Consider the following 144,179-nt stretch of genomic DNA (forward strand, 5'->3'; position numbering starts at 1 on the left):
GGTAACTGATAACATTTTCAATGAGTTCTGAAGCCTGTTTATAAAAGGACACAATCTCAGATTTACATACTGAATTCTATCCACTGAAGTAAGGAGACAACAGTATTTTGAGCGAAGATAGCCTCCCCCTCCCCACAAAGTGACTGCAGTGTTATGAAGTTTGGAGGAATGCTTCCTCCATGCTCTGGCCCTGTCCTAGCCCCATGTTACAGGAGAGGCAGGTCGGACAGCCAGAGCGCTGACCCCAAAGTGTGTGAGCAACTGCGGCACATGGAGGGGTTTGTGGATGGGGTGCGCAAGACATCCCACAAACAAACCGATTAGAGAAAGTGCCCCTTATTCTACTGTGAGCTGCTCCCCCTGCCCAGGACACTGCCTCGTGCCCTGGCCCAGAGCTGATGAGTACAGGACGCTGACCAACCTCCAGCTGACCCCAAAGTCAGGCCCTTCTGCAAGGGCATTACCTGAACAGCCAAAGGAAACAGCTGATCACAGGAAAACAGCTCCGGCTGGGAGACACTGATGTGGATCACGCGGATCTGCACCTCACCATGGGACCCCCTGCACGGCACCGCCTCGCCCCTAGGCCTCCATCCCCTCCTGCCTGACGTGGACAGGACACACCTCACCATCAGGAGCCGCTAGGCGCGGAGGCTGTGGTGCCAAGGCTACACACACGTGGCTCCTCTGTGGTCTCTCCTGGGGTCCTGTTCGGGGGCTGGGAGGTGAGCATTTCCGCCTTCAGCTGTAGCCCGAATGAACGTGTGTCCTGAGAAATCACCCTGTCACACTTCAATCCCTTTACCTTTACCTCATGGGAATACTGAAATAGTCATTAGTGAAAATATTAGCCAAAAAAAAAAAATCCTATGTCACTGTGTCATTTTTGAAAATAATTCTGTCTCTTGGAGGCTTCGATGTGAGAACAGCAGCAAATAGGACTAGAAAACGGGGTGACTCAGCCTTTTCAACCAGGGTGAAAAGGCAATGGGATTTTTCCAGGAGGGAATAGCCAGGCTGAGCGAGGTTCAGATGATTTCCCAAGAAAAGGGTAAAGATAAAACCAAAAAAAAAACCCAATCATGATCAGGCAGGCCCCTGCCATGCCTCAGACAAAGCTCCAGCAAACCAGCCAAGAAGGGCAGATGATGGTCCAGGCCATGGTCTATGCCCACTTTGCAAGGGTTTTTACAGTGTCACTCACGGCTGCTGGAAACAGTCCCCCATAACAACCCCAAGACCTGAAAGGAGCACGCACACAGTCCTTAAGGGATACCCCAGGCGCATGGCCAGGAGCCTCGCGGGCTTAGCGTCCTACACCAGGCATCTTCGCTCAGGACCCGGATGGTCAGAGGCCTCCCTCCAAAGAGTCCATCAAGGCGAAGGAATGAGGCCTAAATTGTCCCTTCTTTCTTGTCAAGATTTCATACTTCATGGGTTTCCCTGGTGGCTCAGACGGTAAAGAATGTGCCTGAGATGACGGAAACGCGGCTTCAGTCCCTGGGTCGGGAAGATCCCCTGGAGAAGGGAACGGCTACCCACTCCAGTATTCTTGCCTGGAGAATCCCATGGACAGAGGAGCCTGGCGGGATACAGTCCATGAGGTCTCAAGAGTCGGACACAGCTGAGTGACTAAGCACTGTAGGTAGCTAAGTGGTAAAGAAACTGCCTGCCAATGCAGGAGATACAGGAAACTCAGGTTAGATCCCTGGGTCGGGAAGATCCCCTGGAGAAGGACATGGCAACCCACCCCAGTATTCTTCTTGCCTGGAGAATTCCATGCACAGAGGAGCCTGGCAGGCTACAGAACATGGGGTCGCAGAGTCAGACACGACTGAGCGACTGACACTTTCACATGGGAACTTTAAAAAAAAAAAAGATTCCTTTTTCCACTCTTTCTCTCTGGATCCGTCCACAGACTTGAGGTGAGGCTGCTTGTCCGAGGCCTCACGGAGCAGCTAACACGGCACCTTCTCCCCGTCTCCCTCCTCCACCCTGACAGCGCCAAGGACAGGTGGGGATCGGATAAACCTCTAAGTAACTGATGGGAACCTGCTGTGCAGCACAGGGAACTCCACTCCGTGCTCCGTGGTGACCTGAATGCGAAGGAAATATACAAAAGAAGGGATGTATGTATACGGAGAGCTGAGTCACTTTGCTATACAGCAGAAAAGAATACAACATTGTAAAGCAAGTACACTCCAATAAAAGTTTTTAAAAACAGAGAAACGCTGGCATCCAAGCCAAGACAGGTCCCCGAGGCAGCCAGAGAGCCTCGTGCAGCGTCGGTGTGTTTACAAGGCGACGCCCTCATCTTGTCCACATCTCTGGTGGCCCAGGCACCTGATAAAGTCCCAGGACCACCTCCAGGCCCCCCCCCCCCCCCGCAGCCCCGAGGAGTCCAAAGGTCAGAAATCCGTGGCTGCCTCACAGATGAAAGCCCCCAGCTTATTAATTTAAAATGTCACCAGAAATAAATGGGATTCCTTCCTGTCACCATCAGTGTTGGGTTATATCGTTGACATATTCCAGCGTTTTACTGATGGGCTTGGAAGATGCTCTGTCTGGAACTTGGATGTTCGCTTTCAACAAACTTTTTTGAATACTCACGTGTGGCAAGCAGAGCACTGCTCATTAGAGAGGGAGAGAAAATGAGGACGGTTGTGGTTAAATGGTGATGCTTGTGGGCTCTGACAGAGAAGAGGGTTTTAAAAAGCTGTTCTCAGAGGCCCACAGCATTGGTCATAGAACTTAAAACCCACAAAAGAGCAAGTCAGGAAGACAAGCGGAGTGTGGATTCCAGAGTGGGAAGCAACTGACTCCCTGGAGCTCAGGCAGGAGTGGACACCAGCTGTGACCTGTGCCTGCATTCATTCTCAGACAGAAAAGTAACTATTTTGATACTGTGATTTATAAAAAGGATATAATCGTGGCTTCCCTGGTGGCTCAGACAATAAACAATCTGCCTGCAATGCAGGAGAACCCAGATTCGATCCCTGCGTTGGGAAGATCCCCTGGAGAAGGAAATAGCAACCCACTCCAGTATTCTTGCCTGGAGAATTCCATGGACAGAGGAGCCTGGTAGATTACAGTCCATGGGGTTGCAAAAGAGTCGGGCATGACTGAACAACTAACACTTTCATACTTGAGGTCACAGTCATTCCTGAGACACTTGGATGCCCATCTATCTGATGTCTGCAAGGCTAACCCATTCCCAAGTGAGTTCTCCTCTACTTGTGTTCACAGCCCACCTCCAGCCCCTTCACCTGGTCTATGTTTTCCTTTTTTCTGTACCGCCCGTCGCCAACTACAAACTATACAGCGTATTTTCTATTTTGTTTCTTGTCAATCTCCCATCATTAAAACATGAACATAAGTATCTTTACTGTTTTGTCAGCACATCCTTCATGACTCAAATAAGTGCTTGGCTCATACAGAGTATTGGATGAGCGTTTCAGTCAGTTCAGTTCAGTCACTCAGTCTTGTCCAAGTCTGTGACTCCATGGACTGTAGCACGCCAGGCTTCCCCATCCTTTACTATCTCCTGAAGCTTGCTCAAACTCATGTCCATCGAGTCGGTGATGCCATCCAACCATTTCATCCTCTGTCGTCCCCTTCTTCTGACTTTAATCTTTCCCAGCATCAGGGTCTTTTCCATTGAGTCAGTTCTTCCCATCAGGTGGCCAAAGTATTGGAGTTTCAGTGTCAGCATCAGTCCTTCCAATGAATATTCAGGGCTGATCTCCTTTAGGATGGACTGGTTGGATCTCCTTACTGTCCAAGGGACTCTCAAGAGTCTTCTCCAACACCATAGTTCAAAACCATCAATTCTTCAGTGCTCAGCTTTCTTTATAGACCAACTCTCACATCCATACATGACTACTGGAAGAGACTTAGCTTTGACTAGACAGACCCTTGTTGGCAAAGTAATGTCTCTGCTTTTTAGTAGGTTTCTCTGTTTTCTAGGCTGGTCATAGCTTTTCTTCCAAGGAGCAAACTTCTTTTAATTTCATGGCTGCAGTCACCATCTGCAGTGATTTTGGAGCCCCAAAAATAAAGTCTCTCATTGTTTTCATTGATTCCCCATCAATTTGCCATGAAGTGATGGGACCAGATGCCATGATCTTAGCTTTCTGAATGTTGAGTTTTAAGGCAACTTTTTCACTCTTGTCTTTCACTTTCGTCTAGAGGCTCTTTAGTTCTTCTTCGCTTTCTGCCATAAGAGTGCTGTCATCTGCATATCTGAAGTTATTGATATTTCTCCTGGAAATTTTGATTTCAGCTGTGGTTCATCCAGCCCAGCATGTCGCATGATGTACTCTGCATATAAGTTAAATAAGCAGGGTGACAATATTCAGCCTTGACATATTCCTTTCTAATTTGGAACCAGTCTGTTGTTCCATGTCCAGTTCTAACTTGTTGCTTCCTGATCTGCATATAGATTTCTCAGGAAGAGGGTCAGGTGGTCTGGTATTCCCATCTCTTCCAGAATTTTCCACAGTTTGTGGTGATCCACACAGTCAAAGGCTTTGGCATAGTCAATAAAGCAGAAGTAGATGTTTTTCTGGAACTGTTTTGCTTTGTTGATGATCCAGTGGATGTTGGCAATTTGATCTTTTGTTCCTCTGCCTTTTCTAAATCCAGCTTGAACATCTGGCAATTCATGGTTCACGTACTGGTGAAGCCTGGCTTGGGGAATTTTGAGCATTACTTTGCTAGCATGTGAGATGAGTGCAATCGTGCGGTAGTTTGAGCATTCTTTGGCATTGCCTTTCTTCGGGAATGGAATAAAAACTGACCTTTTCCTGTCCTGTGACCACTGCTGAGTTTTTCAGATCTGCTGTCATATTGAGTGCAGCACTTTCACAGCATCATCTTTCAGGATTTGAAATAGCTCAACTGGAATTCCATCACCTCCAGTAGTTTTGTTCATAGTGGTGCTTCCTAAGGCAATGAGCATTTACTGAATGAATAAAGTAAATGCTAGCTCTTCGTCTATACACGATTCCACAGAAGGATGGTCTGCTGAGTCCGGGTGTCCAGTCAAGTCTCCTCTACAACGTGTCTGTCCAAGTGTGCAAAGTGCTCTGCCCCTCTTTCCTCTTCTGTAAGAGAAGGGTGGGTGATTACTATATCTGCCTTGGAGAATTACTGAGAGGATTAAGAGAGTTAACAAACTGGACGTCCTTTGTGTTCAGTGGTGAAGAATCCACCTGCCAATGCAGGGGACATGGGTTTGATCCCTGGTCTGGGACGATCCCACATGTCACGATGCAGTCAAACGCACGAGCCACAGCAACTGAGCCCACGCCCTGAGACTACTGAAGCCCACCCGCCTGAAGCCTGTGCTCCACGACTAGAGAAGCCACCGCTGTTGAGAAGCCCGTGCACCGCAACAAAGAGTAGCCCCCGGTTTCTGCAGCCAAAGCAAGTCCGGTGCGCAGCAACCAAGACCCAGCGCAGCCAAGGGTAATAAATAATTTTTTTTAAAGAGAGCTAATAAATTTAAAGCAATTAAAAGTCTGGCTGAGGACATGGTAAATACCCCATAAACACTAGCCATTTCCTTTTCTCGTTCCTCTCATAAGTTGCTTAAAGTGCTATGTGATCCTCAGGCCCACCTCCTCCACATTCTGAGTGGAAGAACTTGCCAGAGGAACAGAAGCAAGTACCATACATCAAGGAAGAGCATTCCTCCATGCATTAGAGGGAATCCACACACATGCCCTGGCCCCTCCCCGCCCTCCTTCAGGGCCCCTGCGGTCACCATCCTCTGCACCCCTCCATACCCCAGGGCCCACCCTCCTTTGTCTTCCACCTTTCCACATCCACTGGGTTTCTTTCTAGAGCATCTCTCACACACACACAGTGTTCTCAAACATTTGCTCCAAAACAACAATTTTCTTCGAATTCAAATCCTTTCTAAATGCCATTCTCTCTTCCTCTCTCTTTTTCACAATAAGGCTTAACACCATAGGATATTTTGGAGACCCACCCCGCCCCGTGTTCTGCACAGTTACATCTGTGTTCCCCCGTTAGCGCCAAGGCCACTGCTCCCACCAGGGTCCCTAGCGGCCTCTGTCCTCCCCAGCCCAAGGATCCTTTTCCTCTTCTCTGATCGTGTCTCTGTCTGTGACAAGCTGAGTCACACCTTCGTCAACCCTCTGTGACACTGGCCATTCCCAACTCTTGTCTGACCCCGGTGGCCTGTGCCTCGAGACCACGGCAGCAATTTGTCATCTTCCTTCCCCAAACGGCTGTATCCCCAGGTCTCTGCCTTGGGTTCTTCTCACCTGATACTGACTCTCCCCCTGCACAGACCAGGCCCCTCGGCCTCTCCTGGACTTGGAGTCTTACTCTCGGAAGAAAAGCCCAACTTCCATTAAATTAATCAAACAGAAACTTCGCTAGATTTCGACCTGAACCCATCATTAAAATGTCTTCCTCCTTCAGTCTTCTGGATTTCATCTGAAGGTGCTATCCTCCATATACTCACCTATAGCAGAAACTTGGCTGGCGTCCCAGACCCGCTTTCTCATTTTGCCTCACGTCAAGTTACAAAGTCCTGCAGATTCTCTGTCCTTAACACCCGCACACATCCGAGCTGTCCTCCCTACCCCAAAGCTATTACCTTAATTCCGGCCCCATCACTGCTCACCTGGCTCTCCTGCGATGTCCCCAGGCTGGTCTTGTGGCCTCCAGTCTGGCGCCACTCCAACTCCGGCTCACGGTCACCGACGTGTTCTTTCTAAAATGCAGATCTAATCACGTCCTTTTCCTGCTTACATTCCTTCCTTGGCTCCCTTAGCTTCCAGGATAAAGTGGAGATCCTTTGGCTTAATACATGAGATGCTTCATGAGATGCTGCCTGAGTCCTACCCCGCTCCCCCTCACTAACCCCCAAGCCCCAGGCTGTCAGTGAAGCACCCCCTCTGTCTTCCGTATCCAGTATTCACTGAGCTCAACTCTACACGGGCTTTGTTCAGGTGCCTCTCACATCTTCCCCCATTTAATTCTTGCCGCAGCACTTTAAGACTGCAGTGTTAGGCCCCCCTTCTGTCATGAATAAACTGATGTGTTGAGAAGTTAGCTCTGCTGTTGGTCTAAGATCATCCAGCTCAGAAGTGACGCCTCACCTTCTGCCCAGCCCTGCTTCTAGAAAGGACGATGCAGCTGCAAGTGCATTAGCCCCGGGCTCACCTTTTCTCTCCAGCACAGGGCTGCACACAGAGCAGCTTGTTAACAAGAGATCAATAGTAGGTTTGACTTTGGAAACACTGGCTCTGAGGTGGGGCAACACAGTGTGTGTGAGGCCTCGGGGCTCTAGCAGACAGTCTCAGCCCAGGGCGGACTGACACTCCTGACTGCGAGCTGAGGCTGTGGTGGGGGTGGGTCACCAGAAACCTAGGGCAGAGGCAGAAGCCTGGGGAGAGTGGCTCAGGGAGGGGAGGGGAATGCAGGGAGGGGAGGGAGGGTGGAAATTAGAAGGGGAGCTGGAGCAGGCGAGCAGCGGTGGGTGGGGGGATGAGGGGAGCGAGGCGGAGCAAGTGGTCCCGGGGCTCAGCCCTGCTCAGTCCTTGGCACAGGTTACGTCTGGGTCTGAGGATCTAAGTCAGGACACCCAGTGTCCTCAGAACTCCCCTCGTACCCCTTGGGCGTGGTCTCCACCATCACCCCACGTCGGAGGGCACGGAACGGGGCTTTTACCTTCCCAGTTGTCAGGGCACCCATCGAGGAGGTGGGAAATGCATGCTGCTACTTACATAAACACTGAGAAAATGAAGTATAAGAGCGGGAGGTCATACACTCAGGGTCACAGGAAAGGTCAGGATTTTAGTTTCTTGCCCACTTTCTTTTTAATTTAATTTTTATTTTATATGGAAGCACAGTTGGTTTACAATGTTGTGTTAGTTTCAGGTAGGTGTGCAGTAAAGTGATTCACTTATACGTATACATGTATCTCTTCTTATTCAGATCCTTTTCCCATATCGGTTATTACAAAATGCTGAGTAGAGCTCCCTGTGCTGTACAGTAGGACTTTGTCACTTATTTTATATACAGTAGCTTGCATCTGCTAATTCCAAATTCCTAATTCATTCCCCTTGCCCCCATCCCTCCCCACTTTGAACCCCCTTTTCTGAAAGGTGAAGGATACCCTGGGTGTCATGTCCTAAAATTCTGCTTTAACAGGTTTGCTTCGGTGAGACCACCCCACAGACTTCTGGCATGTCCTGAAAAACACACTGGCCTCGCCAGCCTTCACCTCCACAGGCCTCCCTGCCTCCTTGAGTCTCTCAAACTTTAAGCCATTTTTCACCCAAGGATGCTTTCTAAGAAAGCTGCACTTTTGTGGAAAATTTCCCCCTTCTTTTCACCAAAGTTTACTCTCTCTGAAGGGCTGGTGAGGGGTCATGGAAGGGGCGATGGTGAGTGTGAATCATCCTACAGGGGAACAGGTCCCTGGTCTGGATGCCCGAGACACCCAAGAGGAGAGGGACTGTCCTCTTTTGTTGTTCAGTTGCTCAGTCATGTCTGACTCTTTGCAACTCCCGGCGCTTCCTCAAACTCTTATGCTTTGAGTCAGTGATGCCATCCAACCATCTTATCCTCTGTCATCCCCTTCTCCTCTTGCCTTCAATCTTTCCCAGCATCAGGGTCTTTTCCAATGAGTTGGTTCTTCGCATCAGGTAGCCAAAGTATTGGCTTTGCAGTTTCAGCATCAGTCCTTCCAATGAATATTCAGGGCTGCTTTCATTTAGGATGGACTGGTTTGGTCTCCTTGCAGTCCAGGGGTCTCTCAAGCGTCTTCTCCAGCCGTGACAGTTATCTCACAAGCTGCTTCTGTTTGAAGCAGGCAATGGAGAGCCGAGAGCAAGGGCGTCCTTGTGGCGTCTCACAACACTAAAACATGCCTGAGTTTTAGAAGATGAGACAAGAGATTGGAGCCTTTGCAGCACCACCTGGCTCCCTGCCCGTGACCTTGAAGGCTCAGAAGGGCCCATGCGGGCGGACCGTGCGCAGCCACAGACGCAGCCAGTGCTGCATCGCTGAGATTCTGGCTAAATTTAGCGCCAGCTTTCCCTGCACTGCTGCAGTTGTCCTGAGTCACCTCCCTCTGTCTTTGCCGGAACGGCAACGCCGCAGAGCCTCTGCCGTTCCAGGCTTGGTGGAGGTCGCAGCCCTGTCAACTCTGAGCGCAGCTGACATTTGCTTTTTCTGCAGCGAGAGAGAGAAGGGGAAGCCAGTTGTGCGGTCTGTATTGCTTCTCAGCCTGCAGGTTGCATGCTGGTCGAATATGAACATTTTGCTTTTTTTTTTTTTTTCCCTTTTCAAATCTAGGGCTATCCAACGTGACAGCTTGACAGTCCTGGAGATGAGGGTTCTGTGTTCTCATGGGCTGTGGGTTCTGCAGAAACACACACACAAGCAAGTACACACGCACACTCGCACACACACATACATACACATGCATACACATACACAGAGATACACAGACACACTTGCACACACACACAAATAAACATGCACCCACATTAACATGCATATACAAATGCACATACACACAAATACACTCATACACACACACAAATACACATGCTCACACACACACAAATACACACACACACAAATACACTTGCACACACACAAATAAACACACATATCCAGAAATACACACACACACACATAAAAATACACACAAACACAGGCAGCCATCTGGAAGGAGCCCTTGAGGACTAGAGGGTCCACTCAGCTCCTAGCCGGGTCACTCCAGGTATGGACGTCCACACACACTGATGCCAGGAGGACCTCAGCCCTTCCAGGAGCAGGTTCCTTTCTTGTTCTTGCAAGGATGATTATTTTAACAGTCTTCTCACTGGTCAGTTTTCATGCTTTCCTCTTCTCTAACCTGACTGCCCTGGTCCTCAAGCCCCTCAAGGGGCTCTTTGCCAAGCTCCCAACTGGCCACAGGGCACCCACGCCTGTGATGGTTCTCCAGTCCCCATGACGCCCTGCTGATCCCACCACTGCTGCTCTGGGAAGCTCCCCCCTCCCCTGTCATACTCTGGTTGCTGTTTTACAATAAAACACAAGAGTGTGTCACTCCCTAATTGACTCAGACACGCAAACCTGCACCTTCAATGACCTGAGAATCTCACTGATGGAACTGGTCACACATCCAGTCCACGTGCCCCAAACTAGACCCCAAGGCGCACGCACCCAGGCTACTTGTACCTTTAATCCCCAGAAGATCCCTGGGGTCGGTTCTTACTCATCACAGCACCCTTCTCAGCTTCTCAGGAAACAGTTGTTGACTCAACTGTGACCCGTGGAGCATGGGGCTGACTCACCATAGACAAGTCCTCAGTCCTGGAAACACATCCCTGCCCACCCCCCACTGTGAGTTGGCCGCATCCCACCCCCCCCACACACACACACACACAGTGGCTCCACACCCATTCCATCTCTTATTTTCATGACAAAAGCCATGATTTGGGCTGATGGTCCCAGGACGATGGCAATTGCTAAAGAGGGGTCATAACTATCATCACCCCCTCTTCCCTGGTTAAAGTAAGGTCTCAGGGATCTCACTGGGCAGCATGGGGAGCATCCCTCTGGAGACAGTGTCACAGTTCCACCTGAGCCATGCCCACCCTGGGCCTGCACTTTCCTGGGACAGGATGGACAGGAAGGAAGGAGAAGAAAGTTTCATGGAGTCACACAGCTCCTAGGAACCAGGATTTCCTCTTCTCAGCCCAGTCCCCAAACTCCCAAGATCTCAGGGAAAACCACTTAGAATCCTTCCTTTTCTCCCTGTGGGCACTTCTTTCCCTTCTGGCCTCACTCTGCTCTCAAATCAGGTAACTCCAATCATACTTTGTGATCTTGTTGGTGGACAGCTGAGGTGACACATGGGCCCAAACCCATCTCCGTGGGAAAGAAATCCTGCCCGTAAGGATATGGTAGGCTATGGAACTCTTAAAACCTTCCAAAGCTTCCCAATTCTGAAATGTCCACAGCTCCCTCATAGACACAGTCTGGTACCACACACAGTGCCTGAGTTCTTCACATTTTAAAAGTAAGCCTGCTACCCATATACACAAGCATCTTAAAATGCATGAGGATAGCCTTCATCTAACAAATATTTCTAGTGAGAAACTTTGTGCTTGAAGCTGTGCTGAGAGGCTGCCAGAGACCTGTCTCTGTGCTCACAAAGCTCAAGTCCGAGAGGATAGACAGGCATGAGCAAAGGACTCCAAATAGACTGAAGAATCCTGAACAGGCAAGACCTGGTGCTGTTTTAGGCTTTTCAAAGGGGGCAGAGGGGATGCAGACCAGGGATGGCTTCCCCAGGAAAAAGAGACCTTGGCACTGAGATTATGGAGTTAATACAGGAAAGCAGGAGGGAGACATTCCAGGCAGAGGGACCAACAAGGGCGACACTCTGGGGCCAAGAAGAGAAGCCTAGACCCACCAGGAAGACCCTCGGTTAGAGGCTGGAGAGGAGAGCTCCAAGAACAAGGAAGCGGTCAGCAGAGACCAGTCTCAGGGTCCTCTAAGCCCTGCTTACATGTGGACGTAGGCACAGCTGTGGGTTTGCTGTTGACACTACCTGTGGGCAACAAAACCAGCTCTTTGTGTAAAGTGGAAGTTTTACATCCAAGACCCATAGAATGTTGAGTTGAACGGTACCTTGCTGCTGCTGCTGCTGCTGCTGCTGCTGCTGCTGCTGCTGCTAAGTCGCTTCAGTCGTGTCCGACTCTGTGCGACCCCATAGACGGCAGCCCACCAGGCTCCCCCGTCCCTGGGATTCTCCAGGCAAGAACACTAGAGTGGGTTGCCATTTCCAACGGTACAAGAATCCATGGATAAACTGGTGCAGAAATTCCTCCCTGAACCCACCCTACGGTGTTTTAGAGCTCATCACTTGTTTATGTGTAACTCAAACTGTTAGATATTTCTTTCAACCCAAATCTGCCTCCTTGAAACTTCCACTATGTTTGTGCCCTCTGGAGTTTTCCCAGCTGACAGCTTTTCAGATGTTTAAAGACAGCTATCTCCTCACCATTATGTACTCTCTTCCTCAGGCTAAAAATGCGTAATTCTCCCAACTCCGTGTATTGCACTATTCCAGACCCTGTCATTACCTGATTGTTGTCTCTCAGGATGGCCTTAGTTTGTCAAGAGAAAATAAATCATATTTGCTTTTGCAAACACATCTAAATACATAAACTGGGTTATTAACCTGTTTTGCTTATCTCTAGTGTCTTTGCCTTAAAAACTAAACCTAGCTTGCCTGGCTTTCAGGAACCACAAATTGTCTCTGTAATTTTAGGGACTCTTGAAGGACTTGGTAACATATTCTACAAAAACAGGCTTTGTTAAATGTCATTAGTTAACTGAATGGTCTTTTTTTTTTTTCTGAGTAAATGATGTGGTTTAGCAGAGTTTACAAAATCTGAAAGGATCTGTGCAATGACACACACTTTTTTTTTTTTTTTTTTTTTTTCACAAACTAAAGTGAATGTACCACAGACCTCTGAGGCCAGCAGAAGTCAGCCCCGTGCTCCCCAGGTGGACTGCCACAGGGCAAACAGCAGCCTCACACAAAAGGTCAGTGTGGTCCACTCGCCTCCATTGCAGAGTTTATTCCCACTACTAATTCCTGCCAGCCCCGCCAGCCAGAATCAACCCTAAGTGCCAAGGCTGTTGCTCATCTGTGTAATTCTGTGATCAGAGAGGGCTTCCCAGATGGCACTAGTGATAAAGAACCTATCCGCCGCTGCAGGAGACATAAGAGATGCGGGTTCGATCCCTGGGACAGAGCTTTTCCATGAAGCTAGTAGGGGTTCTGGGGAAGAAAATATTGAGATGACTTTGTCCCGTCAATCCATTGTCCATTTCACTTTAAAATCTGTCAGGAAATTGCTATGAAGCAACATGTTTATCATGATTTTAAAAATTAATGTGCTATTATGTTTTCTGGAGAAGGCAATGGCAACCCACTCCAGTACCCCTGCCTGGAAAATCCCATGGACGGAGGAACCTGGTAGGCTACAGTCCATGAGGTCGGTAAGAGTCAGACACGACTGAAGCGACTTAGCAGCAGCAGCAGCATTATATTTTCATGGTCTCTGAAAAAGCCATGTAATGTAAAGCGTGATAACCATGATACACCATCAGGAGATATCCACATGGCAAGCTGATGCAGGTTCAAAAATAATTCTGAAATACCTTCGTGTTCCTGTGACAAATAACACTGACAATAAGCCAAACAACAAGGTCACCTGTAACAGGAAAACAAGACAGGAGCCGAGTAAAATCGCTTAGTCATCAAGACTGGTGGCTGTTTGTGAGGATTCGTTCTGAGACCCTCACCTCCCTGTACCTGACTCAACTCCAGAGCTAGGAGGGCGCCTATAAGGTCAGTTGCAGCAGCTCTCCTCCTGTGTGGACCTCTCCACCAGGAAGTTCCCCAGCCCAACCTCACGGATCTGAGTAGCCTTAGAACATCAAGTCGGCGGCTCTCCAGGGTCCAGGGCAGAGTGGATGGGATGATTCAGTGCCCCCAACACCTGCTCCCCTCAACTCCGGATCCCGGCTCTGGGTGTGGCCTGCCTCTGTGAAACTACTCCGTAAGCACTGCTCTTATCCAGCTCAGGAAAACCACAAATTCTCTGACCAAATAAAAAGCCTTGTTCTTCTTGGAGCACAGTTTTCATATCTTCTTTTCGGTCACATTCAACATGCATCAGACTCTTTTGCTGATTTCTAAAACCAATACATACACAAACGTCGCACAAGTGCTTTGGGGAAGGAGCCCGGGGCCCCACAGAGGGGCTACACTCTGACCTGTGAGAGGAGAAAGAGGGCAAAGAGAAGGAAATAAAGATGAGAACACTCAGACTCAAGACAGAGTGGGGGGGGTCACAGGAGAACACAGGTGCGTCCCCTCCCTACCCACCCTGAGACCCACTGAAACCCCCTTCAGCTTTATGGAGGTTCTGGGAGGAGGCCCTGGGCTCATTTTATTTACTGGAGTGTAGTTGGCTTACAGTGTTGTGTTTGTTTCAGGGGTACAGCTAAATGATTCAGTTGGGGGCACATATGTTGGGGGCAGGGCTTCCCTGGTGGCTCAGATGGTAAAGAATCTACCTGCAATGCCGCAGACATGTGTTTGATCCCTGGGTCAGGAAGACTCCTTGGAGGAGGAAGTGGCAGCCCACTCCAGTATTCTTGCCTGGAGAACCTCATGGACAGAGGAGCCTGGCGGGCTACAGTCGATAGGGTGGCAAAGAGTTGGACACGACTAAAGCGACTTAGCACGCACGCATCTGTCAACCCCACTCCTAATTTATCCCTCCCTTCCCCTTTCCCTTTGGTAACCATAAGTTTGCTTTCTATGTCTATGAGCCTACTTCTGTTTTGTATCTAAGCTCATTTGTATCATATTTTTTTTTTAGATTCTACATATAAGCAACATCAGATGCTATTTTCCTGTTTCACGTGCTTCACTTAGCAGGATAATCTCTAGGTCCATCCCTGTTGCAGCAATTGGCATCATCTCACTCTTTAGGGGGTCGGGGGGTGGAATGACCTCCAACTCTCCCCAAGCTGAGGCGTTCTGTGCTGAGCCCAGAAAGTGGAAGCAAACACATCACAAATGCCCTCAGTGACCTTTTGGCACCTCAGAGTGCAAGTGAGTTGAAAAGACACCCCTAGTCACATTGGAGAAGGAGGGAAGTCCACCACAGTGTGTTTAGAAGCAAATGTCCGAAGACAACGCAGAACGGTCCCCTGGTTTCCGCTTGATAAGACAATCTGGTCTCACCTGTTTTGCCTCCCCGGTGAGTTCTCCCTGAAGCAGTATTAGTTTCTCAATGGAATGTTTCCTGTGCTCATCGGATCACACGCGGAGCAACTGCGGAATCCCTGCCCGCTGGCCGCAGCTGCACGCATTCCCGGGCCGAGTCTTGCTGGGGCTGCAGGGCGGTGGGGCCGCCAGACTGGATGTCACGTGTGTAAAGGGGGAGACAGAGACACGGTGAGAAATGGAGAATCAGAGGAGTTGGGGGAGGTTTTGAAGAGGACAGCAACCCAAGCCAAAAGCCCACAGCACGCAGGAGTCCTCAAGAAACCACATTCACCTCTCAGAAGAGAAACGGACATGGAGGCGCTCAGAGAACCAGCTCCCTTAGCTCCACACGTCTGTCGGCGCTGAGGCGCTCTTGCCCTGTGTGTTTAAAGTGAGAATGAAATACAGTTGCAATAGCTGGAAAATTAGTGTCTAGGCTGAAAATCGTCGTCTCCCAGTTAAAAATTCCTCCCTCTGGGTTTCCCTTGTGGCTCAGCTGGTAAAGAATCTGCCTGTAATTCGGGAGACCTGAGTTCGATCCCTGGGTTGGGAAGATCCCCTGGAGAAGGGAAAGGCTACCCATTCCAGTATTCTGGCCTGGAGAATTCCACGGACTGTATAGTCCATGGAGTCGCAAAGAGTCGGACACAACTGAGCAAACTTCGCTCACTCACTCTCTCTCCCTTAACTCCAGAAGGGAGTTAAGAAAATTCAGGAGTGGTTTCAGATTTATAGGAATTCTGTGTGTAACACTTTGGATTCTGACATATCGACACGTATGAATTGAGAGAGCAGCTTGGAAACATATACATTACCATATGTAAAATTAGATAGCCAATGGGAATTTGCTGTATGATGCAGGGAGCTCCAATCAGGTGCTCTGTGATAAGCTAGAGGACTGGGATGGCGTGGGAGGTGGGAGAGAGGTTCACGAGAGAAGGGATATACGTCTATATGTTCAGTCGATAAATCGTGTCCAACTCTTTGTAATCCCATATAGCCCACCAGGCTCCTCTGTCCATGGGATCCTCCAGGCAAGAACACTGGAGTGGGCTGCCATTTCCTCCTCCAGGGGATCAATCCTGCATCTTCTGCAGTGCAGGCAGATTCTTTCCCACTGAGCCACCTGGGAAGTCCATAGTTATATATATATCTATGGCTGATTCATGTTGAGATATGGTAGAAATCAACACAATATTGTAAACCAATTATTCTCCCATTCAAAATAAATTTTAAATTAAAAAAGCACATGGGGTATAATACACTTTATAATTAACCCATGTGTATAATAATGCTTTTCAGGGGTCTTAAGATCATATGAGACAGAGAATGTCAAAATGCTTACCTGGGTGAACTACTTTATTACTATTTAGATCTCATGTTTCTTTCTTTTATTTTTTAATCAATTACTTATTTGTTTTTGGCTGCACTGGTCTTCGATGCCTTGCTAGGGCTTTCTCTGCTTGTGACATGTGGAATTACTCTCCATCGCAGCACGCGGGCATCTCATCAGGGTGGTGTCTCTTGTTGCGGAGCACGGGCTCTAGGGTGTGCAGGCTCTAGTAGCTGCCTCATGCGGGCTCAGTGGTTTGGACCCCCCTAGTTGCCCCACAGCGCGTGGAATCTTCCAGGACCAGGGATTGAACCTACATCCCCTGCATTGGCAGGCGAGTTCTTATCCACTGCACCAGCAGAGACGTCCTCGTGTTTCTTTAAAACGCTTTTTGTACTGTTCCTTTTTTCGTTTTCTTCTGGTTGGTGATTTCATCAAGTGTCTTATGAAAGAGGTATTAAATGCATGTAAAGGAGTTGAATCAAGACTTTATAGCTCTTTCCTCAAGTTCCATTTTACAGTTTTTACACAAAGTCATTGTTATTTTCCTCCAAGTATTATCAAAGCTCACATTTCATTGTAGATGAAAAAGTATCGCATACAGAATAGTATCAAATATAGAAAAAGCATTGTATATAGTAACAGCAACTAGTGCTTTTTTGACCTCTGACATAACACAGTTTATCTAGTTCCAGGTTATGTTGCTGTTACTATTGTTTAAAATCAGAGAGTCTATAATTAATCCCCTTGCATATTGCTAAACACAGTACAGTTTTCTGCTTTCTAGCTCCGTCTTGACTGATACTAGTCTTCTCTGCCAGCTGAGCAATATTTTCAAATGTAAACACACACTGAAAGGAAATTATTCAATATTAAACTGCGGATTGTGGTGACATTAATGACTTTAGGTTACTGATTGCCCAGGCTATAGTTGGCACCTTGAATGTGCAGCTCACCAATAACTGTTATACTGAATGTCACCACAGTAAACAAACAGATTGACTCTCTCGTTTCAAGTTTAAAGATACTTTTAAAGTTTAGTTCTTGCCAGCAAATCATCATATCATAAGCTAGAAGAGTTTTTAAGAGATTTGCTCATCAGTAGCGAAATTCTTGTCTCTCCCATTTTAAATAACTTCTTTGGCCAGCACCTCCTACCCGGTAGGAAGTATGATCCGTTTTATTTCTCTCTTTATAATTTGTTTTTTCAAGCTGAGTCCATTTAATGAATGGTCTGTCAAAGTGTGTCCATTTATGTATTTTTATTTTTCATGAATCAGATCCCTTGTGAATTTCTATTTTAGCAATATATTTTTTTAAGATTTTGGTTTAATTATCCTTTCTGAATTTTTCTGTGTGTGAATTTTATTTCATTAAATTCAGCTTTGATCATTAGTCATTCTTTCTGGTCAGGAAGATGTCCTGGAGAAGGAAATGGCAATCCACATGAGTACTCTTGCCTGGAGAATCCCATGGATGGAGGAGCCTGGGGGGCTACAGTCCACGGGGTCTCAAACAGTCGGACAGGACTGAGCAACTTCACCTCACTTCCTGGTTTCTTGAGTTTATTTTGTTTCTAATTCCTTCAGGTGATTTTCTGATTTTATCTTTTCTTAGTTCCTTTCGTTGCTGTCCTATCTTACTTCAGAATTACTAAATATTATTTCAAATTGTGATCCTTAAAGTTGAGTCTCCCCAGTGACCACCTCATCTTTATCTGGTCCATCAACTCTTTTTTTAGGAAATCATGTTTTCAGGTTTGGACAGTGAAGTGTTCTTAAGTGTCTCTTTCCCAGGTTTTACATTTCCCTCCAGGAATCTGACCACGTTTCCTTTCTCTGCATGGTTAGTGAACTTCCATTTGGCAGAAACTGCGCTCCAGCTGAGTCCAGGGGCCCAGGCAGTGTCCTCGAAATGATGGACCCACAGTGGTTCCTCCCTCTAGGTCACACGTTCACGCAAAGGATCTGCTGGTCCTGCCACCAACCCCGCACGCCTCCTGAGGGTGAGGGCCTACCCCCTGCTCAGTCTCTCCCAGTCTCACGGAGGCCCCCAGCGTCCACGCCACCTCGGGGAGCCCTGGTGACACACAGGTGCCCAGATCTCTCTGGGCCACACTCTGTCCCGGATGCCCTGTTTCCGACCCTTAACTTGGGCTCCTTGTCAGTTCTCCAGACACTTTCCCAGCTCAGGGGCCAAACAAGGATTGTTCCCTCCCCTGAGGCCCCAGAAACCAGGGCCTCCATTGTTCACAGTGGGGACTCCCAGGCCCCAGCGCTGAATGAGGGGCGGGGGTGGAGGGGCAGGGTCTGCACCATCACAGCGAAGGGTCTGCTGTCATCCTCTCTTTTCTCATTACCCACAGGCTAACCAGGCTTCTGAGTACTCGTTTACAAAATCTAGTGCTTGTAAACCGTTTCCAGATTCTAATCACTTCCCTGCAGCCTAGCACTTGGCATGTGGGAATCGTCCAGAACTTTCCTAAATATCCTGCCTCCGGAGGCCCACACAAAGCCTGGAGATTAGCTCCTCTGGGAGCCACAGGACCACTTGCTCATCACAGCTTCATGAGGGGTAGTCTCTGCTCCTGAGCTCAATAGTCAAGTCCCTGGGTTCTAGAAGGAGGCTCTAGAACACTGCAGAGGCTGTTAGACTCAGAGAGCCTCGTGGAAAGGACACGAACAGCACATCTGCCTTGGGAGGTGGTGAGGGTAGAAATAAGAATGAATGCTCAGGAGGCTCCTGGGTCACATGAGAGATGGGGAGAGATGTAGAGGATGGGACACAGCACAGAGGTGGCCCAGGAGAGGCAGCTTCAGGAAGCGGTGGGGGGAGACTGGATGGGCTGTGCCCTGCCTGGTGTAGGCCAGCAGGGCCAGGAGGGGGAGATGTCACTTCTCTGGGCAGGACGTCTGTCTCTGCATCGAAAGTGTCCCTGAGAACATGGTTTGTAGTTACCAGATTTTTATTTATTTATTTTTAATTGGAGGACAATTTCTTTACAACATTGTGTAAAGAATGTTGTTTCTGCCATTCATCAGCATGAATCAGCCATAGGTATACATATGTCCCCTCCCTCTTGAACCTCCCTCCCACCTCCCACCCCATCCCACCCCTCTCTGTTGTCACAGAACTTAAGCTAATAGTCAAATAAAATCAGGCTGCAAAAAAAAAAAAACCAACTTTCCATAAGCTTTCAAATCAACTTTCAAACAGTACTTGAGAGCTGAGTCAAATTCTCTTCCATATTTCAATACCTCAGGTCTAAAATCACGAATCACACTGTGGACATTTTTTATCATAATATAAGCTCTCAGATTATCCTAATATCAAGTTCTCTAAGTAGTGCATATACTTTGAACACCAAAAACATGTAGATTATCTCAACAGTAACAAGTTGACCGTATGCTCAAGCCATTAATTTCCAAAGGCAAGTTTTATTCAATTGTTTAATTACAGTTCTCCAGGAGTCGGGAATCCGATCACCTCCCGGGGGAGTCTTCCACAGAGGAGGTCTTGTGCACGGAACCAGGAATCATACATTTTCACAAATGATTTTACCAGGACTGAAACCCCACACACTGAGCCCTCTTTATAATGAAGACAGGAGATTATTAATAGACCCTTCCAAACAAACCCTTTGATTTCAGGCTCTGGCCCCATCTAGTCACAGCTAACTTCCTTCCACTAATCTCTTTTACTGCCAGGAGGAAGCTGTATTCTTTTTACATGTTTACTGTCTGGCAAGGCCACACCTTTACAGAGGTCGCGATACAAAGTCATGTTAGTGACAAAAATGACAAATTCGGCTTCTGTGTCCGTGAGCTCTGGCCCCAGAGAGCGTGGTCTCCGGGACCCCTCACATCCTCGGGACAAAGGACACTCAGAAGCAGGTAAGGTAGACTGACAAGTCACGTGACTAGACAGCAGGTCTTATTCCTCCACTCAAAGTGGTCAAGTTGGTGCCACACAATAAATGAAGTGAGAAAAAATATCATAATAAAGAAAATAATTGAACAGTACTAGATGTGGAGTTCATGTAAGAGAATACTTCCAAGTTTCAACATATATCTGAGACAGGAAAGTTTTTTAAAATCCCACAAAATTGGCTTTCCCAGCTGCACATGACGTCAAATGAATATATTACCCTCCTTGAAACAACATGAATTTTAGCAGGCTTTTACAATATTGATGAGATATTAGCATTGCCCATATAAGATCTACTTTTCTAGGAGATTTAAATGAATTCAACATTCATATCACAAAACAGCAATTGATGCAGCTGCAGGAGCTGTAGATTTTTTAAAGCAATCTTATTTCTCTTTACTCAGTGGACATGGGTTTGGGTAGACTCGGGGAGTTGGTGATGGACAGGGAGGCCTGGCATGCTGCAGTTCATGGGATCGCAAAAAGTCGGACACGACTGAGCAACTGAACTGAACTGAATTTCTCTTTTTTTAAAAAAAAAGCTTTCATGGAAAAAAGCTGGCTAGAAATGTTTTCAGATCCTGGATTAAGTATTAGATAATACTATAATTGTTTCAATTTATTATTCTCATGCCACTAGTAAACAAGTACCAAAGAAATGATGATGATAGTGATGATGATGACGTATGTGTGTGTGTATTTACAAAATAAATAATGACCCAATGACTGAACGTTAGAGTAACTAAATGCCATTAGAGCCAAACTCCTTCCCCTCCTACCTCACAGACAGGCGGGTATTAGCCAGTCTTAGAGGAGAAGGCAATGGCAGCCCACTCCAGTACTCTTGCCTGGAAAATCCCATGGACAGAAGAGCCTGGTAGGCTGCAGTCCATGGGGTCGCGAAGAGTCAGACGCGACTGAGCGACTTCACTTTCACTTTTCACTTTCATGCCTTGGAGAAGGAAATGGCAACCCACTCCAGTGTTCTTGCCTGGAGAATCCCACGGACGGGGGAGCCTGGTGGGCTGCCGTCTTCGGGGTCGCAAAGAGTCGGACACGACTGAAGCGACTTAGGAGCAGCAGAGGTGAAACTGGATTTTTGCAAGTGTGCATAAACATTTCATACTACATTGAAACACTGATGCAGGATGGGAGTTGGAGTTTTTTTCCATGGTTATGGGTTTGTGGAATACTTTTTTCTTTTTGCTGTGTTTTATTTCCCCAATAGTCACTAAAGACTGGAGCTCTTACTTTGAGTCATTTGACCTAACATTTCATTTGGGATAAGAATCCAAAATCCTGGGTTTAATAATGATGAGGGTCCCTGTCATGATATTCCAGGTATCTGAACAGGAGTACCTTACAATGATCATGTGAAAAATGGTCACATTTGCCAGACAGGGAGTTTTTTGTACACTAACCACCACCTTGGTGGGGTGGGGAAAACTTCCTTGAAAACTAGAAACAAATATCAAGTGGAGGAGGCAGAAAATAAACAGAACCCCAGTGATCTGAGGAGAACGATGAGAACGCAGTGGTTCAGTCCTGAAGGAGACGATCCCCTCCGCCCTCTGCTATCACTCACTAGATAAGCGCAGTGCCAGCGGGACCTGGGCCCTAAGCTCCGTGCACTGGGCACATCCTTAGCCTTCTAATGGGCTCACCTCCCCTGATTCCTCACCTCACATACCCTGAAGCTGATGAATGTCCTCTCTCATTTACTGGGAAAGAAACCATGTTTGCTTAAAAAAGAAAGAAGAGCTGTATGACCCAGTGAAATTACTCTTCGGGGCCATTTTATGTTGGGAAAATGGAAACGTTACTTGGGCATCTACTTGACTGCATGAAATTTGATCATAATGTATATATTCTAATTCTTTCCTTTTTCTGAGTGAGTGCACATGTGCCAAGTTGCTTCAGTCGTGTCCGACTCTTTGTGAACACAAGGACTGTAGACCGCCAGGCTCCTCTGTCCATGGAATTCTCCAGACAAGAATACTGGAGCAGGTGGCCATTTCCTACTCCAGGGGATCTTCCCAATCCAGGGATTGAACCCAGTTCTCCTGCATTGCAGGCAGATTCTTTACCATGTGAGCCACTATGGTTAATCACAAATGTGATCAAATGACTTTGGCTGATTCTGTGTTGTCACAGAACGTAAGCCTGGAAAGTCATCATCTTCTGGAGCATCTACTGAGGTTACAATGACCTCCCTCATGTTACAGTAAACCTGAGATGTTGTCTGTCTTCACATCACGTCTCGGTAACCCAGGGTGAGGCCAGACGGATGAATAAACATTCACACCAGCAGAGGTGGCCCACCTATACAAGCCCATCTCCATTTCTGGCCAATTCCTCATTTTATACACACACACACACACACACACACACACACACACACACACAGAAAGACATGTGAGTGGCAGAATCACATTCAGCATGTGAGAGACAAGAATGGTGAGACCAGCCTGCTTAGCCAGGAAGCATTTCTAGGACACAGAGCGAGCTCTGGCTCATTCTCCACTCGACAAAAATGTTTGGTGGGAGGCAGGATGTTCATGGCCCCAGAGACTATCTTCAGGCATCCAGCTGCTTCATCCGGTAGATATTTGCTTTCGGACGTTCAAATGTTTTTTCCAACATCAGCTCCCAGAAGTGCTCAGTACGTGGCAAGTGCCTTGAACAAATGATGTGAGGGTAGCTGTTGTTGTTCAGTCACTCAGTGGTGTCTGACTCTTCGTGATCCCGGGGACTGCAGCGTGCAAGGCTTCCCTGTCCATTACCATCTCCTGGAGTTTGCTCAAACTCATGTCCATCGAGTCAGTGATGCCACTCAGCCATCTCATTGGAAACTAATGGAATGAAATGATTGCAACCCTGTGGGTCTGTCAGCATCTTTTGGGACCCATTTACTTATCAAATACATACAAACATCAAAAATGCTGCTTAGGACTGAAGGCCAGTGGTCCGAGCTACGTGGGAGGGATCATGGCTGTGGTTCGTGATGTGGACGCAGAAAGACAGCACAGCCTCTGCCAGGGTCCCTGCCCCCCCGGAGCATTTGTCACCAATCAGCCTCCACAGCTTTCAGCCTTCCTGGGGCCTTTTCCCATTTTGTCTTTTGTTAATTTCTTGCATAGGGCCTTGCTGAGGCCGACTAGCCGTTCTGTAAAATATGAGTTTCCCTAACAGTCTACAAATGCCCTCATTCTTCAGTTAGTCCACCTCAACAGTCTTGCCAATGGTTTGAGTGAAAACACAATTGCAAACTTGTTTTCAATCTGCCCTGTTTTCTGGAAAAAAGAAAAACAAAAGGTACTATGCACTAGCTGTGTCTCAGCTGTATCATTTATTCGATTTTGAAATTTATCTTACAGTTTCTTTATGTATTCAAATTTTCTTTTTTAGTTTCCAAACATATGTGATTTCTCAGTTCTTTTTTTGTTATGGATTTCTCATTTCTATACACTTACAGTAAGAGAATATACTATGTATGACTTGGTATTCTAAAAGCTGTTGAAGTTTAAGAAAGTCTGTTCTCTAGTTGAAGAAAGTAATTTATGTCTACTAGTTATTCAACTCTGATAACTATTTTTTCTGGTTGAAATATCAGATCTTAATTGCTTATTTATGTACTAATCCCCATAGTTCTTTCAGTTTTTATTTTTCTAAGATAATTTCTGAATATTCATGTTTATTAGGCTCCTTGGAAACTCTTGTTTCCTATTAATATATAATATCATATTTCTTTTAGTTTATATTTATCTTATAAACCTTTTTCTAGTCCCTTTGCCCTATTGAATGTATTTGTGTAAGTATTAAATTTTGTTTTTTGTCCAACCTGTCCATGCTTATCGTTTGGTCCCTGGCCATCTCAGTTCTTATTTCATATTTGTCATATTTATTCATTTCCCCCATCAAGTCCTTAGGCTTCCCCAAATCTAAGGCTCCACCCACATCTAAGGCTCCACCCACCACCCCATCCCTGGACCCCTGGACGTTAGGGTGGCTCAGTCGCTCCCACCTCCCGTGGCTCCTCTACAAAGCCCCTCATCCCAGCTCAGTCCTCCCATTCACCCAACTCCACTGACACTGTCTGAAGAAGTATTTCAGGTATAACTTCGGTTATGTTCTTATGACTGTTTTGACAGTTGTAATCTTGACTTTGTGTTTGTGCACGCCCAGTCTCTTCAGTCGTGTCTGATTCTTTGCGGCTCCATGGACTGTATCCTGTACCTCCCAGGCTCTCTGGCTGTGGGATTTCCCAGGCAAGAATACTGGAGCAGACTGCCATTTCCTCCTCCAGAGACTTTCCCCACTCAGAGATCAGACCGGTGTCTCCTGCTTTGGCTGGTGCGTTCTTTACCACTGAGCCGCCTGGGAAGCCGGCTGCGCACAAAGGCACATCTTGACCGAACTGGTTGTCCTGTTTACAACTCAGTGACTCACTCTGCAATAAGAAAGTCAGACACAAAAGTGGTCAACGAAATTCAGAGCCATACAACTTAAACCTGATTCTCTCACAATATAGCCTTTTTTGAGCATTAATATAATTGTGTTCTTAATATATTCAGTATTATTAGATTTCCTAAAGCCTGCCAAATAGATGTAGGCAGGAAGTTCACCAATGAGAGAATGATGCATTCGTTTGAGATTCAATTAAGAAAATGGATGTCAGGTTTTTTTTAAGGTGGGGGAAGAAAACCCAAGTATAAACTTCAAAACCCCCAAAGTCCAAAATACCAAAGTCAAACTAGAAATTAAATATCCCCAAGATGAATCCAAGGAGAGCCTCTGAAGTCAGTAATGAAAGGATCTTAAACTAACCGAGGCAGAGGTCCAACAGGAGAATCGAGACAACTACTTTTGATCCTAAGTGCAAAGGATTTGCTCAAGGATTAAAAAGGAAGGACGGAGGTAATTATTCTCAGTGCTGGTTTGTTGGGAGGAAGGTGCTAGCACCATTTCCTTCTCTGAAGACAGGAAGTGTGGTTTTGAGGAAAGAGCAAGGATTTGGAATTCAGACCACCTGAGTTCCAAACTTTGCTCCATCATGGTGACTTGAAGGACAAGATTTAATCTTCACACACCTCGTCTTCCTCTGTGAAGTGGAGCGAATAATGCCTTTGGCATAGGTTGTTATAAGGTGTAGGGAATATCATAGGTGTTAATACCTGTCGGCCTGGCAGGTGAGGCAGAGCCTAGTCTTCTGTGCATCCCCAGGGAGGGTGAGGGGCTCCTGTTAGCTGGGTGAGCCCCTGGCCCCTCTCCCTTTTCCCTCCCTTCCTTCTGTGGGGATATGGACACACAGCCGCTGAGTGTGCCACAGCCATCTGGCAACGAGGAGCAAAAAGGCCAGGAAAATTAAATCATCATCGGCCCTGATGTCTCTAAGCTGCTGAACAAACGCCAGCAGCGGTGACCCCTGGGTTGCTCATTTCACGGAAGAAGACCCTGTTCGCTTAAGTCACTCTAATCTGGTTTTCTGTTACTTGAAGTAGAGAAGCACTCCTGGTTTATAGATCCAGACTCTGTCTGATAGCAGGAAACACGCCTTGGATATACAAGGTGACCTTGGACAGGAGACAAGAACAAAAGGGGATGTAACTTTCATATGACCAGAAATGTTGCCTCCCAATGATTTCCTGACATTCATCCTTATCTGAGAATTTTCTGCCTTTTCCTTTACTTACTTGGTAGGTTTGTAGGGTTATAAATATTCCTTCACTCCTAAATTAGCATTCAGTCCCTTCTTCTGCCTGACAAATGGATCCCACCAAACTTCCAAATATTAATGAACAGCAAAGAAAAGTAGAATAAATCTGACTGAGCTGTTGCAATGACCAAAGCTGGTTGCATTCTCTGCAGCTGCCCAGCTGGAGGGGAAGCCACTGCCCAGCTCCTTGACTCCAGGCTGCCCAGGACTTCTCACCACCAAAGGCATGGGCGGACTTGACAGCGCTCCTATTCTGGGCCTGTGCTCTCGGAAGATCTGGCAGGTTCCACTTGGCAACCTTAGAACTGTGAGAAACTCAGCTGGATCCTGACACACTAACTGGGAGGCCACTGGAGGAGAGACTCAGGGGACAAGGGGCGACTGAGCCCCCAGCAGAATGGGGAGGAAGCAGAATGTGGGGCATCCGGCTTCCTCCCCAGGCTGTTCAAAAGACACCAAATTACTTTAACCTCATCCTAACTAAACCCAGAGATCTTGCAACTGAACCCACTTTCCCTTGGCCTGGGCACACTTTAAATGTTCAACCAACATGCTGTTGATAATTCGGTTTTAATCATACCACTTCACATGTATTTTCTACCACTCACGCTATCAAGTTTGGGTTCCAGACCTCAGTGGAGAGGGATGGTGCCAACCCATTTCTTACTGGCTTAATGAACACTTTTCAACACAGTTCCAAATGATGGTGGGGCTGGGTGAACCCTACCTGAGCTCCTAACGCAGACCTGTCCTGAAGAATAGGGGCAGACAATTGAGGAAACTACCCAGGGAACTGAGCTGATGATTTCAGGCAACGATGTGTACTGATTTGACATCCAAACACATTTCAGCATGGTCAACCCTGCCTTTGACTTTTCACAGAGAGACTTGGATCTAGAATCTATCAGTACAAAAATGTTAATGTTTTATCATTGCCTTTTCTGTAGGTCCTGTGGCTTTTCTTCCTGTTTGGAAGGGTGGGTCTTCGTGGCCCCTTTCCTTCAAGGTCCTCATTCCATCTCTGCCCCCTCCCATAATGAGAGCTAGTCAGCTTAACACCTACAGGTCCTGGACTCCCACCTGTGTGGCTTGCATTCTGATCTGATTTCTCAGAAACCAAAAAAAAAAAAAAAAAAATCATGTTTCCAACAATGGAGGCTCAATACAGGGTCAAACCACATTGGACCTTGATTGGTTTTTCTTTTATTTTGTACATTTCTCAGCATCAAAATTAAACTAGATCTTCAGCTTTGTTCTTGTTCCTGGAAATGGAAGAAACTTTATACAACTGGGTATGTTTTGGGTCATTCTCATTCTTTTGTGTTATTTCTACAATATCTATTTGTAAACAGATTTACCTTTAGTAGCTTGCTTTACACTTCAGACCAAAAATGTCTTATACTGCACTTATTTGTCAAAAGTAAGATTGTCATATAATGTTGGTTAAGAAACAAATGACATGTCTTTTGGGTGCAGAAATGCAAGAATGTACAATGTTCAGAAATTTTTGTTCCAAAGTATTTTTAAAATGTTTTCTTTACATAAGTTAAAGCCCCACGTTATGCAGCTTACATGCACTGCTTATATGTCTTTAATCTGTGTCCACACACAGGATATTCTCCCTCTCCTTGCTTTTAAACCCAGTGGCCTCTGACAGAACCTCTTCTACCTAGGTTCTAAGATTTCTTGAAAAAAAAAAAAATCAGCATCTACCCAAACTTTCCTGGCATTCCTGTACCAAATTGCTATCATTTTTGGTGAGCTACTTCTCAACACATTTCTCCCCAAAGGCTCACTGAGGTTTTGTTCATCCCTAAATGTTGCCAAAGGGATTCCCTGGTGGCTCAGCAGTAAGGAATCCATCTGCTAATGCAGGAGACTCAGGTTTGATCCCTGGGTTGGGAAGACCCCCCTGGAGGAGGAAATGGCAACCCACTCCACTAGTCTCACCTGGGAAATACCATGGACAGAGGAACCTGGTGGGCTACAGTCCATGGGGTTGCAAAGAGTCAGACATGACTTAGCAACTAAACAACAACAACAAAGTTGGCAAAGCACAGCAAACCTGCTAGGTTTCTAAAGATTATTCTGTAGCTTGGAATGGTCCCGGAAGCAGAACCATCATGTCAGACATTCCCAGAAATTCCCCAAGAAGCTAAAATAATTCCAAAGACCTCAGCTCCTCCTAAATCAGCTTGGTGAAACCTGATCTGCTCAGACCCATCAGAACAGAACGTTCTTGAAGTCAGGTCCAGCTCCAGCCCTGCAGGCGTGGCTGCCCTGGCTGGGTCCTGGGAGCATTCACACATGCAGGGGTCTCCCTTCACGTCTCGTGAAGAAATCCTCACAGCAGGGTGGCTGGGATGCCCTGGGTCACCTGATAGGTGTATTTTTAATTTTTTCAACAAATTGTTTTCCAAAGTGGCTGCACTGTTTTCCATTCCTCCCAGCAATTTTTGAGAGTCCCAGTTGGTCCACATCCTCTCTAAGAATTGGTTTAGCAGATCTCTCCAATTTTAAGCTTTCTGGTGGGTGTGCAGTGTGTGTCATTGTGGTTTTAATCTGCATTTCCTTTATGACTCATGAGGCAGCGTTTCACTTCTTTGGTAAAGTGTTCAAGTTCTTTGCCCATTTTTACTAAGCTCTTCACGTGGTATCCCCTGCCGCACATCATTTGGATCTTAGTTCCCCAACCACAGATCGAACCCGTGCCCTCTGCATCAGAAACACATAATCTTAACCCCCGGACTACCAGGGAAGTCTTAGTCTATGCTTTTCACAGTCTCATTGTTGAGTGACGCATTTTTCAGAGCAAGTCTGTTGCTAGGTAGGTCTTGCAACATTTCCCCCAAATCTCCAGCTTCATTTTCTTACAATGTCTTGAAGAGCAAAGAGGTTTATTTTTTTTTATTTTGATGATGTTCGATTTACAGATACTTTTGTTTTCTGCTTTCTGTGCCCCATTCCAGAAATCTTTGCAGAACCCGTGGTCACAACCATCTTCTCCTTCACTTTCTTCTAGAAAGGCTGATATCATTTTAGCTCTTACATGTGAGTTCATGGTGTTGTTTCAGTCTCTTGCCTTTTTATACAGTTAAATATGCTTGACAGTCAACAAAAGTCTGTTCAGTTAAAAAGCCTGAAAGGGTTTTGGGTCCGTGACATAAAAAATAAATAAGCGGGAGGATGGGGAAGTCAGGGGAGATGAAGAGGACAGAAGACAGACATCTATCGTTCCTAAGACATCTCAACCCAGAGGGGAAAGGACTTCCAGGGAGACCCCAGCCCAGAGCCGGAGCTGCCTGCAGCCCAGACAGGGAACTAGAGCAGAGGCCCTTGGGCCCAGACAGCCCTGTGCGCCCACCTGTTTGTCTCTGCACCCAGCTGAGCTGGGATTTGAAGGGTGATGTGCAGTGTGCTCCAGTCCTCAGGACACCAAGCTCTCCCCCCACCCACCACCCACCCTACTGGAGAAACTTCAAAGGGGGACACTTCCCCAACCTGTGGTTCTGCCCTTGGCAGACTTGCCCAGGAAGGATGCTTGTCAAGCATCCTTTATCCGATAACCTGGGTCTCCCAGCTGGGAGCTCAGAAGACCAGGCTCAGGTCGCTTCGTGCTCCCAGCAAAGTTCAGGATTTGCCCTGTGGCCTGCAGGACTCCTCAAGAAAACTCCTCCCCACCCCTCAGCACCCTCCCACCCGTCCCCAGGGCCTCCTTCACCCCTGCCCTGCCCCTGCTCTCCCAGATCCACACCCGCAGCATCTCTTCAGAGCTCCGCCTGGAAGTCCTTTCTCTGGGGTGACCTTTCCAAGACATGTCCTCCGAGACTCAGCCCCAGTTCAACGCAGAACCCCAAATCGTCAGACACGGTTGGCAGGAACTACCCAAACTGTTACCACAATCATTCGTCTTATTTTTAAAATACTTTATTTGTGGTTGTTGTTCAGCTGCTAAGTTATATCTGACTCTTTGCAATCCCATGGGCTGCAGCATGCCAGGCTTCCTTGCCCTTCATTGTCTCCCGGAGCTTGCTCAAACTCACGTCCATTGAGTCAGTGATGCCATCCAACCATCTCATCTTCTCTCACCCGCTTCTCCTCCTGCCTTCAATATTTCCCAGCATCAGGGTCTTTTCCAATGAGTCAGTTCTTCGCATCAGGTGGCCAAAGTATTAGAGCTTCAGCATCAGTCCTTCCAATGAATATTCAGGGTTGATTTCCTTTAGCATTGTTAGTAGCCTTAAAATTCAAGTTCAAAACAGCTGCAAAGACAGATGTCACAGGATCCTTGGATCTGCCAGCTGAGTCCTTATGAGTTAGTGCCTTGGGCCCTGGTTCAGGAAGAAGTCCCCAGAGCTCCAAGGAGAGTGAAGGAGGAGGCAGAGGATGGGGATGGGTGGGCAGACACTGACCCCAAATCAAGACGGAAGCTGATGCCCCCAGAGCTGATATCAGGTCAGGCCAGGGCTTGGCAGAGCAGCAGATTTCACGGTTTCATTCTTAAAGTCACTTTGGGGTATGCAATCATAGAAATACTATGCTGCTGAAGTTGTCCCTCTGTATAAATTATGGAGCTGAATTTTAAAAAAAAAAAACATAAAAACTTCAGAACATTCTGGAAAATAGTCCTATTTGTTTAAATTTTCAGGAAGTTCAGGGAAATGAAATTTCACATAGCGGATCTTCACCGAAATCTGAGCCTTGAGCCATAAACCTGGGAGAGAAAAAGGCAAGTCAACGCCTTCTCTGCAGTTTTCCAGGGTTATTTAGTGAGGGGGAGGCAGGCCCTTTCTTCTGTTTATCAGGAAGAGGCATTTCTGATAACCGATTTCAAGTTCAGTGGTTTGTTTCTCTCTGGCAAGTGTTGAGTTCTGCTGCCCTTGAGCTGAGGCTGAAGGCCCTGTAGTCACCTGGAGCTGGAGAGCGGCCTCGGGTCCGACAAGAGGCTCATTGTCCACACCGCAGGGGAAGATGCCCCAAGGATGAAAGAAACTCAAGGAGAGAGACAGCACGGACTGGAACAGCACCCCCTCACCCACACACATCCCCCTACCCCATGTAGCCCCACACTCTCCCTCCCGGGAGAGAGTCCTCAAAGCCCAAGCCCATCCCCTCCGCCAGAGAAGCTTCCAGCTGCGCCCGATGGCACGGAGACATTATCAGCCTGTTTTCTTTCTTTCTTTCACAAACTGCACAGGCATGTGTCGCAAATGACAACCTTCTCCCCAGAAAAGGTGAGGCCTGCCCACGCAGCTGCCCGCATCCCGGCTTCAAGGTCAGGGTGCGGCATTCGGCATCTTCCCTCTGTGCCCATGACCGGAGGCCCCTCACCCTAAAGTCAAAGTGCGCACCCTGGGTAGCCTCCGCAAACAGTGAGGACAGCAGTCTGGGCGGAGAAGTCGGCCACTTGCAAGCCACCACCTGTCCCCGCCTTCCTTCCCACCCGGTCTCTTTCACAAACTGGATGAATGCGTGTCTGCGCTCAACTGCCTCAGTCATGTCTGACTTTTCCTGAACCCCTGGACTGTAGCCCTCCAGACTCCTCTGTCCCCAGAATTCTCCAGGCAAAAATACTGGAGTGGTTGCCATTTCCTCCTCCAGGGGATCTTCCTGACGCAGGGGTCAACCCCGGTCTCCTGCATTGACAGGTGGATTCTTTACCAACTAACAGGAGGCAGAGGCCCAAAGCTTCACCACCAATATCTGCCAGGTTCTGACTTTTGACACCAACGACTCAAGGCCATGACGAGACACAGTACAAAGCCCTTCCAATGCCAGGTAACTTACAGCTTTTCTCTTCTTAAATTGTAAAGCAAACTCTTTATAATCTTTAATGAAACACTCACCCCAGTGTCAAGGAAACAACATTTTTTGGTAGGAGATAAACCATCATGAAAATGTTTAATTCAAGCAGCTGGTAATTCAATCATAGTAAAAAATTAAGTTCTTTTTCGTGACAAACACATTTTGTAGGGCAAGGAAGTAGGGACACGGGGTCCAATTCAATCTTTAAGTCATTGGTCTGTAGTCTGGAAGGGGGACACAGAGCAGCGTCTGTGATCTTGTCCACACACATCGGAGCTTGAGGGATTCAACTGTCCTGTTTGCTATTTGGAGGTTCTTTTCCTTCGTTTTTACTTAATTTAGTCAAATGGTTTGGGGATGTCATCAAGATTGGAGAATGTGTCTTCGCAAGACCAAAATAAATGACGAATCACTGATTCAGGGGGAAAAGAGAAAACCAGCTTGTCATGAGCCAGACACCGTTTCCAGGGGATGGATTGATGCTGAGGCAAGACTTCACAGAGTGGAAAAGCAAAAGTTTTCCAAGGAAGAACTCCACCAGTCACTCTCAGTCCTCCACCCACGAAGACGTTCGGCACAACTTCCAGAAGATCTTGGTGTTAGCAGAGCAGCAGCGTCTGAAGCCTCGGTTGGACTCCAGCCCTGAAACAGTTAGAGCCAGTGCCGTGACAGTCAAAAACAAGAGGCGTGGAACTTGAGAGATGAAAACAGTGAATGGCCGGGTGAGCTCTTTGGTCTGAATTTCAAAAATCACATGGAATTGGGGAACTTGAACCTCTCCCCAAATAAAACATAACAACTCTCAGGGAAACCGCAGACCCTGCTGGGACTGACCACCGGGCTAGAAACCCTGATCCTGACACAGAGCCACCAACACAAGACAGAGGAAGCCACCGGCTTCGGGCAAGTTTCCCCAACTGTGAAATAAAAGCGATATTTGCTCTGTGGACCCCACATGAGGAGAGAAAAAGGACATTGTTCTGAGTTCATTGGAAGGACACTATCTGAAGATTTTTAAATGTCCTTTCACTGTGTACAAGAAACTACAAATTATAGTCCTTTCTGTTTTAAAATAAGCCCATGACTTGAGAGGGCTTCCCAGGTGGCACAGTGGTAAAGAACCTGCCTACCAAAGGAAGAGACACAAGAAACGCAGGTTCGATCCCTGGATCAGGAAGATCCCCTGGAGTAGAAATTTTCCAATATTCTTGCCTGGAAAACTCCATGGACAGAAGAGCATGGCAGACTACAGTCCACAGGATCATAAAGAGTCAGACACGTCATGACCCTAACTTTTCCATTTGACTTGCTACCCTCAGCGAGCCCATGAGGTTTGGGTGTTTTTATCCAGACCTCATGGAAGCCAATTATGTACAGCCTCTGCAACTCCTTCCTGGTTCAGACTGTTTAGTTACAAATAAAATCAGATTACTTGGGAAAGATTGAAGGCAAGAGGAGAAGGGGGTGACAGAGGCTAAGATGGTTGATGGCATCACTGACTCAATGGACATGAGTTGGAGCAAGCTCCAGGAGCTGGTGAAGGACAGGGAAGCCTGGCATGCTGCCACTCATGGGGTCACAAAGAGCTGGACATGACTAAGCAACTGAACAACACTCGGAGGAGATAGCACAGAGTCCTGGAGGTAGTCCAGCGGGGTAGAAGCTCCCAGGTTGGGCTTGCAGCTTCTTCCTCGAGCTCAGTCCTCTAGGGCCATACCCGAGCTCTGGAGCTGGAATGGTCCCTGTGTTGAGTGGCATGCCTGCCTAAGCTCTGTCATTCCCCCCAAAACTGACCTCTGCTCTTCCACCCTGGCTGGAGTTGCCATCTTTAGCAAAAACAATCCAGTTGAACTTCAGATACATGATGGATATCTCCTCAGTATAAATATATCCCATGCAATCTTTGGGACAGACTTATACTAAACAGTGTTCTGTTCTTTATCTGAAAATCAGATTTATTGGGTGTCCTGTATTTGATCCAGCAACCCTCAACCTTACATCTGTAATTGTTTGTTATCCTATCAGTGATGGAAGCAAGACAGGTGCGTCTCAAACCGTGAGGTCTCATCAACATAACAATATAAAAACTAACTGAAAAACGAACCGTTTTGTTACTGCACTCGGATCTGAAGAATGTGGAATGACATAGCAGCAACCTCTATTTGTGAAGTGCTCAGTGTCAGACTTTATTTGCCCAATAAACACACGAGGCACACACCGTGGTCCTACTTCATTAATGCTGAGGCCTTGATCAGTGTCGGCCCGAGAGCGACCGTCTGAACACAGAACTCCTAGTCCATCCCAAGGCAGTTGTAGGGCTTCGGGGGCACCTTGGAACTGAATCTGGTGACTGATGTCACTGTGTCACTGTCCTGGGCGTGCACAGTGGCATCAGTTCTCAGGGAGCCAGACTCTGCGTCATCGGCGAGGCCACCAGGCTGGTTTTCATCATGCTTGGTGTCACCCTTGGGGAGGGTCTGTACGTGTGACAGCCCACAGAACCCACCCCTGGGAAGGCCAAACGGATTTTCACCGTTCTTATCTGTCTCTTCTGTGGGCCCTTCCAGCCCCAGGGAGTCAGGCAAACTGCACCACCATTTAAGCTTTCTGAGGTCCATGTGCCTTTTTCATTCTGAGCAGGATAACTTGGAATTCAGGAAAATAGGAGAGAACTCTGTCCCCACTGCTGACTACCAGACAAAGACACCCTCAATCACGGCCGTCCCCTCCTTAACGACCAGGAAGTCGACCCAGAAAGCATGTGGTAGGACAGCTGTCCTCTTTCCTGGGGACATTGAGGCGCTGGACCCCCAGGACCTGGCAGGAGGACAAATCACAGCGCAACCCAACGTCGTCTGTGGCGGGCCGGAAGCTGCCTCTACCTGGCCTGGCATCGAAAGGCAAACCGCCAAGGTAAGGAGCTGCGTCCTTCTCGGGAGGCCAGCGTGCCCTCGGGCTTCCAGGGTCTCTCCGGCAGGCGGGGGTGAATTCAGAGCCTGGCCGCCCCGTGCCACCCGCAGGTCCACGCTGTCAGGACGAGCAGGCGGTGGACCAGCTCCAGTCTTCGCACCCGTGCACCAGTCCTGCTCGGCCCATCTTGTGTGTCAGACAGCCTGGCCCTTCACAGAAGGCGACATTTGTGAGGTGAGGTGACATCTTCGCAGAACGCCAGGAGGCTTCTGCCTGGCCGGGGTGCAGGTCAGCTGGCCTAGCCAGCATGGCTTTCTGCGGCTGCAGCACTGTCTAAATGGAGACGGGAAATTACAGGGGAGAGACAGGGCTGCTAAAAAAGCATGAGGAAGAGGCCAAGTCCTTTCTCTCTGTTTATAGCAACACCACCTTCGTGCAACCCCAGGTTCAAGGAAGCAGGGCGGAAGCCTGGCCCTCGGCAGGTGAGCAGAGGAGGGAGGGGGGCCCGTGACCCCCACACAGAGCCTGCCGACAACCAAGGGCAGGGGAAACTCAACAGGCCTGGCAGCCTGGCGAGTTTGCTCCTTATGGGGACATGCTGAGCAACATGAACAGTGAAACACTCAAGTTCACGCTCCTTCTGCAGACCCCCATCTGTTCTCACTTCCTCCCAGGATGCCCCCCCACCCTCCTGTCTAACAGGATGCCGGGCTAGCCACGATGACTTCCCAGGAGCTGAAGTCATGAAAGCATGTGGCACGTAAAAGAATAAAAGAACTGGTCATACAAGCCGCCTGTGAGGCCTAGACTAGTTCTACAGGACAGCAGTGTGTCTTGGGAGGTATGTCCCAGAATGTCTGCCAAGAGTTACAGTGGGCACACGTGGCCATCGCCGCCTGCCCGCTGTGGGGTCAGGACTCTAGGGGATGGGATGGGGAGGACAGAGGGCCAGCCCAGGCCTTTCTGCCCAGCCCTCCAGCTCCACAGGCTCCAAACCTGCAGCCCGCACCCCGACTCTGGGCTGAGTGAGAGCACTGATTTCATCAGCAGCTCAGCATGGCCTGACTCCAGAGTTCAGAGGCACTGACGGTGTGTGAGGGTCATTTTCACATGCCCTGAGCCAAGGACCGGGCCCTTGGAAGCCCAGCACACCTCTAGGGTCCCTCCAGGGACTATGCTTCTGGATTCCAGGCGTCCTCCAGTGGTCACCACCCGAGCATGTCTTCATGTCCTTGTAAAGCACCACTCTCTATGGCGAAATGACTTAAAATTAGCAAAGTCAATATTTGATCTGGGCCCAGTTGGGAAAGTGGAACCTTCCGTGGAGAATCAGAGCTGTCTCCAAGAAGAACTGCAGCAGCAGCCCTGACCTTGAACTTGGAGGAGACAGAACACTGGGCTTGGGGAGTGACCAGGGCAGAAAGGGCCTTGGAGTCACCAGCCAAAGCAGGGAGTGGCCGCATTTAGACCAGCACCCCCACCACCCGCCCCTCCCAGCCCAACTAGGCACACCCCACCTCTTCCCTCCCTCCTTGGATGACTGTGATTCCCGATTTTGTTCCTAGAAGAAAGACTCAGGTGTGGAAAATGCCCTGTTTTATTTGACCTGCATTATAACCCTTCCAGGGGTGGCCTTAGACCTTCCATAACCCCACATTTAATAGGTCAACCCTTCGAAGGCTCAGGGTCCAGGTGGGGCAGAGTCCAGCCAGCACCATCCACCCCCTAACACAGAAGAACGAGCGCTGTGGACAACCCAAGCCCACCCCCAGACACTGCTGATCCCCCAAGAGACCTGAGTCCCCCAGACACCTCTGAGCGCCCTCTTTCTGTCAATCCGGCTAAAGGTCTGTGAATTGCACTGGTCTTTCCAGAGAATCCTCTTTTGTTTTTTCCCTGTTGTTTTTCTCGTCTCTCCTGGATTCATCTCCACTCTAATCTTCCTTTCTTCCGCCTACACGCTCTGGGTCTAATTTTCTCTTCTTTAGTTCCTTAAGTTGTGGTGGTGGTTTAGTTGCCAAGTCATGTCCGACTCTTGTGATCTCATGGACTGTAGCCCGCCAGGCTCCTCTGTCCATGGGATTTTCCAGGCAGGAATACTGGAGTGTTTACCATTCCTTCCCCAGTAGATCTTCCCAACTCAGGGATCAATCCTGGGTCTCCTGCACTGCAGGAAGACTCTTTACCATCTGAGCCACCAGGGAAGCCCTCCTTAACTTGTACACCTAGATTATTGAGATCTTTCCTTTTCTCTGAGGCCTGGGTTTACAGCAGTAGCTTCTTGCAGGTACTGCCCTCTGCCCCCGCCCCGGGGGTTCTGGCAGGTTGTATATTGTGTGGACACCTCTCTTTTAGCAGTGAAAACAGTTGACTGCCCTGGGAAACAGAAGCCTGAGAGAGAACAGCAGTCATCAGTTTTACTTTTTCCCTAAACTGAAATCTACCCAGAGAAGATGGCTCTGCTTTTAAACCCAGTCCTTCTTTGGCCTAGGCAGAAGCTATTTTTGCTAATGAAATTGCGGTCCAAAAAAAGAGACATTTCTCTGGGTCTTGTTGGAGATACCGTGGCCCTTGTGAGCAGATCAATATAAGAGCAGTGTAGACACCAAGCTGATGGACTTCTGTCCGTGTCTCTGAGGTTGGAGAACATACAGACTGTACAGGGACCAGGAAGCCTTGGGCTGCGCTTCCTGCCCGTCCACCCAGGGCCACACTCAGCTGCAAAAGTCCTTGCAGAGTCAGGTCACTGCTCCTTGCGCGAGGCCACCTCTTCCTGGGGCCAGCACCCTGCATCGGCCGAACCCACTTCTGAGGATGGCCCATGAGTTGGTGGCCATGCAATCAGCCGATTTAGCAGGTGACCAGGAGCCAGTGCTGAACAGAAGGGGGCTGGCTTTCCTGGGAGACACAAAACCCAGACCCTCAGAGCCCAGCTCAGCCAGCCCAGGTGATGTCGATCAGATGAGAGCTTGCCGTTCAGTGGCACCCTGCCACACACCCGCTGGAACACTTCTGTACATCACTATTTATTTTTTTCAGTTGCTCTGCATTATTAAACAGCTGCCCCATCCCCTCTGCATAGTGGCCACATTTCAAGGCGGGGGACGTAATTCCTGCTTATGTGTGCAGTTGGGAAAACTTTTGGAGCTCTCTGGCATGAACAGCATCTCCTAAGACATCATGACTTGTTTCCAACAATGGTTGGTGGCAGTGAGGGCTGAGGGTGCAGGCTCACTCCCCACACGCCTGCTTTGAAAGGTGATCAGCACCCAGGATGTTCTCACCTCTTTTATCCGGGCGATTGGAGCACAGCTGGGAATGCCACTTTCACGGTCAGACAGATCTTAAGGTAATTTCTTGGAATGCGTATCTGATGGGACAGGACGGAAAAAAAAAGAGAGACAGAGAGAAGAGCTGAACAATCACCTACAAATTCAGTCGCTGAGAACAATGAGAACCAGCGCAAGGGAAGGACTTGTGTTTTTCGGGGAAAGTAGCTTTTGTGGTCACCATGCACTGGTGAGCCCCAGAAATTGTGAACACAGGATTCTTTCTTTCAGAAAGCTGCCCCCCAAAAATGTCTAATCTTGGCATATGAATAGAAATCAAAGGCTATGCAATGCTTAATCATATACTACACTTCAATAGGTCATTTCTTCTGAGGGGATAAAATCCTGTCACAGGCAGCAGGCCCAGGAGTTACAAAGTCAGTTTTACAAACATGAGAGACGCTGAGTCATCTCGCAGACCTGGTCAGCATCAGAGTGACCCTCGAAGGAGACGCCCTTTCTCCTTGCTCTCAGCCTCTCGTCTCCGGGCCAAGGGTCAAGGCCCAAGGGTCAAAGTCAAGGATCACACCTCTGATGTCCCGGGGAATCAGTTCTCAGGTTTAGATTAATTCAAAAATTCATGGTGAAGCAAAAAAGGGGAAAAAGGATACAAACTGACCAAAAATGGGCAAATTAAGCCAATTCGTGGATAAAAGCATTCAGACCATTTGCAAGAAGTAAAGAGAAAACAGCAGAGAAAGCATCGTCTCTTGCTCCTGGGCGTCAGTCATCCCCTACACCCTGGCGTCCTGACGAGCAAACTTGCAGGGCGGGCGTTGGCTGAGGTGGAGGGAATGTCTGAGTCCTTTCCAGCACCCATCAGTCACCAGGAGCCAGGCCGAACCAAAACCCTTTCCGCTGCCAGGAAGCCAGGGCAGGATGACCGTCCTTCCCGCATGTCTGGCCTTCAGCTTTGGCCACAACATGGGGGAGTCTGCAAACTGAACACCAGGTTCCTACCAATGTGCCCCGCAAACCCGACAGGTCCCTCATGGCTGGCTCTTTCCTCCTTCCTGCAGGAGGGAGCAGCCCTGCCCGGCAGGGGCAGGTGTCCCGACCGTCCTTCCCACAGCTGAACCAGCCGGGGCTGGAAACCGGAGAGCCAGGGTCCAGTGCGCCCTGGGCCCCTGGAGCCTCCCTCTGGCCAAGGCAGGATGGGCGCGAGGGCACAGGTTGAGATGCAGCTCACCAGGCCCCTGTGCTCCCTGGAGGGTCCCTGGGCCATTGGGACCCCACACCCAGCCCACCACAGGGGCTCCTGCTGACTCCCCAGCACCTCTGTTTCCACCAGGCTCATTCAAACCAGCCCTCTCGCCCCTACCCCAAGTGGTCCCATCTCCACCATCACACCTGAGCAAGGTCCTGGCCCCCGCACCCCCATCAAGGTCACTCTGGTCCCGGGCCTTCCCGCTGTCCAGCTCAGCCATGGATCACCCTAAGCCAAGCAGAGCAAACACACTTTAACCCACCCACCCCAGGGGCAGCTGGAGTAGCTGTGAATACCCAGGCAGGAGAGATATAGCCCAGGATCCATGTGACCAGTGACAGCTGGACTCCGGCATCAGAAGAACCCTGCAGAGGTGGCTCCTGCCGTCCACCGCATCCCCAATAGCCCCTCAGCGCAGAACCTTCAGTGCCCTGAGCCCATGGACCGCAGCCGCGGGGCAGCCCCTCCTCTGGGGACTGAGGACCGGGCCACACGGCCCGTCTGGCAGCTGCCCAGCCCCCTGTCCACTGCAGAAGATAACGGAACCAGCATGCCTGACCCTGCCAGCATCCTGCACAGAATAGACGGGCTCCAGGCAGACACCAGTGTCCCTTCAACTATGGACATGGCCTCTTGGGGAAAAAAGATACATCCTGATTATTGAGTTAAAGTGCCCGAGAGAATACATACGTGCTTCATATGTATGTGATTATCTGAAAATGTTAACACTGCTCAAACAAAATTGAAAAATAATTCTACAACCAAGGAGTTGGAAGTAGAATATTCATTCAAACTGGATACCCTCTTGCATGGAGACCCCCAGGTTTAAGGGACACCTACCCTTGGAGCTGACGTCGGGGGCTGTCACCTGCCTCCAGAAAACAGACGTGTTCAGTGTTTACAGATGTCAGCCCCAGAGACGTAAACCCATTGTCCCGGAGGATTCGTTTTGCCCCGCGATTGTGAGTACTGATTTACTCACAAACATGTGACCTAGAAAAGACTCTGATGCTGGGAAAGATTGAAGGTGGAAGGAGAAGGGGACAACAGAGGATGAGTTGGTTGGAATGGCATCACTGACTCAATGAACATGAGTTTGAGTAAACTGCGGGAGCTGGAGATGGACAGGGAGGCCTGGTGTGCTACAGTCCATGGAGTCACAGAGAGTCAGACATGACTGAGCAACTGAACAAGAGCAACGTTATCTGTGACCAGGCATACCTTGGTCGCTCTGTCCTTTTTCAGTTTGTGCTCCCCCTCGTGTTTTCTCTTTTCTTTTTCAGATCACGTTCCATTTTTGCAGAGTCAGCTGTATTTCTCCATCTTATTTTTCCATCAAGTTCTGACTCAACCCCATGACATTGCTTGGAAGTCCTTCTTATGAGGCAATTAATTAAAATCCTGATTTACCGATATCCATCCTTTCTGTGCTCCTCTGCCTCCATCTGCAACAACCTTGCTTAAAGGCAGAAGCTCTTTGAGAATTCTTCCTGTGATGGATTCACTCCAGCATACCACTGCTGAATGGAATCAGCTTTAAGAACACCAGTGTTAGAAGTATTTGTCTGGGAATACATAAAATAATGAGATCGGCCACCAGTTCACTTTTGACCAAAAAAAGCTGGGTGATAGTGCACAGGCGTCTGTTGGCCACTCCCTCTAGTGGGGTGATGCTTGGACATTCTCTGTAATGAGACATTTAAAATGATATCATTAAGCAGCGAGGTGACAGGCTGCAGCCACAATACAGGGAGGACGGTGGGGCACATGGCAGGGCGCACGCATGTCCAACCTCGGGCTCTGCTGTATCCCTCACGGCTGTCTCAGCTCACTGCCCTCCCCACTCTGGCAGGATCGCCCCTCACTGTGTCATGTATACTGATCTCTGGCTTTGCAGGAGGGGTCCTCAGAGCCCTGGGGCGTGCCTGGAGGAGCAGTGATGCCAACAGGGAGAAAGAGTCAAGAGGGTTATTTTAAAAACTGGTGATTTTTTTAAAGCTGAGGTGCATGAGCCCAGGCCCAGCAGTCAATCTATAAACCAGCCTCCTCCTCCCAACCCTCCAAAAGCACACAGACCGGGGCCCCTTCTGATTCCAGACACGCGCTTCAGGGCACATTTAGCCTTTTGTTACTAGTTTTCACTTTTCAAGTTGCCTTTGATGCATATTTTCAATGCATTTTTATTCCAAGAAAAGATGGTGGACGAGGAAGCTGATGTGATCTGTCTAATTCACCTAATCCCTGTCTGGCCTGGATCCTGAGTACCGGGGACGGCAAGGGGCCCACCCAGCCGCACTTACGGGGCATGTCTTAAAGGTCCTGCATCGAGGAGCCTGGCAATCTGAGGCTCAGGCTTAAGGAACTTGTCCATCACTGGAACACCGGCCAGAGTAAGTCAGGGCTGACAAGAAAACGCAAAGCCTCAAAGAACAAAAATCATCACATCCTTGCTGGTGATGCTGAATGCCTAGCCTCTGTGCACTGGCGCCAAAGCAAATCTCAGAGACAGAATTCCAGGTGAGGTAGGAAAGGATGCTGAAGCTAAATCTCCAATACTTTGGCCACCTGATGCAAAGAACTGACTCATAGGAAAAGACCCTGATGCTGGGAAAGATTGAAGGTAGGAGAAGGGGACGACAGAGGATGAGATGATTGAATGGTATCACCGACTCAACAGATGAGAGTTTGCGCGAGCTCCAGGAGATGATGAAGGACAGGGAAGCCTGGCATGCTGGGGTCCATGCGGTTGCAGAGTCTCACAATACTGAGTGACTCAACAACAACGTTTGCCTGGCAAAGAGGGGCACAATGGACTCCTGCCTCGAAAAACTATGTGTCACAACGCCAGAGGATTTGGTGAGGAATTTTATAGCAAGGCATAAGAACCCAGGTGCTGATAAGACCAGGGCCTGCAGACCTTTAATCTGGCCTCAGGTGGCCCCTTGGAGGAGGAAATGGCGACCCACTCCAGTATTCTTGCCTAGAGAGTCCCAGGGATGGGGGAGCCCGGTGGGCTGCTGTCTATGGGGTCGCACAGAGTCGGACACGACTGAAGCGACTTAGCAGCAGCAGCAGCAGCAGCAGGTGGCCCCTGATGAGCTCAGTTATCACACCGTGCCCTTCTCTAGAATGAAGAACACTGACACCTTACAATCAGTGGGGGTTTCAGTTCTGCAGAAGAGCTTAAAGACATTGTCTTATGTGTCCCTTGAGGGGGACTCTGCTCCCTTCTTGTTCTTCCCTGATCAGCAACTGTTTAAATCTGCCCTTTCAAGTCCTAGGTTTGATCCCTGGGATGGGAAGATCCCCTGGAGGAGGGCATGGCAGCCCTCTCCAGGATTCTTGGAGAACCTGATGGACAGAGGAGCCTGGTGGGCTACAGTCCATGGGGTCGCACAGAGTCAGACACAACTAAGCGACTGAACCACAGCGAGTTAATTAGCCCCTGTTTGTTCTGAGAGGCTGCCTATGCAGAGGAAGCCCAGGGAACATGGGCCTGGTGCTTCCTGGGATGTTTTAAGTCAAACAACGAGGACAATCACCCTGGGATCTGAGAGGCATCCTGGAGCAGTCTTCAGGCTTGTTAGTCCAGGACAGAGGCCCATGGAGGCTCTCCAGGAAGCTGGGAGCAGCTTGCCCTGAAGGAAAGCCCAGCATCTCTCCCTCTCGCCCTGCCCTGACTACCTCCGCTGTCTCCCCTGGCTGGCTGAGGGGGGCTCTGCCCCAGGGCATCTCTGGGGTGTGACTTTCCAGAGCCTTTATTGAAAGCACCACCTGGGAGCAGTGATTACCTAACAATTTGCCAAAGGGGAGGGCTGCAGAACCCTTGGCATCCTTGAATTGCAACTGTTTTCTGTCATCGTAAAGAAAAAGCTAATCATTTTTTCCAGCAAACCTCCCCCCTCCGTCTCCTGCACAGACTGTTACGAAATTGCCAAAGACCACACACTGGGCTTTCTCTGTTTTCACAGTTTTTAAAGTCATCCTCTGAAGGCGAAGGAGCGGAGAGGAGAGGAGGGTTTCTCTCCAGCCCGGCATCTGAAGTGGAATTCCGTCGGCAGAATGCTATTCTCTTCTGGCCACTTTCCACAAGTTCCATCTTCTTATTAAGTGTTTATCATCTCGCTTAAAGGAAAAGGAGGAAAAAAAAAAAAAACCAACCCTCTGACTGCATCCAGTTGGGAAAGTGCCATGCAGCCCTCGCAGTCATGCTATCGAATATTCTGGAAATGAACTCTAAAGACCAAAAAATTTAGCTCATCATAGGAAAGTTCAATTTATGATAACATTTATCTCTGCATTAATAAGGATTTGCAAACAGAGTTGATTATCCAGGTCTTTGAAGATGAACACCATGAATCAATCCAGCAATGTATTAGTGATACGAGGTTGTTGCTTTTTAACAGAGTTGGCCCGACGTAAGACATTTCTTTTTTATGTGAAATGATGTTGAGAGAATTTTGAAATGTGCACCATCTGAGTCATACTGGCTCAGAAGCAGGAATTCAGCACAAACATTTTTTAGCGGCAGATCAATGATGTAAAGTTTGTTTTCAAGGGAGAATAAATGTTTTGCTTCCCAAACCAGCCTGACCCATGGGGCAAGAGAGGGATGTGACCTCAGGCTCTGAGTGTAGGAAGGATGGGTCATGGCCAATGGTCCTCCTGTGGCCGGGGTGCCCCGGGAGAGACCATCCCCCCACTTCACATCCCACCCTCTTCCCAGCACGTCCCAGCGGCCGACGCCCATCCCCCAGGCCCACATCCTCCAAAGATGCTCCCCACCCCTCCCTAGCCTCAACTTGCTCCAGTCTCCCTCTCAGACACACTTTCAGATCACTATCTATGAGATGTTCCAACTGACATCCTTGAAAATTCAGGAAACAAGTTCAGTCGCTAAGTCGTGTCTGACTCTTTGTGACCCACTGGACTGCAGCACTCCAGGCTTACCTGTCTTCCACTATCTCCCAGAGTTTGCTCAAATTCAGGAAATAAGTTCCAAATTTGGGTTTCCTTGGTGGCTCAATGACAAAGAATTCACCTGCCAATGCGGGAGACCCAGGTTCGATACCTGGGTTGGGAAGATCCCCTGGAGAAGAAAATGGCAACACACTCCAGTGTTTTTGCCTGGGAAATCCCATGGACAGAGGAGCCTGAGGGGCTACAGTCCATGGGGGCAAAGAATCGGACACAACTGAGCGAGTGAACCACCCCCACAAGTACCAATTAAAAACAGCATCCTCGTTATCCTTGTGGTTCAGCACACAAGTGCCTTTGCTCATCTCTTCCCACTGCACGGAGGTTTCAGACCGATGTCTGCCTTTCCTAAACCCACTCCTTCTTCCTGACTTAATCCAAGCATTGTCTCCTTGAGGAGACCTCCCCTGCTTCTTCTGTTCCCTGTAACCTTGCACTTCTCACTGGTTCTAGTTCCCGGAGCATCAGTTGCTGTAACTTAGAATCTGTCCTCATGTCTGGTTACCCTTGAATCATCTCCCATGTGTGATGTGGCCTCCCCAAACAGACATCTCGGGCAAACTGGGGTGTATGTTATTATGCTCTGTGACAGTGCCTCCCTGTAATGCCTGGTCACAGAGTATCACTCAGTAAGTAGTGATCTCTTCTAACTAAGTGATCTCATCTAACTAAGCTCCCAGCCAGCACAGGTGTTGAGTGTCACTTTTCTCTGTGACACAGCGCTCTCATTTGGAATCATTCGCTTCTCAAGGGGGTTGGGAAGGTTGGGGGTGGTGGGCAGGGAGGAAGTGGGCAAAAGGGAAAAGACTGTAAAAAAGTTCTAGACTGACGTGGCCTGGGAGGCACCAAACAGTTCCCAAATGTGGCCGTGCACTGGAACTTCCTGGGGAGATGATGAAAACTAAGATGCAAACAAACCCCCAAACTACCTAAAGCCCCCTTGTGGGATCAGGAACTGACCTCTGTTTTAACAAACTCCCAGAAGGTTCTGACAGCTGGTTCGGGGCAGGTCTGGATTGGCATTTGGAGACCCTTCATGGGTTCAAATTCTGGTTCTCAAACCTGAAAACCATGTGATCTTGGATAAGTTGTTTAAACATTCTGGCTCTTCTTTTACTCATCTGTGAAACGTGAGTTGCTCAGTCATGTCTGACTCTTTGTGTCTCCATGGACGGTAGCCCTCCAGGCTCCTCTGTCCACAGGATTCTCCAGGTAAGAACACTGGAGTGGGTTGCCATTCCCATCTCCAGGGAATCTTCCCAACCGAGGGATTGAATCTGGATCTCCTACCTTGCAGGTGGATTATTTACTGTCTGAGCCTCCAGGGAAACTGGAAAAGTTAAATCCAAGAATGGTGAGCAGATGGTCCAATTCCCCTCACTGTCCCCAGGTGGGTCTGGAAGAACAGCACCATTTCTCTCTATGGGGGAGTCAGCCCCCCACTTGCCCATCCGCCTGGAAAGAGAGGATGATGAGCATACAACTGGGCTCTTCCCCACAGCTTTAGACGGGTTGACACCCCAAACTCCCCTGGGGCCTCTCAGCCTTGACGTGGCCTGGGGTGCTCCAGTGGGGAAGGGCATGCACTGGCCTCGGAAAAGGAGAAGCGAGCCTGGGATTCTGCCTGCAGGGAACTGGGGGGAGCAGAGGACGTCCAAGGGCAGGAAGAGAATCACCAGAGAGCCGGGTGTACATTATTCACTGTAGAAATCATTCTTTCTAATGCTCTGCAAGCTTAGCATTCACTCTGTTGAATGCTACGACCTGGTCTGAGCTGCCCAGGAAGAAATGAGAGGATGTATTGATACATAGAGATGCCTAGACTATGGGGGTCAAGGACAGACCCAAGTCCTGTGACCCACCTCCTGGAGGGAAGGCGAGTCGTGGGAGAAAGGGGCTGAAGCCATGGGGTTTAGAGGCTTTGTCCTTCTGCCATGAAGTCAGCTGATCATTTTTCACTCAGACACATGCATATGATACAAATGCTTAGTGGTCATGCTCGCTAATACCCGAGCCGTGAGGTCCAGACTGGCTGTGGTGACAGGGACCCCAAAGTGAAGGGCTTACCCTGGACGGCAGGAGCCCTCAGGGAACCGGCCCAGGCCTGCAGCGCCAAGGCTGGCGGGAAGAAGCTGGGGTCTCAGGGTCATCGCTCCAGCCCGAACTCATGTCTGCTTCTGCCTTTCCTCACCAGATTGTTGCATAGGAGCCCTGGGACCCAGCCTGTCCCTATCAGGTCACTCAGTGTGTCCTCCACAAAGGGGGCTCTCCGCCAGCCTCCCACCCCGGGAAGAGCAAAGAAAGGAAGAGAAGCCATGCCCCTTCCATCTGGGAGCTGCTGCACCCCTCCTGCTCATGCCCGCCTGCTGGGATCCAGAGCCAGGGCCAGAAAGACAGAAGGGAGGTGGAAAGTGTGGCTTTTAACTGGGAAGCCAGGTGTCCAGCTGGAATCTCGGATTCTAGGGTCGCAGATGGGTCAACAGCTGAGTCCGCTGCTCCAGCTCAGAGAAGCCACCTGAAATGCCTTCCCTTCCTCTGCAGAGCCCCTGGGCTGAAGGGGTCACTGTCCAGTAGAGAGTTCTGGATGATCCATAATAATAATTGTGATTATCGGCTACATGTGTGTCTGATAAAAACAGAAAATAGGAGAGTGAATGAATTATTACCTAATGCATTCCTTGCTATCCAAGGGTTTGATCTCCTTGCAGTCCAAGGGACTCTCAAGAGTCTTCTCTAGTATCACGGTTCAAAAGCATTAAGGAGATCAAACCAGTCAATCGGAAAGGAAAACAACCCTGAATATTCATTGGAAGGACTGATGCTGAAGCTAAAGCTCCAATACTTTGGCCACCTGATGCAAACAGCCAACTCATTGCAAAAGACCTTGATGCTGGGAAAGACTAAAGGCAGGAGAAGAAGGAGACAATAGAAGATGAGATGGTTGCATGGCATCACCGACTCAATGGATGTTGAGTTTGAGCAAACTCTGGGACGTAGTGAAGGACAAGGGAGCTTGGCGTGCTGATGTCCAGAGGGTCTCAAAGAGTTGGACTCGACTGAGCGACTGAACAAAAACGACAACACTCCATTTAGGAGGCAAAAATCTTTCAAATCCGGACTCAATAAGGCAAAAGCTAATTAATAAGGGTTTTATTGGTGAAAACATTGAAAACTAGTGTGACACCTAGGGGATCAAACGTGCACGCAGGCATGAAGTATCCATTTGGTTATTAGAAGCTTAAATTTTTGTGCAAGTCCTTTCACATTTTATTAAAAAGAATAAAAATAGGATTCAAGTTTGTACCATTAAGGATATATGCACATAAATACATCTTTCTAAATAGGCTATATTAGGGAGACATATATTAATATATAAATAATCAAATACATCCTTAAGAAACAAATGTTCTCCAAAATTGCTTCTCTAAGATCTCCAGTTTTTCCAAGAGAGATTGAGTTTTCTCCAAGCAGCCTGTAGCGAGGACCCCAGGAAGGCTCCTGAGAGCCAGCCCATCCCCCCTTCAGAGGAGGGTCCAGGTGGGAGATTCTCTCTGGGGCTCCTCCATGGGGTGAGTTCCCCCAAGGACAAAGCACCAGGCAGAGCATGGAGAGGAAGGACTGTGCCCTGCCTGAGTCCCGACTGGGGTCCACGTCAGGGCGAGCCCTCACCCAGACTTCTGAGGACTCATAAGAGCTCACCAGCACCACTGCAGCTCAGAGGTTCCTAGAAGTGCTCGTAAATGATCAGCATCTCATTCCCAAAAGAAGACGGCACGTCTCTCTGCCAGCAAGCCGCTGAGCGAAAGCACGTGGGACCGAAAGTGCAGAGAGCACCCCGTGGGACCAAGATTACAGGAGTGATTTAAGAAGTCAGAATGTTGTGACCCTCATTGGAACCTGACCAGGAAACTAGGATTAACACCCCAAAGCCTTTAGGTAAAGTGCCAAGAACTCTTTAATGACCTAACCACAGAGGATGTTAGGGGACTGATGAACAGGGAGGCTAAAGTCCCCTAGACTTACCTTTGGGATAAAAAAATCCATGTATATTATTGTCAATACATGTGAATAACGTTGATGTTTAATTCATTAGCTGTGTGTATGGAGTCCTCTTGGAGGAAAATATGAACATTTTATCATAATGTATTTAATAATGAAGCAAAATTTAAACTCAAGAGGAGAACACCAAAATATAGGGGAAAAAAACATTTTTTTTTTCCAGAGAACACCCAAATATAAGAAAAATCTTTTTGTTTCAGTCCAGCTTAGCTCTCAGTTAAACTCAGCTTTGAAAACATCAGTCTGAAGGACAAATGGTGCACTGGAAAACACTGAAGAGCACTCTGTGCAGATGAGAAATGGCTGCAGATGAAAACCCAGCGCATTGGCTTTCCATGCAGCAACACTCCTGAATCGCTAAAGCTCAATTTACCCGGGATTTCTATAAAACTGAGCAAGAAGTCTCGTGAGCATAGACACACTGGGATGACCGTGTGACTATTCCCACATGTTCATCCCTTTGCCTGAAAGATGGCCTTCATGCCGCTGTTCTGTGGCTTGTGTTGCCTCCAAGGAGATAAGACACCTCTCCCTAACCCATGGGACAGGTCGGCCTTGTGGCTTTATGGGACTCAGAACGCAGGTGCAAATACGATTGGGTGCAGAGGTGTAGGCTTTCCACCAGCCTCCGTGTGCTTTCCTTCTCTACAAGGATGGCTTGTCCTGGTGGATACTGTTCCTTCAGCCTAAGTCCAAGAACCAGACATCTGATGCAAGGCCAAGCTGACCCGAGTTGAACCATGGCAGTCACAGCCAACCGTGGTCACCAGCAGGAGACGTCGAGAGGAAATCAACATTCCTGGAGACCAGGGGGCTCCCCTGCTGGCTCAGTCAGTAAGGAATCCACCTGCAGTGCAAAAGAGACTGTCTGCAATGGACCTGCACTTGATTCCTGGGTCACGAAGATCCCCTGGAGAAGGAAATGGTAACCCGCTTCAGTACTTGTGCCTGGGAAATCCCATGGACAGAGGAGCTGGCAGACTACAGTCCATGGGGTCGCAAAGAGTTGGACACGACTTAGCAACTAAACCATCACCACATACGCGGAGGCTTAGAGACTATTTGTGACCACAGCAAGGCTGCCTGATACATATTCTTCCCTGGTGTGGGGTCCATAAAAACCATGTCACAGAACATCGTTCAAATCAAAACTGACCATGAGGACCAGGTGAGAAGATGCATCCTCAAGGCAGGTGACACCCTGTCCTCAGCTGGAGATGGAAAGCCCTCCTCCCCTCTATTTCCACATCCATCTGATTTATAGGTCGCTGAATGATGAAACCAGTGGCTTGTGATCCTGGGACAAAGATTTATGATGTGAATCAAGTTCGTCTGGTGGTTCCTCACATCTCCCACAGCTGTTTTCCGACCTTCCCCTACAACCTTCTCCCAGAGAATCCAGGACACACCAGTTGTCCCGGATCCTTGTCACAAAACTCTATAGACTCCAAAAACAGCTCCCTTCCTCCCCCACCCCCCACATCCTTAGGACACACGTGACACGCACAGGAAACTTCAGGACTTCAAGGACTTGAGTTCTTGAAGAATTGTGGAAATGCTGGCAAATCAGGACCAGTGAAGAGGGAGTTGTCTGGGGGAGGGGAGAGGTGGAGATCTCTCAGACACGCCTACCCTCATACCTAGACCACAAATTATGGCGCACTAGTTTAAAGCATGAACTTCCCAGGTGGCTCAGGTGGTAAAACATCTGCCTACAATGCGGGAGACCTGGGTTCAATCCCTGGGTTGGGAAGATCTCCTGGAGAAGGAAATGGCAACTCACTCCAGTTTTAAGCATAAAATCAGCCTCTCTGAAAGACTCAAAATGCTGGGGCAATTCCACAGAAAATAAGAGGATCGTAGCATGGATCCAAGAGTCACAGAAACCCAATAGCCAGGTGGAACGCTCCTCCCAGCCTTTGAAGGCATCGGTGGTGGAGACGGGGAACGAAGATGTCCCTCCCTCTGTTCATATAACCATCTGCGATAGTATCTGGACCAGGCGGAGCAGCTGCTTTCCGGCCAGTGGATCAAAGCGTGAGCAAGTGACGACATCCGCTCCCCAGGAAGAGCTCAGCAGGCACCCAAGTGCAAAGGGGGAGACGAGAGAGTATGGGAGGTGACTAGGTGTTGAAACAGCCACACAACAATCCCAAAAACTAAGAGGACATGACTGCAGGTTGTGCCCCGGGGCTGGGAACACATCTGCATCAGGGGGCTTTTCATTTCTGCCTGAAGGGATTCTCCAACTTGAAGTCCACAGGTTCATTGCTATGACATTCTGGGAGAAACAAACCTCCTCATTGTTCCTCCTTTCCTCTGTGAGCTCTAATGAAATCCACACAGTGCACTGGGGTCCTTTCATTTTTCTTTGGTTTCTAGCACAAACCTCTGTGACATCTTCTTAATTGACAGCCAAATGTTTATACGCCCACCTTTCAGGGACAGGCACTTCTGATTGGAAATGCCATTGATAGATTGAATTATGTTCCACTCTCTAGAAAAAACAATCCCATCGGCACAGTAAAATACACTGGGTTTGATGTGTTTGGCTGCAAAAACTTTCATTTGGCCAGGGCTCCGTAGCCTGAAGTCTCCATAGTGTAAATTATAATGTTATTTGAGATGAAGTCTAGAGTCATTTGTGGGGCTCAGGACGACACATGATGTAATCTTACACTCTGCCTGCAGGTGTGATATTGAATTCTGGGAGGACGCACACCTGGTATCGATGGTCGGTCTGGCGTCGTTTCAACACAGCCAACCAGCGCTGAAGATGATGAAAATAAAATAGCACCCAGCTACAGCATGCGTGCTAGGTCGCTTCAGTCATGTCCGACTCTTTTCACCCCACGGACTGTAGCCCACCAGGTTCCTCTGTCCATGGGATTCTCCAGGCAAGAATACCGGAGTGGGTTGCCATTCCCTTCTCCAGAGGATCGTCCTGACCCAGGAATCGAACCCACATCTCCTGCACTGGCAGGCAGATTGTTCACCACTGAGCCACCTGGGAAGCCCACCCAGCTACAGCAGAGTTTCTTAAATAAGAGAAAGGTTGAGCAACCATTACAATGAGCTCCATGGCGTCTCACTATTCAATTTCCATAACAGCCTCCAAATCTTCGTCTTTACAGTGACCCTCTCTGGGTGATGAGAAGCTAGAAACAAAGCTATGTCTCATGAATAATAATCAAGGTAAAAATAAAAATAATATGTGGGTTTTTACATGTGAAAATGATACTGACACTGATGACTTCATCTCTAAACCAAGGAAGGAAAGAGACCTCGAACAGTACACTGATAGAGCTCAATGCCTATTTGCTGAAAGAATAACTGAATTCAAGGGACCCTCTTCCTCCTGACCTTAGCAGAGGATTCACCTACAAACAGGACAGCTGCATGGGATGGTGGGGGAGGGGGCAGGTTCCGGCTACAGAGCCTGCTCCTGGAGTGAAGACCATCACCATCCTGTATGAAAACAGAACCCACAACCTCCGTCTTGTTGAGACACCTGCCCTGGTGGGTGAGCCCCATCCACACGCTCAGTGACGACCAGATGTGTGAGCAGATGGAAGACGGTCTTGTACGTATCTGGAGGGCAAGAGGGAAGCATGCCAAAGTGAGGTCTAATGACCTAAACCTCTGACACATTTAGGAGTCAGGGACGTGTAAAACATTGACCCTGCTAGAGTTCACAGGGACTCAAATTATAGGGCTCTACTGACAACTGATCCAGACTGACGGGCATGCAGTCATGCCAGCAGTCATGCCCTCAACTGATTGGAGTGTGAGATGCCACAGAAGGGGTGGTCAAGCCTCAAGCCTCTATTTTGAATGATTCCAGGAAGATGAAAACTGTCCACTTATTTAATTCCCTCCCTACAGGAAAGAAGTGACTTCACTGGTTTAAAACTCAAAGATCTCGAGGTGATTCTATAGTCTTAACTGATCCGATCCCCGGCCCCAAGAGGTGAGGAGGGACTCCACACACATAGTAGGGAGAGGAGATCGGTTCATCTCAGAAGTGGGGGTGGCAGGGGGGTCCTGGGTCCCACGTTGCTTGCCCACCACAGGCCACCTCTCTAGAACATCACAGTCATTCAATGCCCCACCTGGTCACGTGTGACTCCAGAAGTGGCATGACCTAGTATTGACCCATCCCACACACACCCTGCCCTCCTCCCATGCTCACCACTCTGGAGGGGCAGGCGAGAGTCCATCCAAAGCACCTCCTCCTGTGGGGTTTATCTACTGGGCCCACAGTTTGCCTGCTTTCAGTGTAGTAGCTCTCCAGCCCCAATTCTCATTTAATGTGAAGTCCAGTCTGGGCCCCACGGGCTTCCCAGGTGGCTCAGGTAAAGAACTCACCTGCCAGAGCAGGAGACAGAGCAGACATGAGTTTGATCTCTGGGTCAGGAAGATCCCCTGGAGAAGGACATGGCAACCCACTCCCATTCCACTCTCTCGCCTAGAGATTTCCATGGACAGAGGAGCCTGACGGGCTACCATCCATGGGGTTGCAAAACATCAGACATGACTAAGCAATTGAGCATACAATAATTGTGAGGAATAGCCATAAATATGCAAATGACTTACCTGATTCCTGTCTGTTTAGCACTAGTTCAGTTCAGTTCAGTTCAGTCGCTCAGTTGTGTTCGACTCTTTTTGACCCCATGAATCGCAGCACGCCAGGCCTCCCTGTCCATCACCATCTCCCAGAGTTCACTCAAACTCATGTCCATCGAGTCAGTGATGACATCCAGCCATCTCATCCTCTGTCGTCCTCTTCTCCTTCTGCCCCCAATCCCTCCCAGCATCAGACTCTTTTCCAATGAGTCAACTCTTCGCATCAGGTGGCTAAAGTATTGGAGTTTCAGCTTTAGCATCAGTCCTTCCACTGAACACCCAGGACTAATCTCCTTTAGAATGGACTGGTTGGATCTCCTTGCAGTCCAATGGACTCTCAAGAGTCTTCCCCAACACCACAGTTCAAAAGCATCAATTCTTCAGCACTCAGCTTTCTTCACAGTCCAACTCTCACATCCATACATGACCACTAGAAAATCCATAGCCTTGACTAGACGGAACTTTGTTGGCAAAGTAATGTCTCTGCTTGTGAATATGCTATCTAGGTTGGTCATAACTTTCCTTCCAAGAAGTAAACATCTTTTAATTTCATGGCTGCAATCACTATCTGCAGTGATTTTGGAGCCCCCCAAAAATAGTCTGACACTGTTTCCACTGTTTCTTCATCTATTGCCCATGAAGTGATGGGACCAGATGCCATGATCTTCATTTTCTGAATGTTGAGCCTTAAGCCAACTTTTTCACTCTCCTCTTTCACTTTCATCAAGAGGCTTTTTAATTCCTCTTCACTTTCTGCCGTAACAGTAGTGTCATCTGCATATCTGAGGTTATTGATATTTGTCCCAGCAATCTTGATTCCAGCTTGTGTTTCTTTCAGCCCAGCATTTCTCATGATGTACTCTGCATATAAGTTAAATAAGCGGGGAGACAATATACAGCCTTGACGTACTCCTTTTCCTATTTGGAACCAGTCTGTTGTTCCATGTCCAGTTCTAACTGTTGCTTCTTGACCTGCATATAGGTTCTCAAGAGGCCAGTCAGGTGATCTAGTATTCCCATCTCTTTCAGAATTTTCCACAGTTTATTGCGATCCACATAGTCAAAGGATTTGGCATAGTCAATAAAGCAGAAATAGATGTTTTTCTGGAACTCTCTTGCTTTTCCATGATCCAGCGGATGTTGGCAATTTGATCTCTGGTTCCTCTGCCTTTTCTAAAATGAGCTTGAACATCTAGAATCTCACAGTTCACGTATTGCTGAAGCCTGGCTTGGAGAATTTTGAGCATTCCTTTACTAGTGTGTGAGATGAGTGCAATTGTGCGGTAGTTTGAGCATTCTTTGGCATTGCCTTTCTTTGGGATTGGAATGAAAACTGACCTTTTCCAGTTCTGTGGCCACTGCTGAGTTTTCCAAATTTGCTGTCATATTGAGTGCAGCACTTTCACAGCATCATCTTTCAGGATTTGAAATAGCTCCACTGGAATTCCATCACCTCCACTAGCTGTGTTCATAGTGATGCTTTCTAAGGCCCACTCGACTTCACATTCCAGGATGTCTGGCTCTAGGTGAGTGATCACACCATCATGATTATCTTGGTCGTGAAGATATTTTTTGTACAGTTCTTCTGTGTATTCTTGCCACCTCTTCTTAATATCTTCTGCTTCTGTTAGGTCCATACCATTTCTGTGCTTTATCAAGCCCATCTTTGCATGAAATGTTCCCTTGGTATTTCTAATTTTCTTGAAGAGATCTCTAGTCTTTCCCATTCTGTTGTTTTCTTCTATTTCTTTGTATTGATTGCTGAGGAAGGCTTTCTTATCTCTCCCTGCTATTCTTTGGAACTCTGCATTCAGATGCTTATATCTTTCCTTTTCTCTTCTCTTCTTTTCACAGCTATTTGTAAGGCCTCCCCAGACAGCCATTTTGCTTTTTTGCATTTCTTTTCCATGGGGATGGTCTTGATCCCTGTCTCCTGTACAATGTCCAAGGAGCTGCAGCTGCATGGGCACAGGAGGGCTGAGAGGAGCAACTCCATGTTCAAGGTCAGGAGGGGCAGCCATGAGGAGATACCCCTCATCCAAGTTAAGGAGCAACGGCTGTGCTTTGCTGGAGCAGCCATGAAGAGATACCCCAAGTCCAAGGTAAGAGAAACCCAAGTAAGACGGTAGATGTTGCGAGAGGGCATCAGAGGGCAGACACACTGAAACCATAATCACAGAAAACTAGCCAATCTGATCACACGGACCACAGCCTTGTCTAATTCAATGAAACTAAGCCATGCCAGGTGGGGCCACCCAAGACAGGCGGGTCATGGTGGAGAGGTCTGACACAATGTGGTCCACTGGAGAAGGGAATGGCAAACCACTTCAGGATTCTTGCCTTGAGAACCCCATGAACAGTAGGAAAAGGCAAAATGATAGGATACTGCCCAGGTCAGTAGGTGCCCAATATGCTACTGGAGATCAGTGGAGAAATAACTCCAGAAAGAATGAAGGGTTGGAGCCAAAGCAAAAACAATACCCAGCTGTGGATGTGACTGGTGATAGAAGCAAGGTCTGATGCTGTAAAAAGCAATATTGCATAGGAACCTGGAATGTCAGGTCCATGAATCAAGGCAAATTGGAAGTGGTTAAACAAGAGATGGCAAGAGTGAACATCGACATTCTAGGAATCGGCAAACTAAAATGGACTGGAATGGGTGAATTTAACTCAGATGACCATTATATCTACTACTGCAGGCAGGAATCCCTCAGAAGAAACGGAGTAGCCATCATGGTCAACAAAAGAGTCTGAAATGCAGTACTTGGATGCAATCTCAAAAACGACAGAATGATCTCTGTTTGTTTCCAAGGCAAACCATTCAATATCATGGTAATTCAAGCCTATGCCCCAACCAGTAACGCTGAGGAAGCTGAAGTTGAATGGTTCTATGAAAACCGACAAGACCTTTTAGAACTAACACCCAAAAAAGATGTCCTTTTCATTATAGGGGACTGGAATGCAAAAGTAGGAAGTCAAGAAACACCTGGAGTAACAGGCAACTTTGGCCTGGGAATACGGAATGAAGCAGGGAAAATGCTAATTGAGTTTTGCCAAGAGAACGCACTGGTCATAGCAAACACCCTCTTCCAACAACACAAGAGGAGACTCTACACATGGATATCACCAGATGGTCAACACAGAAATCAGACTGATTATGTTCTTTGCAGCCAAAGATGGAGACGCTCTATACAGTCAGCAAAAACAAGACCGGGAGCTGACTGTGGCTCAGATCATGAGCTCCTTATTGCCAAATTCAGAAATAAATTGAAGAAAGTAGGGAAAACCTACTTTCAGGTTTTAGAATAGACCATTCAAGTATGACTCAAATCAAATCCCTTATGACTAAACAGTGGAAGTGAGAAATAGATTTAAGGGACTAGATCTGATAGATAGAGTGCCTGATGAACTATGGACGGAGGTTTAGCACTAGGCACTTAACAAATGGCAGTTACTGTTATGCTTACTCATGATAACAATAGACATCACGCATGCCTAGGTATCCCATCCTCAGAGCAGTCACCTTCAGAGAGCGGATTAAGATAAAGTAGTGAAGTATTGCCCTGGGGCCCAGCATGGGTGCATGCTTAGTTGCTTGTTCGTGTCTGACTCTTTGCGACCCCAGGGACTGTAGTCCGCTAGGCTCCTCTATCCATGGGATTCTCCAGGCAAGAATACTGGAGTGGGTTGCTGTTTTCTGTGTATATTACCCACTTTTTAGCTAAATAACTGAGATTCAGCACAGTACAGTGGTAGTAACAGTGCAGTCAGGATTGGAGACAAGTGGCTCTGATCCTAAGTGCCTGCTCTTTCTAGTCACCCTCCAGGTTACCGCCTTCATCTGTCCATTTAAGCTGTAACTTTGCCCCATTTAATAGTTTGTAATCACATTTTTTCCTGTTTGTGACAATCACTTGTGCTGTAGCCCAGACTCCCCGAGAACTGATGACTTCTAACCAACCTTTACAAAGAAAGGCAAGCAGAATAAATGTGCTTCCAGACCTCAGCTGAGGTTGAAGGGTACTTTGATTTGAATCAAAGAAATTTCCATGAATGCACAAAGTTTAAAAGACAATGTGAGGAACTATACTCAATATTTTGTAATGACCTATAAGGGAAAATAATATGAAAAGGGATACGTATATTCATAACTTATTCATATATATGTTCATAACTGAATGACCACGGTGTACACCTGAAACTAACACAATATTGTAAGTGAACTCTAATAAAAACAAAGAAATGAGAATGTGAGCATCTGTCTGCTCCAGAGAGCTCCAGTTTGGAGGAATAGAGCATGACGTGTCATAAACATCGAAACACTACAAATCTCACTGGTACGTGTGGATTAGAAAAATCGAGAAAGACACCTGTGGACCATTTCATCCCAAATGTGCTCAGCAAGGCTTCAAACAGTTTTCCTAAAACTGAAAAAACAAGACCGTGGACCAAAGACTGATGCGTGCAAGAGCCTTGGATCCAAAGACTGATGATACTGAAAGCGTGGGAAGAAACATTTTCTGAACTCTAATACGGTGCCACCCACACAGGAAATCCAACAGACATATTAATTATACCCGGCATGCAATCCCAAAGACCCAGAGAATGTGTGCTGTTTATTTGTTCTTCTCGGGACAGGAGGCCGGTAAAGCAAGATGCTATCTGCCCGAGATGCTGAGGTCTGCTGTACTGTTTCCAACTGAACAACCTTGTCACACTGATTTTTCCCCAAATTGTTATCGTCTCTGTAAATAAACTCAAACTTTCATTTCAGACAACTGGCCCAATGCAGATGGTTACTAAACTCAGCTCCACTGCGGGACCTATTGCTCAACTATGCAAAAGCGTCCCCAGAACAAGCCTGCCGCTCTGAGCTGTGTGTTCAGTTTTTTCACAAGTCTGCTGTCGCACAGCAATGTCCAGGTTGGTCTATTATTTTTTCTACTTCCTGAAAGGAGATGGGCCTGTTTCCTGGACTCTCTCTCATCCCGAATGTAAAAGCCTATGCAATTTAAAAACGCCTGGTGCTGAAAGAACCGAGGCGGGGTCAGAGAATGACTGAAATGTAGACCATCTCAGAGAGCCTGAAAACCCGGAGCTGGCACGTTGGCTTAGCACGGATGTGACTTGGGCAGGTAGGCAGAGACCTTACAGCTTGGGGGTCTGACTCCAGGGCCCCGGCAGTCACAGGTTTGGACTTGCATTTGGGCCTGGGGGAGTGTCTGCCTCGGAGGTGCTCGCTGAACCAGCTGACGTTGAGGCTGCAGGCGCTCCTGGGGGCTTTACACTGCCCCCAAGGTCACCCAGCAACTCCCCCCTCGCTTGGCCTGGCAGACCAGTCTCGTATTTCCTGGGTCCCCTCCCACTCCCCCACAGCCTGGCACAAGCCTTCTGTCTGTCTGGAACTCCCTTCCTCTGACTATGACTCTCACTTCCAAAATCAGCTCAAACGATTCTTTCTCGACCCCCAGACGAGGCAGGGTTCCCTGCTACCAAGCCTGTAGGGCCATGTCCTGGCCCTGCCCACTGCCCAGCAGCCCTGGACGTGGGTTTAGTGATGACTCCTCTGCTCTGAGCGACTCTGGAGCTTGGCCCCGAAAATAGAGGCTGGCTGACCATTGCGGCCTGGCAGCCTTCTACCCGAGTGGGGACTCTGTCCTGTTGTGTCAGCACTTCCCAGAGAACCTCCAACACATAGTGCTTCATAAATATTTATTGAATGAGTAACAAGGGCATTTATTGTGTTTGCCAACAAGTTTGTTTGGGTTTTCCATAATATCTTATAGGATAACAGGAACAAGCTTTTTGGCCAACCTAATATTTCTAATTTATAACATGACATAGAGACAGATACTCAAGTAAAACGCTATGTTTTGTCCTTTAAAAAATCCCTGTGGTTTTAAACAAAATGCCCATGATATAAAATGATTTCTCAAAGAGCAAACACGCTTCAGTCCTACCCATCTCTTTTCTTCAAGAGCACCTCCCCAAAACAGATCAGTTATAACATAAAGAGTTCGATCAGCCATTGCTATGGGTTTGCTGTATTTTCCGTGATCACGATTGAAGGCTTTCTTTTTAAAAAGCTAAATCCAAACTTATAAAAAAAAAAATCTAATGTGAATTTGGGAAGCTGCCATAAAATAAGTGTATCATTGTATATTTTTATCCCCAAACTGAAATAGATTTCAGGATCATTTTCGATGATCGGTCCAGAGGCATTCAAACTGGTTGTTGTTCAGTTGCTCGGTCATGTCTGACTCTTCGCTGCCTTGCAGACTGCAGCACGCCAGGCTTCCCTGTCCTTCACCATCTCCCAGAGTTTGCTCAAACGCACGTCCACTGAGCTGGTGATGCTATCTAACCACCCCATCACTGCCTCTCCAGCCATTCAAATCTCAAGCTCCTGGTGTTAGTGGGAACAGCAGTGCATCCTGGCACAAGGAACACCTCAGGCAGAGAGACAGAAGCTGCCAGGTGGAAGATCCCAGCAGGCTGAGCTGCCTTTCCTACAAGAAACCAAACAGGAAAGTAGAGAAGACAAAAGGGAAAGAAGCAAAGAAAACACTGAACAAATCACACTGACCACAGAATCATCCAGTCACGGGGCCGTGTGGGTCTCCTGCTGCACAGAACCAGGTTCATTCCCCTGTGTGATGAGAAGGTCCATCCTGTAAGGTCGATCTCCACAATTCCTGATGCTTCATCAAGACTTCATGATCCTGAGCTTTCCAACACAGCTGCTTCCAGAAACTGGAATCCTGAAACCAACAACGTTGGACTGAATTTCCTGGAAGCTGGACCCACTGGTGAACTCAGTTCCCACGTTTCACCAGTGACTCTCTCCTTACCACCTTTACAGTACTGGGCTTCCCAAGTGGCTCAGATGGTAAAGAATCCACTTGTCCTTGGAACAGACCCCAGTTCGATCCCTGGATCAGGAAGATCCCTTGGAGAAGGAAATGGCAATCTACTCCAGTATTCTTGCCTGGAAAATCTCGTGGATAGAGGAGACTGGCCGGCTACAGTCCGTGGTATTGCAGAAGAATCGGACACAATTTAGCAACTAAACAGCAACAACAAACAATAGTATCACCGCAATTGATTATTGATATTCAGAATGGTTGACTTTATTAAGAAAGATCAGCAGGAGAGCACAGAACCTAGCAAAGAATAGAGCTGCAACCATACATAAGTCAAAGCTCTGTTGCCTGAAACTCTCCAAGGCATTCTGGGCTTCCCTGAAATACATATATATATTTATTTATTTTATATATATATATATATATATATATGTATTGGAATATGACTTAGCCATAAAAAAGGATGGGATAATGCCACTTGCAGCAGTACCTATGGAACCAGAGGTTCACTGAACGTTTTCATTTGCTACTTGCTGCCAATTATTCTACTGTGTTGGCTATCAGAAGGTCAGACCCTTTATCAACCAGCTTACAGTAGAGATCCCTGGCTCTGGTAAATGTTGACATGGAAATAAAAAGAAGCAATCAGTTAAAAGTTTGCTTTTATCCCCAGGGAGGCAGCTCTTCATTTTCAATGAGGAATGACCTGTCAAATAAATCAGGCTTTCACAATGATTAGAAATACACTGCAGATTATTTTGCCAAAAAGCTTATAGTCCACTGAAAACTCATATGAAATCAGGAGGAATTTGGTTTTCCCCAGCCTCAGCTGAAGATAAAGCAGAGCTGTGAAGGTGAGGAGGTCTGTGATTCTTGAAGCTCCCAGGAATTTGGGAGGTGTGGTGAAAAATCACAAAAATCCTATCCCTGATACCTTTCTTTTGCTCTGAGGCAAAATCGTTTGTAAAAACGTTCCTTTTGATTTCTGTTATCCAAATAATTCCAGCTTAAATTGGAACTCAAATATTAATCTGATAATGACACCGTTGAGACACAGTCTCTGACGATTGATCTCGAATGACTTACAAGGCTTTACTTTACCCCATTTTCTGCATTCCTTTCCATCCCCTCCCCACCACCTCCACCATCATCTGGGAGCAAAAGAGACCCTCAAGTGTGTGTCTTAGGGTGATTACTATGTTCTTGGGAGCATCCTTTAATTTAAATTTCGTCTTATTTTATTTTTAGCTTCAAAGCTTCTGCAGGAATGAACACCTGTCTTTCAGGGCTTTATCAGAAATTGTCAGGTACCTGACGCACTTTGTTTTGTCAAGTCCTCTGACAGTGACACTGCGGATAGAAGTCACATTTTAATTAGTGATCAAAGCGAGGACACCTGTGAGCTGGGTGAGACTCTAAATTCTCTGATATTAGGTTTACACATCTGAAAGGACCCTTTGATTCTCCCATGTGTTTGTCCTTTCTGGGAGATCAACTCTTTTTTTCTTTCCTTAACAAAGGCAACATGTTTAGCTAATCTGAGCCCTGAAGTTACAGGTGACAATGTCTGTTCACACAGCAATGTTAACACCGTATAAAAGTTGTACCATGTCACACAGGACGCCAGGATATGCTCCAAAAGACCCCCCTGCACTGGAGATGCACTTGGCTACTTAAAATACAGGGACCCCTAAGTGGTCTCAGAAACCCTGGGCCTGAACACCAGGGTAAGGAAACTGTGCTCATGGCCTGTTACTATAAGGGGAGAAGGTGGGACCCACAGAGACAACTCAGGTTCAAGGTCAACCAGAATCAGTCTGTGTTGTAAGCAGAACTCATTTATTTTACATAAACTAAAATACATATCTAGATGTATATGTTTGTATGACATGGTATCAACCTATGATACATAATTACTAATATAATATGCAAATAAGCATTAATATAGTAACATTAATATACTAATGTGTTCACAAGTTATAACATATATACTATTATAAATATGTGATGTGTACTATTAATATAGAGTAATTTTATATACATATTTTATATATATAATAATTTCTGTGGTGAAAATGGGATAATTGAAGCTCAACTATAAAGGTTTGAACTGACAGGTGAAAAAGTAACTTGGGATCTCTGTTTAGCTACTAGAAATAGTACTTTAAATACTTACAAGAGTGGAGATACAAAAAAATACAGAGAATAAGATCTAGAAACAATCCGCCCATGTTTTGATGTACCTTTACACAATTTTTGAACCTGGACAGAATTTTTCAATTTGGGCCTAATGAATGTATCATTTTGTATTCTTCTTTCTTACAATTAACACCAGTGTTTTCCTTTAATGTTAAAGTTGTCCATGAGGACTTCCCTGGGGATCAGTGAATAGGAAACCACCTCCCAATGCAGGGGGTGCGGTTTCAATCCCTGGTCTGGGAAGATCCCACATGCAGCAGAGCAACTAAGCCTGAGCACCACGACTACTGAGCCCGTGCGCCTGGAGCCCCTGCTGCGCAACGAGAAGTCACTGCAAGGAGAAGCCCGCCCACCACAACAAAGAGTAGCCCCTGCTCACCACAACTACAGACAAGCCTGTGAACAGCCATGAAGACTCAGTGCAGCCAAAAATGAATAGTTTATTTTTAATTGTCCATGAGCATCATCTAATGACTGTATCATGATATATCTTATTACCCATAATAATATATTTGCTTATTTCTAATTTTCTGCAAACGGAGAAGGCAATGGCAACCCACTCCAGTACTCTTGCCTGGGAAATCCCATGGGCGGAGGAGCGTGGTAGGCTGTAGTCCATGGGGTCGCTAAGAGTCAGGCACGACTGAGTGACTTCCCTTTCACTTTTCACTTTCATGCATTGGAGAAGAAAATGGCAACCCACTCCGGTGTTCTTGCCTGGAGAATCCCAGGGACGGGGGAGCTCGGTGGGCTGCCATCTATGGGGTCGCACAGAGTCGGACTCAACTGAAGCGACTCAGCAGCAGCAGCAGCAGCATGGAAAGACCACAGTGAAATAAAGTAGAACCAGTTAGAAAGTTCCTGTTGCGTGAGGCTAACCTTTCTTTCAAAATGGCCATATCAGTCATAGCTCTACCAGCGATACATGCAAATGCCTACCTACCAGTAATTGATATTTTTTTCATCCTTTGATGCTAGTTTCATTTTCAAATTTCTGCACTATTTTGATTACCAACATGGCTATTATTGTTTATCAGACATTTTAATTTCCTCTTCTCTTGTTTATATATCAATAGGTAGTCTGATTGACTATAGGTTCCAATTATTGATTTGGATGAGTTCTTTATATATTAAGAAGAGTAATTTTTCATCATTAGACTTATTGTAGATAGTTTTTTAAAAACTTTGTCAGTAGAGCTTTTAATACATCAGGATATATAAAGATTTTCAAAGTCTCATACAAGCAAATTTGCCAGTCTTTCCCTTTGTGATTCCTCCCATTGCTTATTATTGATACTTTAGAAAGTCTTTTCCCTCAGAGTTCAGATAAACATTTGCCCCTATTTTCTTATTATTTTATCTTGTGTTAACTCTACCTAAGCTCATTTTCTATAAATTCAATATTCATGACAAAGCAAAGCTTTTCTTTTTCATTACAGCATATTTTGCAAATATTTCCATTATTTTGCAGAAATCAACCAAGAAGAAACTAGCCTATCCCCCAACTAAGAAAACTATGGAAGTGCTAAGCTACTCTCAGTGGAGTTTAAGGAGTTCTCATTCCCTTCCTGCCCAGAGTTCATAAAGGACCAATGTAAAGGTTTAAGTCACAGACTGTGACACAAAGAATGATCGTTTCTCACCGAGTCACAATCTGGACACAAGGTTTGACTTTATAAAAGAGACGGGCATTTTGATGGGCTGTTTTTCTAACAGGTGATCTTCCAGTTCAGTGTGACAATCTGAATATGTTTTGAAGGGTTACAAATGCTCCTTGAAGAGGAGATTTGATGAGAAGCAGCAGCTTAGTACTTGTAATGAGGTCACTCGCCTTAAAGCAGCTTTCAACATCTTTTGAAGAAATCACCCTTTAAAGTTTAACTGATCAAAGTGACATAAGCACAGAAGTTAGATTCCCTCTGGCCTATCCATTACCACCGGGCAAGGGGCAAAGAGCAGGACCACAGGGTGGTGGAGAATCCAGAAGCAGAGCCGTTGCCCAGTACTCGCCCATCAAAGAGAAGGAGGCCAGCCAAGAAGAAGCCAAGACTTCAAACCAGACACAGGGGTCCGTAGAAGTAGGCGCAAGCTGACTGGTCCTAAACCAAGTGATCAGACAACTATTTTATTCTTCCTCAGTCACCAGAAATTGCTGGAGTACCCACTTCTTTTTGTCCACGATTTCTGAGTCCAAGGGGAAAAACACTCCTGGAAACACCATTCATTCAAAATCTCACTTACTGTGAGACCATACATTAGGTACAATCTGGTTTTTATAAGAATGAGGGAAAATTGCTTTAAACCTACTGAGAGAAAGGGAATCTAGCTATTACTCAGTTGTGTCTGACTCTTTTGACCCCATGGATGTAGCCCTCCAGGTTCCTCTGTCCATGGGGTTCTCCAGGCAGGAATACTGGAGTGAGTTGCCATTTCCTTCTCCAAGGGATCTTTCTGACCCAGGGATCGAACCTGGGTCTCCTACACTGCAGGTGGATTCTTTACCATCTGAGCCACCAGGGAAGCCCATATGTTCAAAGATGACGGTCTAAAAGTGAGGCTGTGGTTAAAAGAAACATAGTGAGAATAGATGAGTTTCACCTGGGAAAAATGTAGGACATGAGAAGTGGATGAGAAGCAAAGAGATGGATTCGGGGGAGAATTTCTGGAGTCTTATCCTCCTGATCAACCTGATAATCTCAACCTAATTCGTGGACAGAAACAAGACTTTGATGGATTATGGTCAGTTACTCCATTGCAAACAGCTTCCCAGGTGGCTCAATGGTAAAGACTCTGCCTGCCGATGCAGGAGATGCAGGAGACGTGGGTTCAATCCCTGAGTCAGGAAGATCCCCTGGAGAAGGAAATGTCTATCCACTCCAGTATTCTTGCCTGGAGAATCCCATGGACAGAAGAGCCTGGAGGGTTACAGTCCATGGGGTTGCAAAGAGCTGAACATGACTGAGTGACTGAGCACACACTCAACTGCAAAATGTTTGCCTAAGGCAGTGCCAGTGCAAATTATAGTATATCAGACCCCATGAGAGGCACTTACTGTATTACACTAGAGACAAGCCCAGTTGTCCCACATTATCCACAGCGTTCTCAATTGGAATCATGGAATCCGGGCCTATCAGAGCATAAACATGTCACGATCTCATCTGTGTAGACTGGGGTCATGTGCTGTTAGTTTTTACTATCTACAAAATAAGAAATCTGTTTCATTAAAAATCCATATCCCGTATACCGATGTCTCACATTTTTAAAAAAGGTTAATGTGAGTCAGGTCACCAAGGACTACTAGTGATCTTAGAGGGACAGAGGAGGAGAACCATGAATTACCAGAATACTTTTCCTGGGTCTACAGCACATTAAATTGGCCCTTCTCCTCCCCCCACCAGCTGCCACTCCCAACCTGTAACCCCTTAGGCATACACGTAATTTCACTGTAATTTAAGCAGAGCCAGTTGCTTTTTTTATGGAAAGTTAAGTGAAAGCACACATGTAGACATGATCATCTTCTCAACTTCTGAGCCAAAAGCCCAGCAGAAACATTCCTCCTCAGAAGGGGACTGTGGACACAGAGGGGCCAGCAGTGGAGGAAGTCAGGCCCCAGAGATCCGTCACCCACCACCCCAGGAAAGCACACTGCCTCCACTCTTTCCGTGTCTTCAAAGGAGGAAAATCAAATCTAGCTCTGGCCAGAGCTTCGTGCCTCTTCTCTTCCGGTCTCTCCCGAAACCTCCCTTCAAGGAGGATTTGCACATGCAGAATGAACAGTGGTTAAGGGCAGTCACAGGTCTGCATTTTGCTTCTAATGGCCCGCACAACCCTGAAATCTGCTTGTGAAACCGGCAGTGGGAAAAGTGGTATTTCACTGCTCCCAAACGACCTTGCTGGTGTTCTCTTTCAGCCTCCAGCTAAAAGCTTTACTTTTCACGCACTTTCAGTGCTGGGCACCACGGATAAGAAGGAAGTAACCCAGGGCTTGGAGGGCGGGACTGATGGGAGATTCCCCCCTACCCCCACTCCGAGGTCCCTTGCCCACCCAGGATCCTGCTCATTTGAGAAAACAAAGGCCAGCAGTGGGGAGAGGAGGAGAAGGGGGCACATTCCTGGGACTTAATGGTGACGCCTCCACGGTGCATGGAATCCCAGCGGGCTGTTATCTCCGTCTGCTCCAGAGCCCGGGGGAGGGGGGACAGGGGAGGCCCCCAGATTCCATCTCACTGACATAGAAAGGGCAGCTGGTGCAATTTCCCTTTAATTTCCCTTTAAATAATGTTTGGTGCCTGCGGCCCATGTAATCTGCCCTCCAGAACAAAAGGCAGGGAAGGAGGCCTGCCAAAGCGCCTGAGGCCAGGAGGTGTGAGCCCTGAGCCGTTTCCTGGTAGGGCCTCAGCACCGCTCCCCACCAACTCCACACACATCCCTCACCCTCTCCCACTGGCTGCTCCTCCAGGGCCTGTGGCTGCCCAGCCCCACCGCCTGGTTTCTCAATGAACAAATGAGGGTTGTTTCCTGTGCTCCTTGGAGGTCAGGTCCTGAGCCTTCTCTGACCGACAGGCTGGGTGCCACAGGAGACCGTGCTCACCCCCGACCCCCAGCCAGGAGCCCAGGTTCTCTCTCGAGTCCCCTAAGGATCTGACTCCTTGTTTCTAATGACAAAACCACAAGAGCCTAGTGATGCTAGTCCTCAAGTCATCGACTGGCTGGGGAGGAGAGGGCGTAAAAACAGCAGGTGGAGTATAAATCCTACACGTTAGACACTTCACATGTGAATTCCACCTGTTAGAGCAATGTACCCAAAACATATATAATAAATGCATTTGGTTTTAGTGCTGCTATGGATAATACATGGATTTATATTTATACACACATACGCATATCAGTATTGTAAACTGCAGGAACAGCCACTCAGGGTCTCTAGTGTTAGTGCGACAAATGGCTTCTGTTCTCAAGAAGCATGTGCCCTGTGGATGCCATCTGGGCGCCTGGTGATTCCTTGGAAGTTCTGGCACCTCAATCTGTTTAAATATACCCATTAAATATACCATTCTGGGATGGGCTTCCCAAGTGGCTCAGCAGTAAAGAATCTGCCTGCCAAGCAGGAGGCGCAAGTTCAATCCCTGGGTCGGGAAGATCCCCTGGAGGAGAGCATGGCAACCCACTCCAGTATTCTTGCCTGGAGAATTCCATGGACAGAGGAACCTGGCAGGCTACAATCAATGGGATCAAAAAGATTCAGACACGACTTAGTGATTAAAAACAACAAAAGTCTGGGGTGTCTCCATGTCAGAGCCCCGTGACTGACTCACAAGTCTCACATTTACTCTGCATCCCAGCTCCCCATGGAATATTTCACATCCACGATTCAGGAAATGCAGGTGATAAAAGCAGGTGCATTCCACAACATCGGTTAACCCGTGGAGCTCACACAGCTGACCCAGTGCGTCTGGACGTGGAGCCCAGGTTCTGGGTGAGCAGGTCACTGCTAGGCCATGTTCAGTTCAGTTCAGTCACTCAGTCGTGTCCGAGTCTTTGTGACTCCATGGACTGCAGCACACCAGACTTCCCCGTGCATCACCATCTCCCAGAGCTTGCTCAAACTCATGTCCATTGACTCGGTGATACCATCCTACCATCTCATCCTCTGTCCTCCCCTTCTCCTCCTGCCTTCAGTCTTCCCCAGCTTCAGGATCTTTTCTAAGGACTCAGCTCTTCACATTGGGTGGCCAAAATATTGGGAGTTTCAGCTTCAGCATCAGTCCTTCCAATGAATGTTCAGGACTGATTTCTTTTAGAATTGAATGGTTTGATGTCCTTGCAGTCCAAGGGACTCTCAAGGGTCTTCTCCAACACCACAGTTCAAAAGCATCAATTCTTCAGTGCTCAGCTTTCTTTATAGTCCAATTCTCACATCCATACATGACTACTAGAAAAACCATAGCTTTGACTAGACAGACCCTTATTGGCAAAGTAATGTCTCTGCTTTTTAATATGCTGTCTTGGTTGGTCATAGTTTTTCTTCGAAGGAGCAAGCTTCTTTTAATTTCACGATGGCTTCGGGGACCATCTGCAGTGATTTTGGAGCCCAGGAAAATTAAAGTATGTCACTGTTTCCATTGTTTGCCCGTCTATTTGCCATGAAGAGATGGGACCGGATGCTATGATCTTCGTCTTTTGAATGTTTAGTTTTAAGCCAGCTTTTTCACTCTCTTCCTTCACTTTCATCAAGAGGCTATTTAGTTCTTCTTCGCTTTCTGCCATAAGGGTGGTATCATCTGCATATCTGAGGTTATATTTCTCCTGGCAATCTTGATTCCAGCTAGTGCTTTACCCAGTTTGGCATTTCACATGATGTACTCTGCATATAAGTTAAATAAGAAGGGTGACAATATACAGCCTTGACATACTTCTTTCCCAATTTGGAACCAATCCATTGTTCCATGTCCAGTTCTAACTGTTACTTCTTGACCTGCGCACAGATTTCTCGGGAGGCAGGTCAGGTGGTCTGGTATTCCCATCTCTTGAAGAATTTTCCAGTTTGTGATTCACACAGTCAAAGGCTTTGATGTAGTCAATAAAGCAGAAATAGATGTTTTTCTGGAATTCTCTTGCTTTTTCAATGATCCAGCGGATGTTGTCATTTGATCTCTGGTTCCTCTGCCTTTTCTAAATTCAGCGTAAACATCTGGAAGTTCTCACTTCATGTACTGTTGAAACATAGCTTGGAGAACTTTGAGCATTACTTTGTGTGAGATGAGTGCAATTATGCAATAGTTTGAACATTCTTTAGCATTGCCTTTCTTTGGGATTAGAATGAAAACTGACCTTTTCCAGTCCTGTGGCCAATGCTGAGTTTTCCAAATTTGCTGGCATATTGAGTGCAGCACTTTCACAGCACCATCTTTCAGGATTTGTAATAGCTCAACTGGAATTCCATCACCTCCACTAGTTTTGTTTGTAGTGATACTTCCTAAGGCCCACTTGACTTCGCTTTCTAGGATGTCTGGTTCTAGGTGAGTGATCACACCATCGCAGTTATTTGGGTCATTAAGATCTTTTTTGTATAGTTTTTCTGCGTTTTCTTGCCACCTCTTCTTAATATCTTCTGCTTCTGTTAGGTCAATATCATTTCTGTCTTTTATTGTGCCCATCTTTGCATGAAATGTTCCCTTAGTATCTCTAATGCTGAGAACACAAGCCAGGCAGGACAAGGGTATAAGAATATCACCAGCAGAAGCACCAAACTGGTACCCAAGGCAAGACCCAGCCGTCCCCAAGGGAGGGCTCCCTTCAGCTCCATGACACAGTTAAACACTGGTCACAGGACTTCCCTGGTGTCCAGTGGTTAAGACCCTGTTCTTCCACTGCAGGGAGCACAGGTTCAATCTTCTGTCGGGTTACTAAGATCCCACGTGCCTCACAGTATGGCCAAAACAAAATAAAGCTATATTAAAATAAATACATAAAATGGTGGTCACATGGTCAGGTGTGTGACTTTGGACAATTATGTTCACCCCCTTAAAATGCTACTTTTCTTAAATATAAAACGGTGATGATTAAGGTACTCGATAAAGACGTGTGACAAGGAGCAGATAAGATACTGCGTGTGAACTGTGTTACTCAGAATCCAGGCACAAGGGATCTTGAAAAATGGTATTACTGTCATGGCAGTCAGCAAGGTCCCCTACCTCGTCTCCAGGAGCACCCCCATAATGTTCTCTATTTAACATTTTAGAAGGTACCAAAAGAAGATGATTCCAAGGAAAAAACAAAGCCCTGTGATCAACACACTTGCTTCTACCTAAGTTTAAATTAAGACTTGAAATCTTTCATGCATCATTCTGTGCCGACATCTCCTCCCTGACCTCTGCTGTGGCCGAGCCCCCACGCTTCCCACAGGGACAAGGGGGTCCTGTGGTCAGCATGTGGGCCACGCTGATCCGCATAGACTGCCGAGGCCTCAAGAAATGGCATGTTCTTCCCCACCCCAGGGCCTGAGAGGCCCATTTGCACAAAGATGCTGAACTTGAACTGGAGGGCTACGGGCAATTTGAGGTCGAGACACCACCTCCATGTGACAGCAGAGGAAGCATGCTGCCGGCCCTTCTCCCGACGTGGAATGAGTCATGAGCACTCGGAGCAGCAGCAGGTAGGATCTGTGTCTGTTCGGAGAGGACAAGCGGGAGACTGAGGCTCGGGGAGCTGCTGTCGGCTGTCTGCGGGCACAGGCAGATGGCCCCACAGTCCAGGGTGAGTGGCCGCTTCCTGGAGCCCAGGTTCTTCTCTGCCCACCTTCCTCACAGAAGGAAGGTCTTATTTCAGAGCAGTTGGTTCCCGGCTGTCCAGTTCTTCACAGTTCTTCACTGACATCACGTCTACCCAACCTCACACACCAGCCACTATTTACGAGTGGTGTTTATAGGCCCCAGAGACCGCCTGGCAGTTATCCACGCAAACCCGACCCGAGCCATCGCGAGTTGTTAATCGAGACCCGACGCAGGGTGCCTCCAGCCCCCTGTGCTGTGGTCCACCTCTGGGCTCATCAAGGGCACCTTGAACATCAGCTTAGAGACTTGTCAGCTCTCGTCACCAGCCTCCCGGTGATGACAATCAGCAGCAGAGCTGAACTCAGCCAGAGGCCGCACAGCCGGAAACCGTGGGGAAATGTTGAAAACAAAACCAAAACGGAGACAGAAAAAAACCCGTCAATTTTAAGAAAGATTTCAACAAAAATAAGACTTGTCCCAACCGATGTAATGAAGCACCCAGACCCGGAGGCTGTGAGTCAGCCCCGCGCATCAGCCCCGCCTCAGCCAAGCCCAGGCTCCAACCCGGCTGGACCCGCACCCCCCGGGGCCCCGCTCCTCCCTGTGGACCTGCCACAGCCCTCAGGCTGGGTCAGCCGCACAGCTAATGACCTGCTGGTGCCCACACTTCTCACCTCTCACAGCCGAGCCTGGCACAGCTGGGCTCCCGCTGGCCCAGCCCTGTAATTTAGCTCAACAGCTTTACGGACGAGAAGAAACGGCGAGCGTCCCGGAGCCCCCACACTCGCTCCAGCAGTGCATTTCCATCCCAGGCTGGAGACGCACGCCAAGTATTTCAGGCAAACGGCGCGGGCAGGACAGGCCCAGCTAGGCACTGCGCACCACCGGCTCTGTACTTCTGGTCATGGGGCAAGGGGTGTGCATGTGTGCCTCTGTGTCTATGTGTATGTGTGTGTGTGTCTGTGTGTCTGTGTGTATGTGAGTCTGTATGTGTGTCTGTGTCTATATATGTATGTGTCTCTGTGTGTCTGTGTGTCTATATGTGTGTATCTGTGTATGTCTGTGTGTATATGTGTGTCTGTATGTGTGTATGTGTATATGTGTTTGTGTGTATATACGTGTATGTGTGTATATGTCTGTGTATATCTGTGTATATATCTGTGTCTGTGTGTCTGTGTGTGTATGTGTGTGTGTCTGTGTGTATATGTGTGTTTGTGTGTCTATGTGTGTCTATGTGTATATGCATGTCTGTGTGTATATGTGTCTATATGTATGTGTGTCCGTGTGTGTGTCTTTGTATGTTTGTCTGTGTGTATATGTGTCTGTGTGTATATGTATGTGTCTATGAGTATGTGTCTATGTGTATATCTGTGTGTCCATGTGTCTGAGTGTGTATATGTGCATCTGTGTGCATATGTATGTCTGTGTACATATGTATCTGTGTGTGCGTGTGTGTATATGTGCGTGTCTGTGTATCTATATGTATGTGTGTCCATGTGTCTATGTGTATATGTGTGTCTCTGTGTGTGTCTATATGTATATGTGTGTATGTGTGTGTGTCTATGTATGTGTGTCTGTGTGTGTTTGTGTGTGTGTGTGAGAAAGAGAGAGACACAGAGAGAGAGAGGAGCCTGCCCCCGGGGTGGGTGGCTGGTGTGAGCAAGTGCATGTGTGATGCTTCAAGAAACATGGGGGGTATTTTTTATAAACAAGCACAAGCTCTGCCCCCAAACCTGTGATTGGGGACCACTCTCCACCCTTACACAGAGGCCCTGAAGTCCATGCTGGCTGGTAGGGGAGCCCCAGGCTTGCAGGGGAGTTGCTTCGGCCCCCTCACTCTGTAGCTTCAGAAACACCCCAGCCTGGGCAGAATGGAGGGGCTGCCTCTCCCAGAGCCCCTGTCCTGGCCCAGGAGGCAGTGTCCTCTCAGTGAAGACCCTGAGCGCCCTGCATGCAGACCTGCAGGGCAGCCATGCTGGAGGCATGTGAGGCTTCAAAGCAGTTCCCTGTCCCACGTTCTCCCTCTGCACCCCCTCGGCACCCAGGGCAGGAGGGTCTTCAGGGGAGGGTGTGGGCAGAGGCCTCCTGGAGCCAGCCCACTCTGTCCAGGAAGCCGCAGGCCTGGGGCACCGGGATGCCCCCCACAACCCCTGAGGGCAGCCCCACTGGCCCACGAGCCCTGAGGCGGTCACACACATATACACACAGACACAGATACACACACATGTACACACAGACACACATACATAGACACACACAGAGACACATATACATATAGACACACATATACATACACACACAGAGACATACACAAACACATAGACACACACACGGGTGACCCCACGGTCAGGGCTCCAGCAGAGAAAACAGAAAGTAAGCTGTAGCGCAGAGTTATTCAGCCCTGAAGTTGGGCCTTACCCCTTCATCTAGGATACCGCCTGTCCCCTCCATCCCGCCAGCCTACAGACAGACCATAGTTCTCCCATTGGAAACACCCGCTCACCACCCTGGGGCCATACGGCCGCTCTCAGGTCCCTCCACCAAGCTGCTTGGGCACAGGTCCTGTCCATATCCACCACCCCACTTTCCATCGGGCACCCCAGGCCCCCTGTCTCTCCCTCATCTCACTTGCAGCCACCTGGCAGACTTCCCAAGAGCCTCCAGCCACACACTGGACCCACGGGGCCGCCCTCAGTCAGGGGGCAGGACAGAGAGTTAAAGGTCAGCAGCACTGAAACCCCGAGGCCTGGGGCAATTCCAGCTCAGAACCCAAGAGCCACTGATTAGGTCAGTGTCTTCTTCTGGGGCTTCATGTTCCCTCTGCAGAGTAGACCTCCTCGAGCAGCATGACAGTGACACAAACGTGTGTAAGGACCCAGGGCCAGGCGGGCTCCTGCACACCCCTTGTCAGCCACCCCCCGCTCAGGCCGGCCTGCCCCCTTCTGGGCTCTTCCCTGTCCCTTCTGCCTGCTCCCAGTCATCTCCCCAGCCTGGAGAACTCCACAGTCCCAGAGCTCACCCCTGACCTTTTGTCCTGGGACTTCACCCGGTCTCATGTCTTCAATTCCACCCAAATGCTGACACTCCCAACTTGTAGCCCAGAACAAAGTCCCAGAACTAAGCGTGAGGCCATACACAAATGGCCTCCTTGCTATCCAGACCACTGTGCTCAACAGACATCGCAACCCAGCTTCTGGAGGCTCAGGGACTCAGCGGTAATGCCTCACCTGGTATGTCCTTTCCAGGTTTCCATACCGCGGCCCCTCCCCTGCTCCCAGCCTCGTCTGTTTCCTTCTCAGTGAGGCAGCCGGTCTGTCCTCCTGCCCTTACCACACACACACCTTGTTGTGTGTGTTTGCAGTCTCAGGGCCTCTGTTGAGGCGGCCCCATCTGCCCAGAAATCCTCCCTCCCTCTTCTCTTCATCCCTGAGAATTTCAAGTCCTTCTCCGGCCACTAGAATACAGGTGGTTTCCTCTTGGAGCTATTTCTTGAGGAAGTAAAATGTGTTCGCCCAAACTGGTCCGTGTTCAGTGGTATCTCGTGGGCCCATTTTGGTCCAGCAAGGCAAGCTCCACGTGACTCCACGAAGGACGGAGAGCATCATGTTCGTCTCGCCTACGGCTGTGTCACTAGGACCCAGGACAGAGCCCGGCATAGGACAGGAGGGCTGTGGACGCGGGAAGATTCCCTGAACATCAGTGACCGACTCTGGGGACCAGGCCACCTTGCTGACACTCCCGGCCACTCTCCAGTGGTGCCTCCACTTCCCTCTTTGAAATGAACACCCGAAGGCCCCTTCCAGGATGCATGGGGTTCTCTGATGGAGTTTGATTTGTCTCACTTGTCTTTATCGAATTGTCAACAGGTGCAAGGATTATCCATTTTTATCATCCCAACATGTTCACTGATTATAACAGTAGGTTGCCACGTTAAACATGACCCAGTAAGGGGAAATAAAATGTGTTTCACCCAGACTGTCAAGACCGAAGACCAGCAACATTCATTTTCTACAGATGATACATAAAGGTTTAAGCCAGTCCCTTTCTAGATGATGTTACGATTTGGGGGGTAGCGAAGACATTAGGGAAGATCATATGACACTTCAATTAAAAATGCCCTTTTGTTTCTCCCCTGAGTCTGTCCAAGCTCCCATGGTTCACCGAGGAAACTGCCTTATTAAGGGAATAATGGGTTCCATGCTTGCCTCAGCCAAGAAACAGTGCCTGCAGTTAATTAATCTTTCTGGGACTCTGACCTATTTGAATTTGGCCAAAACGCCCTGAGAGGGGATTTTCTTAACACATATGACTCAGCTTCAATGGGGATGAACTGGCATCTTCTCAAGTACGATGCCCTCGTAATAGTTTCTATCAGCCTGGCCTTGGGGTTCGTCGTCTTGAGTAAAATGAGGGGATGGAGTCAGGCTGAGCATCTCGGGGGGTCAAGGTGAGGGAGACCCTCTCTACACTCACTCTGAACATCAGCCAGTCCAAGAGCAGGGCTGTGTTTGTGTGTGTGTGTGTGTGTGTGTGTGTGTGTCCATGTGCACATGTATGCATGCATGTACATGGGTGTGTGCACATGTGTGAATTATACTGCCCACACATTTAGTCTCAAAGAGCAAGGCAACTTTGCTTTCATAGGATCTCATTTTTTCTTCCAAAAATCTATATATGGTTTATAAGTTAATTCCATTTATTAAAAGATCAGTGAATCCCTTGACAGCTTCTACAAATTGTGCTTATGTGTTTACACGTTGTTCAAGACAGGTCTGAAGCTGATGTCTGATCCTCAGGAAGGTCTAGCCCTGCTCCAAAATTAAGAACCACTGATTTAAATAAAAGGAAGAAAAAGTGGTGGTCAGGACCCCTACCTCTGGAGGTGAACTGACTGAGACGCTTACCCTCTGCAAATCTCCTTAAGGGAACCACGATCCCTCTCCCATGGGATATTCCTAGGAGTAAAGGCTATGAGACAAGTATAACACTGTGAAGACGCGGAGGCACTAACAGTGTTGAGCAAATAACGAACACTAGTTTACACTGTGTTTATACATCCTACCCCCTGGGGAACCAGTTGGAGGTGAGGCCAGGAAGCAGGGGAACTCTCCTGACCTTGACTCAAGTTCGTGGCAGCTGGGTGCTGCTGTCTGGAGGTGTCACCTGCCCGAAGACTGAAGGCAGGCTGTGACCTCCTAGTATCTTTCATCGCAGAGGCGTGGCTGTGAGAATAACGCTGTCTGTGACCGGGGTGCTGAAAGAGCCTCCAGGGAGGGCACCACACCTGAGGATCCCCTGACCCCTCCTAGGGGTCTTGTCACGAAGCCGACCACAGCCAGCACCCTGGCCTTGGGGAACCACAGGGTTATTCATGGTGCTCAACAGACCACAGGTCTCCAGGGCCACGTTTGGGAGCAGTCTACTTCCCGCAGCCAAGCAGAGGGAAGGAGACCTCGGTTCTGGCCCCATCATAGCCCTTCCCAGCCCAGGAGCTGCTAGGGGGCAGGGACTGTTCTCCTAGCGTCTCAGCCCATCTCCAGGTAGACCAGGTGAGCGCTGTGTGGGCCACAGTGAATCTGATGAGGTCCTGATTTCAACCTGGGGGTCGTGAGAGAATCACCCACACCCACCAACACCCCCGTCACGTGTAGGGTGACCTCTGGGACTCTCTCCTTCAAGACGCCTGGCAGCGAATCAAACGCCAAATGGCTGATGTTCACACTTGAAAGCAATCGTGTGGCCTGTACTGCTTGCTCACTACTGTTCCTTCTTTCCCACGCTCACCCAGGCTTGCCATGGACAGAGCAAGCTTCCCCATCCCACAGCAAGCTTGGCCATGTGGCTTATCACCAGCCAGCAGAGAAAGCAGGCAGGTCCAGCTCTGAGCCACGGCCTCAGGCATCATCACCTACTGGTCCAGTCCTTCTGCCCACAGCTGGAGGGCCATTTCTGCAGCCTGGGTGCTAAAAGGAGACCTGCTCAAATGGGTCCTGATCCTGGAGGTCATGACCAGCTGAGCGGTAACCCACCCGTGGGCCCCACCTGGAGTTTAACCCCTGAGATATCAAGTTGTCTACTATCGACCGTCACTTGCCAGAGCCTGTCAACTGACTCATCCTGTCCCCGAGAGGAGCCTGGTCCACCTGGAAGTGGTTCCCACACCGTCTGATTTCCCAGGCCACCCATGAGGCACTGGGTCACACACCATGTTCAGCAGCTAGTTACCACTTCATGCACCACATCTTCTGGCCAGAATGTGGGCCCTGAAGGCAGGAGACGTGTCCTGTGCTTGTCTGCATCTCCTACTCTTTCCAGAGTGCGCTGTTGCTCACCACACATGGTGCTTTAGGTTTTAGATTTTCATCATGACATCTCCCGAATGCTCCACAAGGACCACCCAACCCTGGCCAAGACAGTGTGCCATCCCCACATGATCACTGACCAGCGGAGTCGGAAGGGGCCTCAGCCATCAGAGCCCACGCTCACTGACGACCCCTGAGCCCCAGAAACCGCTTCAGGCACCTGACTTGAACCGGCTTCATGCTCACAGAAGCAGGTGAGGGAGACACGGCCAATCTCCCAGATTGTAAGGACCGAGTGGCGCAGCCAGAGTTAGACTTGGGCATCTGGGTACAGGTCATGCCAGCAGCTGAAGATGCTTGGACATCAGTGCTGTCCGTCCCCTCTGAGGCGCGTGGACCTTTCCTCAGGGGCTGCTCCCAGCACCTGGAACAACTCCTGACCCACAAATGGGGCTCTGCTCTCCTGAAGGAGCACCGGCCAGGCCTACTCCCACCAGCTGCCCATTGAGCCCCTGAAGCCTGCAGACACATCCCCCAAGGTTCCCCTTCCCAGACAGAGAGAGAGAGACAGCCAGGCTTCCCTGTGGACTAAGGGTCATGGCTCCCCAGGCCCAACACACAGCCCACCACCACCAACATGGCCTTGCCCACGCTGTTCATGAAGGTGCTCTGAAGTCAGCAGAGCCTGAACAGACACGGAGGCCCCATAAGCAAAGGCCTGTGACAGGGACCTACCCCAGAGAGTCCCGAGGTCCTGCCAGAAGCAGGTGAGAGGCAGCCCCTGCTTGACGGCACCACTCGCGACACCTCCTCCCCATGGAGAAGGCCCCGACAGACATCCCAGGGGGTTCACCCGGCCACATTCAGTTTTCAAACAGACCAAAAAACATAGACTATTGATGAAAGTGCTCTTCCATTATTTAACCCCTAGTTCTCTAAACACATCAAGATATTTGGGGCATCTTTTTTCTGGGTCTAGGAAAATTTACCAGGTGGCGCTAGTGGTAAAGAACCTACCTGACAGTTCAGGAACCGCTGGAGACATGGGTTCAAACCCTGGGTTGGAAGATTCCTTAGAGTATGAAATGGCAACCCACTGCAGCGTTCTTGTCTGGAGAATTCCATGGACAGAGGAGCCTGGCGGGCCGCAGAGTTGGAGACAACTGAGCATACACACACTCATAGAAATAGGCTTAATTTGCTAGTTAAGAAACAAAAAGTATCAGATATGGTTTTTATAAAACAGCACTAGGAGAACTGAAGACACACCTCCCCTTTCGAGCCAGCCCTTCCACACGTACAAACAGAGTTCATACAGGAATGTCAACTGCCACACTGTTTGCAATGGAAATACACTAAATGCCCATCCGCAGAGGCACTGACCAATGGTGTGCAGGTCTGTTCACAGAAGGGATGCCCCTTCACAATCAGAGGGAACCGGCAACATCAGCCAGCGTGGACTGCGTCAACATCCCAACACCAAGAGCATCAAGCTACAAAAGTACACAGAGAACATCACATCATTTCTATATATTTACAAATATGCCGAACTAAAGTGTAAAACTACATTCACAGAGGGTAAAAGCCTAAAACCCCACCAGAGAACACCGAACGGTAGACTCAGACTCTGCTTCCTCTGGGGAGACAGAAGGAGAGGTGGGGTCAGGGAGGGGTGCACAGGGCCCTCAACTCTGTTGACAATAATTTCTCTAAATAATACTGTAGGAATTACAATACAGGATGAAAGCCTATGGGAAACGTAGCAAAGCACTTCAGACAAAGTTTGGTGGAAGATACAGTTTTTGACTACTACTATTACTTAGTATTATTTACTAAAGTATCTCTAATTTTCTCGAAGAGATCTCTAGTCTTTCCCATTCTGTTGTTTCCCTCTATTTCTTTGCATTGATCACTGAGGAAGGCTCTCTTATCTCTTCTTGTTATTCTCTGGAACTGTGCATTCAGATGCTTATATCTTTCCTTTTCTCCTTTGCTTTTCGCTTCTCTTCTTTTCACAGCCGTTTGTAAGGCCTCGCCAGACAGCCATTTTGCTTTTTTGCATTTCTTTTCCATGGAGATGGTCTTGATCTCTATCTCCTGTACAATGTCACGAACCTCCGTCCATAGTTCATCAGGCCCTCTATCTATCAGATCTAGTCCCTTAAATCTATTTCTCACTTCCACTGTATAATCATAAGGGATTGGATTTAGGTCATACCTGAATGGTCTAGTCCTGGAATGTGAAGTCAAGTGGGCCTTAGAAAGCATCACTACGAACAAAGCTAGTGGAGGTGATGGAATTCCAGTTGAGCTATTTCAAATCCTGAAAGATGATGCTGTGAAAGTGCTGCACTCAATATGACAGCAAATTTGGAAAACTCAGCAGTGGACACAGGACTGGAAAAAGTCAGTTTTCATTCCACTTCCAAAGAAAGGCAATGCCAAAGAATGCTCAAACTACCGCACAATTGCACTCATCTCACACGCTAGTAAAGTAATGCTCAAAATTCTCCAAGCCAGGCTTTAGCAATACGTGAACCATGAACTTCCAGATGTTCAAACTGGTTTTAGAAAAGGCAGAGGAACCAAAGATCAAATTGCCAACATCCGCTGGATCATGGAAAAAGCAAGAGAGTTCCAGAAAAACATCTATTTCTGCTTTATTGACTATGCCAAAGCTTTTGACTATGTGGATCACAAGAAACTGTGGAAAATTCTAGAAGAGATGGGAATACCAGACCACCTGACCTGCCTCTTGAGAAATCTGTATGCAGGTCAGGAAGCAACAGTTAGAACTGGACATGGAACAACAGACTGGTTCCAAATAGGAAAAGGAGTACATCAAGGCTATATATTATCACCCTGCTTATTTAACTTATATGCAGAGCACATCATGAGAAATGCTGGGCTGGAAGAAGCACAAGCTGGAATCAAGATTGCCAAGAGAACTATCAATAACCTCAGATATGCAGATGACACCACCCTTATGGCAGAAAGTGAAGAGGAATTAAAAAGCCTCTTGATGAAAGTGAAAGAGGAGAGTGAAAAAGTTGGCTTAAAGCTCAACATTCAGAAAACGAAGATCATGGCATCCAGTCCCATCACTTCATGGGAAATGGATGGGGAAACAGTGGAAACAGTGTCAGACTTTATTTTGGGGGGCTCCAAAATCACTGCAGATGGTGACTGCAGCCATGAAATTAAAAGATGCTTACTCCTTGGAAGGAAAGTTATGACCAACCTAGATAGCATATTCACAAGCAGAGACATTACTTTCCCAACAAAGGTCCATCTAGTCAAGGCTATGGTTTTTCCTGCGGTCATGTATGGATGTGAGAGTTGGACTGTGAAGAAAGCTGAGCGCCGAAGAATTGATGCTTTTGAACTGTGGTGTTGGAGAAGACTCTTGAGAGTCCCTTGGACTGCAAGGAGGTCCAACCAGTCCATTCTAAAGGAGATCAGCCCTGAGTGTTCTTTGGAAGGAATGATGCTGAAGGTGAAACTCCAGTACTTTGGCCACCTCATGCGAAGAGTTGACTCATTGGAAAAGACTCTGATGCTGGGAGGGATTGGGGGCAGGAGGAGAAGGGAACGACAGAGGATGAGATGGCTGGATGGCATCACCGACTCGATGGACCTAAGTTTGCGTGAACTCCAGGAGATGGTGATGGACAGGGAGGCCTGACGTGCTGCAATTCATGGGGTTGCAAAGAGTCGAACACAACTGAGCGACTGAACTGAACTGAACTGATCTAAAGTATAGTATTATCACTGCGGATAGTGATTGCTGCCATGAAATTAAAAAGACACTTGCTCCTTGGAAGGAAAGTTATGACAAATCTAGACAGCATATTAAAAAGCAGAGACACCTCTTTGCCAACAGAATTCTGTATGGTCAAACCATGAGTATGGTTTTTCCAGTAGTCATGAGAGGTGGACCATAAAGACGGCTGGATAAATTACAAGCTGGAATAAAGATTGCCAGAAGAAATATCAAGAACCTCAGATATGCAGATGACACCACTTTTGGCAGAAAGTGAAGAGGAACTAAAAAGCCTCTTGATGAAAGTGAAAGAGGAGATTGAAAAAGCTGGTTTAAAACTAAACATTCAAAAAACTAAAGCATCCAGTCCCATCACTTCACGGCAAATAGAAGAAAAAAGAGGAAACAGTGAAAGACTTTATTTTCTTGGGCTCCAAAATCACTGCAGATGGTGATTGCAGCCATGAAATCAAAAGATACTTTCTCCTTAGAAGAAAAGCTATGACAAACCAGATAGCATATTAAAAAGCAGAAACATCACCTTGCCAACAAAGGTCCGTATAGTCAAAGCTATGTTTTTCCAGTAGTCTTGTATGGATGTGAGAGTTGGACCATAAAGAATGTTGAGCACCAAAGAACTGATGCTTTCCAAATGTGGTGCTGGAGAAAACTCTTAAGAGTCCTTGGACAGCAAGGAGATCAAACCAGTCAATCCTAAAGGAAATCAACACTGAATATTCATTGGAAGGACTGATGCTGAAGCTGAAGCTCCAATACTTTGGCCACCTGATGTGAAGAGCCACCTCATTGGGAAAGACCCTGATGCTGGGAAAGATTAAAGGCAAAAGGAGATGGGGGTCAACAGAGGATGAGATGCTTGGATGGCATCTTCAACTCAATGGACATGAGTTTAAGCAAACTCCAGGGAACAGTGAAGGACAGGGAAGCCTGGTGTGCTACAGTCCACGGGATCACAAAGAGTCAGACACAACTGAGCGACTGAATAATGACAACAAAAGTATTATTTACTATATTTTTCAGCATAATTTAAAAATTTTATAGTGAAATAAGCTGTTGTTATTCAGTCGCTCAATTGTGTCGGACTCTTTTTGACCCCAAGGACTGCAGCACGCCAGGCTTCCCTATCCTTCACTATCTTCCCTGTCCTACATTATCTCTTTGCTCGAATTCATGTCCATTGAGTTGATGATGCCATCCAACCACCTCATCTTCTGCCTCCTCCTTCTCTTTCTCCCCTTAATCTTTCCCTGGACCAGGGTTTTTTCCAAGTAAATGAATAAATAATATTATGAGTTTTTAAAGGTTTAAGTTTAAAAAAAGGTTTAGCATTATTACTCAAGTCAGAGAAAGACAAAAACTTTATGGTGCACTGAAGAGTGTTTAGTAAACTGGAGGTTACCACGATGGTGGTGAATCCAGCATTGTTCTTACCACCAGGACCTAAGATAGCAGGGAAGACATAGTGAAATAGGATAGACGCAGGACAATAGGTAACCAGAGAGCAAAACGAGAAAGTAAGGGCAAATACCTGACCCAGTAAGCGTTTGATAAATAATGGATGAATTAGTTAGTACACTGGGAGAAGGTGGGTGTAGGTGGAAGCCTGTGTGTTCCAGGCCCTGAGCAACAATAAAAGGCCTCCAGCAACACTGGGGATCTCAGCGTGAAGAAACCACCAGGCAAGGCGAGAGAGCGGTGATCATGTGGGCAGATGGAGTGCCCCGCATGGATAAGACACAGGACAAGAGCAGAGTCATGGGGGATAGAAACCTGCTATTAAAGACCCAGCATGGGGTCCATCTAGCCAAAGCTATGGTTTTTCCAGTGGTCATGTATGGATGTGAGAGTTGGACCATAAAGAAAGCTGAGAGCCAAAGAATTGATGCTTTTGAACTGTGGTGTTGGAGAAGACTCTTGAGAGTCCCTTGGTCTGCAAGGAGATCCAACCAGTCCATCCTAAAGGAAATCAGTCCTGGATATTCATTGGACAGACAAATGCTGATGCTGAAACTCTAATATTTTGGCCACCTGATGCAAAGAGCTCAGTCCTTAGAAAAGACCCTGGTACTGGGAAAGATTGAAGGCAGGAGGAGAAGGGCAGACAGAGGATAAGATGGTTGGATGGCCTCACCGACTCAGCGGACATGAGTTTGAGGAAACTCTGGTAGTTGGCAATAGACAGGGAGGCCTGGCATGCTGCAGTCCAGGGGGTTGCAAGGAGTTGGACATGACTGAGCAATTGAACTGAAATGAACTGACTGACAGAGACCTAAATAGTAAGCAACTCACACACACACACAAATGGATTGAAGTGGGGGCGGGGGGGGAAATACAGCAGAGGAAAGATGCAATACCGTTCATCAATTATGAAGTAGCTTTCCCCAAGGACAGGCTGAGCATTTGAACTCATCAAAAATGATCACACTCAATCATCTATCTGCAAGTGACTTGCCATGTTGGCTCATACCTGCCGGGATGTGGGGCGCCAGCTGCCAGTCCCCACCCCCTCTCCAGGTCACCCCCTAGTCCTGCCTCGAGGGTCCCAGCTTGCTGGGGTTGATGCACAAGGATCAGGTGAGGTCCACACCTGGGCCCTTCAACTCCAGGGCAGAGACAAAGAGTTGTATCATTTAAAAATCTAGCAATGATCCACATTTTAAACATATGTGTAATTAGGGAGTTGAACCATAAAGAAGGTGGAGCAATGAAGAATTGATGCATTCAAGCTGTGGTGCTGGAGAAGACTGTTGAGAGTCCCCTGGACTGCAAGGAGATCAAACCATTCAATCCTAAGGAAATCAACACTGAACATTCATTGGAAGGACTGATGCTGAAGATGAAGCTCCAATATTTTGCCTACCAGATGCAAAGTATCAGACCAAGGCCAGGGGCAGTGGCCGGGAGAAGCAACCCCAACATCCAAAGAGCGGTGGCTGTGTGGGTGCAAGAGGGCTGAGAGGAGCTACTCCACGTTCATGGTCAGGAGGGGCGGCTGTGAGGAGATACCCCTCATCCAAGGTAAGGAGCAGCGGCTGCACTTTGCTGGAGCAGCCATGAAGAGATACCCCACGTCCAAGGTAAGAGAAATCCAAGTAAGACGGTAGATGTTGCGAGAGGGCATCAGAGGGCAGACACACTGAAACCATAATCACAGAAAACTAGCCAATCTAACCACACAGATACTCAATGAAACTAAGCCATGCCAGGTGGGGCCACCCAAGACAGGCGGGTCATGGTGGAGAGGTCTGACACAATGTGGTCCACTGGAGAAGGGAATGGCAAACCACTTCAGGATTCTTGCCTTGAGAACCCCATGAACAGTATGAAAAGGCAAAATGATAAGATACCGAAAGTGGGATTCCCCAGGTCGGTAGGTGCCCAATATGCTACTGGACAATAGTGGAAAAATAACTCCAGAAAGAATGAAGGGTTGGAGCCAAAGCAAAACAATACCCAGCTGTGGATGCGACTGCTGATAGAAGCAAGGTCCAATGCTGTAAAGAGCAATATTGCATAGGAACCTGGAATATCAGGTCCATGAATCAAGGCAAATTAGAAGTAGTCAAACAGGAGATGGCAAGAGTGAACGTCGACATTCTAGGAATCAGCAAACTAAAATGGACTGGAATGCGTGAATTTAACTCAGATGACCATTATATCTACTACTGCAGGCAGGAATCCCTCAGAAGAAATGGAGTAGCCATCAAGGTCAGCAAAAGAGTCCGAAATGCAGTTCCTGGATGCAATCTCAAAAATGACAGAATGATCTCTGTTCATTTCCAAGGCAAAGCATTCAATATCACAGTGATCCAAGCCTATGCCCCAACCAGTAACACTGAAGAAGCTGAAGTTGAATGGTTCTATGAAGACCTACAAGACCTTTTAGAACTAACACCCAAAAAAGAGGTCCTTTTCATTATAGGGGACTGGAATGCAAAAGTAGGAAGTCAAGAAACACCTGGAGTAACAGGCAAATTTGGCCTGGGAATACGGAATGAAGCAGGGCAAAGGCTAATAGAGTTTTGCCAAGAGAACGCACTGGTCATAGCAAACACCCTCTTCCAACAACACAAGAGATGACTCTACACATGGACATCACCGGATGGTTAACACCGAAATCAGATTGATTATGTTCTTTGCAGCCAAAGATGGAGAAGCTCTATACAGTCACCAAAAACAAGACTGGGAGCAGACTGTGGCTCAGATCATGAAATCCTTATTGCCAAATTCAGAATTAAATTGAAGAAAGTAGGGAAAACCACTAGACCATACAGGTATGACCTAAATCAAATCCCTTATGATTATACAGTGGAAGTGGGAAATAGATTTAAGGGACTAGATCTGATAGATAGAGTGCCTGATGAACTATGGACTGAGGTTCGTGACATTGTACAGGAGACAGGGATCAAGACCATCCCCATGGAAAAGAAATGCAAAAAAGCAAAATGGCTGTCTGGGGAGGCCTTACAAATAGCTGTGAAAAGAAGGGAAGTGAAAAGCAAAGGAGAAAAGGAAAGATATAAGCATCTGAATGCAGAGTTCCAAAGAATAGAAAGGAGAGATAAGAAAGCCTTCCTCAGTGATTAATGCAAAGAAATAGAGGAAAACAACAGAATGGGAAAGACTAGAGATCTCTCCAAGAAAATTAGAGATACCAAGGGAACATTTCATGCAAAGATGGGCTTGATAAAGGACAGAAATGGTATGGACCTAACAGAAACAGAAGATATTAAGAAGCGGTGGCAAGAATACACAGAAGAACTGTACAAAAAATATCTTCACAACCAAGATAATCACGATGGTGTGATCACTCACCTAGAGCCAGACATCCTGGAATGTGAAGTCGAGTGGGCCTTAGAAAGCATCACTATGAACAAAGCTAGTGGAGGTGATGGAATTCCAGTGGAGCTCTTTCAAATCCTGAAAAATGATGCTGTGAAAGTGCTGCACTCAATATGACAGCAAATTTGGAAAACTCAGCAGTGGCCACAGAACTGGAAACGGTCAGTTTTCATTCCAATCCCAAAGAAAGGCAATGCCAAAGAATGCTCAAACTACCACACAACTGCACTCATCTCACATGCTAGTAAGGTAATGCTCAAAATTCTCCAAGCCAGGCTTTAGCAATACGTGAACCGTGAACTCCCTGACATTCAAGCTCGTTTTAGAAAAGGCAGAGGAACCAGAGATCAAATTGCCAACATCCGCTGGATCATGGAAAAAGCAAGAGAGTTCCAGAAAAACATCTATTTCTGCTTTATTGACTATGCCAAAGCCTTTGACTGTGTGGATCACAATAAACTGTGGAAAATTCTAGAAGAGATGGGAATACCAGACCACCTGACCTGCCTCTTGAGAAATCTGTATGCAGGTCAGGAAGCAACAGTTAGAACTGGACATGGAACAACAGACTGGTTCCAAATAGGAAAAGGAGCACGTCAAGGCTGTATATTGTCACCTTGCTTATTTAACTTATATGCAGAGTACATCATGAGAAACACTGGGCTGGAAGAAGCACAAGCTGGAATCAAGACTGCAGGGAGAACTATCAATAACCTCAGATATGCAGATGACATTACCCTTATGGTAGAAAGTGAAGAGGAATTAAAAAGCCTCTTGATGAAAGTGAAAGAGGAGAGTGAAAAAGTTGGCTTAAGGCTCAACATTCAGAAAACGAAGATCATGGCATCCAGTCCCATCACTTCATGGGAAATAGATGGGGAAACAGTGGAAACAGTGATAGACTTTATTTGGGAGGGCTCCAAAATCACTGCAGATGGTGACTGCAGCCATGAAATTAAAAGATGCTTACTCCTCAGAGGGAAAGTTATGACGAACCTAGATAGCATATTCACAAGCAGAGACATTACTTTCCCAACAAAGGTCCATCCAGTCAAGGCTATGGCTTTTCCAGTAGTCATGTATGGATGTGAGAGTTGGACTGTGAAGAAAGCTGAGTGCCGAAGAATTGATGCTTTTGAACTGTGGTGTTGGAGAAGACTCTTGAGAGTCCCTTGGACTGCAAGGAGATCCAAGCAGTCCATTCTAAAGGAGAACAGCCCTGGGTGTTCTTTGGAAGGAATGATGCTAAAGCTGAGACTCCATTATTTTGGCCACCTCATGCGAATAGTTGACTCATTGGAAAAGACTCTGATGCTGGGAGGGATAGGGGGCAGGAGGAAAAGGGGACGACATAGGATGAGATGGCTGGATGGCATCACCAACTCAATGGACCTGAGTCTGAGTGAACTCCGGGAGATGGTGATGGACAGGGAGGCCTGACATGCTGCGATTCATGGGGTTGCAAAGAGTCGAACACAACCGAGCAACTGAACTGAACTGATGCCAAGAGCTGACTCATTGGAAAAGACCCTGATGCCTAGAAGGTTTGAGAACAAGAGGAGAAGGGGGTGACAGAGGATGAAAGAGTTGGATGGCAACACCGACTCAATGGACCTGAGTTTGAGCAAGCTCTGGGAGACAGTAAAGGACAGGGAAGCCTGGCATGCTACAGCCCATCGGGTCGAAAAGAGTTGGACACGACTGAGCAACTGAACAACAAATAGGAAGTAAACATTGGGGTTAACTGTTTTGACAGCTAGCAAATACTTCCCATCCTACTGTGGACTTGAAAATGCTGATCTCTTAAGGCAGCGATTTCTCCTGCCATTTAATTCTGCTGATGCATGTGCACCCTGGTCAATTTCAAGTCTTCAGATGCCCTGAAGACGCCTGGCTGAGATGTCACTGTGTCACCCTGAGTTCACCTGCCTCCCCCGCCTACTGAAGTCACTGTCTCAGCAATTTTCCTTCCTCCCTGAAAACTACAAGGACAGGTCAGCACTGCTGCTCTTTGCTACTCTATCGACTTACTCCTATCACTAAAATGTCACAAATTAGAAAAACTCCTTTAAGATAAGCACACACCCTTCGCAGGGTGTATCTGTGTATACATGCCTCAGCCTGTCCCCCATGGTCACAATTTTTCCAACATCCACACACTACACTCTGAGAATCCACATAACAGTGAGAGATCAACAATGCCACATTATTGAACTGGGTCTTTCCCTACATTTTAATCTATTCTTTCCACATAAATATTATTCAAAAATTTCTGTTTCTACTGCACATCTCTATTTACTAAAATCAGGTTTAAAACTGCTTCAGGAAAAAACTAAACATTTAAAACAAAACACTCCATTCTGTAAAATATTTTCTTAATTTAAGGTTAAACTTAGATGTCCTACAACAATGAAAATCCTTATTAGAAGTTGAAGCCATTCCCTTATTCATCCATGCTCTCTTGGCGTGCTACAGTAAACATTTTTCTAAACAAGGAATTCAGTGTCTTTGCAGTGACCTAGAGCTGATTAAGAGGCTGATTAGCTAAAACCCAGTATCTCCAAGAGGTCTATTGTAACCAGAGACTGGTGGTATTTCAGAGCTCAAGTCTATGGTGGAGACTTCTGGTCAATCATCTTAATTTAACAGAATAAGACACTGAGGCTTGAGCTTTATCAAAAGCCCACGGCTGGTTGGTGGCAGAGAAAGGAGAAGGGACCCTGGGCACAGGGCTGTGTTCTGCCACTGAAGTTCCCCTACCTTGTTATTAAGGTGGGGGTGGCTCTGTTGTTATTTGACACAGAAGAAGGAATTCTGCAAATTTGGCCTTAAAATGTGAATTAATTAAAGACTGGAATCTTTAGCTGATTATTTTTCATCTTTGTTTATTTATGCCAAAATGATTCCCAAGTTAGCGAAAAAAATGAAACCCATTCTCTACCAATCTCTTTTGGCACGGAAAATATTTTTCTTTATAAAAGAACCTAAGAGAGATACAAAGATTAGTTGAAAGAAATACTATCTTAGAGATAACTCCCTTGAAAGAAACTTAATTTAGCAGGAGATAATTAAGATCAATTGGATAATGATACAGCAAAAAATTCAGCAGCAAAAAAAAAAAAAAAATTAAAAAACCCTGAAACAATGTAGCATTTGTTTAGTGTGCTCCCACACACACTCATTCACATACACTCTCATATCCATACACACACACACACATACACAACTTTAATAACTTTCAAAAGAAAGATAGAAAATGACCAGAAGCTGAAAGAAACACAAAGAGCAAAGGAAATACAGAATTGTCCACAAAAGAAAGTCATGCCTGTGTGTTTTGCTGGCTTTAGGGTCCTCATAAGATGATACATTGATTTAAAAGTCTCCCCCAAGAGTGCTATTTGGTTGAATATCTGGAAAAGCCTCACCATTCAGAAACACAGTTGGGAGACGTCATCGTGAGCAAACATCACGTGATATAATATAGGATAAGCAGTGAGCATTGTTTCAGGTTAGTTTGAAGAAAGACATCTTTGCTTAAGCAGTGAAACTTCTTTAAAATTCACTTCAAAGGCTATATTCTCTTAATGATAATACTTTTTAAATGATCATTACTTCTCCAAGTATGCATAATTTTTTAACTAAAAGATTATCACAAGAAATTAAACATATACTTTAAACAAGCAACTCTGTGAGCATAAAGGAAGTCTGCAGATTTTGTAGGAAACTGAATGGATGTAGTTTCTTCAAAACGACCTCACTAATTAATCAAGATTCAGAACTAAGACAACTCATGTATTCTTTCATAGCCTGCCCCCACACTCCAAAAACAGGTAGTCATGTTAAGATGTTTTAAAGAATATTGCTGTGGTCTTTTCAAAACCTGGGCTTCCCTTGTGGCTCAGCTCATCAAGAATCCGCCTGCAGTGTGGGAGACCTGGGTTTGATCCCTGGATTGAGAAGATCCCCTGGAGAAGGGAAAGGTTACCCATTCCAATATTCTGGCCTAGAGAATTCCATGGACTATGTCCATGGGTTTGGAAAGAGTCAGATACAACTGAGCAACTTTCACTTTCACTTTCAAAACCTAAAGCAAAATGTACAGAACTTTGGCAAAAAGATTTCCCCAAGCTCTCAGCTCACCTCCCATAATGAGCTTGTATAAAATATCAGAATACCTGCTTTGGGGATGACAACAAGCAGCAACAACAGCTCACATTCTTCACACGTGGCAGATAGCACAGCGTACCGCGTATAGCACGGCCTGGAGACCACTGCGTCAGGGTCCTTCAGGAAGTCAGACACAGCACTAGCACGAGATGGATCCATTTTACTCATAGGTGAACACGCAAGAGGGTTGACAGCATGGACAGAACAGATATTTGTCCACAAATGTTCATAGCAGCATGCCGTGGAAATAACGCATGTCCATCAACAGATACATGGATAAACAAGATTTGATGCATACATAAGATATTTTCAGCCAAAAACAGAATGAGGTTCTGACACAACAGGGATGAGCCTGATCATTTTGCTCAGTGAGATAAGCCAGACACAAAAGGATGACTGCTGTATGATTTCCTGCAATATATGAGGTCCTTGCGTGCGTGCTAAGTCACTTCAGTTGTGTCCGACTTTTTGCAACCCCATGGACTGTAGCCCACCAGGCTCCTCTGTTCATGGGATTCTCCAGGCAAGAATATTGGAGTAGGTTGCCATATCCCCCTCCAGGGGATCTTCCTCACCCAGGGATCAAATCCCGCGTGTCTTGTGTCTTCTGCATTGGCAGGCAGGTTCTTTACCACTAGCACCACCTGGGAAGCCCATATGAGGTCCTGAGAATGGGCAAATTCATGGAGAAGAGAGTAGAGGGTGGTTACCCATGGCTGGAGGAGTCGGGATGGCGGGGGGGGGGGGGGGGGGGGGGGGGGGCAAAGAGAAAGAAAGGGAAGAAAAGTGTGGATGAGGAGTAGAGGAGATTCAAGGCAGGGTGACCACAGGAACCATCTCCCAAAATCTCCCCAACCACCCCTTGACTCTCTCCTGGAGGCCCCAGGTCCTCAATTCTGCCAGGGTCATGCCATGGCCCCTTAGCCTCTTAGCACCTTGGTCCACAGCAGATACTTCCAAGAAGCATTCTAAAACTGGAAACTCTAAGTCAATGCCAGAACCCTCTCCTCACCAAGTTTACCTCCCCAATGAGACTCAAGTGTGACATTACGTGGCACTTTCTTAACCTTCAGATGGGTTATTCCAAGTTGACTCTCATCAGCAGCACAATGGAGCAGGTGTTAACAGGCATACTCCACTATTATTTAAATCAGAGAGATATGTGCAGTTCACAACTTATCCCAGCCTTCATTGCCAAGGTAAGGGAATTTTCTCGAATTTGCATGCCACATTCAGATACCTTCATTCCACAGAATAGATGTAGCCACTTACATGCACACCATGAGATGGCAAAATCACTGTTGAAATTTTTTAAGATCAGGACTAGAACAGAGTAGAAGGCGGGGAAGTGAGTGCCTGTACGCAGGCTATAAACCCCTGCAGAGATGGCAAACAGGGTACGAGCGAGGGTACAGACATGACTGTCGAACAGTTTCTCCACAGAAAAGACTGGCGGTTCTGGGCGGAGAGCAGAGCTTCGCCCAGCGCATGCTCTGTAGTCGCCCCCTCGCTCGGGCGCACACAGTGATGCTGGGAGATGGTGAGCCAGGGCCTTTATGTGCTGCCTCAGCAGTGCCATGGGCTTTACAAAGTTGTGTCTTGGAGAAGCCCCATATTTAAGGCATGCATGCTGTACCAAAGCCTAATTCATGATTTTCATCATGAGATGGCCAAGGCAATGTGGTCCCCAAAAGCTGCTTCTTGAACATCCTCAGAGCAACTCACATTTACCTCATTTCTGCCAGCTTGTTCAGAAAATATTTTTTTAATAAGACACTGTGACAGCAAAAGAAAATCCATTCTTGATATTTTTCCCGATAATTCTTTTTTATCCTTTGAGGCAGCTCCCAGCCCTGGATGACCAACCATCCAGAGTGAAAAATGCAGACAAGCTGACCTGGTAGAAGAGATAAATCTCAAACCAGATGCAAGATCTTTACCCACGTTTCTGCAGATTTTACAATAGACCGTGGTGCTGCAAGTCAGTGTTTCCACTGGAAAGAGTGGCTCCCATCCAGGGCCCAGCAGGGTATTTTTTTCCAGTAGGAACTAAGAACCAGCTTTCTTTTCCAAGAATCTTTTTCTTCTGCAAGAAGAAAGAAAATATCAGGTACGTAAGACATGGTCAGGCTCAGCCCTTTCTTTGCACTTGCTCACACCTGCTCCTGAAGAGCTAGTCTGGGAACTCAAACCTCCACAAGTCCTCTCAGCTTGTTCAAAATTTCCAGAGTTCTACACCTTGGCTGCATCTGTGTAAATATGGCCCACTAGAACAAACCAAAGGCACTTAAGCTTTGTAACGATGCTCTCAAGGCAAAGCTGCTGATCGAGAAGAAAGCATGGGAAGTGCTTCATACAGGTGAGCAGGATGCTGTGGATGCCAACCTGGCCATCTGGTCCTGCCGTGACGCTGCTGACGGAGCAGGCGGATGGTGAGACCTGTGCTCTCAACTCCTTAAAAAATGATGCAAGAGACATGCATGCGCCAAGCATTCCTGTGTGGACCGTGGAGATAAACAACCGGAGGAGATGTAAGGACAGTGCAGTCACTCCCTGCCGACACCCAGCTCCATGGAAGGCAGGGGTGGTGTCTCCCCTGTGGTCCACGGGAGACTCACCTGTTATGCCTGTACCCGAGTGGCACAGGTGCCATGGAGGAGACAGGTGGAAAACCGGCAGGCCTAGCTTCTTTACAAACTAAGGAATCTGTTTTACAGAGAGCACCCAAGACTCTGTAGTCGTAACAGAGGACAGACACGATCAGGAGGTGGTTGCGTTTTTGTCCCAACCATCCAGTTGCCTGGGGACACGCACACATCTAGAACTGATTCACCTTTATGGAAAAGTTTCTCTCCGATGTGTGGAGTTCTGTTGAGGATAGTGCAGTCCACGTCAAGCTCACCTTTTAAGAAAATTCCTGAAGGAAATATTACCTCTTATAATAACTTATGGTTTTACCAAAAAATATATCAAAGTATCCAAAACCATCAGCAGTCACTTGAATCTTTACTTTTCCTACAACATACATATATTAAAATATATCCTTGACATTAATTCAAGGATATTTCTCATCAAGGGAAAAAATGGAGTGTGATTAACTCAGGACTTAATGTAGTATCGTATGATGTGTCCTGACAACACAAATGCTTAGAGACAGTGGTGGCATTTGTTAGTTACTGAGGGCTCCCATGCCCACACATGGGACAGATCACCACCGGAAAGGGACCAGGACACGGACTATTAACCAGTTACTGTAACACTGGAGAACCTCAGAGCAGCTCAGCTGACACCAGGTGTGTAAAATTCCTGAACTCAGTTCAGTCTCCTGACTGTTACACTTCTACAAAAGTGAGCAAGGCACCAAGGCAGAGAGATGTCCCAAGCCTGAGCTGCAGACACAGTTCTCAAGGGAAACAGGGACAAAAGAGACACTCCTGAGACACATGATCTGTGTCCTACGCACTGAGCAAACTCTAAGAGTGTGCAAAGAGCTGAGCCCAGCTGGACACTCAGAGTGCAGAAATATCTGAGCCCGGCTTTACCGGGAAACGTGGAGAAGGCGGGGCCTGAGAAAGGGTATGTGAGCTCTGATTTGAAGAGTGAGGGTTCACCAGGAAAGTACGGGGGACTGAGGACAAGAGCCCTCCAAGCAGAGGCAACAAAAGCAGCAACTAAGACTGTGGCCGGGTACCCCCTCCAGCACAGCCCACATCTGGACTCCTGGAACGAGTCAGGCAGCACCTCCTTTGTTCTCTGAGTTTGTGTGAAACTGGAAGGCCCTCATATCTTATCAATTCTGTAATGCGTGTACCAGCATCGCCACAATTAGGATGGATCTTATGATCACGGAATGCCACAGTTTAATGGGCTGGGACTTTCCTAGTCACATCCCATACTGCCCTTATGTCACGGTGTTGATGACCACTTAATGCCAGTAAAATCCAGTGTCAAATTAGAGTCCTTGTCCTTTGGGGTAAACTGTTTCTTTCAATTAATTCCCTATCTAAGAGGGACTAAAATGTATTTACAAACATTTATACATTTATTTTACCTATATAGAATACATAAATATATATCAGTATCTAGATATAGATGTATCTTATTTTATAATTTATGGATTTCTACTTCTCTAGAACCATTTTGATAATATTTTCTAATGAAAAAAAGGATTGTGCTATTTATAGAGTTTCTTTAAAATATGAAAAATAAAAACTGCCATGATCTCAGCATCCAATGTACTATTCTTAATTGTTTTTGCTGTTTTAGTTGCTCAGCTATCTCTGACTCTTTGTGACCCTGTGGACTGTAGCCCTCCAGGCTCCTCTGTCCATAGGATTTTCCAGGCAAGAATACTGGAGTGGGTTGCCATTTCCTCCTCCAGGAGATCTTCCCGACCCAGGGGTGGAACCTGCATCTCCTGCATTGGCAGGTGGAGTCTTTACCAGTGAACTACCTGGGAAGCCCACTATTCTTACTATTTTGCCCATTTTTCTTCCAGTCTTTCTGGCATATGCATGATGTATGCAGAGAGCGTCTCGGAGAAAGAAAGAGAGAGAAATGGAGAAGAAGGCCTTGTGTGACACAGGAATTACAAGTGTGGGTCTGACGCCGTAAGTCAGGGCAGCGGGGCAAGAAGAGACCCGTCTGGGGAAACAGCAGTACATTCACAGCAACTGCTCCAGGACACCAGTATCAAGTGGAAAGGACGGAGAAGGGTAGACAGGCCCTGACATCAAAGCAGGTAATATGGCTGCATGTGCCTCGGTCAGGAGTGCGGCGACGAGGGCGGCTGTCTGAGAAAGCAGGGAGCCCCCGCGTCCACACCAGATACGTCTTGGGCACCAAGGGACCCTGTGCGTCCACTGGCACTGTCCTCCCCTTGCTGTCCCACATGAACAGGCCCTTCTGGGGCTAAGGTCAGCCACATCCGACTCTTCACCCACCAGGCTCTCTCCACCAGCCAAGTGCACGCTCCGGGAGGACCCCGGAGCATGTTTTTATGCTGACCACCTGAACTATGGTGACCACCGGGTGGCTGTGATCTCCGAGTCCCAAGACTGTGCATCTGTTTGTGAGCTCACTCAGCACAGCAGGCCACTCACTTACACAGTGGCCCTTTTTAAACTAGCTTTGAGACATCCCACATTTCTGACACTCTATCGGTAAGAGAATGTATCAGCTCACATACTGGCTGGTTTACAATCATCTGTGCTTTGAATCCCAAGGGATTCTAAACATAATCATATATGTATAGTGACTCAGTGATGTACAGCATAGTATAGTGACTGTAGTCCATGGGGGCACAGAGTTGGACACGACTGACCGAATAAACAACAACCACTGCCACAAAGTAAGAGGCCCTGGGTGATCTCAGTGAGAATTCTCCTAGGACTCTGCAGGCTGAAAAACACCCCAATCAACTGAAGTGCAAGCAGACTGGAGCTGAACACCCAGGCGGTCTGACCTGTGGGGAAGAAGGACAGACTGAAGTGGGTCTTGTCTTGCCTGGCACATCAGTAACATCCCACAACCACACAGCCACGGTGAGGCCTGGGCCTCCCTGTCCTTCCCCAGTCGCCCGGGTGGGGACAGAGCTGCTGAGAGTGGGCAGGGAGGCCGGGGGCTGGAACGGTGCAGCTAGAGAAACCCAACTGTTTCTGGACTTTAACACGACCCCTAATTAGCTCTGGGGACAGCCGACAGAGACGGACAGCATGGCCTAACATGCACTGGGCCTGGGGGGGGGGGGGGGCGACTGATTAGCACAAACAATACCTGCACTTTGGTCCAAGCAGGTTGGGCCTGCTGCAGCCTCTCGGCTTTGAAGATACCAGATTCAGAGACAGGAGGTCCAGACGCAGAAGCAGGCACACCTGGAAGGGTCGTCACAAGGTCCTTCTCAGTCCTCCTCAGCACAGTGATGATCGCGGGAAAGAGGAGCCTCGCGTCACAGAGGAAGGGGTGTGCCAGGCCATGACACTGGACACCCATCCTCCAACACCACCAGGGCACCTGTCCTCCAGCACCGCGGGACGCAGGGTGGCTGCCCTTTACAGGAGAAAGCGATGGGAGTTAAGAAAAAAAGGTGAATGCAAACACATTCTTCAAAACCACCGTTGTGTGTGCTGTGTCCCTGGCTGCGGGCAGGAGGCTGTTGTTGCTCTTCAGTCGCTCAGTTGCGTCCACCTCTTTGTGACCCCATGGACTGCAGCATGCCAGGATTCCCTGTCCTTCACCATCTCCCAGCGTTTGCTCAGACTTATGTCCCCTGACTCGGTGATGTTATCTAACCATCTCATCCTCTGTCGGCCCTTTTCCTTCTGGAAGGAGGCAGGGATGCAGAAACACTGAAGGTTTGTTCTCTGCCCTGGATGGGAGCTCAGTCTAAGGGAGCCATCAGTTCATGACGATTTCAATTTCTGGGTTTTCTTCCAGTGTTTTTAGGAATGTACAAATCCTTGGCAAAAAGCATTAATGAGGCAACTTTAACAGCAGACGATTATTAACTTGACTGTTTTTTAGGAGTATCTCTGTAATTCTAGCTGATTAAATGATTTGATACATGGAATTCTAATAAATTAATAACATCCTATCATTTCCTCTTAGTCACTCTGGCTTAATAGCACAGTATCACAGGTTTTCACCTGATTTAATGAGAAAATAAAACTTAGAATGAAGAGGGAACAATGATCGTAAATACCTTCCCCACCAAAAAAAAAAAAAAAAACTCTGAAACATCACAATTTCTGGTCAAACTGTATTTTCTTGATTCATTATCTGCAAATGAAAAGAAACACACTCTTGATTTAAAGGTATAATTTGTTTTAATTTGTCTAAAATTTGTCAGAATTTGTCCATTTATACTATCACCATTGAGAAATTTCCCGTGAGTGCTGCTCACATCAGCCTGGAGTTACAACAGCAAAGGGCACTCCTAGTCCTTGTCCCCAGACTGCAGGACAGGTAGACACTTCACTATTTCACAGAAAATGGGGAGTTTCGCCCACTCACTCAAGCACTCCAGAGAGGGTCCTACAAGCCTGCGACAGCCATCACCGTGACCACCCATAATCACCCCAGGTCCCATAATAGCATCACAAGTTACTTTCCAAATAGCAGAAATCAAAAATGAAACGTGTATTACAACACAGCATCTTTCAAAGAGTTGAATGCTGTTAAAAAAATCTAAATGTCATTAGCAAAAAAGTTCAACCCTAGTGATTCTAACCTTGTATTAACATACACCACAAACTACTAGGATCCGAGGGACATGATATGCCTTTTTCTTTTATCCTGAACATCTGTCCAGTACAAAAGGTTTGGAATTCTCAATCAAGCTCTTCCAGAAATGGAAAAAATTGAACATAACCTAGAAGCTATTCCACCACCCACCCCACACTTTAAACAAAGATTAAAAGAAAGATGCTGTAAAAATGTTTTTGACATTTCCCATTTTAAAATGTAAACATGCTTGTGTATTTTAATACTATAAAACAGATAAAAGAGAGGGTAATATTTTTAAAGGGTGGAATACTTTATGCTAAAGTAAACAAAACAAAAGAGCCGTCCAGGAAGTCAGAAGTTATTACCCATGAGGAGCCACATGTTTTTTTCATTACAGAGATGAGCAGGTCCAAGTGCGCTCGACACGTAACGGCCAAGGCTGGGTCCTGGGGTGGCCGCGCCCATCTGCTCTTAGGATTCTGGCCCCAGGAGGGAAAGCTGACTGCCCAAGGTCCAGAGGGACATTCCCCACAGATCTCAGGTGAGAAGGAGAGCACACTTCATCCAGCCCTGCTTCCTGCACTGAGCACACACACACGTGCACATGTGTGCACCCACACGTGTATGCACACACGTACACATATAAGCACACACATGCAAATGACAGGTGCTGCTCCGCCCTCACCTGGACAGCAGGCAGGTCACACCGCTGGCCGCACGGTGCCTGTGGCCGGAGGCCAAGCTCAGAGCAGGAGCACCATCTGGCAGAATCTGGAGAACAGCCTCCTCCACATCCCACAAGCCACCATTGCCCAGGGTCCAGGCCACCGCGGTGGCTGCAAAGCTCAGGAAGCAGCTGAGCACCTGGCAGAGGCAAGGGCCACATCCAAGGAGAAGCAGGTATGAGGGGTGAGGGGGAGGAGTCAGGCTTCTCAGTGCCCTGGGCGTCCCCCCAGGTGCTGCTCACTCAGGCGAAGTGTTCGTGTCCCTGTCCTGACCAAAGGCAGTCTCGCCTGCAGAGCTGGGACACACCACACCAGCATGGCATCCTCGGGAAGAGACAGACGCGTGAGGCTCATTAGCTGGTCCCCCATGATGTGGACCTGGCCTGCTGCGCTCATTTCTATGAAGACTGTGATCTGTCTTAGTGACACCTATCCAAACCTTAATAACTGTCTCACAAGCTGTATGCTTAGCAAACAACCTGCCTGTTCAGCTCAGTTCAGTTCATTCAGTTGTGTCCGATTCTTTGTGACCCCATGGACTGTAGCACTCCAGGCCTCCCTGTCCATCACCAACTCCTAGAGTTTACTCAAACTTATGTCCATTGAGTCAGTGATACCATCCAACCATCTCATCCTTTGTCGTCCCCTTCTTCTCCCACTTTCAATCTTTCCCAGCATCAGGGTCTTTTCTAATGAGTCAGTTCTTTCCATCAGGTGGCCAAAGTATTGGAGTTTCAGCTTCAGCATCAGTCCTTCCAATGAACATTCAGAACTGATTTCCTTTAGGTTGGACTGGTTGGATCTCCTTGCAGTCCAGGGGACTCTCAAGAGTCTTCTCCAAAACCACAGTTCAAAAGCATCAATTCTTCAGTGCTCAGCTTTCTTCATAGTCCAACTCTCACATCCCAAATGACTGCATACAACAGAGTGTGCCTCGCATGCACACACACACACACACACACACACACACACGTTTGCGAATGTACACACACTTGTTCACATGCCATCAGCATACAGAGACTTGTTCACATACCTCACGCCATCAGCATACTAACAGAGAGCACCAACCATCCTCTCTGTGTTCCAAGTCCATAGTCTCCTTCCCACCAGCAACTCAAGGTCACCAAGTCCCATCACAAAGTTTCGAGATCTCACTCTCTATGCTGAATACTGTACCATTCTGAGCACAAGTAAGAGACGCCACAGGTAACTGTCCAGCTGTCTGGGTTTGGGTGGCTTCCCCGCTACCCACTGCCCCCAAGAAGAGTTCACTTGGTAGTCAGAAAGTCCAAGGTTCTAGTTAGGAGCTAACTAAAATGCAGCCCTGAACAAACTGTTTATTTCAGATATGTCTGCCCCAAACTATACAGAATGGACTTGTTTTGTTAGGCTGAGGATTTTTCAAGCATGATTTCTCTGAAAAAAATGTAGTCAGAACTTTACTTGACTAAACTTTTTATTTTCAGAGAGTTATAAAGTGGGCTTATCCAACTGCAGCTAAAACAGACTCACCACACACATCACAGGCTTCCCGGGTGGCTCAGTGGTAAAGAACCTGCCTGCCAGTGCCGGAGACAAGGGTTGATCCCTGGATCGGGAAGATCCCCTGGAAAAGGAAACAACAAATTGCTCCAGTGTTCTTGCCTGTAGAATTCCACGGACAGAGGAGCCTGGCTGGCTACAGTCACACAGAGGGTCACACAGAGTCAGACATGACTGAGCAAGTAAACAGCAACCTGAACACATCCAAAATGCAGGGGTGTGAGCTGAGTGGGGAGGGGTGCTGCGTGCACACACCCTCCCCTTGGACCAGCCGCCCCCCGATAGCACACTGGGTTGGGAACAGTTGCCCTGTGGAGGGCTCTGCACTGCGGCAGAGTGAGCCCAACAAGGATGACGGGGAGGGTGGAGGTCAGCCAGGGAGGCTGCCCAGTCAGCCCGGCTCAGGGCCACACCCAGGGCTTCCCCTGACTCCGGACCTCAGCTCACAGGAGGACCCTGCCCCTGAGAAACAGTGGCTACAGATGCTTCCAGGATGTGTCCGGAGGCTTGAACTGTACCCCCCAGTGGCGTCTTCCACCAGCAGAAGCCCTGATGTCCCCTGAACTAGTAACTGCTGAGAAGCTGGAGGGCTGGGACGTGACCTTCATACATCTGTCCAGGGCTCTGTCCAAGGGGGCAGACTCTGCCAGCACCACTGACGGTCCCCGCCCTTATCCCACCACTTTCTATTTATATGTCTGCAGAAGGTATTTCCCTTCTAGAGAACAGAAATTTAGATTTTAAAACTTCGATTTAAATTCAGATTTTAAAATTATAAACCACCCTGAAGTCCTTTATTTTCAAAAGGCATTTTCTTATCAAAGAAAAACTACATCTATCTGAAAGTAACTCATAGCTAAAAGCTACTCCCTGGTTGTCAAGAGTCATCACCCATGGACACAGCTCAGGAGGGTCGGCACACATTCAGATGGGCCCATTCTGAAAAGGACAAGTCACAGAGCTTCTAACTTTTTAATTATACAAACTTTATTTTCTCATATTATATATGAAGCTTACATTTATATATCATATATATATATGACATGAGAAATGAAATTTTTATAACTCTAGCACAATTTGTGATAGGTTTTCAGTCTTATTTGTCCATAAAGTAAGACTGTGTTAAATAAGGACCCTCCTAGAGTGAGCAGAGGAGACGAGTGCTAGGACGACGCTGGAAGGAAAGGGAGTGGGCCTCTGCTGAGTTACAGCCCGGGCTGTGTGGATGCTTGTGTGTCCATCTGTGTATGGTATGTGCAGACAGACAGACGCACAGAGAGGTAGACAGAGGATATTCTCTGTGATAGAGAAGAAACCCTCTTACCACATTCCTATCACGAGATTTTGATAGTTAAGGTCACCCAATCCCATTGCTTCATGGCAAATAGATGGGGAAAAAGTGGAAGCAGTGACAGATTTCATTTTCGTGGGCTCCCAAATCACTGCAGATGATGACTGCAGCCATGGAATTAAAAGGCAGTTGCCCCTTGGAAGGAAAGCTATGACAAACCTAGACAGTGTTTTAAAAAACAGAGACGCACTTTGTCAACAAAGGTCCAAATTGTAAAAGCTACAGTTTTTCCAGTAGTCGTATACGATGTGAGAGTTGGACCATAAAGAAGGCTGAGCAAAGAAGAATTGATTCTTTTGAGTTGTAGTGTTGGAGAAGACTCTTGAGAGTACCTTGGACTGCCAGGAGATCAAACAAGTCAATCTTAAGGGAAATCAACCTTGAATATTCATTGGAAGGACTGATGGTGAAGCAGAGCTCCAATATTTTTGGCTACCTGATGTAAAGAGCCAACTCACTGGAAAAGACCCTGATGCTGGGAAAGATTGAAAGCAGGAGGAGAAGGGGACAGCAGAAGATGAGACGGTTGGATGGCATCACCGACTCAATGGACATGAGTTTGCACAAACCCCAGGAGATGGTGAAGGACAGGGGAGCCTGGCATGCTGCAGTCCATGGGGTTGCAACAAGGAGGTAAGGACAGCGAGGTCACTCATGAATCTACAAGCTTGCACTTGGAGACATTGGCAGTGGATGAGTAAGGAAGCCTTTTCCCTGTCTGTGGCTCCATCGTGGGTGGGGGTCGGGGTAGGGTGCACCAGATACAGGAGCAAAGGCTCCACTGACCCATCTTGGGAATGTCCTTCCAGGGCCCAAGTACACCCAGGAAGTGGCTGATCACAGTCAAAGAAAATCTTAGAAAATCAGAGAACACAATGCTTAGGGGGACCAGCTTCTGCTCTGTCTTGTCTTAGCTCGGCAAGTACATTTCACTGCTGGTGCTCTGGTTTCTTATTTGCCACAGGCTAATCTCACCCTTCTCCAGTGTTTTCTGGAAAAGGGATTTTTCCTGGAATCCACGTGTTGCAAGGCACATGGTCCACAGCCGTCCAGCTCAGCCGAGCAGCGGGGTGGTCCCCAGCGAGGGCCCAGGTTTGCCTGGCACAGAATTACACACCGGGACAAGAATGTGACCCTCTCTGCCCCTCTGCTCCTGGAATATCACAGTTATGCAAATTCCTTGTGTGCAGGCTGAGGAATGTGCCCCATGCGTTTGCAGGGGCATGGAGGAGCCGCCGTCCCCAGGACAGAAACACAGTCATTAAATCATCTCCAGCAACCTGAGCATACCTGATGTTGCTATGTCCTCTTCGTGGTCTGCACCTCCTACCTTGAAGAGAGTTCTAGACCCACGTCCTTCTCAAGATCTCTGCTCAGACCGCTCTGTTTCAGAACAAAGGGAAGGTGAACCCCTCATTAGGAACAAAGTTATAATTCCCTGTTCCTGACTTCCTCCAGCACATTTGGCGCTTGGGACACACCAGGAGCAGACTCTCATCCCGGGAGTCGATAAAACCATCATTTGGGCAAAAACAAAACAAAACAAAAATCTGGCCTTAGGAAATGGTGAGTCATCTCTGTGATCCTTCCAGCTGTGCTTTGCAGTGGGGGTAATAAATCACTTGTAAATAATAATCACCAAAATCAAATGTGTGCATGCGGGAGAATTCCTTGTCATTGTTCTTCACTAATAACAGTAATTTGGATAAGTGAACTGTGTAGATATCAAATGTTCCTCATCTGTAGCTTTCAATTAGCAGGTCAAGCATTCCTGCTTCACAGGACACCACGTTTCACTTGATATTTCCTCCCTCATCACATGGGAGGTCTCGCTTCCTTTAGTTTCCCGATGCCTTTTACTGCTCTTTGATTTTCTGGCCTGGTTCTCCTTTGATGGCCCACACCACACCAGATTGGGCCACTGCAACAGCCCCAGGGCAAGGTCAGGCAGGTGGGAGTCCAAGACCAGGCAGGTGGGAGCCCCAGGTCAGGCAGGTGGGCTTTGGCTGCAGGAAGGTGATGCTGTGCCTTCCTGGCTCCTATGCAGGGGCCCAGCCAGCCAGCCGAGGATGCCTGGCACTCCCTTCTGCTGGCCTGGCAGCGGGGCCTGTAACCTTGGCGAGCAGAGGTCAGGGACCCAGCAGCATGAGGAGTGCTTAGCCAAGGAAGCACCAGACAAGATGATTCGGAAAATTCAAGGAGGGCAGACGAAAGGAAGGACCACGCAGGTACAGACCCTTCAGGAAACTCCATCTGCAGATGAGGTTAGCCATGGGTGGCAGCATCATGCATGTAAGGGCTGGAATCATGTGAGAGAAGGCACACAGACGGCTCAGGATGAGGAGCCCTCCCTGGGGCAGGGGTTCTGCGAATGCCTCTGGGGAGTGGGGCTGTAGCAGGGACCCTGCCCCAGCGACTGCTCGTTCCTGGACCGTCCATCTTCTCCTTAAATGGTTGGTGTAGGCCGAGTCCAGGATTAGATTGCTGGTAGGCTCTCTGCTGTTTCTTCAAGCTCACAGGGCCCTGATGTCGCCACAGCAGCTGTGGGCTCAGCCTCAGGGAACAAAGAGCCCAGAGGCCCGGTGACCAGGTGGTGAGGGAGGCCGGGTGCCGGACAGGCTGGGCTTTCAGCCTCGCAAGGCCGGGGGTCCAGGCAGCTCCGGCCCTGCCAGCCCTCAGTACCTGGCACCGTCCACTCTCTGAGGTCCTCGGAGCCCGAGCGCTGAGAGTGGAGGGCCTAGCTCAGGGTCTCAGCCATGTGCTCTTCAGCAAGCTTCATAAGCTCTGATGTGGAGTTTCCCATGAGGCCCCCAGAGGCACTGGGGTGGGCTGTCCCTGCTCAGTACTCAGGGCTACAACCCCGGCCACTGTCCCCGCTGGTGGCAGGGATCCTTCCAGGAGCAGGGGTTCAGGGGGTGGGTGTCTAGAACTCACCAGACGAGACAGACCGGGGGGCCCAGAGTAAGCCCTCAGTGTGTCAGCGTGGGATGGGCAGCAGGGCTGGGACAGGCCCCGGATGCACGAGATCACCCGGCCCTTGGGGGAGGTGGCGGCCCAGCGGCAGGCCCAGGGCGGGCCTTCCTGCTCCCCCGACCAGAGTCCTATTCCCAGGGTCCTGCCCTCCCAGCTTGCCTTTCTCTCCTTCCAGGATGCACTTCAGGACGAGGTGGGCCCTCTGCCTCCTACCTGCTGGCCCTGAGTGAGGGGCTCACACATGTCCAACATTCTAGACAGGTTCTTCTAGCGACAGCAGGACAGGAAATAAAGATTTCAAACAGAAAAATCGAGGACTACGCAACTGGGCCAAGCCCAGGCCGACATCCGGTCACACTAGCAGCAGAGGGGGTCCCGGGGGGCAGCCTGAGCTGTGCATTTCCTAGAGCCTTGGGTCCTCTTGAGTGGAACCCTGCCCCGTCCCCCTCCCACCACGAGTTTGGGGCTGGGCTCCGGGCCTGAGACGGGGCTCCAGTCACTTTGGGGACAGGGCAATGTTAACCCTAGACGCCCTGGCCACTCCCAGGAGGACGTGAGGACCGGTGCCCTTAATCCGAGGGAGTGTCGTCCTCTGTGCACTTCCCCACCTCCCCGAGGTGTTCGTTTCAGGAACCATGACTTAGTTTTCAAAGCAGAGAATACAAAACCCAAGACAACGTGGCCCTTCCTGGGCCACTCCCCACTCATGTTCCAGCCCCCAGGGACGTCTCCCTCCAACTTGCACGACGAGGGCTCGTGCGGCCTCTGCTGGGCGGGAACTGCTCACGGGTCTTCCTGGTGTGTGGGTGTCAGCACCTCCTGGCCCCTGCACAGCGAGTGGCCCCCGGTGGCAATCAGCGACTCTATGGAACTGATGAATCAGCTACAGAGCTTGGGGAGCAGTTGACACATTACGTGTTTGCCTGGGTCTGTCTGCTTTGGACTTGCCTGATGGACATTGCTCACCTGGCCTTAAATCCTTCCTTTTCCGGTAAAGTGAAATTTGGATCAAACTAATAACCACATTTGGCTCAGAACCCATACACTTAGCACGTTTCCTGTCTCAAAATTCCTACCACATTGGGGACAGCTCCTTCATCCTCGGCGAGAGAGACAGCAACCTGGATAAACCACCCTTCCAGCCAAGGGTGGAAATTATCCTCGGAGAAAACAAGTTCAAGCATCTTAAAAATAGCGCGTTCTGGAGACTGGTCACGTGGACACGGGTATATTTCTGGACTGTCTCCGCTCCGAGGCTTCTGTGGGCTCCTGGAAAGGAGCCAAGGTCCTAATCTGTCTAAATTACCTTCTGCTGGAGTGAGGGTCACCGGGTCAAACAGAGATGTGGAAAAACAACAGTGTAATGGCTGTTTTGCCCAGAAAACAAGGGGACCCTTCACAGATACCACTAGACAGGCCACAGGGCCTTTCTGAGAAGGGGTGGGCAGGTGAAACTAAGTAAGCTATGAGGTCAATGTGGGTCTGTCCAGACCCCTCCCTGCTGCCCACCAGTCATGCTTTTCATCTTTCCAGTCCCTGACAGTGTCTGAAGCACTTGCTGGGGGCCAAGTGAGTGACCAAGATAAGAGTTCACTGATGGATGAAGGGTCTGACCGCCGAGGCCATGCCAGCTCTGGGACGTGGGCTCTGCACCAAGCCCCAAGGCCACCAACATCAGACAAGTCAAAGCACTGTGGTGGTGACCCACACGCCTGCAGTGACGAGCAGAAGGGCCAAGTTCACAGTGGGGAGGACAGGCCTGTCTGAGTTGGGATAGGGAGGCCAGGTCAGCATTACCAGGTCCAAGAAATACATAAAAACTAGAGTGTGTCATGGCTTGACAGTAATATATTAATAGCAAGTGAATTTAGGCCAGGAATGTTGGGTAGGCCTGACATTCAACAGACTACAAAAGACAAGCCATAAGACTATCCCAATAGACACAGAAAACAGATTTGATAAAATTCAACACCTGTTCATGACAGCAACTCTCGGTACACTAGGAACAGAAGAGACTTCCCTCAATATGATTTAAAAAAAAAAAAAAGCTCTACAGAAAAACCACAGCTAACATCACACCTTATACGAAAACTTTGGACTCTATCCCTATGAAATCGGGAGCAAGGCAAGAGTGACCTCTGTCCTCTCTTCTGTTCACTATTGTACTGGAGATCTTAATGCACAAAGTAAGAAAGGAAACAAAACATGTAAATATTAGGTGATCACAATAACAGAACTGTCTTTATTCATAAGCAACAGGACTATCCATGCAGAAAATCCTAAAAAAATCTACAAAACAAAAAACTGCTACAATAACTGTAATGTTACAAGACACAAGGTCCATATAAGAACTGTCAATGGTATTTCTGTATGTTTGCAATGAATGATTTAAAATATAGTTGAAACACAACAGTAATTAAAATTCACACCAAAACCATAAATTATTAAGGATCTAGTTAATAAAACAGATGTAAGACTACACACTGAAACTATAAAATATATCTTAGAGAAATAAGAAACATTAATTTAATTATTAAATCAAATTATTTAGTTATTACATTAAAATATTACATAAATAGATATACCATGTTTGTGAACAGAAGACTCACTCAAAATTTCTAAGATGCCAATCCTCCTCAAATTGATCTACAAATTGGATACAATCTCCATCAACCCCAACAATCTTTTTTTCTCCAGAAATTGACAAGTTCTTTTTTTAAATGTATGTGACATGCCAAAAAACAATTAGAACACCCAGAACATACTTGAGGGGAAAAAAAACTAGCTTGAAGAATTACATTCTCCAATTTCAGGACTTACCGTAGAGCAACAGTAATGAGCCAATATGGCATCTACAAGCGCAGAATGGGGAGATGGGGGTAAACAAGCGCATCTACAGAACAGAAGCCAGAAACAGACTCACACTGATGCAGTAATTAACTTCTAACAAAGGTGCCGAAGCGATTCATTCCAGGAAGGAAAGGAAAGTCATTCTGATGTCTGGAGCTGGGACAGAAAGACACCTCTGTGAGGAGCACGTGGTCTCCCCTCCTCTCTCCTTTAGCATGCTCACGGAGTACGTGCATAATTGCAGAAGCGAAGCCAGCAAGATTTACAGGAAAATACGTTTTCACCCTTCAGTCAGCAAAACTCTCCCAGAACACAGAAAGCACAACCCAAACCTTTCAGGAAAAAATTGAGGCTTCCTCTGCTGCTACTGCTGCTAAGTCACTTCAGTCATGTCCGACTCTGTGCGACCCCATAGACAGCAGCCCACCAGGCTCCCCCGTCCCTGGGATTCTCCAGGCAAGAACACTGGAGTGGGTTGCCATTTCCTTCTCCAATGCATGTACACAGATGGCCAAGCAGGGCACGAGCTGGGGGGAGCGCTCCCAGATAAATCTCCCAGAAGACCGTTATCGAAAACACTCAGGGCTACGACTGCTCAGTGAAAAGACAAACACCCCAATTACTAGTATATATAAAATAGATAATTAGTAAGGACCTACTGTAGAACACAAGGAACTCGACCCAACACTCTGAAACAACTTCTATGGGAAAATAATCTAAAAAAGAGAGCATGCTAAGTCACTTCAGTTGTGTCTTGGCTTTTTGTGACCCCCTGGACTGTAGTCCACCAGGTTCTTCTGTCCATGGGATTCTCCAGACAGGAATATGTGAATGGGGTGCCATTTCCACCTCCGGGGTATCTTCCTGACCCAGGGATCGAACCTGGGTCTCTTAGTCTCCTGCATCAGCAAGCAGGTTCTTTACCACTAGTGCCACCTGAGAAGCCCCCTAGAAAAGAATGACTGCCATGTATACGCACAACCGATTCGCTTCGCTATACACCTGAAACTAACACAACATTGTGAATTAACCACACGCCAATAAAAGTCACCAAAAAGCAGGACTGGAGACCTATTGGACACTTCACAAAGGAGACAAATGAGTGACCAAAATTCCCAAGAAAAAAGTACTCAACATAACTAGTCACCAGGAAAGGCACCATGAGATGCCCAAGTGTCCCCCCAAATGGCTCAGGCCAAAAAGAATGACAACACAGCATTCCCATCACCTAGACGGCCAACTCTCTCATCCACCGTCGCTGGGCCTATAGAGGAAAGGGAGCCATCGGTTTGGAGAACTGCTGGGAATTTCCTCTGAAGTTAAACATGGGCCTTCACAGGACCAAAAGCCCTGTTTCTAGACACTCACCCAGGGAAAAAAAATAATGTTTGAAAAAAAATAAAACCAAACAAAAACATGCAAACAAACAAAAGCCTGCCTAGAGACATCCTATAACAGCTTTATTTATTAAAGCCCCAAATTAGAAGCCACCCAAGTAGCCATCAACAGGAGAACAGATAAACAAATTTTGCCATATTCATATAATAGAATATTACTCAGCAATCAGAAAGGAATGAACTACGAACACCTGCAGAAAGAAACACAGATGCCTCTCAAAAGCATGATGCTGAAAGAAGAAACCAAGATGTCAAGAGGGCCTGGTTCAGATTCTGAGAGGCCCCGAGGCAGGCCAATGGTGTGTGTGTTGACAGAAGTCAGGTGTGTAGGTGCAGCAGAGTTGAGGGCGACTCTGGAAGGATGTGGGCCCTCCTGTGTCGTGACCAGGGAGAATGCACATAATGCCACCACACCATACAGCTGATCCTGCTAACACGCGTGTGCATGCCACTACATGTGATCTACACTGCCATCAGATAAGCTGCTAAAGTTACGTTAAAGGAAGGAAAACACAGCATTTTCAATTCTAAGATTTAAGGAAAGATAACAGTTCCCTTTTCCCCAAGTCAACTTTCAAACAGCATATCCATCTATAAACCATATTCATGAAAACAACCAAACAGCCACCAAAATCCAGTATGAAAGAAGGTGAAAGTTGCTCAGTCGTGTCCGACTCTTTGCAACCCCATAGAGTTCTCCAGGCCAGAATACTGGAGTGGGTAGCCTTTCCCTTCTCCAGGGGTAGCTTCCCAACCCAGGAATTGAACCAGGGTCTTCCACTTTGCAGACAGATTCTTTACCAGCTGAGCCACGAAGGAAGCCCAAGAATACTGGAGTGGTTAGCCTATCCCTTCTCCAGTGGGTCTTCCTGACCCAGGAATCAAACCAGGGTCTCCCACATTACAGGCGGATTCTTTAGCAGTTGAGCTCCCAGGGAATCTACTGTAGTGTCTGTCAAAATCCTACACAGCTCATACAGATGATGTTACAGGAAATATTTGATCACGGAAGAAGTTCACAGTCTTAAGTGACTATCTCAGCTTATTAAACCGGATGTGCAATGTGATTTCCAACTCATAAAATGTTTCCCTGTGTGTGTGCTTACATACACAAAAAAGGCTAGAAGGATTTATAGCAAAACAATGACTACTTTTAGGTAGTGGAATTACACGTGATTTTATTTCTTAATGCACTTGACATTTTCAAAATCGTCAACAGTGAATATATGTTACTACCATACTGAGAGGAGAACTATTTTCAAAAAGTAAAATTTAGACCCTGATACTGGGAAAGACTGAAGGCAAAAGGAGAAGGCAGAAGAGGATGAAATGGTTGGATGGCATCACCACCTCAATGGACATGAACTTGAGCAAGCTCCAGGAGACAGAGGAGGACAGGGAAGCCTGGAGTGCTGCAGTCCACGGGGTTGCAAAGAGCTGGACACAACTGAGCAACTGAACAACAACAATACCAGCTGCTCAGAAGCTCTTGGGCTGGAACTTCTGTGAAGCTCGCCTGCCTCTCTGTAATTACTCATTCTATCCCAGTTCTTCACACTTAAATCAAAATATCTATGATCCTCAACCAGGTACATTATTGTCAAAGAGATGACAAAGTACAAGTTTTCTGTAAAGCAATTTCAAAAGCCTAAAGCACTATAAAACTATGAAGTCAGTCTGATGCGTTTCTGTCCACCCAACTATAAGACACACGACTTTGGCGACTTGGACTAAAATTATCTTGTCTGTCTCATGAAACCTAGTTTTCTCATATTTTCCTCCACGAAAGTCCCTTATAAACACCTTCTTACCTCCAGTCCAAGGCATTCCACCATTTTCCAGACCTCCAACCTTCTTCATCTCCCTCAGTGCCTCACGGGCAGGCTGGCTATATTGCCTGTACTTGAGTCTTGGACGTGTTGCTCTGAGGTTCATGGCTGTGCTTAACGTGTACCAAAAAAAAAAAGTTGTAAGCATTTTTAAACCATTATAACCCCTCAGACTCTCCCTAACAGCTCAGTGCAGTTCTCTCAGGAATGAGCACAGCGTGGAACGTGTCTTGTTGGTAAGTATGCGTTGCTCACTGCGGATCTGCAAGGACAAACTCAGGTTTCATAACTTTGCTGTTTCTTCCTTGGACTTCCAGCCAGCACGTGGCAAGAGGAAAGGGAAGAGATTTTTTTTAATTTCAAGGTCGCAGTATTTGTAAAACTTTCTCTTCTGCTCTGGGGAATTTGCAGTCTCAGAAACGTCAAAGCGAGTCACGTCAGTGGCCAAGCACAGACAGAGCTCAGACTGAACTTAAAGGCCGTTCTGGAGGGTCTGGGCTGGACTGCGGCCACCCTGATAGGAAATATGTATATATATTTAAAAGAAATCCTGGGTGTGCCTGACAACCACAGTGACCACATGCACCCTGACTTGATACCCATCAAGAAAGGTTAACAGATGCTCTTCGGAGATGAAGGACTGGTCTTTGCCGGAGGCGCTTGGGATCGGCTTAGTCACGGGACAGCAGCGAAGACCCAACAGCAGCATTAATAGCCCGAACCAATGCCTGAAGAAGAAACATTTCGACAACGCTTCAAGAGGCAAACGTGAGCTGTGGAACCTGCTTCCTCCACTCCTAGGCACACCTCCCAGGGTTACCAGGGAGGCTGTGCGGGTGGGCGCACAAGTATCTCCCTCCCAGGACACGAAAACTCTCACAGCCAGGCTCCAGGACAATGATTGTTCCCACCTGTTTGCAGAATCGCTCAGCAGCGTCTTTGTGGGGCTGTGTGCGCGCACGTGTGTGGTGCGCGTGGCGGCATACATGTGAGACCACACAGAATCTGTACCTGTCCGTCTCTATTCTGATGCACATGGAGCAGGGAGGCTCCTGCTGCCATTCACGGGGCAGCTGGCTGGAGGCTGCGTCTGGCACGTCCCTGACACCCAGGGAACCTTTGTGACTGGGTCTCTCTGGGCTTTCCTGACCCCTCCTGGAAAACACAGGTGTCTCCCTTAACTGCTCAGGGCTCATCCTGATGGGCTTTCGCTGACAGGATGTCTCATTTTTAATTTAAAATAGTAACAACACAAGCTTTATTTGTGAGCATGACAACAGAGTTAAGAAAGTGATTGAGTGTGCGAGGACCTGGAGGAGGGCCAGGACAGAGGGCCTGTCCATCCTCCCCCATCCTGGATGCGCTGGAGGTCAAGACTGTGTGCGAGTTTCCCAGCTGAACCAGAAGTATCCCAGACGCTCGGAGACATCCCCTCAAGTTAGGACATACTCGAGTTATGCACAGAATGTTCAACTTGACTTCTCGGTGGAGCACTGGCAGGGCCTCCGGAAGGGCCAGAGAAGCCCACAGCATCCTCGGAGGCTGGTCACCGGGGTCCAGGGCCAGCCGCCTGCGCCGAAACTCTGAGCCAGTCCCCGTGTGGAACGAGACTGCTGACAGCTCACAGCTGGTCCCCCCAGCCGCCCGGAGCTCTCCTGGGCGCTCTCCAGGGCTGGATAAACAGCTCGGCTGGGGCCAAAGTCAGTTTAGAGACTTGTTCACACTCTGACAAGTCGCTCCCTCCCTCCTCAACTCCACACCCTCGCGTGGCCCGGATGTGCACAGGGTGACCTCGGGCCCAGCGCCTGTCTCCCCTGGGCTCCAGGAGGGCCTGCTGCTCTAGCAGGACGGTTGGCTCTTAGCATGCTGAGCCCCAACACGCAAATGGGGCACCCTCAGCATGTCAAATCTATGAGGGCATGGCCCCCAGGAGAAAGGATGCTTTCTCAGGACAGGACCCTGGTCACTCAGCTCAGAACTCCAAGTACAGTGGTGGCCTGGGTCTCGGTTCCCCCTCCAGGCATGGCTGACAGGGCTCCCCATGATAGCGGGGATAGGGCCTGCTCACCTGGGAAGGAAAAGCCACCGAGGTCCTAGGCCGGCAGCGGGGAGAAGCCAGGCGCTACCTTGTCACCGGGAAGGAAAACGCTAAGGCAGACAGAGCCGTGGTCAGAGGAGGTCTGAGCAGGAGCTCAAACACTGGCAGTGCCCTGAGGAGCATGCGCCTGAGCGACTCAGAGCTGTTCTAGGCAGCATTCACGTACCCTCTCCTTACAACCCCGCCACCCCAGTCCCAAAAGTCTACACCTCCACCCCCTACAAACAGGACTCAACACACAGGCAGTTCAGTGCTGCGGACTCAATGTGCCCCTAGGAATCTGCATGTTGAAACCTAACCCGTAATATGACGGTGCTGGGAGGTGGGCCTTCAGGAGGGCCCTCATGATGGGGTTCACGTCCTCGTGAAGGCAAACCCAGAAGGCTCCCTCACCCCGTGAAGACACACGGATGGGGAATCGAGTCCTCACCAGACCCTGGATCTCAGGCACCATGATCTTCCTAGACTCTGGAGGCTGAGGAACAAACATCTGTTGATCACAAGTCACCTGGTCTGTGGTGTTCTGTCACTGCAGTGAGCAGACTGACAGCAGGCCATCGGCCCCATCACACCTTCCATGAGGACGAGCAGGGCTGTGACCCTAGACGATGGAGATCCAGGAGACTGAGACAGCAGGGCATTGGCCCCGTCACATCTTCCATGAGGAAGAGCAGGGCTGTGACCCCAGGTGGTGGAGATCCAGGAGCCCTGTCTTTATGAGGATATGTGGCCCAGAAGGGAAGCCAGCCTGCAGGTGGGGGATGGTGGATACTTAGGGGCTTGGCCTTTCTTTGTGAACAAGATTTGTAAGCTCCACCGGCAACCATTTCTCAATAGGAATTCACTGATGTAAATTTTTTTTAATTCTCAGGACTTTGCTTATTATTTTTCTTTTTCCTAAATGTGTATTATGAATAGAGCTGGTTTTTAAGACTAAGCCAGAGGCCCTGGAAAAGCAAGAGAAGGGAATTCATTTTGTTTTTAATACACTTGAACTCTGGAGGCATCTTTTCCTCTCTGTGTATGGTTCAAATAGACTTAATGCATTTAGGGGACATCAGAAAAGACCCTGATGCTGGGAAAGTTGGAAGGCAGGAGGAGAAGGGGTGACAGAGGATGAGATGGTTGATGGCATCACCAATTCTATCGACATGAGTTTCAGCAAACTTCAGGAGATGGTGAAGGACAGGGAAGCCTGGCATGCTGCAGTCCATGGGGTTGCAAAGAGTCGGACATGCCTTAGTGACTGAACAACAACAAATGTGTACCTATGACATTTTACCTTTGGGGGATCAGAATTTCTGCCACACAGACTTGGCACCTGAAGCAGAGATAGGCCCCACCCACAGCAGCCCAGCTGTGCCAGCCGCACCATCACAGGCACCCAGCAGAGCCAGTGGTCTCGGACATGGCTGCACACCTCTGTTCTACCCAAGACACACAAGTCCCGGGACAGCCTTTCCTATATAAGCAAACTGTGTGTAACCGTCCAGGCTGGAGCCCGAGCAGCGACAGAGATGGGCGCCACTTTCTCCCTCTGGGCCGTAAGAGGGAGACCAGCGTGTCCTGGAGTCACAGCTGCAAGCCCTCTGCACAGCCACGAACAGGCAGCCCAGCAGGCTCCCGTCAGCAACAAGCCCGCTGCCCCTTTTCACATCTGAGCTCTTCCAGCCTCCTGCCAGGACTACAGCCCTAAGTCTAGGAATGGGGAACAGCCCAGATGTGCCTGGGAGAGCCCCCTGTGCTTGCTCCTGAGGAGACCCATGCTGCAGAGAGAAAAAAAGCTGCTTCCATGCAGAGTTCTCCTGAATTTGGAGGACACGGGATGGGGGTCACTGAGTGGGGACTGGCCAGCCAGGACCGAACCGCTCCCAGACCCACTTCCTGGGCAGACCCTGGCTGAACCCGCGGTGCAGAACTAACCACAAAGGTCTTACTTAACATGGACTCTTGAAGCCAAAGCCTGGCCAATTTCGTCTGTGTGGTTTGAGGCAAGTTTCGGTTTACTCAGAACAGAAATAGAGAAAAAATTCTTATGCAAAAAAGCGAAACACATCAGACAGCTAAGGGGTGATTTTATCAGGCTGTTGCCCCAGGAAGGATGTGCACTATTGAAAACTTGGGGTCTTATCAGAGGGAATAAATAATGAGTCACTGCGGCCCCAGAAGCCACATGGGGATGGGTGAGACGGGTCTCACCTGGCAATGTGTGAGAACCAGGGGGGCTCTTTCGTGGGTGACCACTGCTGGCAGCACCAAGTGTGGGGTGCTGTCATAATATGGGCTGCATCCGCCAGAGCACAGGGCTTCTCACCTGCCTCCAGGTACAGGGCATACACCCAGAGCCCAGCACCAGCCCCAAGGCATCAAATCAGTTGACTGGGACACCCTCCAGGGAGCCTGACTGGACCGCTGTTCATATGGGGACATGACCCATGACAGGCTCCACCAGCACCTTCCCTTCTCGGGAAGATGAGACCAGGAGACAGAATGGGAGGACGCAGACCCACCAACAGAGGACAGAGAGGTTGAGAAGCCACGTGGACAAAGCCTGAGACAGCAGGGCCAGGGGTGTCAAGAGGAAGCCAGGAGGAAGGGCTGGGAACTGGGGAAGGGGAGGCAAAGACAGAGAGAACCACACCCAGTCACTGACCCACTGCCACTGGCAGCTGAGAGCACAGCCTCCTGAGGAGCGGGGGCCTGGACCCTGAGTCATCATTCCCAGTGCATCCTTTGTGGCCACCCTGCCCCGGAAAATCTGCTTTGAGGATCTAACATAGTCTGTGTAATTCTACGATTAATAAAAACATTAAGTGTTTTATTTTGTTACAAATTTTACCATATACACATAAACAAAAAGAAAAATAAAAAATCACCTCTTTGGTTCCACCAGCCAGAGAAAGTATTAGTATTTAGTAAAGTATTTAGTAGATGAGTTTATTTTTTTCTGTATTTACTCAGACAGACTTAACCAACCATATATTTTGGTCTCACCTTTCTGAGAGGTTTAAAAAAATTAGATGAGCTCACAATAAAACAAGAAAAATCTAGTAAGGTTTTCAAATGCAAACTGTAGTCTGTTTAAAAGACTCAAAGATTTATTTACAGACTAGAGACCTAAGCTTTTCAAATATTTTGGTGTTGAAGTTTTATTCCTTTTATGAAATATTCAGTGGTTTTAGATCAAAGAGGGACCAACTGTTGATCTGATTTTGATTTTTGTTTTTTAATTTTCAAATGTTCTTAGTTTTTAGCAAAACTAAAAACTGACAAACGCGTCAGGATTCTGATGTTTTGGGAAACTGTACTGTGTGTGAAATTCCAAAGTCTGAGAAGGACTAGCCTCATCTATGGGGACACTAAGGCCCCCTGGGGGGCTCTCTACAACAGAGCGATGGTTACAGAGAAAGCTCTGAATTCCCAGTCCTGACGGTGCTCAGCCACGTCCACACGGGCATCCTCTCAGAGGCACCATCTCCCCCGCGGCTGCAGGGTCTAGGGGAGCAGAGCCCTGCCCCCCATGTGGGACACAAAGGCTGTTTGTTCATCAGGTGCTGGAGACACCACACCCACCTGTCCCCACGATGCCTCACTGTGTTCACCACTTTGGGAGAGAAGGCACATTTCCCATGATGTGAAGTAAGTCACAGCCTCGGTTCCACCTACCGAGAAAAGTCAGCTCATAACACCCCTGGCCTTCCAATCACCTCTCAAGTTACACCTGAAAAGAGAAGGAAAATCACTGAATCCACTTGCCAACAGGCAATGACTTCCAGCCCTTCAGATGACAGAGGGGGAGGGCAAGGGGGGCAGCAAGGGGGTGATGGCCCATGTCACACCCTCAGGAAAGGGAGGGTGTCATGCAGACCATGAAGGTAAACCCCACATCGGCGGGCACCATCAACCCTTGGGAAAGCCTTTCCGAGCTTGGAGGGCTCGTGGCTTTTCAGTTAGCTGTTGGAATCATGGTGCCCATCCACCATAAGCCCTGCTCCTGGAGATGTCTGTCATAGCTGGGGCGGGGGGTAGGGGGTGGTCAGGACCTGCCGCCACCTAAAGGGTAACAGCAAGTTACCTGCCAGGAGAGTTGGGGTGGGGCTCCATGCTGAGGGGTAGAGAGCCCCCAGCCCCGTGGCACAGGTGCAGTGGAGGACAACACCCAACCAAGCCTCTCGATGGGGAGCGCATTCCCGCAGGCCAGAACTTCCTGAACAAGCTGCAGAAGCGCTTGCAAAAACTGTTTCATGACAGAGAGTAACTCAATGGCAGTGATGTGTGTTCTCAGTGCATGCAGATGTCCGATCATAACACTGCATGCTGGAGACTTCCACAACTAAACAGAATGGAAAAGAAGAGGAAAAGGAATCTATGCATGACTGAGTCACTTTGCTGTACATTAGAAACTAGCACAACATTATAAATTAGCTCTATGCCAATAAAATATATTTTAACACTAAAAAAAAATATTTTAGAACAGGTCCCCTTCTTTTCCATCCAAACAAATACAGACTTGAATTCAATCCTCAATTAGCATCCTCAAGCCTCGGTTTTCAGAGGTGTAAAACACATAAAGCACCCATCCTTTGGCCTCTCAGGCTCAGGCCTCACACCCTGAGGAGCTGATCCTGTCAGTTATCATCCTCTGGGTGCAGACACATGGCCATGAGTTGGATCCCGGACAGTAAACCTGAGAGCTGACCATGGGGCCAGCTCATGTCTGTGGTCCAGCTGGACGGCGCGGCCAGAACAGAAGGGGCAGCTCTTGGGTTGCACAAGAGTTGCCTCCGTGAGGACGGGGTGGCCCAGAGGCGAAGGCCAGCCCGAGGGTGGCTCTGCAGGTAGGGGGGTGGACACCGGAGTAGGGGCGCTCTACACACTGGCTGTCACCAGACTGTCCCCTCATTTTCACACCTGCAGCCGGATCTAATCATTTCCCCCAATGCACAGCACAGGCAGGGGGGCTCAGGCCCGTGGTTGTGGCAGGACACACCCCAGGCATGACCACCTCCAGCTCTGCGCTGGGGCCAAGCAAGGATCTGGGGGTGAGCCCAGCCTGGAGGAACGTGGCTGCCCTGAGGACGCGCCAACCGCCAGGCTAGACACCGGGATCCACCTGCTCAGGGAACACGTTCTGTCTACCATCAGTTCTGGTCCTGGTGCTGAGGGTCTCTCAGTTCCCACAGGGTTCCTCCTCCAGATCCCTCCAGGGTGTAGAACTGCCATGACTTACCCGAAATTCAGTCAGACAGTCGTGAGAGCCTAGAGGAGGCCCAAGACCCAGAGCCCATCTACATGGCCTCTGAAGCCGTCTGCTTGCAGTTGCTGAAGGGGACCCTGTGAAGGACCCATACCCCCCAGCCCACCCCACCTGGGCCCCAGGTCTGCTCACGGCTGAGGGACAGGGCTGTGCCCTTCAGTCTTCCCATCGTCCTCAATTCAGAGGAGGACGAAGGACGGAGTCAGGAGGGCCAGCCCCGTGCCCTGACGGGGACCCTGTCAAGGACCCATGCACCACAGCCCGCCCTGCTTGCCCCAGGGTCTGCTCATGGCTGAAGGACGGGGCTGTGCCCTTCAGGCCCTATAAAGGCAGCCTTCAGTTCTCCCGTCACCCTCAAGTCAGAGAAGGAGGATGGATGGAGTCAGGCGGGCCACCACCATGCCCTAAACCCTTCAGTCTCCCACTAAGCCCCGGGGCAGAACTCCAGCAGTCAGGCTAGCTCCCCTAAGGGGGCTCACTCCAGCCCAGGCTCTGAGAGGGAGGCCAAACCCCACCCTCCTTTGACCGATGGTGGGAGGGAGGCTCAGCCCGCATCTCCCCTGGGGTCACAGGGACCCACCCCCAGCATCCACAACACAGTCACAGCGAGCCGTCTGAGCCCCAGTTGGGGTCCCCAGTGTGACCCCCAGAGCCCGGGTCCTCATCCGAGTAGTGAGGATGGGGCGATGGAGCATCCATAAGGCAGGGCACATGGCCGGGACCCGTGACCGCGGGGGCGGGGGCGGGGGCGGGAGCCGGCCGGCCTCCCGTCCCGATGGGCTCAGCCTGGGCTTCCTCCCAAGCGCTGGCTTGTGTTCCTTCAGCTTCTACTTTTTCAGTTGGATCTCATTTAATTGTTGTCATTTCACGCATTCACCCTGGGGCCCCAGGATGCCCTCTGCACCTTTAAACACGTCAGGCGCAGAGCACACAAAAATAAATTCAGTCTCAACCTTGCCACATGGTGAAAGGCAGCCACTTATAATAGAACCCTGATGTGTGTGTCCAGAACCTCTGAGGAGCACCTCCTGGGGTGTGGAGGGGGGAACGACAACAGTTTCACAGTCTCCAGAGTGAGGTGACAAGGAAGAGAGAAAAGAGAGAAAAACAGAGAGGGAAAAGGAAAGAAATGGATTCTGTTCTTTTTCTTCCTAATTCATTATCCTGCTGTGCTAGTTTCAAACAATTTTGAGGCCATTTCACGTAAATATTGAGTCGAATTCTACACACCTTGGCTAATGAAAATTTGTTCCAGCTGGAAAATCAGATTGCTGGTGATTACTTGATGCAGGTTGCTTTATTTTTCTTTCTTTTCCCACGTTTTAAAAGTCTACATTCAATTAAATTCATCGGGACCATGGTCAGAGAACAGAAAATTGAAGATCCACAGAGAAAAAAACTCAGCTTCTATTTTCCATCAAATGGAGTGGAAATGCTGGAGAAGGGCATGACAACCCACTCCAGTATTCTTGCCTGGAGAATCTCATGGGCAGAGGAGCCTGGCGGGCTGCAGTCCATGGGGTCACAAAGAGTCAGATGTGGTGAGCAACTAACATACGTATTTATCAAAAAACAATACATGGATGATACCATGAGAAATTTCAAGAAAACTTTCAACTTTTTTAAGTATTCGCATGTAAAATGGATACGGCATGAAGGCAACTTTTTGTCTTTGCTGTCAGCATGGTTCCTCAAACCTGACAGTGAAGAATCAGTAAGTAAAGGGGGACGTGAGCATAATGGGAAAATGCTCCTGTCATGTGAACCGTGTTGATATCAGTTGAATCTCTTTTTGAGGAAGTGCCTATCCGTTCTTTTTTAATAAACATTTCCTAAGAATGAAAGTATTTCTGAACATATGGGCCATGTCTCTGTTTTGGATATAAAAACTTCTGGCATTCCATTGACTTCATTTCATTCTGAGTCATGCTCTCATTTGCTATAAACATCGGGGTATTTTGATCAATTAGGAATAACTGAGATGGTCTGAGAACCACATAGCTATCACTGTCTTTCCCATGAGGGTGATGGATGGCCCAATGGGCTGTCTTCCTAATTATTTTTAAATTTGTATTTTCTATTTATTTATTGTTTCCAAAGCAGATGGTCTGAGTAGAGTTTTTGCTAAACTCCAGATGAAATGTTGCCTTGTCCAGTGTCCACAGTAAATGAAACAGAGGTTGACTGAGCCAGGCACTCAGCAGGTTCGCCCTGTGCTGCCTCTGTAACAGTCACTACTCTCAACTCTTAAGAGGAAATGTAACCAGGAACCTGTGATGCTAATATGGACAGTCCCTGTGAGAGGTCCATGAGCTCCAGGGATGAATGGCCTTTTAAGACTGTGTCCTGTGCCCTGGTCTGCCATGCCCTGCAACTGTGTGGTCACGGATCTACAGGTGCGTGCACACACACACACACACACACACACACACATTCATTCTTTCCTTCAGCAAAAAAGTAGTGATCAAGGTACTGCAACACAGCCTAAAATAGTGGTCAAGATACGCACAGTCTTTGTTCCCACGAAACTTAAATTCTAGTGGGAGAGGCAGACAAACAGGTAAATAACCACTTCAATTTCCAAGAAAGAGCTGGGAAGATATAAATCATGCAATTTGAAGGAAAAGAAAGCATAACAAGGGTGAGACCTATTCTAAGGCCAGGAAGTATTTTCCAAGAGGGTGACTTCTCAGCAGAAACATGTACGTTGTGCAGGAAGAGGCAACGTGAAACGCCGCCGTCTAGGGGTGAGGTCAGTCCATCCTGTGGACAGAAACATTCCGCTTGTGCTGGTCAGTGGTTTCCACTCCCTGGGGAAACAAGAAACTGGGGGAAGGGGGTCTCGGCCCCAAGACAAGCCAACTGGGAGCCTTTTCTTCGCTGCTGTTTGTCAGCTTCTTGCCCAACTGAAATGGGGGCTAAGTAGAACAGGCTCTAGGCCCCCACATCTCTGCCTGTCTTACGTGGGATGAGGCCATTTCCAAGTGGCTCCTGAGCTGTGTGTCCTCCACACCCACCCACATGGTTGGGGGGATGGATGAGAAGCTCAACCCACCTCCTCTTGCATTTTGTTACTATTTGGCTAGTCATACACAGGAAGTATTTATTTTAGAGACATTTTTTGAGCACTTCTGTTTCCCGGGGACCACCCTAGACACCACGGGCTGAGCAGAGATGACACTGGGTCCCTCTCTATGGAGCACATGGCTGACAACCCTCCCCATATGCACTCTCTCAGCTCACACTCCCGACATCCCAACAGGTAAGGTCTCAGTCTCCCCACGTGTAGAGAGACTCCAATCTCCCCAAAGGTCCCCAACTAGCAAATATCAGCATGTGGTCCCTGATATGTCAGGAGGTTAAGTCCTCCCAGAGCACTGCTCCTTGAGGCTCGCTCCCCATCTACTCGCTGCCACGTGTTTGGAATCCCAGAGTGAACTGTAGAGAAAAATTAAACCAAAGAAAAATTCAATGGGAAATTGATCAGCTTTCTTACCTATCAAGTCTAGACACACTATTCAGACACTATAGTTTCTGGGCTTTTAACTTTCCATAATATTTCGATCCCCAGGTCTCAAACTGGAATCTAAGAAAACACACACACACACACATTGAAGCACACACATGTACACCCAGGCACCTGGACACCTGCACACACACACGTACACATCTGCACACACTCAAAGACACCTACACACACAGGAACACACCTGCACACACACCTTCACACACTTACACACAGGCACATACATGTACACACCTGCACATACACACATGTACACACCTTCACACACATGCATGCCCATGCACATTCACACATGTACACACCTGCACACACACACCTGCACACAGGCACACAAATACATGTGCCTAAACACACATGTACACACCTGCACATACACATACCTGCATACACAGACACATACCTGCACACACTCGCACCTGCACACACTCGCACCTGCACACACACATGCACACACACTCACCTGCACACATCTGCACACATTCACACACACAACCGCTCCTGGGCAGTGAAGCACCATGCCAAGTGAGAGGCATCCGCAGACTCACTTCGTTCCGTGTATTTTCTGGGTCGTTTCTTCCAGCATAAGAGGAGTATTACTTGGTATTTTAGCAAAAGTCTACACAGCTCCTGGGTGACATAGCTAGTGGTCAAAGCTGCCTAAGTCTCTGATTCCATAGTTTCAGGAGCAGATAGTGACAGTCTGAGATGGCAGGGGTTTTAGCCAATGGCTGTCCAAAGCTATGTGGCCTCTGAGGACAACAAGAGTCGGGGCCGGAGACGAAGGACATACACAACCTGATCCGTTTGCCAGTTTAACCAAAATGGTGGGTTTTCAGCCTTTCCTTTTGTTTTGTTTGAGCCAGGAACCCTGTCTCCAACTCAGATCACACAGTGACACCATCAACAACCACCAAGAGATCAACACAGAACTGCTCTAGGGAGGGGGCCAGCCCTCACCCTTCGCAGGAGCTGAGCAGACCCCTGAGAGACCCCCAGACCTTTCTGGTCGTATGGATGCAAAGTCCTGTGTGATGAAGGCAGTGAGTTAAGCATCGTTGGGGCAGGGGGGCAGGCAGGAATCCCAAGGGGGGGCACCCTGAAAGAGGGAGCATCCTGGAAAAAGCAGCAAATGAGGAGGAAACATCAGAGAGAAGGAGGGAGGGAACATGTGAGTCGACCTAAATTGTCCTTTTTTATACCTTGAATAAACATTGATCTTGTATTTTAAGATTTGCTTTTAACAGATAATGACTTCAGCACAAATTATAGGAAGGCCAAAAACACGAAGGATTACAGGGAAACAATATGTTCAATGTCATTTTCAAAGGTCCTTTTTGTGAGGAATTATAGTAAATTTCTCTGAATACAAAGTGACTTTGAACTAACTTGCACTGTGTGGCCGTCTGCTCTGTAACTCCGGGCAGGGCTATTATTATGCTGTCAGCGAGGGGGCCTCTTTTCTGTACCTGTCTGCTCCCTATTCACAGAAAATCCTGCCTCTGAAATCCTCTAACAAGTTGCTAAAACTAATAAAGAGGGTCATTATGCACTCAGAAGTCACACTGTTGTGTCGCCAGGGAGTCTTTGACTACATAAATGAAACATATTCCAGACCTTTCTTTTCTTTGTTTTGAACTCTTTTTCTCCCCTACTCTTTCTACAAGAGCTCGGATGAAATCTTCGTTCCTGAAAGATAATAGACAGGCTTACCCCTCGCACTCTTTCAAACAGACCACACAACAGCAGATTTTCAGGGCAACCCAACGTGTCAAGTAGTTCTCACAGTTATCAGATCATCTGTTCCTCTTGGGGTTCAGGAAACAGGGTTTCAAGCCCTTTGGGATGCGGCCAAAGAGAGAGCAGAGGATGCCTCAATTCCCTCACAGGAACCGTAGGCCCTGCCTACCCTGCCCACCCTGCCCACCGGCCCCGCCCACCCTGCTCTGGCCCCGCCCTTCCCTGCCTATTGGCCCCACCCACCATACTCGTTGGCCCCTCCCTATGCATTGGCCCCGCCCACCCTGCTATCTGGCCCTGCCCCCTGCTCTTTGGCCCCGCCCACCATGCTTATTGGCCCCTGCCCCTCCCTGCTCATTGGCCCCTCCCTGCCCTGCTCCTCTGGCTTCCATCCCTCTTACCGTGGAGGGGGAGGCCCTCCCCAGAAGGGACCACCCCTGTGTTTTCATTCAGTCTGAATTCTCTGAGGTTACAGAAGTTTCAGGGATGTCTGAGGCTTTCCACCTCTCTCAAAGGCAGTGTTCTGTTTGTGTAACAGTGATCCTTCTGGTACTTGGTACATCATGTGCCTGCACAGGTGACTCCCCCATAACTGTGGTCAGGGTCTCCCAGCTGGGAGAGCCGGTGTGGCCGCTTAGGGCCCCCTGCATCCTGGCCCCACCTGGATCCTCAGCTCCAGCAAACACTGGGGTCCTTTCTGTCATGTGAACACTCGGGGCCCATCCCCACCCCAGGACCTTTGCATGTGCTGCTCTGCTCTCATCATGTACTTCCCCCTCCAAGAGCCTTCTCTGACGCCCTGGATGAGAGCAGCCACATTCACCTCCTCCCAGCCGCTCCCCAGCTCAAAGCCTAGTTACGCACGTGAGTGTCTAAGACAACACTGCATTATGTATCTGTATATGCTTCAGCTGCCTGCCCCTCCCAGCAGAACTGGGAGTCCACCATCTGCTCATGCCAGTATCCCTGGTCCCGGCACTGAGCTGGCAGACAGAGGAGCTCGCCCTCTGTTTCCTGACTGAACACACAGGTTGGAACTAATGGAGGTCCTGCATTCCCCACTCTCCTCTCCGGCTGCAGCTCTTTTTGTTCAGCCAGGCATGTGCTGCAGCCTAAGGCTATATGCACTCATTTCATATGGAGCATCTTTCCATCACAGACGCTAGGATGTAAGCAAGGGATCATTGCTACCTGAAGGTGCTCCCACCGGCCGCACACTTCCCGCAGGTGCCCAGGCATCGTGGCATCCCCCTCGGATGCTGGACCAGGCTCGGTGCAGCCCAACATCCCCACACGGAGCCCATCCCATGAATCTCTAGGACACTGCACGTTTTTCCCCCACTGAATCCTTTATCACATTTCATGTAACTGTCTCCCCAGATGTCTGCAGACTTCCTGAGGGCAGAGACTCCCTGCCTTTTTATTCTTTCTTTTCCTTTTCTTCACATTTTATTGAAGTATAGTTGATTTTCTATCTTTAGCACTTACTCCAGTGCTTTCGACATGATGGAAGCTCAACAAACATCTGTAAAGTCAATACAGTCTTCTTCCATGATTTATTTTCTGACAACTTTAAACGCAAGCTCTTTACATGAAGTTTCTCCACAAGCATCTGCATTCACAGACGCTCTTTCTACTCTAAAGTGCAGTGCTTAGGGCTAACTGCAGTCTGCGAGAAACTTTGCAAGGGAGACTTTTAGAGCTAGACTCCCTACTGGCCTGTAGCCTTTGTGATCATTCTTCCATCAGCGAGTGGGATGCAGATGAGACCGCTCACTGAGCAGCTTCAGTTCCATGGAAAGCTAAGCCAGAGTAGTCACGTCATCACCCTCCATGCCACTGCATCTCCAATCCGGCCCCGGCTGGCAGGAACAAGGACAAGGTCTAAACCCATCGGCCACCAGAACATACTTGTTGGTGAGGATGACTGTTTTGATAGCCGCATTTCACCTGAAAACCATGAGGAGAAGTCCACACACAGAGCCCAAGAGAAGGCCACCATAGGGAGGATGGGACGGTCGTGGAGGGCGACCCTCTCCTTAGAGTTCTTTTTTTTTTTCTTCTTCTATTTTATTTATTTTTCTTTTTTATTTTAGTTTTTATTTTTTTAGTTTTTTTTTTTTAATTTTAAAATCTTTAATTCTTACATGCGTTCCCAAACATGAACCCCCCTCCCACCTCTCTCCCCATAACATCTCTCTGGGTCATCCCCATGCACCAGCCCCAAGCATGCTGTATCCTGCATCAGACATAAGACTGTTAAAGCTGGGGTGGTACCTCTGACACTGAGCATCTTGCACTAGAGATCCAGGACTGAAATCAGAAATGATTGATGATGCACTTCTCTTGTTCCAGAGAAAGAGTAAGACAAGTAAGACTCCTCGCTCAGCACTCAGTGGGAACGTGAGGCTCCAGGGATGAACAACTCGGGGTTAGCACTGAGCTGGAGCCTATGGAGCAGCCCCCAAGAGGTGGCCTTTTCAAGCAGAAAACACCTGAACTAAGGGCCAAAAAGTATGACGTGGGAAGCCAGCCAGTGGTTGAAGGAAATGTGTCACATGCCCCCACAAGCCGTTTGTGTGCGTGTATTCACACCAAGTTCTCCGGTTCACCAGGTGCCCCTGCACCTCAGACCCTATTTCTCAAGTCCCACGAGGTGCATGTTGCTCTTACATTTTGCAAATGATGACACTGAGGCTCACTTAGCACAAGAAGAAATGAAATTTATAACTACGAGTTGACGGATGTTAAGTACATGTACCACGGCTATCATCTTGCAGCATAGACAGACCTCAAATCCTATGCAGTCTGCCATAAACTTGTGCCATGTTGCAGGTCAATGGTATCTCAATAAAATGGCGGGAAACTGAGGTTCAAAGCGGCTAGGTAACACTTGCAAAATGGCACAGCCAATAAGTAACAGAGAATTTAAAGTTCTCTCCAACACGCAGCCTACATCCATGAAAACAGAAGACAAGAAGGAGAAATCTCCAAAGGGCATGCATGCACAAGTTTTATTTCATAAACACTGTTGGGGTTGAAGCATGTCAGAGACCCGGGACCAGGAAAACAGGAGTGAACGTGGAGGGTATTCAGGAAAGTGATGTGCGAAGAATAAGAGAAATTAACTGTCTCTGATGGGTGACACATGCCTCCAGATCCAAGATGCTCTTCTCAGGTAAAAATGGGCACTCATGAGGAGAATGTGTTAGGGGACACATGCGGGTTCTTCAAGAAGAGAGGGACGCTGCCCTGGCCCGAAGACAGCAAGGGATGGAGGAAGGTTGAGAGGGAGGAAAAAGAAGGGAGAGAAGCACCAGACCCAGTAAGTGCTGCAGTCAGGGTCTCTTCTATGACCCTGGGCATCCAGCTCCCCCAACCCAGCAAGCAGACCCATGTCCATGCTCTGCTCAGCTATCAAGAACCTTGTAATGCATCATTACGACCCAATCAGTTTCAACAACCTTCCTCAGGGAAGTCACTGCCTACATCTCAACTGTCAGACTTAAAACAAATCATCAGGTCATCTCCCCATGATCTATGAAAAAAAGTATTTCCAAATGAATGCTGTGTACAGCCACCACTATCTCATGACTAAATAACAAGACCTGTTAAAATATTTTTATAGCCAATATCCTTCCAATGTCAGGAGACCTCTGAGACCCAACAGAACAAATGTTTAAATTCAGAATCTCTTCTTAAGTAGATGCCAGAGTTAAAAAATTCATTTTCACAAATAGACATTCTAAACCCTGTTTTTTTCCGCTTTCAGATAAAAACTCTGGCAAGAAAATGGGTATTTTCTGTGCTTTTCCCAAGCAATCACTTCCAAATGCTCTTCCCTTCTCTGTTCAATAGGTAATCAGACTTCACAATAAATGCAGGTTCTCTGGGCCATCCAAAGCTAACTAAGCATGCTCACAAGATTAGATAAAAGCCAGATCTTCAGGGCACAGCGCACAGCCTCTCCCAGAGCCACGCTCCAGATAGAAGCATCAGGTACTTCCTCTGAATCCACTGTTCAGAAATGAGGAGGGCCACTTTTCTGGAACAGACCAAGCAGATCAGACTTGAAGACGTTAAAAATAAAATCATTTCCTTAAGTTACATCTTCTTGACCCTTCTTTACTAAAATTGGTTATCCCTTGTTACACCTTTTTCTCTTCACTATTTGCAGAAATTCACATATGTGAGATTGTAACCCATCTACAGGGGACACATGATGGCCGACTTTGGACCCAAAGGTGGACATGAGACAAAAGTCCATCAGCCTTCCGTGGGCTTGATTCCATTCTTGAGACCTACTGCAGCACCACTGTTTCTCTGGAACTTCTAGCTCACAATGCATTACCGTATTAACTTTGTTGACTTTAACAATCACCCTAGAAGGTAAGCAGCATGTACACAGTTTTCCAGTTTCACAGCTGAAGGAACTAAGATGCCAATGTTAACCATGGTATTGCCCCAGGGAGACCCAGGTCAAGCCCAGACCCTCTTCTCAACACCTCAGGTGACCCCTGCCCACCACCTCCCCACCTGCACACACCAGCCGAGGCCTCCCCGTGGCCAAAGTTCTGGTTCTCCTAGCTGGTTCCCACCCTCACCTCACTTCTCTGCCTTCAGAATCCACTCCATCCACCCGGACCTCAGTGAACCTAATGCCCTTCTCAGAGTGGAACTAGAGTGAAATGACTGAAAACACCAAAGAAACACTGAACACCACATATGCGTCTTTTGTTTCAACTTCATTTCAGTCTTCAGCTTTTCAATATTAAACTGTGAGTGTTAAATTGCAACCACTTTGTTCTTCTAAACCACAGGTGACTGAAGAAGCAGTGAACCTCATAACCCAGAGAACCATGAACTCACAAACAAGACACTCATCCAGGGCTTGAAAGGTGTTCCAAAGTACCTGCTGGAGACAGTGTGACATTTATAAACAGATCTTCAGTGTCTGCTCCCTGGTTGTTCAGTCGCCAAGTTGTGTCTAACTCTTCACAGCCCCATGGACTACAACAAGCGAGGCTTCCCTGTCCATCACCATCTCCAGGAGTTTGCCCAAGTTCATGTCCATTGAATTGGTGATGCCATCCAACCATCTCATCCTCTGTCATCCCCTTCTCCTCCTGCCTTCTATCTTGCCCAGCATCAGGGTCTTTTCCAGTGAGTCAGTTCTTCCCATCAGGTGGCCAGAGTATTAGAGTTCCAGCTTCAGCATCAGTCCTTCCAATGAATATTCAGAACTGACTTCCTTTAGGGTTGAATGGTTTGATCTCTCTGTAGTCCAAAGGACTCTCAAGAGTCTTCTCCAACACCACAGTTCAAAAGCATCAATTCTTCTGTGCTCAGCTTTCTTTACAGTCCAACTCTCACATCCACACATGACTACTGGAAAAACCATAGCTTTGACTAGATGAACCTTTGTTGGCGAAGTAATGTCTCTGCTTTTTAATATGCTGTCTAGGTTGGTCATAGCTTTTCTTCCAAGCAAGGGTCTTTCAGTTTCATGGCTGCAGTCATTTCTGCATGGCTACAGATAATTTCACCAACTGCAGTGATTTTGGACCCCACGAAAATAAAATCTATCACTGTTGCCATTGTTTCCCCATCTATTTGCCATGAAGTGATGAGCCCAGATGCCATGATCTTAGTTTTTTGAATGTTGAGTTTTAAGCCAGCTTTTTCACCCTCCTCTTTCACTTTCATCGAGAGACTCTTTAGTATCTCTTTGCTTTCTGCCATAAAGGTAGTGTCATCTGCATATCTGAGGTTACTAATATTTCTGCCAGCAATCGTGAGAAGCTAAAGGCAAAAGATGCTGGTGGGTTTCTCCAGATTCTGATCTGGAAAAAAGTGGAAAGTGAAACTGTTAGTAGCTCAGTTCCAACTCTTTTGCAAACCCCGCAGACTGCAGCCCACCAGGCTCCTCTCTCCATGGGATTCTCCAGGTAAGAATACTGCAGTGGGTTGCCATTTTCTCCTCCAGGGGATCTTCCCAACCCAGGGATTGAACCCACATCTCCTATGTCTCCTGCACTGGCATGCAGATTCTTTACCATCAGAGCCACCAGGGAAATCCCAGTATCTAAAAGCAAGCAAGTATGTAAAAGGTGTCTCAGTCACCTCCCCCAACCCCCATCAGGCTCCAGCCCTGGTATCACTCTTGATGTGCTCACTCCAAAGGCAGAATTTCCCAGCATTCAACGTGTTCCCAGTGCTTGTTTCATAGGAGACAGAGCTATCGGCCAACTTCACAGCTCGTGACCATCGATGCCAGCAAACCAGCACCTTGCCAGGCACGACATTAACAGCAAGTCAGGCTGTACCACTCAGCCAGACGTGTTTATCTTTGCTAATATGTCATAACCTCATTTACATTTTTGCTGGATGACTGAATCAACACTTGCACATTTAACTCCACAGATAACAGACTCTACCCAATGGGGCAGACACGTGAGGACAGCCGCTCTGCTGCCTGGAGCTTCCTGCTGTCATTTCTCTGCCTACTTTCAACATAGAGGATCAAGTTACTCCTTCAGAAAATAAGCAAAACAAATCATTAGTGATATTAATCATTGTCAGTTTATTTTTCCTCCTCTTTTTTATTTAGTTAGGTGCTGACATGTATAAGCTTTAAGTAAATTGAACGTCCATTTGTATTTTATTGCTCGTTACAAACCCTCAACCCGCAGCAAGAGGCTCCGTTTATGTTAGAAACAGCAAAATCAACGTGGGTTCCGAGTCGCCCGTGACGGACGGAAGCCCCTCGAGGATGCCCCCTGCTCTGCAGGCCCCTCAGGGATGCTGTTGCTGCGCAGGGCTCGGGCAGCCTAGATGACGATCCCCCCACCCATTTCCGCTACCCTCACCACCCCTACTGCTGGGTTTAGCTCATAGGCAGTGCAGACCCACATCACTGGCTAAATTTAAGACGCAAACCCAGCAGGAGAGCAGTGTGGGCCACACATTCCGGGGTCTGCAGTCTGCCCGTTGCCAGGGCAGCCCTGCCGTGGACCTCGAACCTGCGCTCAGAGCTGGAGCCGGGGAGGAGCCGCAGGCATCGGCTGTCCGGTCAACAGTCAGCTTCGAGCAGCCCTTCATATCGGTGGAGGACCCTGCAGGCTGTGTTTCCAGCAGCTGGGATAGTTTTGTGCTGACCCAGCTGCCTTTTCCCCCTGCCCGTAGAATACACTGTCAAAGCACCGGGTCAACTGTAAGCTCAGGCTTGGAAGCTCGTAGCAGAGGGCAGTGTGTCACCTGCAGTGTGTCCCCCAAGAGCCCCAGACCAGGGCCACCCAGCGCCACCAGACTCAGCCACCAAAGGAACACAGCCACTGCTGGTGACCTTCCAGAAAAACCGGGACACAGCAGCCTGCCTTTCCCCAGCACATCACGGGTACAGATGTCTTCCGAGCAGGGTCTCTGCACTTCTGGAAGTGTGCCCAGCACACCGTCTGTGGAGGCCGAGTCCCTGCCTGAGGTCTGTGGCTCATGAGGACTGGAGCCAGGACCCGCTGACTGAACCCCAGGGCTCCGCAGGCCTTGTGAGAAGCTGGAGAGGAGCTGGTCATGTAGTTCCATTTCCTGTGGACGTCACTTTGAAGATACTTTAGGTGAGGAGGTCCGTGCACCTCTCATCACTGCCTTCGAGGTCCTCCCCGGGCTCTTCCGCAGCCCAACAGCACCTGGTCCCTCTCCCCATCAGTTGCTAGGTCTCAAGCACACCACCCACTGCATGAGCCCATCTGATTTCATTAAGGACCAAGTACTTACTATTGACTCAAACCACCACATGTGAAGGACCTTTCAGACCCTCTGAAGTCCGAGCATCCCCTCAGAGACTCAGAGGACTTCCTGGAAACGGAGGCCCTGCCCTCAAAGGTAGGTGAGGGCACCTCATCTGGGGCGGGGAGAGTGAGGGGGGATGCTGCCTGCTCTCAGCAGAAGCGCATCCATGCTCCTAGTGACTCACATTCTTGCCATAAAGTTCAATCCAGTAATGCATGTAGAGGTAACATCTCATACCACACTGAGGCTCATTGTTTTTTTACTGGAGAGTAACTGACACCCAGCATCATCCTAGCCTCAGAGGTTTTGTCCTGAGATTTATATGCATCTCAAAATGGGCCCCTTGAACCCACCCCAGTATTCTTGCCTGGAGAGTCTCATGGACTAAGAAGTCTGGGGGGTCTACAGTCCATGGGGGTCGAAAAGAGTCAGACGTGACTGAGCCACTTTCACTTTCACTTTCCCCCAGTCAGAGATGTAGTAGGACAGTGCCCACTTGCTCAGCCCCTGCGTCGGCTTGCCCACCTTTGCTGGCCGCTTAAATGGGGCACAGCAAGGGCCCAGTGCCTGGGTCTCCGGGGGGACATTTTCACTGTCTCCTGTCCTTCCACTGATGCTCTCAGTTTCACAGACAATGCTCCTTCACATATAGTCTAAGAACTTTTCAAACTGTTGTTTCACTGATCTCAGTCAGATGAGCCCCTGAGAGGGGCGTCTCGGCATCCTGGGTACCCTGGGACACTTGGACGTCAGCCCCTCTGGTTTCTGAGCCACACACGCTGGGGACTCAGTTCTGGGGCAGATCCAGGGGCCAGGGTGTCTGATGGAGGCCCTGCCTCCAGGGAATCCTCTCATTCATCCTATGAGCCAAACGCTGATGCCCACCCCTCTGTTAGAGGGCAGGGGCATGAGGGGCTCAGGAAACCAGCCATGGTCCTGGGGTTGGGGGGCGGGGGTGGCAAAGAGCAGCTGGAAGTCCACAGTCTGCAGAAGCCATGCTCTAAACAGTAGCTGTCTGTTCCGGCAGGAAAATTCCAGATTGCCAAACTACCCCTAAGAAACACTTCCTTGGGTATTCCTTGGAATACCGCTTACCAATCCCCAAATCTGTAAATTCTGGGCTGACAAGGGTACCAGCACACTTGATTTTTAGGTCTCGACTGCACACAACTTCCAGTCTGCCTGCTGGAGGAACATCCCCTGCAATGTTCCAGCACATCTTGGTTCCAACAAATAGGATAATTACAGGAGGGGGAAGGAAGAAGCCATGTGGGCAAACAGTAACTGAAGCCTTTGAAAAACCCTCAAAAAATGCCATGCCCAAATGTTGGTTCAGGCTGCAAAACAAAGCTTTGGGGAAAAACTCATTTTCCCTTTGTCTCCTGAGAAAAAATGCAATTTTCATCAGACGCTGAAGTCCTTTGAGGTAAAGAATCCATCCCAGTTGACTAAGTTTAACCGAAAATATCAATGCAGTAAAGGTATGATATAGAACTAAAGACCAGATACTTAAGGATGACTTCTCAGGAAAACTTTCAAAAAACATGAAATTATAGGTGACTCATCCTTCCAACTTTTATGAGTAAAAAGTGGCTTGTGGCCTCCAACATGCATACAGGACGTGTGTGAAATCCCTGCCATGCTCACGGGCTTCTCTGAATTTGAAGAAATCCTCCCTCCTTCAGTCAACATAAGTTTGAAAGCCTGAGAGTTCTGTGGTTGTCAGAAGCTATACAGCAAACCCAAAACACAGAAGCAATTTGTATTCCAGAGGTTTTTGGTCTTTTTATGAAAGTCAAACCAAATCGCAGAATCTCTTCAGATTCTTGAGGCCACAGCGTCCCATTAGAAACCAAAGCAAGAGTCTTCTTACAAAACTGTACCCAAAAATTGTTACGGTGAACGATCAATCCAAACCAGTCTCTATCCAGTGCCAAAACAGCAAGGAGGAATTACACAACATCCTCAGCATTTTGAATGAAGGAGGTCCTGCCCCTCTGCCCGTGCTGGTGCCTCTGGCCTGAGTGACCAGCCCTCCCGATGGAGTCCTGGGGCCCTCAAGGCCGGCTCCGCATCACCCCTCCATCAGAGACAGGAACAGCAGCATGACTCCGCCAGGGCTCAGCCGCCGGGCCAGACACACCGTCCGCTTCGATACCCCCACCTCACAGGTCAGTCGACACTTCATGATACGTGACACCTGACCCTGCAGTGTCTCGGAGCACCCAGATCATAGACGTTTCCACAGCAGTAGGGAGCCTGGTGGCCCCGCACTGCGTGACTGCAACATAGGGGTCCTCACGCTGCCCCGCGTCAGGGCGTGTGATCTGGGGACCACCCGCCCTGCCCACCGGGCCTGGAATCACTAGACTTGCCCCGAATGCCACACAGGCAGCGGGCTGAACACAGAGGGCAGAAGCTCCCCGGACAGAAGCTACCAGGTGTCTCCAGGCAGGAGGCATAAACCCCTTGATGGCGTGGCAGGTGCGTGCCTGGCCCGGACCCCTCCTCCACACGTGCCTGCACCCTGGACACCAAGACTAGAGAGCCACCCCAGGTCCTGTGACACCGAGAGCCACGGAGATGCTGAACACTGGCAGCTCTCGGGGCTCCACTCAGGACAGACTCCCGTCCACCTCCCCACCTGACAGCCCCTCCCACTCACTCCTCAGGGGCACTTCCCCACAGACATCTGCCCTGCTGCAGGGTGAGGAACCAGGAACTCCCGTAACCACAGGGTAACTAACTAGTCACCCTGTGACTGCAGGGCCGAATAACTAGTAACTCCCGTAGCCGCAGGGTGAATAGTCACTCCTATAACTGCAGGGCCAGTGATTGCTCAGGGCTTCGATGGTAAAGAATACGCCTGCAATGTGGGAGACCTGGGTTCGATCCTTGGGTTGGGAAGATCCCCTGGAGGAGGAAATGGCAACCCACACAAGTATTCTTACCTGGAGAATCCCCACAGACAGAGGAGCCTGGTGGGCTACAGTCTGTGGGGTCACAAAGAATCAGACATGACTGAGCGACTAAGCACAGCAGAGCACACGTGGCTAAAAGCCATACCCACTGTCATCCCATCCCCTGGCCCAGATCAAAACAAGGATGACAAACGCCCACACACCAGGAGAAAAGCATGAATGTGGTCTCCCCGTCAGCCCTGGAAGGACTCCCCAAAGGAGATGAGCTTTAAGGAGAATCTAAGAAAAGGCATATGCATTAGATAGACCCTAAAGTCAAACGCCTAGAGAAACAAGAAAGAAAGGGGAAACTGTAATACCATAGGCACACGTGTTTATAGCGCTGTTTGAAGGCTGAGCGAGGAACGACAAGTCGGAGTCATCCTGCAGGGTTACAGAATAATTTCTGGCTTGAACCTCACAAAATAGTAAATTTCTTTTGGAGAAGGAAATGGCCACCCACTCCAGTATTCTTGCCAGGAGAACCCCATGGACAGTGGAGCCTGATGGACTATAGTCCCTGGGGTTGCAGAGCGTAGGACACGACTTAGCGACTGAACAACAATTTCTCTTGCTAGAAAAATAAAACAAGGTCAGGAGAGGCTGACTTAGGGTAAACTGGCTGTCCATGGTTGTGCCCACCACTCGATCTCCCCCAAATCTCTCTCCTCCAAAACAACCACCAGCCTGACAGATAAAAACACACCAATGCGCCAGAAGTGAAGAGCCATCACAATGGACATTAGGAGTAAGTGATACATGCTAAGATGCTTCTCATCTCACGCAGACAAGCTATTATCTTAACAGAACCGTGTGCTGGGTGCTTCCACCTGTCCAAATAGCAGAAGCAAGTCTCTGCAAAGCGCGAATCTGAACGAGACGTGCACAGAAGCTCAGGAGATTAACTGTACGGAAGCAGAGCACCGGGGCGGCCGACAGCACCCCTCCCTGGCAGCCATCAAAGTGGCCGTGTGTTCGTCTGCCCGTGCGTGTCACCTCCTACTAAATACTTCCACAGCACCCACCACACGCCAGATGCTCACAGCTCTAGACCATCTCCAGAATGTGCGTGTGATGTGTCCACATTTATGGTGTGTCTGTGTGCACATATGTGTCTCTGTGCATGTGTGTCTGTGTGTGCCTGTGTGTCTGTGTGCATGTGTCTGTGTCTGTGTGTGCCTGTGTGCCTGTGTGTCTGTGTCTGTGTGTGCCTGTGTGTCTGTGTGCATGTGTGTCTATGTGTGCATGTGTGTCTGTGTCTGTGTGTGCCTGTGTGTCTGTGTGCATGTGTGTCTGTATCTATGTGCATGTGTGTCTGTGTCTGTGTGTGCCTGTGTGTCTGTGTGCATGTGTGTCTGTATCTATGTGCATGTGTGTCTGTGTCTGTGTGTGCCTGTGTGTCTGTGTGCATGTGTGTCTATGTGTGCATGTGTGTCTGTGTCTGTGTGTGCCTGTGTGTCTGTGTGCATGTGTGTCTGTATCTATGTGCATGTGTGTCTGTGTCTGTGTGTGCCTGTGTGCCTGTGTGCATGTGTGTCTGTGTCTGTGTGCATGTGTGCCTGTGTGTCTGTGTGCATGTGTGTGTCTGTGTGTGCCTGTGTCTGTATGCAGATGTGTCTGTGCGTGTACACCTGTGTTTCTGTGTGTGCCTGTGTCTGTGTGCATGTGTGTCTGTGTGTGCCTGTGTGCTTGTGTGCATGTGTGTCTGTGTGTGTGCATGTGTGTGCATGTGTCTGTTTGTGCGTGCCTGTGTGTCTGTGTGTATCTGTGTGTGCATCTCGGCAGGCGTGGGGTGCCCTCTCCAAACAGGTCGCCACCCTTATACTGCTACGGGAAGGCAGGACCAGCCAGGTCTTGAGCTGTGTGACCCACAGAAAGGATGCAGGCTACATGTCTTCTGAAGACACAGCTCCTGTTTAGGCCGCATTTTTCCCTTCCTTCTGCAGCTGTCTAACTATGAAAAGCCTGGAAGAGACATCAAAATGCAGTTATTTTTTACACGGGGCACATTCCATAAAACCCGAGCTTCTCCTGCGGAGTTGACACTTCTTTTCTGCTAATCCCCTGCCTCTCATCTTTCTCCCCTTCTCATCTCCCTAATCCATCTGATTCAACTGCCGTCTCCACCCACCTTCTGTGGCTCCAGGCCTGGGGCTCCGCCCCTACCCGCACTCGGACCTAAGAACAGCACCACACACCCTTCTCTGAGGCCCAGGGTGGCAGGGCTGTGTGGCTGGCAGCCCAGACTCTGGGCTGTGCTGACCCCAACTCCAAGGAATTCAAAGGTGTGTGTCTGGTTATGAAAAGGTGCCATGTACACCATGCACTGACTAGACGCTGGGCAGTGAAAACATGGACCAGCTGTCAGCAGCCGGGGGTCAGGAAGCTACTCGGAGCTCTGCGGCTCTGCTCAGAAACCTTCCTAATGCGCGGCTATCTCCGTGAAGGTGGAGTAGAGGATTTACCAGTACCTTCTGGGATCTCATTATCTTTATCCATTCAATTAATGGATGAAAAAATAGTTGCCACAGTGACTGCAGAATGACTCCCAAAATGTAAAATGACCCCAGGAGAGAAACTACTGCTGCCTGTCTGCCCAGTTCTGTCTGGAGTCCCAACACGGACATGGGTATAAGGACTGGGGGAGGTGGGTTGCCAAGGTGTGTGTGATAAGCAGTTGATCCATCATGTAGCTGCTGCACATGCCAGCCCGGCTTTACTCTGAACCCAGGAGCGAAGGACAAGACCCTGTCCCATGGGCCCCATGGGCCCCTTGGGCTGGCCAAGAGGAGAAGACCAAAACCCCTAGACAACAGGAGAACTGTCCAGTGTTAATTCATTCGCATGGACTGTGAGTACAAAGAAATTCAGAAAAAGAAAGACTCCAGCAGGTTACAGCCATGGAGGAGAGGAACCCGAGTGTGTCCTTGGAGGGAGGACAGAGCCATGGACTCTGCTCTTATGGCTGGGCCGGAGCCGGGGCCAGAGTGGGAGATGGGTCTGGACCAAATCTCACCTGGAGCCCCTCCTATGCAGCGTCGGGGGTCAGGGATCCGAGCACTGGTCACTCTACCTTCCCAGGCCTTGTCTATTCAACCACAAAATGAAACAGACACGTCTCCTGCATTTCCAAATCCTGTAACTAGTGGTTCATACAGCAAAGAGTATTAGCTACGGACTGTGCGCACATCAGAAGGCGCTAAGGAAAGAAACTTGGACAAAAAGCTATTTTTAAAAAAGGTGGTGGGTTTACTCTAGATCAATGAAAACTATGTTCATACAGAAACCTGTTCATGAACATTTATAGGACAGCTATTGAAAAAGTCACCTAAAGATGGAAACAACTAAAATATCCTGCCATGAGCTAATGGATTTTCTAAAAATTGTGGTACATCCAAACAATGGAATTCTACTCATCTGTAAACAAAAGGACTTTGATGCACAGAACAAAGCACACGAAACTTAAAGGTTACCCTAAATAAGAAAGCCAGTCTCAAAAGTCTGTCTGCTATATCATTTCATTTAGACATTTGTATAATGTCCTTGAAGATACAGGATTACAGAATAGATGAGTGGATGTTAGGAGTCCACTGTGGGGTGGGTGCGAATACAAGGGGCTAATGCAGAGAGTGGGTATCATGGGGCTGAAGTGTCTTCTGGTTTTCATAGTAGTTACATGTGTATGAGCTTCCCTGGTGGCTCAGAGGTTAAAGCGTCTGCCTGCAATGTGGGAGACCTGGGTTCGATCCCTGGGTCGGCAGGATCCCCTGGAGAAGGAAATGGCAATCCACTCCAGTATTCTTGCCTGGAGAATCCCATGGACGGAGGAGCATGGTGGGCTACAGTCAGTCCACGGGTCGCAAAGAGTCAGACACGACTGAGCAACTTTACTTTCACTTTCACTTTACACATGTATGAGGCTCTCTATCTAGACCTGTATGCCAAAAGGCGTTTAATTAACCATATGTTAAACAATGAAACTATAAAAAAAAAAATAAATAAGTAAAAGGCCAAGGTGGTGGGGAGAGGGGGGCTGCTGCATGGATGAGATTTTCTGTGTCGAGTTCCCGGGTCAGGTGTGGCAACAGGCAGTGGGGGAGCAAGTAGGCCTCCAGCGTCCCCGCCCCCCAGAGCTAGATTAGCACACGGACCTGGGCTCAGCCGGGCTAGCTAGGAGGAACAGCCCCAGGTTTCGGGGTGAGCAAGCCGTGAACCCACGGAGTCTCTGAGGCAAATCCTGAGGACGGTGGTCCAGGGACCATTGACTGGCTCGTGTCCCAGGAAGCCAGCCCCCAGCCACCTGGGTCCCATGGAGCACCTGAAATTGGACCTTAATGGAATAAACCGCGCAGTGTAAACAAACCAGCAGAGACGCATCTGCAGCCATGAGAAGCCCCTGACATCTAAGAGTATGGTGGAGGCTGGTTGTGTGTTCTGGTCTGGACTGCATTTTCTTTCAAAGAATTCAATTTCTTTCCAAAGCAGGTGAGGAGAAGGAATGTGAGGCCAAATGATCAGATTTCATCTGCAAAGAACAGGAGTGATGGAATCAGCCTTTACATTAATCCTCATCTGCAGACACGCTTCTCTCAGAGTCAGCAGGTGCCGAGAAGGGGGCCAGAGGTGACAGCTGACAAAATCTGCTCCTTCCTCTGGCCAAGCCCATCGCAGAATTTCTTCCTTAAACCCTTGGGCCTGGGGTCTAGCATCAGAGTTGCCCTCGCTTGCACGAGAGGCTCCTGATGCCCTGAGGGGTCCACAGGCCTGGGTTGGGCAGGGGCCACATCTCTGGGGAGCAGGGCAGGAGGATCTCCTGGGCATGTCTCATACAGTCGTGTGACTTGAACAGGACGTCCCATTCTCTGTGATGCCCTGAATTACTGAAATGGCCCATGCTCCCTCCCTGGAAGGGCTGTGCAAGGGCCGTGCATGCTGCCAGCAAGGCCCCCGCAGTGTGTCCACCAGCCGGAGGCCAAGCCACACCTGCACGGCTACACTGAGGTCCAGGGCGGGAGGCCGCCCACTGGACTGGAAGGTGTGGGTCCCCTCAACTGAACCTCACCACCTTCATTCCCAAAACAAAAGTTTCAGGGAGCCTCCCTGTTCCTAATATCCTTCATATCAGAGGATCCTCAACACTCCTTTCAGGAATAAAATTCTGATTTTACCGTACAGCAAAGTACTTTGCAAAGTGTTGGTTTTTACACCCACATGAGGTTGTGTTAGCAAAGTGCTCAACAGGCCTGAAGTGGGTGCCCTGAAATGGAGCCGGGGCATTCCACTTTTTCTGGCCCCATTCTGTGGGACCAGAGCTTCTGCCCCTGGGACTCTCTGAGGCCTGGCGTTAGACAAGAAAGCACAGCCCTTCAGCGAGAATGCTGGTTTCCTGGGCAAGGTGAGGAGTGTCCCAGGAAAGCACCCCCACCCAAGGCTGACACCCCAGTTTCCTCCTCTATACAGTCCAAATGCAAACCTTCCATCCCCAAGTCACTTCCAAAAAAACAGGCTTCTGGAAACAGAGTCCTCCAGCTCAAATCCATTCACATATGAACACTGTCTTCATTCCAGGAAGAGTGACCCTTTCCTCAGGCCTCCTAACACATCTAATCAACTGCAATGATCGTTGTATAATGTTGGTGAGGATACCTTTATTTTCAATGTTCCATAGGTATCTGATGAGCGCTTACAAATCTACAGAATTTTTAAAATATCAAGTTTCTGTTCTTTAAGCTCAATACAGCATGGAGACAAATACTGCTCAGATAAAAATCTGCCTGAGGGCATTTGAGAACCTCCTAACACTCAGAACTTCTCAAGTACTCCATCCAGGTCCCCTAAGAACAAAAAAAAACCCTGGTGAATACCCCCAGAAGTCTGAGATGGAACCTTATGTGGGCTGAGGTCAAGTAAAAAACCATCACTGAACTGAGTGTTTTAATTTCAACATTCATGCAAAATATTTGTGTTTTATCTTTTAATTTAATATATATTTTAATACTGTGGTATAGTTGATTTACAATGTTGTGCTAGTTTCAGATGTCTAGGTTTGTCATGACTTTTCTTCCAAGGAGCAAGCATCTTTTCATTTCATGGCTGCAGCCACCGTCTGCAGTGATTTTGGAGCCCAAGAAAATAAAATTTGTCACTGCTTCCACTTTTTTCACTTCTATTTGCCATGAAGTGATGGGACCAGATGCCACGATCTTAGTTTTTTGAATGTTAACTTTTAAGTCAGCTTTTCACTCTCCTCTTTCATCCTCAACAAGAGGCTCTCTCTCTGGTTCCTCTTTGCTTTCTGCCATTAGAGTGGTATCATCCGTGTATCTGCGGTTGTTGATATGTCAGACTTCAACCGACATTTATTAAACCCATCTGGTATATGCTTATGGAAGTGCAGTGTTCATCCTCCTCCATACGATGCTAAGGATGCCGCAAGAGAACAGAGCATTTCATGGCAAGTCGGGAAGAAAAGCAACCTTTTCTGTCACCAGCATTTCAATGTTTCTAAGATGAGTTCAGTTCAGTTCAGTTCAGTCGCTCAGTTGTGTCCGACTCTTTGCGACCCCATGAATCGCAGCACGCCAGGCCTCCCTGTCCATCACCAACTCCCGGAGTTCACTCAGACTCATGTCCATCGAGTCAGTGATGCCATCCAGCCATCTCATCCTCGGTCGTCCCCTTCTCCTCCTGCCCCCAATCCCTCCCAGCATCAGAGTCTTGTCCAGTGAGTCAACTCTTCACATGAGGTGGCCAAAGTACTGGAGTTTCAGCTTTAGCATCATTCCCTCCAAAGAAATCCCAGGGCTGATCTCCTTCAGAATGGACTGGTTGGATCTCCTTGCAGTCCAAGGGACTCTCAAGAGTCTTCTCCAACACCACAGCTCAAAAGCATCAATTCTTTGGTGCTCAGCCTTCTTCACAGTCCAACTCTCACATCCATACATGACCACAGGAAAAACCATAGCCTTGACTAGACAGACCTTAGTCGGCAAAGTAATGTCTCTGCTTTCCAATATGCTGTCTAGGTTGGTCATAACTTTTCTTCCAAGGAGTAAGCGTCTTTTAATTTCATGGCTGCAGTCACCATCTGCAGTGATTCTGGAGCCCCCAAAAAATAAAGTCTGACACTGTTTCCCCATATATTTCCCATAAAGTGATGGGACCGGATGCCATGATCTTCGTTTTCTGAATGTTGAGCTTTAGGCAAACTTTTTCGCTCTCCTCTTTCACTTTCATCAAGAGGCTTTTTAGCTCCTCTTCACTTTCTGCCATAAGGGTGGTGTCATCTGCATATCTGAGGTTATTGATATTTCTCCCGGCAATCTTGATTCTAGTTTGTGTTTCTTCCAGTCCAGCGTTTCTCATGATGTACTCTGCATAGAAGTTAAATAAGCAGGGTGACAATATACAGCCTTGATGCACTCCTTTTCCTATTTGGAACCAGTCTGTTGTTCCATGTCCAGTTTTAACTGTTGCTTCCTGACCTGCATACAGATTTCTCAAGAGGCAGGTCAGGTGGTCTGGTATTCCCATCTCTTCCAGAATTTTCCACAGTTTATTGTGATCCACACAGTCAAAGGCTTTGGCATAGTCAATAAAGCAGAAATAGATGTTTTTCTGGAACTCTCTTGCTTTTTCCATGATCCAGCAGATGTTGGCAATTTGATCTCTGGTTCCCCTGCCTTTTCTAAAACCAGCTTGAATGTCAGGGAGTTCACGGATCACGTATTGCTGAAGCCTGAGTATTTCCATATAAATAGGAGTGTGTGTGTGAGCACTCCGTCTCTCAGTCGTGTCCAATTCTTTGTGACCCCATGGACTGTAGCCTGCCAGGTTCCTCTGTCCACGGGGATTCTCCAGGCAAGAATACTGGGGTGGGTTGCCATTTCCTCCTGCAGGGAATCTTCCTGACTGAGGGATTGAACCCTCGTCTCTTAGTCTCCTGAACTGACAGGTGGGTTCTTTGCTGCTAGCACCACATGGAAAGCCCACATATTCTCCACACAAACGTGGCTTTCCTGTGTGGCAGGAGGGCAGGGAGGGAGGGGCTCCGTGGAGGCGGGAGAGTCTAGGAAGAGGAGGGACAGAAGCCACCTGGGCGCGTCAGAGAACAGGAAGGAGCCAGAGCCTGGAGCCGCACAAGAGAATGCCGGACGCTGGACCAGGCCAAGCCCACTGAGGGCAGGATGGGGTCTGAGGTCCATGCCGGGTGTCACCTCCATTGAGCCATGATACTCAGGGAGCAGGTAAAGTGCATTTCTGGGGGTGTTGGCGAAGGTGTCCTGGGAGCGCAGGAGCACCTGAGTCAATAGTAGGTGAAGTCGACCCATCCCCCGACAGGGGTCCGTGTGACCCACTGAGGCCTGGATAGGACAGAACAACGAAGCCCTCGCTGCCTCCCAGCTCTCCAGCTGTGGAACCCAGGACTCACACCCATGCCCCCTCCAGCTCTCAGGCCTTGGCTCTCGGGGTCCCTAGGCGAGCAGACGGCAGCAAGTTGGCCTCTGGGCCTCCAGGACCTGGAGCTGGTCCCCTCCGGTTCAGATCTCTACGCGTAGCTCTTGAGTGAGCCCTGACCATGCAAAGGCTACTAGGTGCCCTGCGATTCTGATGCTGGCCGCCCAGGGCCCACGGCAGCATAGACTAAGGACTCAGCGACCCCCAGACTGCCCTCCGCTCACTCCCAAAGCTGGGGGCCCCCAGGCCACCCGTGCTCTGACCAACCAGCTAACAGTTTGGGAGTTTATTCTACCACCTCTGGACTGGTCATTCACTGGTATGCCTCACAGAACTTGGGAGGAAGTGACACTCATGACCACTGGTGTCATAAAGAATGAAAGTCCAGACCAGGTAAATGAGTTGTCCCACAGGGCCGATCTGAGAGGGCCCCAGACACACGCTCGGACGCGTCCTCCACCCGCACGACTGTGTACGACACCAACAAGGAAACTCACTCGAGTCTCCTGACACAGGGTGATGGACGGGACCTCCAGCCCTATGGCCAAACTCAACCTGCAGCCCCACCCTCCCCAGAGGTCAGGAGGTCAGGCCCACTCCAAGCCCCAACCCTAATCACAGGTTGCTCTCTAGGCACCAGCATCCATCCTGTAAGTGTCCACCCTACAAGTGTTCAGAAACCTGCTGGTAGCCACCTCACAGCACAAACTGCGGTGTGATCTGAGGGACCCCGACCAGCAGGAAGACCCAAGGATCAGGGTCAGGGTCAGGGTCAGGCTCCCTCCCTGGACCAGGCACTCTCAGGATGCAATGGTTACTACGATCTTATTAACAGTCAGGGGGCTACTGAGGACACAGTGGGAACAGTAAGAAACTGTCTCATCCGGATCAAGGCTCATTTGGACACACAGAGCCCTTTAGCCAGACCTGAGAGAAGAAAACTCCTAGGACTATCACATTGCAAGCGATTAAAAAAAAAAAAGCACAGTTAAAATCGTAAGATTTCAAGAATTGCCTAAAGGAAAACAAAAGGGGAAGCCCTTAGGAAATAGAGACAGCTGATAGAAAAATAGCAGGACTTACACAGAGATGGAAACCGGAAATAAAAGATATACCAAGTATATAAGTATAAATATTCATTTTTCTGAGGGGAAAAAACCTCAAAATATGGGATTGCAATGAGATAATCTAGTTTAGGTCATGGTTTCACCGCTTCAGAGAGGCAGGGAAGCCTCTGTGAGGCCAGGAATGAAGGAGGTGGGCCCGCACGCCTTCTCCACAGGAAGACTGGGCACAGCTTTCAGAGCACACTCCAAGCCTTTAACAACAGGTATCCTGGGATTTGTTATAGAAAACTATCATTAAGAAACAGAAGATCCACTTTCCCTCCTTTCACTTCCACTTGCACGGCCACAGGAAAGGAGGGGGCAGAGGCGGGGCATAACCCAGGCCGGTTTAGGGAGCAGGATGCAACCAAGGGGATACAACACAGGAAAGAAGGACCCTGAAACGGAGTCTTCGCCTCTGGCTCCGGTGACCGTAGACAAATCATCACCCATTAACCAAGACAGAAAATACAAAGGAGAGGAGAAATGTGAAAGCACAGCTTAGATGTAGATTCTCCAGCACCCATAGGGGCCGGGTGCCCTGTATCAGGATGGCTCCAAGCAAGAAACACTAATCTTGGGTTTGGAGGAAGACAAACCCCCAGAAGACAGAGGGTGGCTTTCCAGTCACACACACCTGTGTGTGAGGAGTGGGGCCTCATGGGGTGGGGGAGAAGGACCTCAGAGGGGGACAGACAGAGACTGCCAGCCATGGGAACCTGAGCAAAGCCACGGCCTCAGCCCAAACCCTGACCAACCAGGCTGCGCTCAGGACAGTGGCCTCCCTGCTTCATCTCCTTGACAATGGAGCATCTCACAGCTACACAACCTGCCTTCAAAGAGGCAGCGTGCACACCTCCTCCTGAGGCGTGGACACTCACCTCGTGAGGAGAAGGCCATCCTCCTCCCATGAGGAGCTGCCCCCACCCCCTGGCCTCAGGTGGAGAAGAGCAGAGAACAGGAGTGGGGTACCCCAGACTGTAACTTCCAGGGAATGCGGAAAGCGCATCTTTGGTGCCTGAATCAGCAGGACTGAATCTGAGGCTGTTATAACTGTTTCTCAGCCTTGCACTTACATTCAGATGAAGCCAAAACAACAACATTAAAATATTATCAAAGAATTGTCCTTGGTGCGAGCAATTGTAGAAATTTCCTATTCTCCAAGGCATTTCTTTAAAGAAAAAAAAAATCCCTGGGTTCTCTCTTTAAATTCAAGCATCCTGAGAAGAAGCAGAAGCCACAACCTCTGTGTGATACAGTCCAAAGGGAGCAAAGAGGGGTAACCAACCTCCAGCCTCTATGTGTGCTCTTCTAACAAGACGTGGAGTAATCACAGGCCACACAGAAGAGTCTGGGCATTGGAGGGGAGGTGGGGGCCAGGCAAGGACCTCGAAGGTCCTCTGAGCAGACACCGGCCAAGAGGGAGAGGCTTCTTCCTGTCTGGCACTCGTGACCATCTCGGAGCTCACCTTGACTTGGGCACATTAAATGCAGCCAGTCAAGGTGATGACCTGCACCTAGTAAGGGTTGAGCCCCCATGCGGGGGGCAGGCCATTTCCTTCCTGGAGCCCCATTTTTGATGGAGTCACTCTCGCCCCCCTGCCCGTGCCAAGAGTGACAGATCCTCGGGAATGTGGGGAGGGAGACTGATCTGATGATCTCGTGCCCCTTTATGAGTTTGGCGGGGGGGAGGGAGGATATTTTTTCCTGCCCTTTTATTTTGTTCAAATTCAGAGCTAGTGTGTGTGCAGCCCAGAGCAGTCCAAAAGAGAAGTGGGTCCTAGAGGAGACTCCTGAGTGGGCAGTGGGCAGGGGGCACTGGGGCAGTGCAGTGGGAAGCCCCCAGCTTCGCCTGAGCCTCAGAGGGCCCCAGGCTGAGCACAGACCCAGGCAGGAGATAGGCAGCCTCGAGGTAGCAGCTGTGCAGACGGACAGGGGCCCAAGCCCCAGGTGTATCCCTGGTACTTCTCCCACTCCTGCAATCAAGCTGAAGCCACCCCTGCCACCTCAGGGCGCCCCTACCAGTGTGCACTGCAGAGGGTGTTGAGGCTGGAAGATCAGTTCTCTTCTCTCTGCAAAGACCTGCGTGCCTGTCCTGGCCAAAGCACTCTTCATTTTACGAAAGTCAGCAATTCAGGACAAAAAGAGGAAAAATCCAGACTCAGGATGCAAGAAATCCAGACACG

At 48.3% G+C, this 144,179-nt stretch overlaps 2 long non-coding RNA genes across 4 annotated transcripts; both read right to left on the bottom strand.

Annotated features, from left to right (window-relative positions):
* Positions 1–26,887: 26,887 nt before the first annotated feature.
* Positions 26,888–44,709, bottom strand: LOC114116618 (uncharacterized). Its single transcript, XR_003590480.3, has 3 exons — positions 40,303–44,709; positions 37,830–37,915; positions 26,888–35,794 (listed from the first exon to the last, which is right to left on the bottom strand). It is a non-coding gene; the product is annotated as an uncharacterized LOC114116618 (long non-coding RNA).
* A 13,729-nt stretch (positions 44,710–58,438) lies between these two features.
* On the bottom strand, positions 58,439–112,374 carry LOC105609559 (uncharacterized). 3 transcript variants are annotated; one of them, XR_009595130.1, is made up of 6 exons: positions 109,047–112,374; positions 101,306–101,398; positions 98,635–98,728; positions 94,949–95,221; positions 77,764–91,259; positions 58,439–77,517 (listed from the first exon to the last, which is right to left on the bottom strand). It is a non-coding gene; the product is annotated as an uncharacterized LOC105609559 (long non-coding RNA). The 3 variants fall into 3 exon arrangements; XR_009595131.1 differs by having other exon boundaries at positions 58,439–59,504; positions 59,595–91,259; positions 109,047–112,183; XR_001043096.5 differs by having other exon boundaries at positions 58,439–91,259; positions 109,047–112,147.
* Positions 112,375–144,179: the final 31,805 nt, after the last annotated feature.

Source organism: Ovis aries, chromosome 10 (assembly GCF_016772045.2).
Source record: "Ovis aries strain OAR_USU_Benz2616 breed Rambouillet chromosome 10, ARS-UI_Ramb_v3.0, whole genome shotgun sequence".
NCBI classification, from domain to species: Eukaryota; Metazoa; Chordata; class Mammalia; order Artiodactyla; family Bovidae; genus Ovis; species Ovis aries.